This window comes from Haemorhous mexicanus, chromosome 15 (genome assembly GCF_027477595.1).
Source record: "Haemorhous mexicanus isolate bHaeMex1 chromosome 15, bHaeMex1.pri, whole genome shotgun sequence".
NCBI classification, from domain to species: domain Eukaryota; kingdom Metazoa; phylum Chordata; class Aves; order Passeriformes; family Fringillidae; genus Haemorhous; species Haemorhous mexicanus.
Window position 1 is genome coordinate 790,001 of NC_082355.1, and position 114,349 is coordinate 904,349.

The window sequence follows — 114,349 nt, forward strand, 5'->3', positions numbered from 1 at the left end:
TTCTTTTAGACTGAACACAGAAAGGAAAGGGGCTGGACATTTCAGTCCCCTTTCCCACTGTCAGGTGGAAGGAGCAGGGGTGACCCAAGGCCAGGCCAGTGCCCTGCCTCTCCTGAGATGGCTCTGGCATCCCAGCAGAGCTCAGGCACTCAGATGGGGGCAGAGAAACGATGGAAGCAGGTGGGGGGGATTGAAACCTCTTCTGACTGACACTCTTGGTGGATTTGTCAGCCCTGGGGGGCCAGCACTGTGTGTTTCCCTCCTGGAATCATCATGCTCCCTGTGTGTGACCTCTCAGCTCCCAGCTGTGGCAGTGACTGTGCTCCCTGGGCCCGTGGCTGAGGGTGAGAAATGGGCCACAGGAGCAGAGGAAGTACTACAGGACAGGTTTCTGTGCTCATTCCCTGCTCAGTGCAGAGGGAAAGGAGTGAAACCCCACAGAATCGTGGACGGAGCTCAGCTGGGAGGCACCTCCTGAGGGCCCTGCTCCATCCTGCTCAGAGGGATCAGCTCCTGCAGGGTTTTCCCAAAGTCCTGCCCTGCAGGGTCTGACCAGCAGCTCCTTGGGACTCTGAGCTGCAGGGGACAGAAGGGAGGCTGTGGAGAAGTGCTGAGCTGTTCCTCCCCCGTCCTGGGCTCAGAGCTGCCCAGGCAGGCAGCATCCTGCAGGAATTCTCTCTTATATGGCTGAGCTTGGCTGAAAACTTCACGAGCCTGAGCGGAGTTTGGGTTTGTGATCATATCCAAAGTGGGAGATGTTTTGCCAGGGGGTTGCTATGAAATTGCTCCCAGCTCCATTGACTGCCTGGGCTGCCTCTGCAGCATCAATTCTATCCCTGGCTGACACCTTGGATTTTGGAATTGTCTCCATTTTCCAGAGAAAAGTATGTACATCAGCTATTTTTGGATGGCGTATATTTAATCTCCTGCAAGAAATGGAGCAAGTCTCTTGTTCCTTATTTCCAGGGCCATTACATTTCTCTTGGTGACAGCTGCAAGGAGCAGAAATCCTTATCTTGCCTCATGTCTTCATTGGGGTGATCCAAAGGCACTAAAGCAAAGATTCCCTTTGTGCCACTGTGGGGTAAATCCTGTGCAGCACCACCAGGTCAGGCAGCTCCTCCCTCAGCCTGGAGAGAGGGAGTGTGCAAAAGGAGCCAGGCTCTGGATGGTTCCTGTGTCTGCCCGGGAGCCCATTTCAAATGCTCCAGGCTGCTCAGCATCTTCCCTGGCCATCCCTTTCCTCTGTGCCTAGCTGAGGGTAAGCTGTGGTCTTTGCACCATGTGAAGTGTGTTTGGACTCTTTGCTGGGGTGAAAAATGAGCTGTTATCTGTGCCAGTTCTGAGGAGAGAGGGAGAGATCTGGGACAGTCACAGGGCTGCCAACAGAAACGAGCTGTGGAAGATGTGACTGCTTTAATAGCAAACACAGAGAGCAGAGGCACTCCCTGAGAGCTGCTCCTGGGGAGAAGGCTCTAAAGTCTGGGCAGCTCCAGAGGGGCTGGGGGGTTCTGCCAGTGTCCCATGGCACAGCTCCCTGTGCCCAGCTCCTGGCTGCCACTCCAGCACTGCTCACTGGCTCTGCAGTGCCCCATGGCACAGCTCCCTGTGCCCAGCTCCTGGCTGCCACTCCAGCACTGCTCACTGGCTCTGCAGTGTCCCATGGCACAGCTCCCTGTGCCCAGCTCCTGGCTGCCACTCCAGCACTGCTCACTGGCTCTGCAGTGTCCCATGGCACAGCTCCCTGTGCCCAGCTCCTGGCTGCCACCCCAGCACTGCTCACTGGCTCTGCAGTGCCCCATGGCACAGCTCCCTGTGCCCAGCCCAGCTCCTGGCTGCCACTCCAGCACTGCTCACTGGCTCTGCAGTGTCCCATGGCACAGCTCCCTGTGCCCAGCTCCTGGCTGCCACTCCAGCACTGCTCACAGGCTCTGCAGTGCCCCATGGCACAGCTCCCTGTGCCCAGCCCAGCTCCTGGCTGCCACTCCAGCACTGCTCACAGGCTCTGCAGTGTCCCATGGCACAGCTCCCTGTGCCCAGCTCCTGGCTGCCACTCCAGCACTGCTCACTGGCTCTGCAGTGTCCCATGGCACAGCTCCCTGTGCCCAGCTCCTGGCTGCCACTCCAGCACTGCTCACTGGCTCTGCAGTGTCCCATGGCACAGCTCCCTGTGCCCAGCTCCTGGCTGCCACTCCAGCACTGCTCACTGGCTCTGCAGTGTCCCATGGCACAGCTCCCTGTGCCCAGCTCCTGGCTGCCACTCCAGCACTGCTCACTGGCTCTGCAGTGTCCCATGGCACAGCTCCCTGTGCCCAGCTCCTGGCTGCCACTCCAGCACTGCTCATAGGCTCTGCAGTGTCCCATGGCACAGCTCCCTGTGCCCTGAGGGCAGAAGTTGAGTGCTTTGATGATGACAGCTTTGCAAACTGTGCTGCTGAGGTTGTTCGCCTCTCACCTGCCACCCTTCCAGGGCTGGGCCAGGAGCCTTGCCAGGCCCTAGGACAGTGTCAGACTTCTGCCCCTGTTTGCAGGGGCTGGACTCCGTTCTCTGGGATTTCTGTCACTGAAACATAATGCAAGGCACAAAAAACTTTATTTAGTGCCAAGAGATGATTCTGAAATTTCAGAGGAACAAAAGTTAATGGTCTGGACTCGTAATTTCTCTCATCTAAAAAGCTACAGCTTATATGAACAATTACATCAAAAGGAGAAAAGCATCACATGCAAACTCTTATAACAGACCCAGAACACCCAGAACTCGGACCTGCGTAAATTTTTGCTAATTTTACTCCCATAACTTCTCCTGTGGCTTCACTGCAGCTGTACCAAAGTGGTGGTGGTGTTGAGGCTGGAGCAGATCCTGCTCAGAGAATCAATCAGATCACAGACACTTTAATTGTTGCCTTGTTGAAGGGCCATGGGAGGGTTTCATGGCCAGTCTGATCTTCAAGTGAGGAATTTTGGCTCAGTGATGAATTTAAAGTAGGAGAAAAGGCTGGCTCTGGGACAGGGATCATCTCCACAGGAAGGGAGGTCTGACCCTGCTTGGCTCGTGCCTCAGACAGTGAATTCTGGGGATGCAGAGGAGTGCAGTGCCCAGCCCAGGCAATCCCTGCATGGACAGGGCTGCAGGGAGCTGGGGACTGAAATCCCTGCATGGACAGGGGTGCAGGGGCAATCCCTGCATGGACAGGGCTGCAGGGAGCTGGGGGAATCAATCCCTGCATGGACAGGGCTGCAGGGAGCTGGGGACTGAAATCCCTGCATGGACAGGGCTGCAGGGAGCTGGGGATTGAAATCCCTGCATGGACAGAGGTGCAGGGGCAATCCCTGCATGGACAGGGCTGCAGGGAGCTGGGGACTGAAATCCCTGCAGGGACAGGGGCTGAAGGGGCAATCCCTGCATGGACAGGGCTGCAGGGAGCTGGGGGAATCAATCCCTGCATGGACAGGGGTGCAGGGAGCTGGGAATTGAAATCCCTGCATGGACAGGGCTGCAGGGAGCTGGGAATTGAAATCCCTGCATGGACAGGGCTGCAGGGAGCTGGGGACTGAAATCCCTGCATGGACAGAGGCTGAAGGGGCAATCCCTGCATGGACAGGGCTGCAGGGCAGTGGGAGCAGCAGCTGCCTGCACTGCCCTGCGTGGGTGGCAGGGATGTGGCTGCTCCTCCTGGAGCACAGAAGGGTTTGTCCAAGGCAGCACCTGGAACATGTGGCCACGGTTCCATCCTCTGGAACTGCTGCAATTTACACACAAAGGTCAAATAAACAGCACCAACATCTCCCAGCCTCTGCTTTTACTTAATTAAAAAGAATCAGATACTAATTAGCACTCTTAATTGGGCTTGTCAATCCCAAATGAGCCCAATGGAAACCAATAAAATCTCAGTTCTGGCCTTCATTACCAGAATGAGAAGCTGTTTATTTTTTTACAAAATAAAGCAGCTCCTCATAATTTCCATCTGCCTTTGCTGGAAGGAAGAGCTGTCTGTGAATCCCCCCGATGGTTTTGGGAGCTTTTCTGTGGCTTTTCCTCAAGAGTCTGAACTGGCACTTTTGGGTGCTTTTGGGGTTTGCTTTCCCATCCTATTTTGTTAGCAAATACATTTTTCATATCTTTGCTGAAAAATTACTTCACAAGTTACCTCCTTGTCATTTTTGACATTGGATAATATTTATTTTTCAGGAAAAGCTGTTCTGCTTGTCCAGGCAATGTTCAGGGTTCTTAAATAGATGTTTTATTAAATAAAATAGATGTTTTATTAAATAAATGCTTCTACCTGTTCTTGTGTGGCATAGCAGAAGCTGTGCTACTGCAGGACAGAGGTTCCCTTGTGTAACTGTTAATCTTCAGTGATGGCAAATGTCTTTTGTGGCAGCAAAGCCAAGCCCTGAGCCAGCTGTCTGTGTCCTAAGCACCACAGGCCACCTGTGCTCAGGTGTGTCCTGGGGCAGCTGGAAAACACCTCCCTTAGGTTCCCTTAGGAGAAAAGCTCTGGCTGAGCCATTGTCACTGGGGGCTGCAATCCTACAGTGCAAGAGGCTGGAATCTGGGGATGGATCTGGGATGATGGGCAGCTGGATCTGGGGAGATGGGCAGCTGGATCTGGGGGGATGGGCAGCTGGATCTGGGGTGATGGGCAGCTGGATCTGGGGGGATGGGCAGCTGGATGTGGGGAGATGTGCAGCTGGATCTGGGGTGATGTGCAGCTGGATGTGGGAGATGTGCAGCTGGATCTGGAGTGATGTGCAGCTGGATGTGGGGAGATGTGCAGCTGGATCTGGGGAGATGTGCAGCTGGATCTGGGAGATGGGCAGCTGGATCTGGGGTGATGTGCAGCTGGATCTGGGGTGATGTGCAGCTGGATGTGGGGTGATGTGCAGCTGGATCTGGGGTGATGGGCAGCTGGATGTAGGGTGATGTGCAGCTGGATCTGGTGTGATGTGCAGCTGGATCTGGGGTGATGGGCAGCTGGATGTAGGGTGATGTGCAGCTGGATCTGGGGTGATGTGCAGCTGGATCTGGGGAGATGTGCAGCTGGATGTGGGTGATGTGCAGCTGGATGTGGGGTGATGGGCAGCTGGATCTGGGGAGATGGGCAGCTGGATCTGGAATGATGTGCAGCTGGATCTGGGGAGATGTGCAGCTGGATCTGGGAGATGTGCAGCTGGATCTGGGGGGATGTGCAGCTGGATCTGGGGGGATGGGCAGCTGGATCTGGGATGATGTGCAGCTGGATCTGGGGGGATGTGCAGCTGGATGTGGGGTGATGTGCAGCTGGATCTGGGGTGATGTGCAGCTGGATCTGGGGTGATGGGCAGCTGGATCTGGGGTGATGGGCAGCTGGATCTGGGGTGATGTGCAGCTGGATCTGGAGTGATGGGCAGCTGGATCTGGGGTGATGGGCAGCTGGATGTGGGGAGATGTGCAGCTGGATCTGGGGTGATGTGCAGCTGGATCTGGGGTGATGTGCAGCTGGATCTGGGATGATGGGCAGCTGGATCTGGGGAGATGTGCAGCTGGATCTGGGATGATGGGCAGCTGGATCTGGGGGGATGGGCAGCTGGATCTGGGGTGATGTGCAGCTGGATCTGGGAGATGTGCAGCTGGATCTGGGGTGATGTGCAGCTGGATCTGGGATGATGTGCAGCTGGATCTGGGGTGATGGGCAGCTGGATGTGGGGAGATGTGCAGCTGGATCTGGGATGATGTGCAGCTGGATCTGGGGTGATGGGCAGCTGGATGTGGGGAGATGTGCAGCTGGATCTGGGAGATGTGCAGCTGGATCTGGGAGATGGGCAGCTGGATCTGGGAGATGTGCAGCTGGATCTGGGGTGATGGGCAGCTGGATCTGGGGTGATGTGCAGCTGGATCTGGGAGATGTGCAGCTGGATCTGGGGTGATGGGCAGCTGGATCTGGGGTGATGTGCAGCTGGATGTGGGTGATGGGCAGCTCCATGGCTTGGTTTGGCTCAGCAAGGGCCACACAAGTGCTCTCAAAGGAGAGCTGTGCTCTGTGCATGGGGCATTGCTGGCTGTGAGCAGCCCTTGGATCCCCTCCCCTCCCTGCCAGCAGCCCCCTGTGCCCCCGAGCCCCAGGACAGGGGCAGCAGGACAGAGGTGCCCCTCTCTGTGCCAGGGCAGGGCTGGTGCTGGCTGCAGCCTTGGGAGGAGCCCAGAGATGTCCAGAGCAGGCAAAGGAGTGCACCCTGAGCACCCAGCCAGTGGGCAGTGATTGCCAGAGCTCAGGGACAAAGCCACTCACTGCTCCCTGTGGGCAGCCTGGAGCTGCTGGAAGGGGGTGACCCTTTCCCTCCACCCTCCAGCCACATTGCAAGTATTGAGGAGTAAGGGAAGAGGAAAAAATTAACTGACTGTTGAATAATGATTTCTGTTCACCCTTTCTGGTTCAGACTCACAGGTGGGACTCAGCTGGGCTCTGCAGGCTCAGCTGTCCCCCAGACACCCCCAGGCACACCCACAGAACCCCTGGGGCAGGGCTCTGGGCCAGGCTCTCTCACCAGCAGAGCTGGCCTAGCAGGAGCAGGGGGTTTGAAAATAGGGAAGAAGAAATTGACTTTTATTTTCATTGGAATCCTCTAAGTGTCTTTGACAACCATGGCCATAAAGTTGTTTATACAAGCAGAGGTACCAATAGATGAAGGATGGAAATATTGCCACAGTGTAAACACAGGGCTGGGCTGGGCTGAGATCCTCTCCAGCATCCATGGGATGCTGCCATCCTCCTGACATATGGTAATGCTTTCTCCCAATCATCTCCTGCAGAAGGAGTTCTGGGCCAACCATTCATACATTCAAATTCCATAAAATACACAGCAGAGTTTGTAAAGTTATTAGAACAGAAATGGCTTTGGAGCTCTCGTTTCATTGTACAGAAATCTGTAAACAGCTCTTTTAGCTGACTACAAAACTCTCTTCAATATTTACTCTGACAATCTTAGTGGTGGACCTCAGCCAGTGTGCTTATGCAGCTCCATGCCTGAAGGTTTCTGCTCCAGCTTTACAGCTGAATGTTTTCCTGTGTGATGGACAAGGATTCCAAACTGCTGCTCTCCCCAGCCCTCAAATCCAAGACAGTGTTTGTTGCAAGCTGTAATTTCAGTGTAGAGGCAGATTCCGTGTGGATTTCATGCCAGTGTTTGTACACGAGGAGCAGAGCTTGGAGGTTCCCTCTGCAAAAGTGACAGCAGAACAGAACCAGGTCCTCCAGGGTTCAGTTAAAGAGCAATAAATAACATTGATGTGCATCCTCGAAATAATTATGTTTGCTCAAACAAACTGAAACCCTATGCCAGAATCTCTATGGCAGTTAAATTCAACATTAAAATTGCTTTTTACAGTTGTTGCCTGGACACCCAGCACTGGATCAAGCCTGGGTAAAAGTCAAATGAAAACAGCTTTGTTTGGCTCTGAGTGCTTGTTACTGTCTCCCAAAGCCAAGGATGCTTCAGGAGAGAGACACAAACAATTCCCCAGTAACTGGCTCGTCGATGCAGAGCTGACCAATGCAATTAGCTGAACTTGGCTGAGTGATTGGCCTCAGCTTTGAGCAGACCCCTGTCACGGGCTGTGTTTGCAGCCCTCTGCCATCAGCAAAGTCGTAACACCCACAGCTCTCGCCCATCCTCTGATGCCAGGATTAAATTACCTCCTCTTCCATCTGCACAAGCCGGGCTGACATGAAGTGATGTGAGAAGTGTGCAAAGAAATAGGTTTTTAAAGGTAATTTAAACAGAGTACCCTGTGAAAGGCCTAAGGAAATGCTACTGAGCACGGGGGAGCAGTGGTGTGATAATGGACTAGAGGCAAAATTATGGAAATTGCTGTTCATTGAGCATTTATTCGGAATATAACCCAGCACTCTGCCCATCTGCAGAGGTGTAAGGCAGAGTTCAGAGTGGCTGGGGCACCTGCACTGCTCTGGTTGCTTTAGTGACTGATGGTGAATTTGTACTGGGGCTGGAATTTCAAAAGGGCTCTCTTCCATTTGCTTGTTTATATTTAGTGTATGTCTAAATAGAGAAGCAATCAGATGGTGAAATTAACACAAATTTTGGTGCACTTTTACTGATTGCCACTGTATGACCTTCTAATTATTCTGTGCCTCCAGCTTAGGCACCCTGGAAAATCCATGATTGTATTAATGGGGATCCTTCTCCTTTGAGAACATCGTTCCCTGAGCTCCTTCTCAGTTTCCTCCCACTTCTGCAGCCCTTGGGGCTTGGCAGCCTTTGGCTGCCTGTGCTCAGTGCAAATAAAGGTGACAAGAGAGGCAGCAAGGGCACTGCATGAGAAACGATGGCCTGGGACACAGGACCCTCAGGGAGGTCACACATCCCTCTGTGCAGAGCCTGTAGAAATCAGGAGGGAATAAAAACCCCAATTGTGTCACAAATTCTCAGCTTTGCAACTCCAGTGTCAGTAGCTGCACTTGGACTGTAAACACCAAACTGCTCTAGGTGGAGGTTTTGTCTCCAGGCTGGGATTTTGGGCATTTGGACTTGACAAATGAAGGGCTCGGGTGAGCCCAGGTGGTCCTGGTGCCTGGGCTGGCCGAGGGGGTGGCACAGAGCTGAGGGCTTGGGGAAGGTGTCAGGAACATGGGGCTCCAGGGGGTTCTTCCCTGGCACGAGTGAATGCAGTTTGTGTTCAGTGAATATCTTCATGTGTTTTATCCCAGCCTCTGCAACCAAAGCTCAGGACGACCTTGCCCAAGAACATGTATTTTGGTTTGGTTCCTAATTTTAACTTCTAGATAAAACTGAAGAGGTTTGGCTTTTACCATCGCTCCTCGTTCCGAGCTGGCATCTGACCTCGGGGAATGAGAGCAGCCTGGCTGCTCTCCAGGAGCTCGCTGATCTGGGCCAAGCTGAAACATCTGATTATTATTATGTGGCCTTATTGACACACTGCTTAGAGAGCCCCTGAACTGAATTGGAAGAGACAGCTTTAATATCCTCTGCAGGGGAATTTTCCAGGAACAGAGGTGTGTGTTTGGTCCAGTGAGGGCTCTGCACATCACCCTACAGGAGGCTCCCAGAGCCCTCCTGCCGGGTCAAGCCAAGCCCAGGTGGGCAGCCCTTGCTGAGGAGAGTGCTCCATCTCCCAGGGGTAACCCTGGGGCAGATGTGGGCTCCTGCCAGGGCTGGCATGGGCAGAGCAGCTCCCCTGCCCAGCAGCCCAGGCTCCTGCTCTCTCACCTGCCCGTGTGCCCCCCCTGGCCCTGGCACCAGCAGCCTGTCCTGTGTGCAATCTGGAACACAGCTCGTGGCTCCAGACATCTGAGCTGGAAATGTATTAACTTATGAGATTCTGGCTTTCATAAGTCTGAGGGTTTCTGATGTTTTGGGACTGTTGTCATCTTGATTTATTTTCTGGGCTTGAAAGGCTTGAACTTGGATATCCATCTTTAGGTTTGTGCCTGTCTGCTCAGCACTTCCCTGAGTTGCTCTGGTATTTCATCTTCCTAGAAGATTACTGTGCTGGAGTCAATGTAAGGATGGCAAAACCCTCTGGAGGCAGTTTGGGCTGGTTTATGTGGAAAGAAAAATGTGGTAGATTTTCAAAACCGCTGCCGTGGGAAAGAAGGGAAGAGTGTCTGTTTGGGCAGCCTCTGCTCAGGTGGTGGGAGGGATGTGACCAACACCCTGTTCCCATGGGGTCCTGCTCCCACTGGAACCTGCCCTGTGACACCTGGGGTGGGGGAAACCAGGCACTGGAAGTGAGCTGGTTTTCACAGCGGGGAGAGATCCCTGCAGAGGGATCCCACTTCCAGGGGATTTGATCTGGAAACGGGGCAGGGAGGGCGGCACCAGGGGGACACAGCCCTGCTGGGCAGGGTCTGCAGCTGGGCACGGCCCTCAGCCAGCCCCAGCTCAGCCCTCCCAGCCCTGCTCGGGGCAGACAGAAGGTTCTGGAAGCTCTGGCCACGAGGGCTGACCCAAGCACGGCTGGGCTGTGGCTGCCGTCACTCGCAGGGCAAGTTTTAAATCCAGACTTTGGGAGCTGGTTTGAATTTTTTGCAACTGTCAGATTTGTTTTAATCCCCGTCTTCTTTGACCAACGAAGACTGTAGAGAAAAATTTATTTCCTTGTCTTTTTTTCCGCCATCTGTTTGATGCTGCTCCAGTACCAAGTGACTCAGACAGCCCAGGCTGGGGAAGGGAAGGAGCCAGATCTCCCTTCTTGTCTTTGCAGGAGCATTTCGGGGTCAGTTCTTCAGCTTTGCAAAAATGCAGCTCAGGAACACTGCTGGGCTTCCTGTGCCAGGAGAGCTTTGTGGCAGTCACTTCAGAGAGCTGAGGGAACTTTTTCCTGAGATAAATCACCACCACGGCTTTGACAGCAAATATCCATCTTCAGCCCAGAGCACTTAATGGCCATGAGCTAATCTTCATCATAAATACCAGTTCCAATTTTGCTTCAAACAGGTGGAATGTCGAATGGTGAGTGTTGGCCAGCTGAAATTAGTTTGATCTTGATCAGAACTACAGTGGGAGCTCTGGCTCTGAGGGCAAACACAAAGATTAAGTGTCACCCTGCAGAAAAATGATGGATTTGCTGCAGGGGAAGAAAGAACCCGAACTCCTCATTTCCAAGACCCCTTGTTGGAATTATTCCAAGTAGACTTTGCCTGCTCTGTGCTCAAAGGTTCTGAGCATTTGAAGCAGAGATGTGAATTTTAGACAGATGAGAGAGGGATTTGCAGCTCCAGGGAGGCAGACTGGTGCCCAGCTCCTCACGCCAGCCCCTGGTGCTGCCCTTGGCTCTGTGGGTACGGGCCTGGCAGGGACTGTCCAGGGGTGGTCAGTGCCACCAAGGGCCACCCCTGCTCCCCCCCCCAGCAGGGACACAGAGCTCCTGCCTGCCCCTCAGGCAGCCCCTGGCTGCTGCCTCAGTTTCCCAGCTGTGCCAGCAGCACGAGGAGGTTGGGGCAGCTCTGCACGGGTCCAGCTCCAGCGTGGAGGGAGCAGAGGTGCCCACGGTGCCCACGGGGCACATGGGAGTGCCCAGGGCTGTGCTGGGCACAGGCAGCTCTGCCTTGGGGACACGAATTCCCAGTGCCCAGCCCTGTGCTGCCTGCCTGTCACGAGTGTGCCCTGCAGCTGTGGAGGTGCTGCAGCTCCTCCAGCCCAGCCCAGCTCTATGCCATTGCATTTTTTATATCCTTTCCCCCAGTTCCCTGTGAACTCCTCTGAAATTACCCAGCTCTGTGCTTCCTAGCCTTTCCCCAGCTATCAGAATGGCTTTTTTCATTACTAATACAGACTTCTGAGCTTCCCAAACACCATCATGCACTAGAAGCACAAAGGAAGGCGCAGGCTGTGCTAGGGGGACTTCACAGGCTGATGCCTTTGTACCAGTGAAGGGCTTTGAATCGAGCTGCAGCTGAGCAGTGACTAACACCGAGTGCAGAGATTTCTTCTCTTATTTAGATCTCGTGCATCACTTTTATAACCGTGCTGAATAATATCACCAGTACTGTATTGTGGCTTCTCCAAGGATTTCAGTTTGTTTATTGAAATTGCTGCACCAATCTGTCGGGGCTCTTAGGAAGGCAGGATGATTTGGGAGATCCAGAATTCAGATCAGGATTGAACAATGTAAGAGAGAGCCGGCGGGACAGAGGGACAGAGGGACAGAAGGACATAAGGACAGAGGGACAGAGGGACAGAAGGACATAAGGACAGAGGGACAGAGGGACAGAAGGACATAAGGACAGAGGGACAGAGGGACAGAGGGACAGAGGGATAGAGGAACAGCGGGACAGAAGGACGGAGGGACAGAGGGACGGAGGGATAGAGGGACAGCGGGACAGAAGGACAAAAGGACAGAGGGACAGAGGGACAGAGGGACAGAGGGACAGAGGGACAGAGGGATGCTGTCCGAAGAGGCAGCTGTGCCCCTCCCCTGCCTGCTGTGGCCAGATGTGCACCCCCAGCAGCCCGGGCCCCTGGGAGGGGAAGGGGAGCAGGGGGCCAGAGCCATCCCCGGGCACGGCCACCGGGAGCCGCTCCGTGCATCCATCACCGGCCCGGGTGGGAGAGGAGGGCAGCGGGCACCGGAGAGCTCCCTGAGCAGAGCGAGGGGCTCTGCTTCCCGCAGATGTGTTGTTTATAAATACGTGCTGTACTCAGGAAAGTGCCGTTCAATTTCCCAATAAGGCCGGATTTATTTTTCCCAGTTGTCTCCAGTCTCCGAGTCGGAGCTGCGCAGCCGATTGGCTGCCGGCGGTGGTTTCTCAGGAAACTGGCAATTAAGGAGCAGGAAAAACGTCTGTGAGTCACAGATACTTATAAACAAGGCGAGGGGATTGATTGGGCTGCTCGGGAGCCATCGGGCAGTGCCGGGTCCCGTCCCCAGCGCTGGCAGTGCCACGGCGGGCTCCGGGCACCGCTGGCACCGCTGGCACCGCTGGCACCGCTGGCACCGCTGGCTGCCAGCAGCGGCCGCTCCCCGGTGCCGCTCGGGGTTATCGGGCTGTGCTTGGTCCATCGGCACTCCGGATGTCCCGGCAGCAGCAGCGTCTGTGCCCTGTGCGTGCCCTGCAGCCGGAGCTGGCACCGGCTGGCTGCTGCTGCTCGCACGGGAGCCCGGGGACACGGGCACATTCAGGGTCCCTCGGCCATGGAGCTGTGCTGGCAGGGCTGGGCTCTGGGTGCTGCCCTGGCACACCTGCTGCGGGAACGCGGGGAAGGGAGCTGGCCTGGGGAAACCTCGTCTCTCTCCTCTCTCCAGGCCTGGGACCCCTCCCGGCTCAGAACTCCGAACTTCGTTTTTGGGGATGGCCTGAGCTCACTCTGTGCTCCTGCAGCCTCTTTGCCCCAGCTCTGCAGGTCCTGCCCATGGGGTGCCCCCAGCTCCCAGCACAGCCTGGGCACCAGCACCCTCCCCACAGCCCTGGCAGAGCATCCCTTGCTCCAGCCATGCCCTCTGCTCCCCCCACCCCTGCTCTGGTGAGGGGCTGGGAGGGCACGACCAAAGCCAGGGGCCTCGCAGAGTCACCTGAACCAGCAAACCCAAAAGGAGAGAGAAAACACGGATGTGAGACCTGTGCAGAGCCTGCCAGGGGCAGGGGCCATCGTGGGCAGCCCCACCTCCATGCTGGCCACTGGCACCTGGCGGGGGTGGCCATTGGCACCTGGCAGGGCTGGCCACTGGCACCTGGCAGGGGTGGCCATTGGCACCTGGCAGTGGTGGCCACTGACACCTGGCAGGGCTGGCCACTGGCACCTGGCAGGGGTGGCCACTGGCACCTGGCGGGGGTGGCCATTGGCACCTGGCAGGGCTGGCCACTGGCACCTGGCAGGGGTGGCCATTGGCACCTGGCAGTGGTGGCCACTGACACCTGGCAGGGCTGGCCACTGGCACCTGGCAGGGGTGGCCACTGGCACCTGGCAGGGGTGGCCATTGGCACCTGGCGGGGGTGGCCACTGACACCTGGCAGGGGTGGCCACTGGCACCTGGCAGGGCTGGCCCCTGGCACCTGGCAGGGGTGGCCACTGACACCTGGCAGGGGTGGCCCCTGGCACCTGGCACGGCTGGCCACTGGCACCTGGCAGAGCTGGCCATTGGCACCTGGCAGGGGTGGCCCCTGGCACCTGGCAGGGGTGGCCACTGGCACCTGGCAGGGGTGGCCACTGACACCTGGCAGGGGTGGCCCCTGGCACCTGGCAGGGGTGGCCACTGGCACCTGGCAGGGGTGGCCACTGACACCTGGCAGGGGTGGCCACTGGCACCTGGCAGAGCTGGCCATTGACACCTGGCAGGGGTGGCCATTGGCACCTGGCAGGGCTGGCCCCTGGCACCTGGCAGGGGTGGCCACTGACACCTGGCAGGGCTGGCCCCTGGCAGGGGTGGCCACTGGCACCTGGCAGGGGTGGCCACTGGCACCTGGCAGGGGTGGCCACTGACACCTGGCAGGGCTGGCCACTGGCACCTGGCAGGGCTGGCCACTGGCACCTGGCAGGGCTGGCCACTGGCACCTGGCGGGGGTGGCCACTGGCACCTGGCAGGGGTGGCCACTGACACCTGGCAGGGGTGGCCATTGGCACCCTCTGGGCAGGACCTTTGGCACCGTTGGTGGTGGCCACTGGACCCATCAGGGTGGCCATTGGCACCTCGTGGTGCTGTGCTGGGCCAGGGGCACCCAGCATGCAGTGAGGCACTGCAGAGGGTGAGACAGGAAACAGCAAGGGCTTCTCAGCAGCTCTTTTCTATTTATTCCGTATCCATTGGAAAGCGATTGTGTCCTGAAATAATTCCTCTGCTGTCATACGGGGAGTTGATGATAGAACCAGAAATAGCTTCCCCCACGGTAATGCCTCGTGCTGTGCTGCTCTGGGCGGTGCTGCCGACACAGCCCTGCTCTCTTTTCTCCTCTCTTATCCCCCAGTTCGACAGAAATGTTCAGAAATTTGGGGAAATTTCTCCTTTTCCTTCCGAACCCATCTCTCAGAGCCGCACAGAACTGAACTCTGTCAGCGCTCCCGTTATCGGCTTTGTGCATTCTGACATACATTAGTCTGGAATAGAAAAATCTCCTTTCATATTAAAGCTCATCTAGAATTTCGATTTAATAAATTGGATCATGCTCGAGGAAATCAGAGTGAAATATCAGCTTGTTAAGTTTCATACCACCAGCTCTCTGATAGGTGTAATACGGCAATTTCTGGTGAATAAATTATCAAAAAGTTTTATGTGCTGCGTCTAATCTCGATTTCCATCAGATAGAAATTACCACCTACCTCCCAAAGGATTTTTTATTATTATTCTTCTGTACAACAGCAAAATTAATTATGCTGTTTGGGGTGGGAGTTTATGAAAAAGACACAGAGGGTGGTTCTTAGGGAATTATCTTATTAATGTTACTTCAGCCATCCAAATAAACACGAGGGATTCACTTGAGAGGGAGGCAGAGTCATCAACTGCTTTGAATCAGTGGATCAACTCTGTCCCACTTCAAAGTCTCATCTTCATTATTTGGCACCAGCTCTCAGCTTTATCAGTTTTTTAAATGCCCTCCTCTGCTCAGCACTTTGGAGATATTTTCCTGAGCGGGTTGTTTTTTCCACTGGCCCTGCCTGAGCTGCATCATTATTCCACATCTTAACGGCGCTCTAATCTTCCTCCTAATTACATGTAATGAGTATTTTGGAGTTGACAGAAGTACATCAAGACATAATAATAAAGAAAATTACTAAATTGAGTCTTCCAATTACATTCTATTAGCTCAGATGGTTGGCATCTAGTAGAAATAAAAATAGGCATTATTAAAATCCTTCAATTTTCCCTTGGTATTTTCTCCTGGCCCCACATGGTGCTTCCACAGTCACATCAACAAGAGGTTCTCTGTCCAAGTCAGAGCCTTGCAGAGGCAGAGCAGAGCAGAGCAGGGTCCTGGCTGCCCTGGGAGCAGCTCCATCCCTCACCTGGGAAGGCCTGGACCCATTAAATGCCCCCAAAAGTGTGAGGGTGCTGTAACTGGTGACCCTCAGCACAGGGAGAGAGGGCACTCGGCCCCTCTTAGGATAAGCTCCACTTTTTCCTGTGGCCTATTGAAGGAAGCAAATTTTGTTCAATCTCTGACTGAAGGGTGGAGGCTTTGCTCTTGTTTTCTCACCACATCTTGTATTATTTATGGCCTCTTTCCACAGTGCTGATTTTAGTATAAATAGAGGAAAGGTCTTAATTACCACAGCTCTTCCATCCATGGAGTCCTTCCAAGTTTTCTCACCTGGTGATGCAGCCATGGGTCAGTGCAGGGTGAGCACTGCAGCATCTGCCCCTGGGACCTGGGCAAACCCTGCAGCATCTTCATCCCATATCCTTGATCTGATGCTGAGCCCAAGCCACAGCACCTGCACCCAAACTCTCTCAGGGCCAGTGGTTTGTGTTGAAGTTCCTCTGGCTTTGGGATCTAAATGCAAACATTGTTCCTAGGGTTTGTGTCACCCCAGGGTTGCCTTGTCCTCACCTTTGTCACAGCCTTTTGCTTCTCTTCATGTGCATCCCACTACAGAGGGGTTGAAATTTTGGAAAAGCCCCTCCCAAGAGAGAGAGAACAGCTAGAGAAGAAGATTTAAATATTTGATCACGTCCACAAGTGTCTTTGTGTCTTCAGGACAGTCTCAGGGTCTCCAGTCCCTTCCTAGCCAGGGGAAAGTCCTGCCAGGCTGCTTTCCCTGCTCCCCCCTCAGCGTGGCCTCAGCTAGGGTTTGGAATGGATTTGTTAGAGTCAGAATTAAACACGAGTCAGGCTGCAGCTCTCTGTGTGTCATGGTCCAGAAAACCACGCAGACATGACGAGCTCTGACCCCCTCAGCTGCCTCCACCGCTCCCACCAGGAGCTGGCAGATGAGCAGCTGAGCCCACGTTGTTTTCCAGCTGTTTGCTTGCTCTCCCCCACAAAGAGCCCAAGACTGTGCTTCCCCTCCCTCCGGAGTGCCAGCCCTGACATTCACACTCATCCCGGCAGCCTTCGCCTGCCTGAAAGTCATTTCCACCCTCGGGGCTGGAGGAACATGCTGGATTGGAGGTGCTCCCTCGTGCAGTGCCAGTTGGAAGCAGGAGTGTGATCAGACTGAGGGATTGCCCATTAAGTGCTCGAGTGGTGGAAATGAAACCTGTGAACAGCTCGGCTGTTCCTCCGCAGAAACGGCCCCGCTGCGGCTCAGCCCAGCTGATCTTTCCTAAAGACAATTACAGCATGCAAATATTTATAAATCACCCTTTTCTTTCTGCCCCTTGATATGTTAAACACAACCTCTGTGTTTCCAGTGAGGCCTGAACAAACTCTGCCCCTTATCCATCGCTCCTGAGCAGGGACACGGGTGCTGCTGGGGCCTCAGGTGTGTCCTGGGGCAGCCAGGATCACATCCCCCCATCCCCACATCCCCACATCCCCACACCCCCATCCTCCTCAGCCTCTGGGATGAGGGCTGCAGTCCCCCCTCTGTCTTTCAGAGGAGCAGGACAAAATTCTCCTAGAATTTTCTGTGATGCACTGGGAATATGGAACTGACAAAAAGAAAAAGTGTCCCTTCAGAGCTGCAGGTGTTCAAATGCAATGGAATCAGAGGCATTTGCCACTTCCCAGCACCACCAGTGCCATCCTCCCCCTCCCTCTGCCCACCCAGCACTAACCCTGTCCCCCAGCCCCTCTTTGCTGCAGTTCCAGCCACTCTCAGCCTGGACTGTGATGTGGCCTTAGGGGATGGGGTGGCTTTGCCTCTCCCTGCTCTGCAGGGCAGAAGCTGTGAGATGGCACCACTGGTGGTTGTCAGGAGCTGGGTGTGGAAGGCAGACCTGCAGTGGCAGTGTGTGACTCTGCTGCTGCTGCAGAAAGCCACGGCCCTGGCTGAGAGCCCCCAGACCCATCCCTGGCCTTTGGCAATGACCGTGGCCTCCCTCCTCCTCCTCCCCAGCCCAGCCCCATGCCTCGGGGCCAGCAGCCAGGCCAGGCTGGGGCTCAGCCTCGAGCTGGCCACATCAGACACGCCGTGATCTATCCACCCTGTCCCAAGGAATGGCTCCAGCAGAAGAAAAGCACCGACTGCAATTGCTGCTGTCACTTGTGCTTCCTGTTTATGAGGCAGGATTGGGTTACACAGATGTCAGCGGTGCCGCACCTGCCCTGGCTCAGGTACGGAGAAAATGAGGGAACATGAGCTCTCAAATCACATTTTGGTGCCAATATCTTCCTTAGCAATAAGGCAAAGAAGAAAAACAATTTCAGGAGAAGGCAGTACATAAGGCACGGTGGCTCCTGAAGCAGAACAATTATTGCTGCCATAAAGGAGCCTGTGATGCATCATCTGCTCCTTAACAACCCCTGCGAGACAGGAGGGTGAGAGGGGGGCTCGGGGGGCGAATCTCTAACCCCAGCCTTTAATGAAGAGCTGGAAAGAAGTCAGGAAATTATACACTTGTAGGGTTGATCTCAATGGTAAATGCGAGTCTACAGAAATTAATAAAGGATGAGGTCACCCAACAGCTGGAGGAGTTCGTGTTGGTTTGAAAAAAACACTCCAGATGGCTTTTCTAATTTATTTTTTAAAGGAATAAGGCCTTACCTGACAAAGCTGTAAGAATGTTCTCAGCACTGACAGAGGAAAGAAGGTGAGATGGGCAGTGAGAGCACCTGGATGCAAAGATGCCTCAGTGTTCCCATGGGCAAGGGCAGAGGGGCCTCCCCACGGAGGGGGCCCAGCTCAGAGCCACAGTGCCCTCCAAGCACTGCCATGGAGGCTCACCCAGCCAGGGGCCAGGTACACAGCCCTGCTATGGGGCCCACCAGACCAGCCCTTCAGCCATCCCTCTGGGGGGAAACCCCCACTCCTGTCCCCGTCCCTGCCCCATGGCAGCCAGCCCAGGTGGTGGTGGGCACCCCCATCCCTCTGCAGAGCTGGCTGGGGAGCCAGAGGCTCCTTTGCTGGACTCTCAGAGGTTCGTGCAAGGCCAGGGGACACCAGGGGCTGCCCAGCCATGGTGAGGAGCTCCTGGCTGGCTCTCAGCAGGGTCAGCCCATCCTCCTCACTGGATCCTGACCCAGCACGGGCTGGCCTTTGAGGCTGGGGCCAGCTGGGCTGGAGAGAAATCAGTGCAGAAAACAGTGCTGGGGCTGAGCTCGGTGCTCTGCCTGCCTCTGGGGAGCACTGGGACCCCGCGTGGGTGCGGGCTGCTCCGGGGCTCCTGGGCAGCCCTGAGCTGCTGATCGGGGCACGGGGCTGGGCTGGGGTTTGGGAGCAGCCGTGGAAGGCTTGGCAGGGACAGGAGGCTGCCTGGGACCTGCCTGGAGCCCTCAAAGTCACTGCTGAAGTCTGAGAACGGAGAGGAGAGGAGAGGAGAGGAGAGGAGAGGAGAGGAGAGGAGAGGAGAGGAGAGGAGAGGAGAGGAGAGGAGAGGAGAGGAGAGGAGAGGAGAGGAGAGGAGAGGAGAGGAGAGGAGAGGAGAGGAGAGGAGAGGAGAGGAGAGGAGAGGAGAGGAGAGGAGAGGAGAGGAGAGGAGAGGAGAGGAGAGGAGAGGAGAGGAGAGGAGAGGAGAGGAGAGGAGAGGAGAGGAGAGGAGAGGAGAGGAGAGGAGAGGAGAGGAGAGGAGAGGAGAGGAGAGGAGAGGAGAGGAGAGGAGAGGAGAGGAGAGGAGAGGAGAGGAGAGGAGAGGAGAGGAGAGGAGAGGAGAGGAGAGGAGAGGAGAGGAGAGGAGAGGAGAGGAGAGGAGAGGAGAGGAGAGGAGAGGAGAGGAGAGGAGAGGAGAGGAGATGCTGAGACAGAAGTGCCTGACCACATGGTTTTACTCCCTGTGCTATCCCCTGGGATGTTCAACGGGGAAAGAGAACTCTCAGCAGGCAGAACCTGATCTGCCCCACGGGAGAGGCCCCACTGAGAGCAGAGCTTGGCCCTGGGCACGTGGGTCTGAGCAGGGACGGTGCCTGCAGCTGGGGAATGGTTTGGCAGCAAGGTGCACCTCTCTTCCACCACACTCAGCCTGGGGATGGCCAGCCTGGGGGATTTTATCAGGAATTTCATGGCAGTGTTTCCTTAGCTGACAAGACTTTCCTCAGCTCTTCTGCCAAGACTCATGCAATACAGGGATTTATTTTGGTTTTACTACAACGTACCATTTTAACCTATTACTTCAGCCCTTAAATTGCAGTAAAACCCCTGTGAGTGGGAAATGCACAGAAAAGAACCTGTGGGAAGTTTGCCCAGCTGGGTGGTCTGTCTGTCACTCCTGCAGCTCCCACATTTTCCACAGAGACCTTCTGGTGAACTTTTAGCACTGAGCTAATCCTGAGCTGGTGTGAGCAAGCTCTGTGGAGGAGAAGGAGGTTTTACAAGCCAGGGATTCTCTCACAGCAGCCTGCTGACCTTTCTCTGCTGAAGGACCATCTGACTGCTCAGGGGACAAAAAGTGGGTCACCCTCAGCCTCCTTCTTGCTCAGCTATTGAAGGAGATGTGGTAAATAAATAAACATTTCAGCAGAGCGTGAACAAGATGTCTCTGTGCTGAGGAATCATAGCAGCCCTGTGGTAAGTGCAGGGGCTGTAATTAGTCAGCAGGAACCACTGGAAAGCAGCACCTGACCCTCTGTGTGCAGGCCCTGACACGCTTCTGCCCACCCAGCCCTGCTGCTTTTGGAAAAAATGAGTTGTTTTTCAGCTGGTTTCTGGTGCCTTATTAACCTGTGCATCACTCTGATGTGTGGGGAATGGGCTTTAGCCCCTGGCTTTGCTCAGCTGTTTGTCTGGCTGGGCTGAGCTCTGAGCCACCAGCCCCACGTGCTGACAGATTCCCTGTGCACCAACACGTTTACTAAGCTGTTTAGCAATTCATTCTCCAACACATTTGCTGTTATATTTACAAATTTATTAACTAGATATTAGTAAATATTCCGACTGATTAGCTGGAAACTCCTTCTGCTGGGCTCTTCCTCAGTTCCAGAGTGCTCGAGCTGCACGTGGGCAACAACCAGAGCTGGGAAGCACCAGCCCAGGAGCCACCCAGGCCTGGGACACCCTGGGTCCCCTTGTCATCCTTCCTGGACAAGGCTGCAGACTGGGTCCATGTTATGTTTTGCAATCAAAACCTTAATTTTGGTCTTTCTTTTGGCCTTTGGCTCCTAATGCCTGGTAATGGATACACGGGCTGGAAAAAGGAGAAAACCTCAACATTTGAGCAGTCCCAGAGATTTCAAATCAGGGCAACTCTGGCACTTATAGAAAGAAACTAATTTAAGATTTTTATCATTTTCATTTCCACTAAAAAGCTGACACGCAGGTGCATGTCTAAGTCTACACATTGTCATCTTTCATGTCTTGGCTCTTTTTTATTTCACTTTTATTTTTATCCCTGCTTTCATTCTTTCTCTCCTTTATTCAACAGTGACAACTCAAACCACCTTTTTTTGAGACACATTGCCAGGTCAGTAAATCACAATACACACTTTTAAAAGTTAGGCTGCAATGTGCACGGCCATAAACAGCCAATAAATAAATTTATTGGCATCTAAAGGTGTCCTCTCCCAACAGACTTTCTTACAGTCATTTCCTAATTTTCCTGCTGACTGACTGACCAAAGTTGTTCTTTCTGTCCTTAGGAGGAAAAGAAGAAATACTAAAGAATCATTTCTTTCCAGTGGCATCATCCATTTCTGCTAAATCAGTAGCAGGTCACGTTGGCTCAGGAAGAGCTCTCCTCATCCTTCCAGCCAAAATGAACCTTGGCTATGAAAAGCAGCACGGTTACCGTGTGATTTGGGAATGCTGTTAAAAATAAACAGGGATCAGGGCAAGGTGGAGCCAGAGCTGTGGCTCATCCCCCTTCGTGTGCCTGCAAATGCCTCTTTATCCACCATTCTGGAGAACATGGAGCAAGGCAGGAATGATTACAGAAATGTCCCTGTCGCTCTGAACAAAACATGAACAAAATTAGTTCCTCTTGCTTCAGATTGAAGCAATTATTTCATGTCTCCTTGCACGAGGCCGTGTGTAAGCGATTGCCAGGCGCTGCAGACGGGGCCCTAAAGGATGGAGAAATAACAGCTGGGACTAATTGGAATTGTGGAGCCTTGATTCACTCCATTTATTTATTTATTTATTTGTGTGTGTGCAGGGAGGGGAGGGAAGTTTCCCTCAGCGCGCAGAATATTTAAAGGGAAAAGAGCCATGGCAGGTCTGCCGGTGAGCTTGGCTGGTTTAATTAACCTTTCCACACAATCTCCAGCTTATCACCTCGTTAACACTCACTCTGTGCCCTGTCTGTCCTCCCCACCCCTGCACCAGGCTGGCACTGCCAGCCTGTCCCCACACCTGCTGAGACGGGCACACGGGGCAGCTTCCAGCTGGCACCCACGGGGCTGTTTGCAGGGAAAACCTGTTCCTGGGCAAACTGAACCTCCTGCACTCCTTATCCTCCTGTGTCTGATTATTCGTGGGCATGAGGAGGCAGCTCTGAGAATATTCAGGTAGCTCAGGCTGAAAATTCCGGGTGCCTTGGTGCAGCCCCATGCCCAGCCAGGCTTTGGGAAGTTTGGGGGATCCCATTCCCAGGGGAGCTCAGGAGAGAGGGCAAATGGCTGAGGAGCTTGTGGAAAATGTCTCAAACCCAGAGGTTCCTCCAGCCTGTTTGGGTTCTGACCCAGGGATGATTTCAGCCCAGACTGTGTTGTTTGTCTGCAGCCCCCAGCCCCGGGATCCACGAGGGCCACTCTGGGCCCATCACGGTGGGACCTGGGGTCTCTGGGGTCTCTGGGGTGCCTGTCTGGGGTCTCTGGGGTGCCTGTCTGGGGTCTCTGGGGTCTCTGGGTGTCTGGGAATCAATCCCCATAGTCTGAAAACAGCAAAATGGTGCCTGGCAGCACTGGGGGAGTGCAGAGGTAGAACGTTTGCAGGATGTTTCAGAAATGCTGCAGCCTCCTGGCTGTAGATAGGCACAGAACCCATCGAGGCCGCTGGGAGCAGAGCACAGCTCATTTTGGGACATTGTGGGTTAATCTGGTGGTTTTTCTGCCCTACATTTTTTTTGTCTTAAGATGTGGCAGGATGCTGCTGAAAATGTGTAACTCAGGGCACTGGAAAGAATCCTGTGAGTTGCAGTGAATAAATGCAGAGCAGGGAGTATAAAATATATGTGATTTTTAATATTTATTCATAGATTAAAAAGCCAATATGGTGGCTGAGATGAATGCTAAAAACTTTAATTAAAACCAAGACAACAACGCTTTATTTCAGTTACCGTGGCAGCAGAGAAAATGTAGGTAAACATCCTTCTTTCTGAAAAATGATCCTGTTCCTAGCAAAGCCCACCACCTCCCTTCCCAACAGGAATGTATCAGCCTGCTGAACTGAACCATGAAATGACACCGTGCAAAGTCCTCGGAAGTCAACGTCAGGCTTTCTGCTGATCTTGCTGGATGCCAGATCAGGAGGTGGAAAATTATCTCATTTCATTAATTAGTTGGGAGAAAATTAATCATCTTCTGGTGCATGAAATGTTGAATGCTGATTTCCCCTCTCCTGGGCTGTCTGTGCCAGGGTTTGGGGAGCCGTGGCTGCCTGAGGCCAAGCTCAGCACAGCCTTTTCCAGGAGGCTGAGGGGTGGGACACAGCCTGGGCCTGCAGAGACCAGAACTGAAACCCTGGTGTGCTCCATGAGCCCGTGGAACCGGGGCACACTGAATCCTTCTTACAAAAACCCCTTTTCACCAAATTGTAACACCGTGAGCATTGATGATGTACTTCAAGATGGGGACAAGCATGGAGCATTGTCTGCTCATTTGGGTTCCATTGCTGGGGGGCTTCTCCCACTGCCCAGGTGCATCTCCCACCACAGAGCAGGGATCAGGGGCCAGAGTGAGGGGAGGGAGGGATGGAGGGTGGGGGGATGGAAGGATGGATGGATGGATGGATGGATGGATGGATGGATGGATGGATGATGGATGGATGGATGGATGGATGGATGGATGGATGGATGATGGATGGATGGATGGATGGATGGATGATGGATGGATGGATGGATGGATGGATGGAGGGATGGATGGATGGATGATGGATGATGGATGGATGGATGGATGATGGATGGATGGATGATGGATGGATGGATGGAGGGATGGATGGATGATGGATGGATGGATGGATGATGGATGGATGGATGATGGATGGATGGATGGATGGATGGATGGATGGATGGATGGATGATGGATGGATGGATGGAGGGATGGATGGATGGAGGGATGGATGGATGGATGATGGATGGATGGATGGATGATGGATGGATGATGGATGGATGGATGATGGATGGATGGATGGATGGTGGATGGATGGATGGATGGATGGATGGATGGATGGATGGATGGATGATGGATGATGGATGGATGGATGGATGGATGGAGGGATGGAGGGATGGATGGAGGGATGGATTGATGATGGATGGATGGATGATGGATGGATGGATGGATGATGGATCATGGATGGATGGATGATGGATGGATGGATGATGGATGGATGGATGGATGATGGATGGATGATGAATGGATGCAGGGATACAGGGATACAGGGATAGATGGAGCTCCCTGCAGAGCTGACACCCAGCCCAGCAGGTGCCTCTGGCTGTCCCTCTCCCAGCTGTCCCCAGTTTGGGCACTTGCAGAGATGGGAATCCACAGCTTCTCTGTGCAGCTGGTGCCACTATCCAAAACAGGAACTCCACTAAAACTTTTACCAGCCTGTCCAGTGTCTTCAGGCCTGGCATGGGCACGGTGAGCCCTCCCCACCTCGAGGGTGCAGAGAGTAACTCACACCTGGATTGAAAGATGCTTTATGAGCTGTGGGGGAGACCTGAGCTCCTGCATGTCAGAATTAGAAACCATTACTGCAGAGTTTGACAAAAATCAACTCAACCTTGACTGTTCATAAACATGGCCTGACATTTCCCTCGCTGCCTGTACACACTGGGCAGGCTTTTAAAGAGTCCAACCCTATATAAAGGCTCACTGTTATGAAAAATAATTTACATTGGTTCCTTTCCCAAATACATCAATTACAACCTCAATAAGAGCACACGGTGTTTGCATTTCCACTTCCCACCACGTGTTCCTGTGAGAGTGCACTGGAATAGCTGGAGCACTTTATTCCATCCTCAGACCTTGATAATCCAAGGTCCACAGGGCCCTCCTTATGGAAAAATCAGTTTCAAAATCAGTTTTCCTTCCCAAGAGGAGACAATGCCAATAAAATAGTTCATACAATGCTAATGTCTCCCAGGATGTTGGCAACTAGAATGGAATAACAGAGCCGCAGAATGGTAAGGGACCTTAAAGCCCACCCAGTGCCACCCCTGCCATGGCAGGGACACCTCCCACTGTCCCAGGCTGCTCCTAGCCCCAATATCCAACCTGGCCTGGGCACTGCCAGAGATCCAGTGGCAGCCTCAGCTTCTCTGGGCAGTATATATAATAATAATGTAAGAATTTAGCTTTAGGTTGCATTACATATCAGCAGGTAAAATACCTATTTGCTCATTTTACCTTCAAGTCATGAAGAAATGAGCACTTAATTTACTTTCTTCATTTACTTGTCAGCTCTATTCATTATAGATGCACATTTTCTGAGTTAAGTATCCAGATTTCATGTCTATATTATAATCAGGACAAGGAAAATGTAATGGGTACAGGTATCATTTAGCCCTCCTATTCAAATTACTCCTATTTTCAGCCAGTGGTTCAGGAGGGGCATTTCCAGGGGGATCCAAGTTGCTGCATTTTTCTGCATCCCCTGCAAAGATGCTAAAAGACATTTGGCCTTCTGCCTTCCATGGGCAACAGAAACTTGGCTGGCTACAGCAAAAATCCCTTTAGAGCTCAGGTTTGTGTCCTGCTCTGTGAAACGGGAGGAGCTGGGGCTGCTGGAGCTGTGACCGCAAGGAGCAACTCCCAAATAGTCGTGGTGGAGGTGACAGCGAGGAGGTGGAGGTGACAGTATGGAGGTGGAGGTGGCACTGTGGAGGTGGCACAGATGAGTGAGGTGATGTTCAGGTGAGTGAGAAGATGCTCAGGTGGGTGAGATGATGCTCAGGTGGGTGAGATGATGCTCGGGTGGGTGAGATGATGTTCACATGAGTGAGAAGATGCTCAGGTGGGTGAGAAGATGCTCAGGTGGGTGAGATGACGTTCACATGATTGAGAAGATGCTCAGGTGGGTGAGGTGCTGTTCAGGTGGGTGAGATGATGTTCACATGAGTGAGAAGATGCTCAGGTGGGTGAGATGATGTTCACATGAGTGAGAAGATGCTCAGGTGGGTGAGATGGTGCTCAGGTGGGTGAGGTGCTGTTCAGGTGGGTGAGATGATGCTCAAGTGGGTGAGATGATGTTCACATGAGTGAGAAGATGCTCAGGTGGGTGAGATGATGTTCACATGAGTGAGAAGATGCTCAGGTGGGTGAGATGATGCTCAGGTGGGTGAGATGATGTTGTTCACATGAGTGAGAAGATGCTCAGGTGGGTGAGATGATGTTCACATGAGTGAGAAGATGCTCAGGTGGGTGAGATGATGTTCACATGAGTGAGATGATGTTCACATGAGTGAGAAGATGCTCAGGTGGGTGAGATGATGTTCACATGAGTGAGAAGATGCTCAGGTGGGTGAGATGATGTTCACATGAGTGAGATGATGTTCACATGAGTGAGAAGATGCTCAGGTGGGTGAGATGATGTGCACATGTGTGAGATGATGTTCACATGAGTGAGAAGATGCTCAGGTGGGTGAGGTGATGCTCAGGTGGGTGTTTGGATGGAGCAGCTTTGCTGATGTTGCTCCGTGGGCTGCCTGAGCAGTTGCTTGTGCAGCCAAGCACAGAGGTGGTGGTGTTTGAGGGGAGGTGGGAGCGTTCCCAGTGCAGCCTGGCTGAGGGATGACTGTGGTTTAAGCTGAGTGTGACACAAGCACCAGCTCTGCTGCCCCTCCCTGCCCAGCAGGCAGCACCTTTGCTTTATATCAAAGTCTTGCATGCAGCTCAATTACCACAAATGGTGCTGATAAGGAAAAAGGAATATAAAGGAAAAACAGGATCACAGCCCAGAAATGATGGAAAAAACTGATTGAGGAGTGTGGTAAAGATGAACTTTCTCCATTTGGGTATATTGAGTATTTTATTGTATTTATTGCTGCGGAATCGCAGCCTCTCCTGGGGCTTTTCTAATGCTGTGGTTTGTATGTGCTACACTCCAGCCTAACCAGCTGTCTGCATGCCAGGGACATTTTTTTTCCCATTATAAATGACAAGATTTTGATTTCACACCACAGTTATATCAATATTCCAGCCTCCCAAGAGCCTCTAAATGCGATGACAATCGCAATATTAGTTCAGGCTGTTAATCCCAGGGCTCCTGTATTTCAGCAACTCCCCAATCTCATCAGAGTTATATTTTTTCAAGAATATATTGTTGTGTTTATCTTCATATGTATGCCATAAATGATGCTGATGAGCATCCAAGCCTTAGCCAGAAGTTTCCAGGGGAGCGTGAGGAGCTGTACGTGGCACACGGGCACCCTGCATCCATCCAGGACAGGCTGTTTCACAGGCCACCCCTGCTCTGCTTCTCCATGTGGATTTCTGTTCTCTTACACAGAGGAATCGCTTGGTGTTCTTCGTAGTCTCCAGAGGGGAAAATCCTCCCTGTGCTGCACCCCCTCAGGTGGGAATGGTTTGGCTACCTCCCTGAGAATTCCTGGGCAAAGCAAAAGCATCCTGGTGTTATAAAACATGGGAGTTCCTTTGGTGCTGCGCTTGTTGTGGTTTGGGGCTTCTTCCAAAAAGTGCTTTCTGTGAATACTTTGTATAATTTTGAGGCTGCTCAAGGTGGGTTTGTGCTGGCTGAGGCTGAGCCATGGAGAGGCTGAGTGCAAGGCTTTCCTGCCTGGTTGCTGTATTTCTTTCTCACAGGAATAGCTGTGATTTTATCATTAACCAGATAAGGTGGTGTTGCCTGAAGCTCTATGAATAATCTCAACTACCTTGCAGTGCCTTCTTGTCTGGTATTTAATTAGCCTGATTTTTTTAAGCTTCAGGCAGAGAACAGATCTGGCTGTAACTTCAGGAATACTGTGTGTAACCCCAGGAATAACACTGCTGAGTCTGTTATGAGATGGTGCTGTGCCACAGTTCCTCTGTGCTTCTGGGAATTTCACCTCGACCTCATGAATTAGGCAATAGGTTGAGGGAAGGTAGAGTAGATATTGCAGCATGTTGGCAAATCAGAACCAACACACACAGTTGTCAGTTCATGCTGTCTTCATTTTCTGGCTTCAAATAACTTACTTGTCACTTAGCAGAAAAGAGGGAATGTCCCCAGAGGAGCAGGGGGGGCAGGAGCAGCACATCCCCTGTGCAGCCTGGGGTCCTCCCAGCCCTGCTATGGTAACTCCAGGTGTGCTCCTTTCTCTTTGCCACTGGTCATTCTGCAGGCTGGGTCCCCTCCCCACCCCTGCAGCCAGGGCTGAAGTCACTCCCTGGCTGCTCCTCTCAGCCACAGCTCTCTCACAGCCCTGCTCACCTCCTGCTGCCCCCTGCAGCACCCAAGGGAAGCACAAAGCCACTCTCCCGGACAGACCATGCCTCAGAGGGCTTCACTGTGTCTGTCAAGAGCAGGAGTGCTCCCTGAAGGGTCTGCTCTTCCTGCTGGTATGGCCCTGCAGAGCTGGAAACAAATATATATATATATATATATATATATATATATATACACACATATACATACGTATGTTTCAAGAAGACTGAAAAACTTCTCCCATGCTCCTGCCTAGGTCTGTCAGAAACTCAAAATATTAACCATGCCCAGGGCCAGAGGAGCTTCCAGGGCTTCCTCAGCTGGATGTGGGGGCCCTGGCAGGCAGGCAGCCTGGGTTCCCTCTCCTGGGCAGGAATTTCACTGTATTTACAGCTCTGCACTGGGAAACAGGCTCTGGATGCATCATCCTGAGCCCATGCAAAGGAAGTGGCTCCCATTCCGTGTCTTTGCACAAAATAAAAGCTGCAGCCTCCTGCTCAGGCCGGAGTCTCCAGCACAGAACTGCATCTCTTTAGGTTAGAAAAGGGGATTGATGCCTCCACCAGAATGGTGATGCAGTAAAGACTTTTGTCTGCAGAAAACCCTGCAGAAATACTTGCAAAGCTCTTCAGAAATTCTGCAAGTGGCCCAGAGCTTGCTTTGTCAAAGAATTTAAACATGTAGTCCTGACATGTAAATATTTCCAGAAATATTTCCTGAATAAATAAGATTCCTTCCAAGATGACCTCAGCCCTTGGCAGCAGCGAGAGCTGTACTGTACATCTTCCAGAAGGATTCATCTGCTGTGCTGGGCCGTGGAGCCCCTGGAGCTGCTGCCAGGAGCTTGGCATCTCTGCTGGGATGGGGCACGGGAGTCTGGAGTGTGTCACCCCTGCCGAGCTCTCAGCTCCTAAGCCTCCTTTTCTCCTAATCCCATCCTCCTCCCAGGTCTGCAGCACCTCTGATCCCCACCATGTATAGTCAAATGTGGGGAGGCAGAACTGAGCATCCCTGGGCTTTATGGACCATAAATCATTCGGGTTTTATAGTTTCTATAACTCATCTTGCATTCCAGATAATGCAGAGCTGGAAGTTGGTTTCCCTCCAGTTTCTGGGGCAGGATACTGGGGGCCCTGCAGAGCTGTTCCCACTGACCTGACCTTCCAAACCCCATGTGGGCTTTTCTCCAGGTTATTTTTGGAGCTTTCCCTCAGGGTGAGCACCTGTCCGTGCAGCCTGGGCCAGCTCCCACCTGGTGTGCTCACAGATCCTGAGGGGCAGGGACAGCATTTCCCCTCCAAACCTGCTGGGGATGTGGGGACACAGCAGACAATAAATAACTAAATAACTAAACGTTCATCACAGGCCTCTCTTAGTGCTTAGAGCTATTTCCCACTTTGGTGTCTGGGAATTTCCCCTGCCCCTTCCTTCTGCCAGCCCATCTCCTCCCCAGTGCTGGGATTTCCTCACACCCTGCAGCGTGGCTCCACCTCACCTCTCTCCCTGTCTCCATATCTGCGACCTGCAGCCAATTTCTTGCCGAGCTGAGCAAAGCACAAACTATTCCTGCCAATTAAATCTTTATCCAATGATCCTCAGTTACTTTTCAGTTGCCCAGAGAGCTGCAAAGTCTCAGTTCCCCCTCCTGTGGGAAGGCTGGTGAAGGAGCTCTGAGGGGAGCAGTTCTGCCTCCATAAAACACTGGTTTTTCTCTCTGCTTGTCTAAAGTTATAAAAGTGATAAAAAACTCCACTCATTTCTTCAAGTTCAACGAGACCATAAAGAGTTTCCCAAAGGGCATCTCTTCAGAAAGGGGGATTTTAAAATCAGTTTCATTTCTCGGCCAATTTGTTGCTCAGCCCTCACTGTGTTATCAAAATACTGAATTTGCAGAAGTGAGCAGGGCTGGCTGGAACACAAGAATGTCATTTTTTGGAAAGCTCTTGGACTGAAATTTGTTTGCAATGTTGATCACAACCAAACAACGTTGAACACAACCAAGTGCTTTTTTTGGGGGGAAAAGAAAAATATGGAAAGTGTGCCTCCTGGATGGGCCCTGGCCTTTGAGCTGCTGAGTGGGAGCTGCTGGCCCCTCGGCCCAGCCCGTGGCCAGGGTGACTCTGTGGTGTCCCAGGGACTGGGTGCACTTCACATCTGGGGACACAAACCCTGCAGGGGGCTGGCACTGTCCAGGCTGGGCTGTGACCCCGGGGACATTGGGAGGGGACCCTGCCCTGCCCTGAGCACCGTGTTCACCCTCAGTGACTCCACACATGGACCTCATCATGTCTGAGTCCATCCATACTGAATAGCTCCTGAGATTTTGCTTGCTGATCCCTGAAATCCTGCCTGGTGCTCCTGCAGAGCACGAGCAGGGCGGGCCCCTCCAAGGACACGGGCTCTGACGTTTGTTTTCCACCTATGGCTCCGTGGCTTTTTCCCCTCTTGGCTAATTATTGCAGTTCTTTTTAAATGATGCATTTGGTATTGAACTATGGATTTAAAAAAGTTTTTATGCTTGTCTTAGCTGGAAATATGTTCTGGCCTGACTTGTAATTCCCTCTGCAGCCTTGTTGGAGTCAGGTAATGTACCTCAAATATGAAGTCAATAAAATTGTACTGTAAGTCACTGCAGATTTAACGATTCTTTTTTTTTTTTTTCTTTTAATGAACAAGAATCCCAGGCAGACAGAAATAATTTCAAAAAATTCCAAGCTCTAATTAAAAAGATCATTAAAGAATATCTTGGGATTTAAAAATATGCCAAGGGCTTTGCCTGCACAGGGCTGTGATGGGCAGGGGGCTGAGCACAGGGGCTCTGGCCCCTCGTCCTGCTGGGGTGGCAGTGCTGAAACTGCTCTGGGCAGAGGTAACTGGGTGCAGTGGATGTTCCTGCCAGCAGGAAAGCAGAGGGGGAACATTCATCCCTGTGCCTGGGAGCTGGAGCACAGCCTCCCTGTGCCTATCACAGCTGGAGCCACGTCCTGAGCTCCCCGTGGCCTTTGGGACCCTGGGCAGGTGTCACCAAATCTGCAGGCAAATGAGAAAAGTGCTGGGAGCAGCACCATGAGTGTGGCCCAGAGCAGCTCCCAGCTCAGTGTGCAGCTGGGCTTCCTGTGATGGTGAAAGCTTCCCACGGAGCACCCAAATGTTCTGTGCTCCAGCTGCCAGTGAAGGGTTGCAGCAAACCTGGGAGCCCTGGGTGAGCTCTGGGTGAGCCCTGTGAGCCCTGGGTGAGCTCTGTGAGCTCTGGGTGACTCCTGTGAGCTCTGGGTAACCCCAGTGAGCCCTAGGTGAGCCCTGTGAGCTCTGGGTGAGCCCTGGGTGAGCCCTGGGTGAGCCCTGAGTGACTCCTGTGAGCCCTGGGTGACTCCTGTGAGCCCTGGGTGACTCCTGTGAGCCCTGGGTGAGCCCTGAGAGCCCTGGGTGAGCCCTGAGTGACTCCTGTGAGCCCTGGGTGACCCCTGAGAGCCCTGGGTGAGCCCTGAGTGACTCCTGTGAGCCCTGGGTGACCCCTGAGAGCCCTGGGTGAGCCCTGAGTGACTCCTGTGAGCCCTGGGTGACCCCTGAGAGCCCTGGGTGAGCCCTGAGTGACTCCTGTGAGCCCTGGGTGACTCCTGTGAGCCCTGAGAGCCCTGGGTGAGCCCTGAGTGACTCCTGTGAGCCCTGGGTGACCCCTGAGAGCCCTGGGTGAGCCCTGAGTGACTCCTGTGAGCCCTGGGTGACCCCTGAGAGCCCTGGGTGAGCCCTGAGTGACTCCTGTGAGCCCTGGGGGACTCCTGTGAGCCCTGTGAGCCCTGGGTGACCATGCCCCAGGATGGGAGAGGCCCAGGGGAGCACTGAGAGCAGGGTCAGAGCTCGCCCTGAAATCCAAGGGAATATCTTCATTTCCTTCCCCAAACACAGCATGGTCCTCAGAGGCTCGGGGAGCAGGGGGACAGGGGGCTCCAGCTGAGCACATCCCAGAGGGAATGTGGGGTGTCCCCTTGGGCACACAGTGAGGACTCCAGCTCACCCAGCAAAGGGCAGCTCCCACTCCTGCTGGGGCTCAGGTGACCCTGGCTCAGTGACATCTCTGGAACTCACCTGCTCTCAGGTGTTGCCTCCATCCTTGGCTTGCCCCAGTTCCTCCTGCTGGTGCTGGCTGCAGGCACAGAGGGCACATTCCCCATCCAGTGGGAGCAGCTCCTCTGGGAGCTCCTCGGCGTTGCCCTGGCAGGGGTTGGGGGATGGGAGCACACCCAGCTCGGGGTGTTTGTGTGTCAGCCAACACCTTTGTGCTGGGGAGGAAACCTGGGGTGTTTCAGGGCTCTGACCCGCCAGGGGCTTTCCCTCTGGGAATGTTCTGCAGGTAACACCACAGGAGGGTCGCCTGCAGCCACCTCCAAGTGTGGTTATTCATACAGCCAGAAAACCAACAGAGATCCAAACTAGTGTGTATAGATTTGTCTTCTTTGGGGTTTCATTTCAATGGCCTTTGTTTGGCTGCTTCTCCCAGCTCAGGGACACCTGGAAATAGAATTCCTCTAGGGATGCACCTTCCTGAAAAACCACGGTGGGATGCTTTAGAAATAATATTTGTGTTTAATGATTAATTCCACCGAATTCAGAGTTCCACTGACCTCAAGCCCAGGTAAAGCCTTCCTGAGGAATGGAAGACATTGGCTGTGGTTGGAAGCATCTCTTGTGTTATGTTTAACCTGGAAGTATTTAATTTTGGAGATAATTTGAAATCATGTATTTTGCTTTAGAGATAACTTGGAAAGAATAATTCCAGTAAAAGGATCTGTGGTTACAGCAGCAGGCTTGTTTCTTCAGAGCTGATGATACTGATGGAGTCCAAGCTTATGCACTCTCATAAAGCAAATGAGTGATTCACAGGCTCCATCTCTGCACAGCGACTCTATTTATATGATCCCAGAAATTATATAAATACTGTGTTAATCATACATCTGCATTCACTTTGATGGCAAGGCAATTATTTCTCCCCAGCACAGTCCTGTTCAGTGACTTCCTAATGCTCCAGAGATTATTTAATTCAGAAAAAAATGTTAAATACACTTTAAATGGTCAACACCATATTGCCCATGCTGTCCTTGTCACGCCCCAGGCAGGGACAGGTGTGTCCTTGCAGCTGGGGCTGCCAGGGGCTGGCACCTCCACCTTCTGCCAGCTTCAGGGACAGCAGGGTCCAGCACTGGGCTCACACTGAGGGCTGCACCTGGGCAGGACAAAGGGCAGCCAGGGCCACACCTGGAGCTCCTTCTCCTCTGTTCTGCTTCCCCTGTCACCTGAAAGCCCAAACACGGATTTAATGTCCCGTTTTCCTTCCAGGCAAGGTTCTCACTGCAGGCTGGGCTGGCAAAGCCCTGCACCCTGAGCAGCTGAGCACTGACGCCCTGGCAGGGACAGTGCTGCTGCCAGGGCCCAGCTGCTGTCACTCCATTGCCACTGCCAGTCCTGCAGCTGCCTCCTGAGCCCTGTCCCCAGCACGGCTCCTCCTCCCCCTGCCCAGCAGCGCTGTGTGCAGCCAGAGCACCCCGGTGTGCTCCTGCCTCCCCTGTGCCGCAGGTGCTGCCGGTGCTGAGCTGCCTGCACGGCTCCATCACCCCCACACACGGGCTCTTTTTCCCTAAAGATGAAAAGAGCAGCTTCTTTAGAAGTTTCTTATTAAATGCATAATCTTGTTGAGCAAAACCATCTTGCTTTAAACTCGTTTTGAGGGCCTTTCATCGCATATTTGTTCATGCTTGATCTACAGAATTCCGTGGGTGTCGAGGGCTGTTTTCTCAGGATTTTGTCTTGGGGAGATTGGAATGGGAATTATTGCAAAGACAAAGCAAAGGGCCCAGCGCCAGGCAGGTTCTTCTGGTGTTTGTGGCCTCAGACTTTGCTGTGTTACCTCCTCGCAGTGGGTCAGGGCAGTCCCCAAAATCCAGGGTACAGAAGGGACCCCACCCATGCTGGACTCTGGGCAGAGAGGAGGACTGAGAGTTTCAGGCTGTGTTTTATTGTAAACTGAAATGTAGGACCTGGAAAATTGTGGCTCCCAAGCGGTGAGGATTGCTCCCACCTCCCCAGAGCCCCTTCAGGGAGCACCCCCTGCTGTCCCTGGGCTGGCTGCATTCCTGAGCTAATTGCACAGCAATTAAACCGTGCCCTGTGCATGAGATGTTGCAGTTGCAGTTCTGCCTCTTCTCGTTCACAGTGCTGGGCTCTTGCCCATTGCCAGGATTCATCCCAACTCCATTTCTTGGGAAAGATCTCTGCAGGAGTGGGGGCCATGCACCAGGGCAGGCTCAGGCTCCCCATCACGGGTGATTTACTGACAGCATCCTGCTTTGGCAAACAGGAATTTCAGTCATTGTAGCTCCTTAAAGAAAAACAGAGCTGACACCTAGATCAAACATCTAGACTATGTCAAATATTAAGGTTGTTCAGGTACTAGTTTAAATTATTTAATCTTTATTTCTTTTTTAAATTTTTTCCCAGCACTAATTAATATCTCCCTAAACCCTTGAAATTCATACAATTTCATATCTATTTTAGCCAGGCAAAAGCCTTTAAAAATATTCTCCTGCTATGTTAGGGAAGAAAAAAAAAGAATAGGAAAAAAAGAAGAAAAAAATATATACCAAAGAAAGGCTGTCGTTAGGTTACTTCTGCAGCCAGAGACCATCTTGCTCTTAAAATATATCAAAAGCCCCTCTCAGTGAACTGTGTACATTCTGTCCCCAAAGATCTCAGGGCAGCAGTGACCTCAGAGGGTCTCTGGAAGAGAAGCCCTTTATGACTGAATGGGTGTCCTGACATGTGATGAAGAGATTGCCATGGCAAATCTGCATTTCTTGCTGTAATCAGAGAAAATAAGTGAATAAACCACATAAGTCTGAGTCATAGTTACTGCTGCTCAAGGCTGTAGTAAGCCCTTGCTCCTGTTGCGTGGCCAGAGCTTTTCTAATTTAAAAAAATAATAATAATAGATTGTTAAATTCAAATAAGGCCATTTAAATCCAGTTGTGCTCCATTTGCCTTGCAGGTTTAGAAATGTTCAATTACAGCACAAAGGAGCCCAACCCCAAAAAGCTGCTCCTGCAGCTCCCATCACACACAGAGCAGCAGCCACGATGGGCCTCTGGTGCTGAACGCCCTTTCCAGGGGGAGCAATCCCCTTTGTGCTGAGCCCCCTTTTTCCAGGAGGAGCAATCCCCTTTTTGCTGAGCCCCCTTTCCCAATCCCCTTTGTGCTGAGCCCCCTTTCCTAATCCCCTTTTTGCTGAGCCCCCTTTCCCAATTCCCTTTGTGCTGAGCCCCCTTTCCCAATCCCCTTTGTGCTGAGCCCCCTTTCCCAATCCCCTTTGTGCTGAGCCCCCTTTCCCAATCCCCTTTGTGCTGAGCCCCCTTTTTCCAGGAGGAGCAATCCCCTTTGTGCTGAGCCCCCTTTCCCAATTCCCTTTGTGCTGAGCCCCCTTTCCCAATCCCCATTGTGCTGAGCCCCCTTTCCCAATCCCCTTTGTGCTGAGCCCCCTTTCCAGGGGGAGCAATCCCCTCTCAGGATGAGAACAGTCAGGGAGCACTTTGCCTCTGGCTCTGGTGTATGATGGTACCCACAGCAATCTCCTGCTGGTGTCCCTGGGGGTGTCCTACCTCCACGGCACAGCCTGCTTGCAGCAATTTGCCCTCCCTGGGATAAGCCCCCGCAGAGCTGCTGAAAACTGGTTAACCCTTGGAACCCTGGGGCACCAGGAGGAGAAAATCCTCATGGCTTTATCTAAAATGTTGGAGTTTTATTCCATTCTAATGGTCCCGTCCCAGGAAATGTTAAATCCAATATCCAGCTCAGGATCTTCCATGATTCTGTGGTTCCAAGTGCTGCACAGCAGGGAAGGCACCACTGTTCCCCCTGACCTCAGAGCTGCCCCCAGTTCTGGCTGTCCCTCCCATCCTGGGGCTGCTGGGAGTCCCTGATTTCCCTGTGCACCGGGATCCTGCAGGATCCAGCTGCAGGATTTCAGCTTCACCCTTGCCCCAGATGGTTGCAGTGGAAGTGCAGAGCTCTGCTCCCAGCTGGGACAGGGACTGAGGGATGGGGATGTGCACAGGGACCAGGCGAGCTCTACCAGGCCAGAGGAGCAGTCTGACCATCCAGGAGCCGGGAAGGTCTCAGAGGGTACAAACATTCCCCAGTTAACAGGCAAATTCAACCCAGCAGAAGGATTGGAAGGCTCTGGGTAGTGGCAGATTGTTTCTGGAAGCGGAGAAGTGGCAGTGTAATGGGAACGGCAGGTTTTCCTGGAATTCTGGATGTTGTACAAAAACAGCTCCTTTCAGACCCAGCAGACAGAAGCAGAATAAAATAGGGGTTTTCAGTGGAAAACTGCCAATTATTCCAGATTGTTGTGATAGTTTAGTGATTCACACAAGACTTTCGTAGACTGCTAGAGAGAACTCCTTCTCCAAATGCTCTTCAGGCTACAGAGCCTGTTTGGGAATAATGCACATTTGGAAGGAACTCTGCCATGCAGTTTTTCTGCTTCCTGAGGACTTTCATTGTATCAGCAGGGTGGGCAGGGGGTGGCCAGCAGCTCTATGGGTAACCCCAGGGCACAGGACCAAGGTGGGGTTGTGGACAGCCCAGGTGTGCTACTCACACCCAAGGCAGGGTGGGAGGAGTTTTACCTGCAGCTCTGTGGGTAAATGAAGGTAGTAGCAAAAAAAGAAGCACTATATTGACTCATTTTTACCTTACCTAAACTTCTCGCTAAAATATGTGAGTGATAGAATGTGCACGTGGCATCAATTCTGTTATAAATGCCAAAAAATTTCTATACAGTTTATAGAAACCACAACAGATCTTTAAAACAAATGATTTTGGTGTTTTTTCTTTACAATTTTGCAGTGTTGGCAGTTTAAGGAATCTGAAAATTGAATCCATCCATCTGGCATTGGGAAAACAAACAACATATTTGTCTCTGTTCTCTCTTCACTCCAAAGCTTAAAGATGTGAAACACAACCAAGTAAATGTGACACGGGAGGGGAAGGGAGGGCTGAAATCCCTTCCGCCTCAGGCTGTTAGCTTGAACAGGTTCTAAAGACAAGATTTGACTCATTTACCAAAATTCCTCCTTGCAACTGAGACATTTCAGAAGTTGTAGAAGATCTGAGAAGTGCAGAGAGTGTAAAATCCCAGGAACTGATCCGACAGCGCCGGGCTCGGAGCTGTCCTCTCAAAGCAGGGCTGTGCTCCCTGGCCTGGAGCCACAGAGCACACATGGACCCACCCTGGCACCCTTTGGCTCCATGGAGCCTTCTCCAAGCACAGCAAACAGCAGCAGTGCTGCTCCCAGGTAATTATGTGGGACCTGGAACTGCTGGCTGAGGTGTCCTGGGAGCTCCACAGCGATGCTCTCGCCCACAGCGTTCACCACTCTCCTCCACCTCGCTCCTCAGCCGTCTCAGGGGCTGATGCAGAGCTTCTACCATCACTCTTTTTCCTTCTGGACACAGGAGGAATGACAGGAGAAGAGTGATGGTGTCTCACCAGTGAGTCCAACTGGTCCCTCCACGAGTTGTGCTTATCAGGAAAATGCAACAAGCCACAGATTCTCTTCTTCCCTGTGCAGAATGAAACAGTTCCAGAAATTCAGCTCCCCATGAAGTGACAGTTCCCAGATTGCCTCAGGGCTTTGTGCACTTGGCTGTCCCTGCTTCCAGAGGTGATTTCTCTAATTTTTCTGTTCTGGGCTCTAACAGTTTAGGTCCATCAGGAAAGCTGTGGCTGTGGAGAGCAGGTCCTGGGGCTTTGTGTGCCCTGAGCCTGTGAGCTGGAAATCTCACGGACTGTGCTGAAGATGTAGCATTCTCTCAGAGTGAAGGATAGCCCTGATACTGCTTCCCTCTGGGAAGGTGTTCTGGCCTTCCACAGAAGGAATCACATCCTTCAGACCCTGATTACATTCAGAGGACAGCAGGCGGAAACTGAGGCTGTCAACTTTCCTTCCTGAGCTCAGGTCAGTTGGAATGGATCACTAGGCACTTGCTAAACGAGAGAAACTGCAAAGAGTTAATCTTCATCAGAAAAGCATAAGCACACTTAAGCACACATAATGGCCACATTATTTCCATTAAATTCCCTCCTCCCATCTATAACCTTGGTCACATAATCAGGAATGAAAATCATTATCTAGTTCATTCACATCTGTTAGTAATTTTTTTGAAACCTCCTTTTAATCTGATTAGAAAGTCTCCTCTAAACCAAACAAATTCTAAACTCAAGGCTAAAATATCAGGTTAGCTTAGTAATCCACGTAATATTTTCATTTTCTCTTCCTAATTGAATTTGTACATTGATCCACGTTACTGTTCTCCTGGCCATTGTTATCAGCTGTTTCCAAATGCCAGAGGTGTGTGATGCTCTGGGAACACACTGACAGCACACTGCTTTTCCAGCCCCTGCATCCCTGTCCCTGCCCAGGCCATCCCCTGTGCCTGCCCCTCTCTCTCTGCCACCCCTCAGCTCTCGGGAGGATTCTTCACCTCAGACTGGGAACCTTGTCTGAGGTGAGCTCTTGGGCTGAGCCTGGCTCAGGGTGTGAAGGCACACCCCATCCCTGGCTCAGGGTGTGAATGGACACCCCATCCCTGGCTGGGGGCTCCGAAGGCACACCCCATCCCTGACTCAGGGTGTGAATGGACACCCCATCCCTGGCTCAGGGTGTGAATGGACACCCCATCCCTGGCTCAGGGTGTGAATGGACACCCCATCCCTGGCTCAGGGTGTGAATGGACACCCCATCCCTGGCTGAGGCTGAGAAGTGACACCCCCTCCCTGGCTCAGGGTGTGAAGGCACACCCCATCCCTGGCTGGGGGCTCTGAATGGACACCCCATCCCTGGCTGAGGGTGTGAATGGACACCCCATCCCTGGCTGAGGCTGTGAATGGACACCCCATCCCTGGCAGTGCCCAAGGCCAGGCTGGACAGCGTTTGGGCCACCCTGGGACAGTGGCAGGTGCCTGTGGCAGGAGTGGGACAGGATGGGCTTTAAGGTCCCTCCAACCAAACCATGCTGGGTTCTCTGGTTCTGACTTTGGGAACGTCCTGCCTGGCAGTGCCAGTACCGGTAGGAAGGGAAGGCAATCCAGGGCCTTGTCTTCCCCTCCTCCCGGGTGTCCCCATTGCTCTGCAGGGCCTCAGGCTCAGCGGGCAGCAGGACACTGTGGGGAAGGAGCGGGCACAGGGAACGTCCATCCCCTCTGCAGGGCTGCGGTTTCCTGTTTTCTCGGTCGGTTATTTAGAGAGCTCTCTCTCTCAACAAAACCAGGCAGCGTTCCCTCTGGGGCTGCCCCGGCCAGCCCCGCAGCGCCGGCAGGGCCGGGCCAGGCCAGGCACCGCGGGGCCCGGGCTGCCGTGCCAGGGCCCGAGGGCACGGCCAGGAATCACCTGAGAGTTTCACTTTCGTTCTGCTGAGGAGAGCGGAAGCTGCCAGGCGGTTTCGCTTTGTGGAAATCCCTTGGTAAAGCAGCTGAAAAGGCCGGTGGGAGCTGGGGCAGGCAGAGAGCCCCGAGCCCCGCGGCGCCAGGCCGGCAGAGCGCTGCAGTTTGCTCTCATCTGGCCTCCGGTTTTCTTGCCTCTATCTCAGCCCTTCGGGGGCTGCAGACACAGCAGAGTTTTGGCAAGGAGACCACGCTGTAAAGCTTTTATTTGCCTTTTGCAGTTGTTTCAGGTCCTGTTCCTTGTTAAGCAGTAATGGGAGAAGTCAAACACGGACCTTCCGTGTAAGCACAAAGAGCCTTTTGGGGCATGGTAACAACCTCTGAGGACTCCTGTAGTTCTTCACAGGTCTCTATAAAGTTACTGTTCATAATCTGCTTTTTCCTTCCTCTCTGATGATGAGCGAGTTATTTTAAATTAGTTTTTCTGAATTAGTAAATATTTCTCAGTCCCATCCATTCATTGGGGAGCATCCTCTGACACTGCTCATTTAAGGTGCAGGTGTCCCTGCCCATGGCAGGGACATGGATCAAAATCATCCTTACTGGCCCTCCCAGCCCAAACCAGTCTGGGATTCCCTAATTCTCCAAACATTTCCTTTGGCTTTCCCAAAGAGAAATGCACGCTGTGGGCACTCAGAACACCCTGAGGAGGCTGTGCCCGTGGACCTGGTGGCTGTGCCCGTGGGTACAGGGCCATGGCAGGGATGCTGGCACACCACAAACCCCTGTGTGATGGAAGACCCTCTCCTGCAGACAAATGATGCTGCAAGGTTCAATACTGGACTGCTCACAGCACCCGGGGAGCTCAAGCTCCTGAGAGACGTGAGAAACTTTTGTAATAATTCCCAGCGAGTGCTGAGCCTCGGGTTCTCTTCATCTTTGCTAAACCCTATAAATCATCACACCTGCAGGACTTCTGCCATCACGCAGCCCCTTCGGCTGTGACAGCAGGGGTGTGGTTGGCTCCTACCTGCAAATTACCGAGGAGTTCCACACCATACCTGAAAAACCAGAGAAGACTTGTTTCACAGGAGAAACATTTTTTTTAGGAAGTTTTGCATTGATACAGGAGAGTCCAAACCTGCAGCTTCATTAGTGCCTCTAAGCCAATTAACCTCGCTCGCGTTCTCCTGGGGAGAAGTTTGCAAACTGAGGAGTTAAAATCCTACCAGCGAGTCTGTGCTCGGGCAAAAGCCCTGGCTCCTCCTCGCTGCAGCAGCTGAGGGCTTCTGTCTGCAGGGTGAGTCAGGCTCTTGCTCCTCTCAGCAGGAATCTCTGATTTACTTGTGCTGACACCCACACCAGAACTGGGCCTTCATCTCCCTTCTCTGGGTTTTAATAAAAGGTCAGGCTCCTCTGCTTTCTCGCCCCTTCAAGACAGCTTTCATGTCAGACAAATTGAGCTGCCCAGAGTAACAGAGAGGATCCTTTAAAGGGTCAAAAAGTGGTTGAAATGTGGAAGCAAAAGGTAGGAAGAAATAGATCATTTCACAGCTAAGTGGAGTCCCACAGAGATCTCTGCCATTCCAAATACTTTTAAATGATTTGGAAAAGGAGAGGAGGTGGCAGGAGGTGGCAGGAAGTGACAAAGATGTCTGCTGAAAATAAATTATTCAAACCCAAAATCTAACTGTAAAGAGCTGCAGAAGTAGCTGACCAGTGTCCAACCTGAGAGTGAGCAGGTGATCAAATGCCAGGCTGAATTTATAATGCACTGAAGATTATAAGGCACACAAGGAAAAGCAAGAAAAACAAATGAGTGTGTGCCATGACAAGCTGTAAATTAGATATTGCCACTGGAGATATGGAGTTCTTCTGAGACAAACTCCCCTCTGGCTTTCAGAAAAATCAGCTGGAATGTTCAGAATGATGAGGGAAGGGAGAGAAAAGAGCTTTGTGTGACCATGTCTTGTGTGACCATGTCTTGTGTGACCATGTCTTGTGTAGTGTGTGTGCTTCTGGTCGCCCCTCTCAGCAAGCATATCCTAGAATTAAAAGGTGTAGAAAAGATCAGGTGACAGGATTAGGGTAAAACAGCAGCTTTGGAGAGCACACACTCCTGCTGGATTCCGTGTACTGGAGCCAGGGCTGAGGCTCCTGTCACTGTGCATCTGCCCCTGGGGAGCTCTGTGACACGAGGTGTGACATGGGACACTCGTCCCCTCTGCTCCCACGTCCTGGGGAGAGCCGAGCCCAGTCCCAGCAAGGGCTGCAGGGGAGAACCAGAGCTGCAGGGGGCTGGCTCCAGGCTATTTCTGAACAAAAAGTGGGAGAGGCCCTGCTCCTTGAAATATTTTAAGTGAGGCTGTTTCTGACAGAGCTGCTGCTTATTTACACTGAAGTGCTTCAGAGCCACTCGCAAGTCTGGGTTTCAATGCTGCTGGCAGCACAGAAACTCTCAGGTGGCAAAATAACCACCTGTTCTGCAGAGCCTTGTGTTTCCAGAATGTTTAGGCTGTCTCTAAACTCATCTTTAAATAAGATAAGACAATATGATTTTCTTTTTATTTGTTTTCTCTTTTCAGCTCTAATTTCTGTGATGTCAGTCAGATGACAAGCACAATCCCACAGAGGAAATACCTTAGTAAGTATTTTGGTTTTTTATAAGATCTCCCAACTAAATCACGGAAAATGCCTGTTTAAAACAGCAGTGCTTTGAAAGTTCTATCCATGTAAATACTGGAACAACAAAACACAGGGAGTAAAGAGGATGGAGCTCAAAGGATAAGGACAGTTAAGCACTTCTTCCATAAGAAATTAAAAGATCAAGACCTTGCATCCAATTAATTTCTACCATATTCCCTTCTTGTCTCCAGAAAAAACATTTTAATTTTTTATGTCCCAGCTCCTTACCTAACTCCCTTTGAATCCTCCCATTTTGGGTTTGTGATATTTAGGAAAAGGTTTAAAAATCCTTTCTTCATATGGCACTCATTGCAAGTCCAAGAATCCTTCCCCTTGGCCCCTGGGATTGCCTCAGGCTCTAATTTAGGAGCCATCCAGGGTACTAAACATGGCAGAGTTTGGAATTATGGGTTCAGTTTGAAGAGGTACTGTATCTCTTGCTGTAAAGGCAGATGTTTTAAAAGGCAAGTGGCGTTTCATAAAACACGCTTTAAGCGGTAACATTTTTGTTTTGTTCATACCTTTACTTACATATTTCACTCCTGAGTCTGAGCTGAACACTCTGCCAGTGTCGCAGCTGAATTTGTTTCATTAGTGAACCCAGCTGCACATAACTCTGCTTTATTGCTGACAAGCCCTGGATTTATGGCACGTGCTTTGAAATCACCAGCATGGGGAAGTAGGACTTGCTTTAAAACAAAAGAGGTGTCAGCCTGCTGTGTGGTGCACTTCTGCAATGGATCTGCCATGGTGGAGTCACGTGGGAATGCAGTTCCAGAGTCCCTGGGAATACACAGCTGTGCCCACGCTGGCTCCAGCTCTGCCTTGGCACTGCTGTTAAACTGCCCCTTTGCAGCAGCAGCACCACAACATTCCAAAACAAACAAAGGAGCTCCCAACACTGTTGTTCATTGTTTCTGCTTGCCTGGCTCCCTGCACATGGCAATTCTTGGAACTGCTGAGCCGGGTCAGGCCCCATTGATTCACCTGTCCAGGTAACTTCTCCCTGTCCCCAAGGACAGCAGAGCCAAGGTGAGCCCTGGAGCTGCCATCGGGTCTCTGTGACACAGGGAGCCCCTACAACCCCCCTGCCCGTGGAGGGGCTGCCTTGGCACTGCCACAGAGCCCAGGCTCCACTCAAATCTGTGTGCCACTGGCTACTGGATTTCAGCAGGCATTGTGCTGCAGGAAAAAATACTGGCTGCAATCAAAGGTGCTTCTCTTCTTGCAGGCATCCTGTAATTAGCTCAAGTTTTCTTTTTTTCATAGAGAGGTCTTGATGCATAAACCAAAGGTTTCCTTTTCCTTGCATGTTGTTGCCAGATGTTTCTGCAAAGAATCAGAACAACAAAGTTGTTTGTGTGTACTTGCATATGACTTCACCCCATGCCTGTCACAAAGTGCTCCTCCTCCTCATCAATTAACCCAATTAATTCCCCTCCCCTTCTCCCCTCCATTTCTGACCACTGCATTTCACTGTCTGTCTGTCCCAGCACCTTGGAGTTTCAGCCCTTTGTCACAGATCCCACAGGAATGGTTTGAGCTTCAAGATCCCTTCCAAGCCAGGCCATTCCACGATCCTTTCGGGGAAGGAACAAAGGGATTCAGGATAAAGCAGATCAATAGATGAAAAGAGGAAGGAGCTGGGAAGGAGAATGTCATAGAGGGAGAACTACAGAATGGTTCATGTAGAAGTGAAGGACCTGGTGGGAAATCAAAGCACAAAATAGACGACAGCAGACAAGGGCTACCCTGGGAAATAATGGAAAAAACATGGTAAAAATAGGAAAAATACCAGGAGTCATTAATACTCCTAGGAGGAGCTAGGAGGGCATGGCCCAGCCCCTCTGTGCCCCGCTCTGTGTCTGACCACAGCTAATGGCAAAAGCACACTTGGAGTGAGCTCAGAGCCAGGAGCCTCCCCTGACAAGCACGTGGAGGATGCTGTGATGTCCTGCTGGTAAAGCAGCAGCTCCTGAGCCATGGGAGCCACAGCTGGGGAACATCCTTATCCCATTCTGGCTTCCCTGCAGAGCTATTGACAGGCTGCAGGCACTGGCTGAGCGACTTTGATGTATGTTCAAGAATTAAACAGAATTACTCTCAAGCTGATAGGAAACAAAACGCAGCTCCTTACAAGGCAACCGAGATCTTAAAAGATGTGGGCTTGCAAGAGCCTTAGACACTGGGCATGTCACTGCCCTTTTGGGAGAGAGCAGATTGCAGAGGGAGGAGCAGGATGAAACTGTAAAACTCTGCTTTACATGAGCTGTCTGAGGCACAGCTACAGAGCTGGCATTTCGTAGGAAAAGGCAACACAGCCCTTACTTTTGGAAGTACTTCCAAGTAGGCTTAAGGACTTTAGGAGTTGTTATGTGTGGAGTCCATACACCCTTCATTCCGTAAGTGCAGGCTCTGATCTTTCCCCGTGTGACTCCACACTGAGCTGCTTCCTGTGGCCCATGTTCTGCACGCTCCCTTCTGTCAGATGTGACAGGATCTGCTTATCTCCAGGTGCCCCCATTGTCCATGCTGACCCCAGGCAGATTTATGTCAGCATCTGGCAGCCATAGGAGTTCCCTTCAGATGTTCTTTCTGACCTTTGGAACGCTCCACACAAAGCTCAAAGTGGCTCCTGCTTCCATGAATTGCCTGATCTCCTCAATGAAAGCCATAATTATGTTTTAATGATTTAATAATATTCTCCACTTCTATATTTTAAAGTCTATATTTAGTGTTTTTTAAGGTCAAGGCTCATTATCTCTGCAGTATTATTACATTGTGGCGTAGGAATGTGCAGCCATTTATAGATTTTTGAAATCTGTAGTATGACAATTGGCATCACTGTCCCTGCAGCTCCCCAAAATTCCTGGGGCTCTGGGCCCCCACCAGACCTGCACTTACTTTAAAAAAAAAATCACGAGTTTTTAAAAGCCTAACTTACTCCATGCATTTGTATAAACTAGCAAAGATGAGTTGTATTTAGCTCTGACCATCATCACATAACACATTGGAAGTTGTTCTGTATTGGATACACGTTATTGTGGTAAAACAGCCAGAACACGCAGCTTTTCAGCTTTTACATTACATTATTTTTACAGTGTAGAAGTGTCCTAGGGAACACTTGTGTCCGAAGGAGAGCGAGGGGAGGTGGTTTGTTGGGTGCTTGAGCCCCAGAGGGCTGTGTGAGAAAGGTTTGTGCAGCTCCCGGGGAGCCTCGGGCACAGGAGCATCCATCCCCCGGTCGCTGCCCCGCGGGACGCTCCGGGCTGCCCCCGCCCGGGGAGCACCTGGAGAAGGGCGAGCCTGTAACCTTCTTTTCCCAGTGTTATAGAGGCAGAAAACATCTGACATTTTTTATCTGCTCCATTCAATAGAAAACTTTTAAAGGGACCAGATCTCAGGGACAGAAGCCGGTGCAGACCCGGCGCGGCTGCAGCGCCGGGCGGAGCGCGGCCGGAGCTGCGGGGACACGCCGGGAGTGTCACCAAAAGGGCTGGCACTGAGCGCTGCTGCAGCCAGCGCCGAGGAGAGACACCTCGGGAGAGGGGGACCGCTGTGGCCCGGGCAGAGCCCCCCTGCACACAGCCCTGCCCCAGTTCCCGCAGCGAGAGTTGAGCTGGACGTGCCCGCTGCCCCCAGCGCCGCACTGAGCCCCGGGCTGGATGAATCCACAGAATCACAGCACGGCTCGGGCTGGAAAGGACCTAAAAGTCACCTCATTCCACCCCCTGCCATGGCAGGGACACCTCCCACTGTCCCAGGTGCTCCCAGCCCCAGTGTCCAACCTGGCCTTGGGCACTGCCAGGGATCCAGGGGCAGCCCCAGCTGCTCCAGGTACCTGTGCCAGGGCCTGCCCACCCTGCCAGGGTATAATAAAATTCTGTATAATAACTAAAATCGGGTTCTATTGGATCAAAGGTGACATTAAGATAAAGAATTATTCATTAGGGAAGGAGTGTTCTCCCCATTACTGTACAAACCCAGCTGTAATTAAGCATCTGAACGGGTGTTTATAAACAGATGTTCTCATCTAAATGTCTTAGAAATAAACAGCTTCGTTATTCCAGTTTCCCCAGACTACAGAAGGAGCTACAGCTCTCCTCCAGGCTGATGTTCTCCCACATGTACCCTAATATTTGAGTTCCCCAAACTGCAGGGGTAAGAGGTGTCCCCAAATGCAGGACAGTTTCTGCAGCAGAACATTCACAGAGCAATGCTGTGAATTTCCCAGCAGCACTTCAGGATTTCATGCTTTAAGAGAGATCATTGCCTTTATTGAACAGCCAGAGGACCTCTGCAACAGCTCTGCACTGGTGACAGAGGTTTCACAGTCTTGGTGAACACTCTGACTTCTGCTATTCCAGTTCCCCTGCATGGGAAGAAGCGTTTCCTGAGAGCTGTAAATCCATTGCATCATTCAAAATGCACCGCAAGACAATTTTGAGGGCTTCTTTAAACACATCTTTCAAAAATGGGGAAGAGCTACAATTTTTAGAACGATTTTTCATAACTTGTGGGGGAAAAAAATAATGTTAATGTAACATTTTGTGCATGTGCTTTGCATTTTAAATGTAAAATAACAGCTTCCAAAAGTCAACGTGGCCTGAAAAAAACTTATAATTAAAAAAACAACAAGAGGGCATATAATTGTGCTGTAAAATCTCAATCTTGTCCAAGCCTCTGTCAAGGCAGGGTCACCTGGAGGTGACACAAGAACATGTCCAGGTGGGTTTGGGATGTCTTTAGAGAGGGAAACTCCAGCCCCTCCCTGGGCAGCCCTTCCAGTGCCTGCCACCCTCCATGGAAGGAAGTTCATGTTGAGGTGGAACTCGTTGTGTTTGAGTTTACTGCTCCTTGTCCTGTCACTGGCACCACTGAGCAGGGTCTGGCACCATCCTCTGCCAGCCCCTGGAGATGTTTGTATGGATTAAGGGCATTCCTCTCAGTTTTCTCCAGACCAGCCCAGCCCAGTTCCCACAGTCCCTCCTCGACCAGAAAGATGCTCCAGACCCCTCAACATTTTCATGACCTCTGCTGGACCCTCTCCAGTAGCTCCTTGTCTCGCCCATCGAGCAGAGCCCCGAGCTGGACACGGGCTCCAGCCGTGCCACGCCAGGGCCAAGCAGGAGCATCTTCCCCTGACCTGCTCTGCCCTGTCCTGTCCACTCTGCCATGCTCTGCCATGCCCATCCTGCCCTGTCCACTCTGCCATGCTCTGCCATGCTCTGCCCTGCCCAGCTCTGCCCAGCTCTGCCCTGCCCATCCCGCCCTGTCCACTCTGCCATGCTCTGCCATGCTCTGCCCTGCCCTGCTCTGCCCTGTCCTGCCCACTCTGCCCATCCTGCCCTGTCCATTCTGCCCTGTCCACTCTGCCATGCTCTGCCCTGCCCTGTCCACTCTGCCCTGCTCTGCCCTGCCCAGCTCTGCCCTGCCCTGTCCATTCTGCCCTGTCCACTCTGCCATGCTCTGTCCTGTCCACTCTGCCCTGTCCACTCTGCCCTGCTCTGCCCTGCCCAGCTCTGCCCTGCCCTGTCCATTCTGCCCTGTCCACTCTGCCATGCTCTGTCCTGTCCACTCTGCCCTGTCCACTCTGCCATGCTCTGCCCTGCCCAGCTCTGCCCTGTCCATTCTGCCCTGTCCTGCCCGCTCCGCTGTGCCCGCTCGGGCCCGGGCCCGGGCCCGGCTGCACTTTCCCGTCTCGGCCAACAGGTCGCACCGTTCGCCCTCGGCTGGGGCTGCCCCGGAGCCGGGCGGCGGCGGCGGCGGGGCCGGAGCCGGGCTGGGCACGGCACAGCAGAGCCGAGGCGAGGCGAGCCGGGTCGCGGAACAGCTCCGGCCGCGGCCGCCCCTCGCCGAGCCGGCTGTCTCCACTCCCTCTCCACGTCGGGGAGGCGGAGGGAGGGAGGGAGAGAGGGAGGGGAAGGGGAGGAGGCGGCCGCCGCCGTCCTCCATTTTGTGGCGGGGGCAGAACCGCCGAGCGCGGCGCTGCCCGGCGGAGGGACGGGGCGGGGAGCCGGGGGGGCGAGGTCCGCGGAGGCAATTAGCGCTAATTAACGGAGGGGGCGCCGCGGCGGCGGGCGGGGACGGGTCAGGGTCTGGGGCCCGCGGGAGGAGCAGCGGCAGCGGCCGGAGCAGTATCGGCGGCGGCGGGGGAGCGGTGCTGCCGCCGCAGCGGCCCCGAGGGGCGGCTGTTGACCCCCCCCAGCCGGCTGCCGCCCCCGCCGAGGGGCGCCATGGCCGTGGGCGGCTGAAGGAGCCCCAGCGCCCTCCCCCGGACGAGGTAAGGGCGGCGGGGGTCCCGCGGGGGCTGCGCTTCCCCCCGGGAACATGCCGGGGGGGTGCGGCGGTCCCCGCAGGAATGCCCGGGGCGGGGGGAACCGAACCCCGGAGGAGCCCGGGGCGGGACGGCAGCGGGAGCGGCGGCGGGGCCGCCCCGGCGGGGCGCGGGGACCCCCGGGCCGGGCCCCCGGTGCCCGTGTCCCGGGGGAGCGGGGGGCGCGGGCGGGGAGCGCGGCCGAGCCCCGCGCGGGGCTGCTTCTGCTGAAGTGGGTGTGCCAGGAGACGGCTCAACAGGTCCCGACACATTTCTCTGAAAACTGTACTTTGCAAAGGCGATTTTATTGCAATCCGGCGGTTTTAAGTATTTGCAGCGTTTTCCGCCCTTGGGCAGACTCTCGCAGCTGATTTTTGACACGTTTCCTATGCTGGATGATTCGCTGCCTTGTTTTTTTGGGGCGTTGGGGGAATTGTCAAATGAAATAACTACCTTTTCCCTCCCCTTCATGTAAAAAAGGAAGAAGGCAGCGCTGGAGGTATTCTTGTGTTTTCTGTATTTTTTCCCGGTCGCTGTCGGGTGTCCACCTTAAGCAGCGCAGCGGCTCGGGGTGCCCCGCGCTCCGGGCTGCGGCTCCGCGGGGCTCGGCTGCCCGGGCAGGCGGACGGGACCCCCGCAGCCCCGCTGCCGAGAGCTCCTGGCGCTCAGCCGCTCCCGCCCGCGACGAGCTCGCCCGGGCCACCTTAAGGTTTTACACGTGGGACCTTTCTGCCGCTCGCAGCCTTAACTTTGCGCACAGAAATAGCGGCGGGGCCGGGGCTGTGGCCGTGTCCCCGTGCCCGGCGGGAGGGGACAGGCTGGCAGTGCCCCCCGGGCTGCGGCAGTGCGGGCTGGGCGCTGCCGGGGGAAGGCCGGACACCGTGTCGGAAGTTTGCCGAAGAATTTACAGTATTTCTCCAAATATTTATGCTCTCCGCTGGAAAGAAAAAAAAAAAAAAACCCATGTAGCAAATACAAACATCTGAAACTTACGAGGTTTGTTTTCAGTGTCGGGTGTGTTTGGAGAGTAGCCCTGAGCGGGTAGAGTGCTGGAAGCTAATAAAAATGCTGCTTTTTTTAAAGCTAGATTTTTATTTATAAATTTGAGATGTATTTAAAGAATTATGCGGGGTTTACTGCGAGATGGGGGGGTTGCATTTTAAGACTGAACCCGTGCAAAGGCGGCAAACGCTGTCTTCTGTGGTGGGGAGGTCGAGTCCTGGGGAATGCCAAACCACGGAGGTGCCGCCTCTGGGAGCTCCAGACCTGCTCTGCAAGGGGAGACCTGACTTGAAAAGGTGGCAAATGTCCTTTTCCCCTGTTCAAGGTGTAGTTAAATACCAGGGAAATTTACCTTGCAGAATTTGTAAACTGGGTCCTTTAACAATTCTTACATTTCCTTAATGCAGGGATGGGTGACAGAGCTGGAGAGTGCATGCACGGATGTCACGTGCTGTAGCTTGATTCTGAGTTGTGTGCAGGCAGACTTACCCTTCCTCCAGGTTTAGCAAAGCTTTAAAATACTTGGTTCCTCCTCGCTAGACAGAAACCAAAACCTAAAACCCCCTGAAAACAAGTGGAGTGTGTCTGAGAGACGTGGCACGTGTCAGCCCAGAGCGTGGTGTGCCGTGCCTTCGCTCTCAGAGCAGCTGAGCCAGGTTTGCGAGGCGAAGGATTTAGACTTTTCGCTTTAAAGCTTTTATTAACGTGTCCTTGCTGTGCTGACTTTGACTGCTTCTCATCTTTTTATAGTTAATGATAAAGTAATGGATTCCAAAGAATTGCTTAACCCGTTGGATCAAGATGAAACCAGGAAAAATGCACTCATCAGTACCAAAGGAGGGATCGTGATGGACTTCCATCCACCCTTCAGGGGTGGAGCTACTGTCCAAGCCCCTGTGTCTACATCTCCTCTCCCTGCATCTTCTCAGTCCGATTCCAGTCAGCAACCTGCTTTGGCTGACTTCCCAAAAGGATTAGGAAACAATGTGCCTCAGCCAGACCTTTCCAAGGCAGTGTCGCTCTCGATGGGACTGTACATGGGTGAAACAGACGCAAAAGTGATGGGAAACGACCTTGGATTTTCGCACCAGGGCCAAATCGGCATCTCTTCTGGAGACACGGACTTCAGGCTCCTGGAGGAAAGTATTGCGAGCTTGAACAAGTCCTCGAGCCTGGCCGAGGACGCCAAGGGAACCGCGTCTTCTGAGGTGCCGCTCGAGCCGGATTTCCCAGGCATGGCCGGGCGCAGCGTCCCCGCGGAGTCGGGAGCTGCGGTCCAAGGCCAGGTGGGCTCGAATGGTGGCAACCTGAAGTTGTTCTCTGAAGACCAAAGCACCCTGGATATCCTCCAGGATTTGGAATTGCCGCCGGTGTCGCCGGGCAAGGAGCCCAACGGGAGCCCGTGGCGGCTGGACCCGTTGCTCGATGACGGCGGCTTGCTCTCCCCCATATCCGCGGACGACGCCTTTCTCCTGGAAGGAAGTCTCGGCGAAGACTGCAAGCCTCCTCTTTTATCTGACACTAAACCTAAAATTAATGACCGTGGTGACCTTTTACCCAGTTCCAAAATGCCAATGCCTCAAGTGAAAACAGAAAAGGAAGACTTCATCGAACTGTGTACTCCCGGCATCAAGCAGGAAAACATGGGCCCGCTTTACTGCCAGGCCAGCTTCTCCGGGTCGAGCCTGCTGGGTACGAAAGTCTCGGCCATCTCCATCCACGGTGTCAGCACCTCTGGGGGACAGATGTACCACTATGATTTAAATACTGCATCGCTCTCTCAGCAGCAGGATCAGAAACCAATTTTTAATATCATTCCATCTCTTCCTGCCGGGTCAGAAAATTGGAATAGGTGCCAGGGATCGGGGGACGAGGCATTGGCTCCGCTGGGAACGCTCAACCTCTCTGGCAGACCTGCTTTCTCTAATGGCTATTCAAGGTAATTAGTTTGTGTTGCTCTTTATTAAAACGCTACAAGTGTGTTTAGCACAGCTCCATGCATGCTGGTTTGTTGCTTGGGCTTTTTTTCCTTTTTTTTTTTCCTTTTCTGTTTGGTGTGTGTGGATGATCAGACATCACTGGGGAGTGTTTATCCCACAGTACAGCATCAGCTTTAAGCAACTACTCAATTATTGGTATTAAAGAGAAGAAAAGTGGAGGGGAGCTGGCACGGTCTAAAAAGTAACTAAATAAAAATAAAGCTTCCAAGATACAGCCTAGAGGGAAAATCGAGTATGTGGTAGCAGGATCCATACACAGGCAGTATGGAAGGAAGTATTTAAATGTATACAAAAGCTCCTTCGTTCCCAGAGGTTAGAGGATCAATCACTGTGGGCTTTTTTTCCTTCCTAGCATTACTTAAATGTTATGCACAAAAATAACTTGGTTGCTGGGTAAATTTCTAGAATTACATTTAAGCTGAACTCGAGTTTTCGCTGTGCTCGGTATCGCATTTACCTTACATGGACAAGAAGATTCCGAGTGGGAAATACTCAGCAGCTTGTTCAATAACTGCCTTTAAAGAGATAAGAGTATTTGCAGTCAGACTTAAACATACCTGGAATTTAACTCCAAGTAGAATGGCAGGAGGGGGTGTGGGGAGCTGGTTCCTACCTGTGCCCAGTGCCTTGGTGGTTGTTTCCTGGAGTAATGCAGAGGTGCAGCTGTTGCAGGGAGGTGCTGCAGGAGGAGCAGCTCTGGGACAGTTTTGGGACAGCTCTGGGATAGCTGTGCTCGGCTGTGCTGCTGGAATGGTTCTGGTTCCAGGGGAGCACCCAGCTGTATGTCTCCCTGAGCTGCTCTGTGTTCAACAACTCCTTGCACGAGCATCATGTGGCCTCTGCAGAAGAGGGGGATTTGTGGAGTCTGTTAGAAAATGGCCCTGCAAGTGCCTATACAGAAACCTGGCATTTGCAGGCTTTTAATGAAGGATCTGGTTGAACATTCTGGGTTTTACTGCTCTGCTGACAATTGGATCCCCCGGGTGTTCCCACCAGTCCCGGGGCTCTCCCTGCACGATATTTGCTCCATTTTCCCATGGTTGGAATGAAGTGTGCGAGGATTCCTTCTTTGTTTCAGGAAGAAAACTTTTAGCTTGCTTTCGTTCTCAGTTTCTTTCACAGATTTTGATTTCTGTTATAAGCATTTTTTTTTTCTTTGAAGTGTTTAAAGCAACTTTTAATCTAAGAGATCCAGAAAAAAAAAAAATCAAACTCTGTGGCTAGACTCCACCTTGATACGTGAATATTGAGCGTATCTCACCATTTATTTTGACAGACTAGAAGGGCTTTGTGCTAACCTTTTGCATAATTTGTCCAGTTTCGTGTTGTGTTCAGTTTGTTTCGTGGGTGGTTTTTTGGGTTTATTTCCTCTGTTCTCACTGGATTTTTAATGATAATCATAAACTTTGTGTCAAAGCAAGAAATGTTTCTGCACTGGGGAGGAGGCTTTCAGGGTCGGTTTAAATAAGCAGGTTCCCCCGAGGTGATGGAAATGTCACTTTGGAGGGTAATTCCGAGGAGGTGCTGCCCGGGCTGTGCTGTGCAGAGCAGTGTGGGCAGAGCCCCGTGCACTGGGGCTGGGTGGCATGTCCTGTGTGTGATCCTGGAGGGATGGGCAGCTGCTCCGGGCTGTGATCATAGCAGAGCTGTCGTGGAGGGAGAGGGCGAGCAGGGGGAGATGTTTTGGGCTGTAGGAGCAGTTTGGGGCAGGGCTGGCAGTGCCTGGGACAGCACAGGGACTGTCCCGGGGCATCCCAGCACCAGCTGCCTCCTCCTCTGCCCGGGGTTATCCATGCTGGGGCTTCAGCATTGACGTTCTTGCTTCCTGCAAGGTCATCTTACATTTTATTGCTTCCTTTTTGCTGTAAGATAATGCAATTTTTTTTTCTTTATGGAATGTGTAAAGAATTTCGAGGTGGCTCCTAGCTGAGCTTTGCATAAAAATGCATTATTCACAAGTTTGTGGAAGCTGTTCTTACTTCCCAAGGATTTTTATACACTTCAACTACAAAGTCCAATTCTAAAAACAGCATTGTTTGGGTTTGCTTAATTATTTTTGTTCTATAACATTCAGGCAACTCCATCTTCCTTTTACAGTGTTTGAGGTATTAATGAACCCTGGGTTTGAAGCAGGAATTTTTATTCTTCTTGAACCTTGCCAGAAATATTTGGTCTAAACTGGGTTAGTTTAAGGTGATGTATTGTGGATTTGTTTGTTTTTCTTGCAGAAGACTTAACAAAATTGGCATTTGTTTTAGAAACAAAGGAAGGACTCTCTTGCCAGGTTCCCGTGGTCTGGTTTTTTTTAGGTACTAAATGTGAGAGGTGGAGGCTGGGATTTTGAGAAGCTTCAGTTTCTAGGGGGAAATACTTTTTGGTGTTTGTAGAAGTGTTTGTCTACTAATAACCTATTAATTGTGGACTGAACATAGGAGAAAAAAAGCTGCAGTTCAGCCCTGGTGTTCAGGTTGTATTTAATCTGCCTGTTCAGTGGGAAACCTGGAAGGTCCCTTTCTGTCCACTCAGGCTGGAATTGATGTCATGCCATTTCGGAGTGCTTTTGCTCCTCCAGGTTGCCCAGCATGCTGGCTTTAATGAGACAAGTGATGATCAGGCCCAAGAAAACCAATCAATTGCAGTGAACTGCAGGAGGGATCCGGAAGTTAACGAGCAGAATGCAAACTTCAGGAATTTGATTAATGGGAATGAATTGGCAATAATCAATGAGCTGCTGTCGGTGGAACAGCCAGCTGGGGCTCGTGCTGAGCTGCTGAAGCTCTGAGCTGCAGCTCCTCTGACTCCAGGTCTGAGCAGCGGGGAGGCTCCAGCCGGCAGGACGGCTTTGCCTGGGAGCGCTCGGGGTCTCCCCTCTGAGCGAGTGCAGTCCATGAGGAAGGTGGACAGAGTCAAAGGGAGGAAGAAGGAGACTAGCAGACATTTTACCTTAGATTGTCCTTAATGGCAGTGGGACAGCAGCTGGAAGAGGAGCAGATCTGGTGCTGCAGTGCTTCGCTGAAGAGCTGGAGGCTTTGCTGGCGTCCGTCTGCGATGGGATGTTGCTGTGATTTGTTACACAAACCCGGGGAAAACCGTTCCATTGCAAGGAAATGGTTTTAGCAACACACACTCGTGGGGCTCTTGCATGGTATATACATTAAATCCTTCAGCTCCTATTGCTCTGACTTCCTGGAGATGTGGCTTGTTGTGGGGGGAGTGAAGGATGCTGAGAACCAGCCCAGCAATGCAGGGTTTGCTCCCACAGCCAGAATTCACAGAAACTGGGCCCCACTGGCAGTGTTATGGCTTCTCTTATTACAGTTGAAATCATTCCTAGTACTTAAGCTTGTGGGGGATAAGGATCATTAAGGAAGTTTAAGAAAGGGCAAGAGCTGAGAGAAGCCATTAAGGGAGAGTCTGGAAGGAGGAAAAGTTTTGCTGGTCGGTCCCAGTCCAAAGCCTTGCTTCCAAAAGTTACCCTTCTGCCCTTCCACCCCTGACTCTCTAACTGGGATTCTTCTTGGGCTCAGGTGCTGTGAGAAGGAAGGGGAAGGAAGGGCTTGTTTGCCAGCAGTGCTAAAGGTCAGTTGTCCGTTTGTCTTGCCGCTTTGTTTCCCTCGGCTGCTGGCCAAGGCCGGTGGCTTGGCAGGGCTGGCTGCAGAGCTCTCAGTGCTGCCTGACTCAGCAGAGGATAATGTATGGGACATCCGCAATCGGGGCTTTTCGAATCGTTCTGCTTTGATAGAAAACCCAGGCGTGGTATTTGGAGTGCTCAGGGTTCCAGCAGGCTGTGTTGTGATTTGTCAGCTTAATGTAATACTGTACTTGGGGGTTTGACTCTGGAAGTACATGGTGAAAAATCCAGTTGTTTTGGCAGAAAGGGGTGAATCAGGAATGTCCTGCAGAATGTGCTCTAAGGTGCTGTGAAAAGGTAACTAGATAAATGTGAGGTCGTGTAAGATGTAATCCACTTCTCCCAGTTTTGGCTGATCCTTCCATCGTGTTCATAGCCAAGGAAGTTGCTGCAAGTCCACTCCAAATGGTTAACTCCTGCAAATTTATTTCTCCTGACAATGATCTCTATTTTTAACTTAATTCTGGCTTATAGAGCAACCTTATTTTTGTTGTCCGTACGATTTTTTTAAAATTTATCTCCGTGGCAAACTCCTTGTACTCTCCTGCTGCCAGTGAAGGCAAAGCTGTGGTTGAATGAGTCCTACTCACGAATCTTCCCAGAAATGTGAAGTACAGGTATTATCCAACTCCTACATTGTATATTTACCATGCTAAGGATTACTTTTACAGTGAGAGCAATTTATCTTGGGGGAAGCAAATATCCCTTCTTCCCTTATTGCTGCTCATTTTGGAAATGAACAAGTGGTGCATATTCTGTGTGGATATGTAACTGCAAACTGGAGTTATTTCTGCACTGTAAAAGGTTCCCAAGTCCTCTTTGGACTGGCATTCATTTTTGGGGTGGTTGAAGCCAGGCCGAGCTGCTGTCCCACCCCAAGGTGCTGCTGTAGTGTCATGTGTGCATTCTGCAGACAGTCCCCATGGCATCAGCCTGGGGAGAACAACATCCCAATAAAATCCTGTCTTCAGTCCAAGTTACAGGCAATAGGAAAGGCTTTGTAGAGCCGTAGTTACAATTACCTTGGCTTTGTGCTGTTAAAATAACTGTGAGCATCACCTCTGGTGCAGAGGAAGGAACCTGGAAGTCGCCTTTGTGAAGTGATCAGCTTGGAACTGAGGAGCACAGAATAAGTGTGTGTAACAGGGTGGTTTCTGGGCAGAGCACTTGGATGTGCTGAGAGCTGTGCACCAGACCCAGGGAGTTTGGGTTCAGCTCTCTTTGGTTTCCCAGCCTTTGTCTCCCAGAGTCTCAAGTATACAGAGATTTTAATCTTATTTACTGAAGAATTCATGTGTGGCAGTGTTGCATGTACAGATGATTGTTCTCATCGCGGGGATTTTCCGGCTGATTCAGTGCAGTGTGAGATCCATTGATAGCTGTTTGGAGCAGCCCCTGGAGTGGGAGATCCATTGATGCCCTTCTCTAACACAGCCTTTGCTTCAAGAGCCCAGGCCCTCGCAGAGCAGGAGTTAATGCTGCTCTCAGTGCCTGGGTCTGGAAATACTGCTCAGATGCTGTCAGCGGATGGCCTCGTCCCCCTGGGACAGGAGTGAACCAGTACAGCTGGAATAGATGACACACGCAAAAAAAGAATCATTTCATCTCATTGTCTTGGCTCTGACTCCAGAGCAGCTCTTTTGGGCTATCTGTGGGAAAAAAACAAAACACAAAAGCGACTGTTTCTTTGCCCCTTTGTGAGGGTGTGACCAATTGTGGCTGTGGCATTGCTGTCCCCTGCAGAGGGACGTCAGTCGAGGGTCACCTGCTCAGAGTAAGCTCCATCCATGGGCTGGAGCACTTGGTACCACAGACCTGGGGGGCAGCTGGAAGGCTCCGGCCGTGCAGCTCTTGCTGCCTGTGGGCAGGAGAAGCAGCAGCTGAGCATTGTCCCCATGTGTGACCAGTCCAGCACCCAGGTCCCAGCTGGGGGGTGGGTAACTGTGTCCCCAGAAGGGCACGGTTGGGCTGGGGGGACAATTCAGCACAATTGCTGTGTCTCCCCTGGGGGTTTTCCTCCTTACCTCACCTTCCCTCCAAACAAGGTGTTGTGCCTGTGCCTCCCATGTCCTGGCCTGACTCAGCTCCCCCAAACCTCTGCCATGATGTTTCCTGCTGGGGTTCCATCCCTGGGTGAGGCTGTGTCTCCCTGTGCTCAAGCCATGCCTGTATTGCTTGAAATAGAACTGCAGACCACCTGAGAAGGGATTTTGCTCCCTGTCCCGTGGCCTGGCCCGCTGGCTGTGTCACCTCCGTGTCCCAGAGGTGTCTGGCAGGAGCAGGAGGAGCAGCTGCAGCTCCTGTGGCTCAGGGAGCCTGGAGCTGGGCTTTGGAATGCAGGGGATGGAGATGAGGTCAGGTTCTCTCCCTGCTTTAGACTCCAGGACATGGTGTTACTTACCCAGGATATCATGTAGAGTTCTATAATCTTGGTGCCTTAAATCAATAATCACCACAATTGTCTGGATTTCTGGAGGAAATTGTGCTCTTCAGAAGTCATCCTGACATCGTGTGTGGAGAATGTTTGTGTACCAGCCCACTGCCTTTTCAATCCAGCCAGTGCCACTGGGTCCCCATCAAACCTCCAGGTTCCAGCTCTACCTGTGGAGCGCCCAGTCCACGCTAAATCTTCCTAGAAAATGACAATCCTGATGTATTTTGGAAATTAATATCCCACAGACTGCTGGTACTTTGCTGTGGGAATGCAATGTCACACACAAGTTCCCCCTTTTGATCAAATATCTTGGTTTTTGTGACGTTGCAAATGCAAAAGTACTGTTGGGGAAGGAATTCTAAAATAATGATCATGTCTTTCTTGAATTCAGTTCACTGCTACTGTAATTTAGTAAAGAAAACGAGTTTCGTATTGGATTTTACAGTAATACATTCTTCATACTATTTGTAATATGTTTGTACAGTTACTGTGTGTCAGAAAGCAGCTGGAGATCATCAAATTTCTGCTCCACGGTCACACAAGATTTAATATGAAACTTGTGAGCAGCAGGGCGCCATTTACTCTTGTCTTGCTTTATTCAGACACTTCTTATTTCTCATTACTTTTATTTGTGTAGCTGAGTTTAAAGTTAGCAAGTATTGCTCAGGATGGGACTTTTTATAAGGAAATGAGGGCACAAATGAGTAGTTTGCCTCAAAATACTACTTGTGAAACTCAGAAATGTGCTGTAGAGTCAAGGAGGAGCAAATCATGAAGTATCATTGAAGTGTGTCATCTATTCTAGAAGCAAATAATGGAAGTGATTTCACAGCTCCCTGGCTTGCTTTTCTTTTCTCCAAGAAATCTGGACAAGGTCCTGTCATTGTCCTTACCCAGCAGGTCCCTTGTGGTGCACTTCTGGGTGCAGCAGGGACTTCAGTCTTTTCTTACTAGAACCTTTGCAGGCAGGGGTGATCTGGGGGTTTTTGGTGTGTGTTGCTGTCCCTGAATGGTGGAATCCCTGTTCCTGCTGGCAGTTCTCACAGAGAAGAGGGGCTGGAAGGTGGGTGACCTCTCTGCTCACAAGTGGGCAGCAGCTTGGCTGCCTCTCACTGGTGAGAGGGGTGTGAAAACAGGATAGCTGGGGTTAGACATTCTGTGAGATATTACAAAATGAGGTTCTGGGCTTAGATGAGAATCCTCCAGGCATTGCACAGCTCCTTTCCAGCTGTGTGAATTGGGTGTGACGAGGAGGGTTCCCATGGATCTCTTCCTTCCCAGCTGCCTTGGGAAGGACAGGGCTGCTTGTGGTGTGTGTGCACCTGGCCTTGCTTTGGGCTTCATGCTGTCCCCTTGCCTTCCCCTGCCCTCACAGCCTGCTTTGAGAGCACCACTTGGGCTTTGGGGGTTCTCAGGGACTTTTAGTGCCAAGCTCCAGCAGGTCCCCTCTGCCCTGAGCCAGGAGCCTGGCGTCTGTGACAGAAACCAGCAGCTGATGCGGTTTATTTTTGCTGTCAGGGCTCAGAGAACCTGCTCCGAGGTGTGGTGGTGTGTAGGGCTGTAGTAACAGGGTCTGGGAGGGCTCGGTGTGGCCAGGGAGCTGTGCCAGGGCCAGGCTGCCCAGGGCCAGGCTGCCGGAGCGCCTCCGACACCGCGGTGCCACCGGGCTGGGCTGGGACACGGCTGGGACAGCGGGGGCTCGGGGGGCTGGGTGGGCAGGGGGAGCTGGGCTGGGTGGGCTGGGTAGGCAGGGGGAGCTGGGCTGGCTGGGCAGGGGGGATCTGGGTGGGCAGGGGGATCTGGGCTGGCTGGGCTGGGCTGGGGTGGGCAGGGGGATCTGGGCTGGCTGGGGTGGGCTGGGTGGGCAGGGGGAGCTGGGCTGGGCTGGGTGGGCAGGGGGAGCTGGGCTGGCTGGGCTGGGTGGGCAGGGGGAGCTGGGCTGGCTGGGCTGGGCTGGGTGGGCAGGGGGAGCTGGGCTGGCTGGGCAGGGGGAGCTGGGCTGGCTCGGTTCAGGGCTCTGTGCCGAGCTGCTGCTGCTGTGCTGAGCTCCTCTCTCGTGCCCACAGCCTCAGAGCAGAGCTCAGCTGCCATCTGTCTGTGCAGGAGGGGCCCTGGTCCCATGGATGCGCTGCCAGGAGAGGGCTGGGGGATCTCCCCCATCACTCAAAAATGAGGGGGGGTGGGTACAGCTGTGATGTCTTAAACTTGACATTTTATTTGGGATTTCAGCAGCTTTTCAGTTGGTCAGATGCTGTAAGTTGAGAATGATGTGTTTTAAACCAGCATACCTATCCACAGGCATGCTGTCCATTGCTGTGTACCCATATATTTTTTCCTCTTGCTTATTTTTTCCCCTCCCCTAAGAGTTTCTGTTACCTTTCTGAAGCAATAACTTCCTCAAGCCATCAGCAAGGTTTTGAATAAATCCGTGCTGAAAACGTGCACGTCCTGAATGCACATGTGTGGATTTGTTGTGCAAGAATGCAGTTCAGCCTTGTTAACTTCAAAAACAAAAACCAAAACTAAATAAAAGAAAAGAACTGTCAGACTTGATAGTTTCATGTGGATTTCAGTCTGCATGTCGATTTCAGTTTCCTACTACCCCCCTGTTGTTTTCTCTCTTGTATTTTTTTCTGTGGGTTACTTTTGCTACCAGGGCCTTTGATGGTTTATTTTGCCTGTTGAATTTCTGTTAATCTGGTGTTCTGTATGAATTGCTCCCAAATCAATTGTGCTGTCCCCATATGAGGGCGTTGTAGGTATAATTAGACTTTTTTTTTATAAAGGGCTCTGCATCTTGGTTCTCTTAAACATGGAGTAGATTAGAACATTAGCCAATATAAGAAAAACAGTTGTATCTGAAAACAGACTTTTAAAACAGCTTTAACAATTAGAAGTATTAAGCTTCCTATGCAGAATAATTTTTGGATGCTGAAGATGTGTGGAATTTAATTTCACTCCACACCTTAATTTTAGTAAGATAATGCACATGTTTATTGAAATAACAGCATACTGGGGGATGTACTGCCTGTTGGTAAGGATTGGCAGTGACCCCAGTGACAGCACTGGAGTCACCTTTGGGGTTTCCCAGGCCTGGCTTTTATTAAAAAGTCATTTCCAAACAGAATAATTTTGGTTGGAAAAGCCCACCCAGACCAAGCAGTCCAAGCTGTGCCCCGTCCTCCCCTGTCACCAGCCCAGAGCACTGAGTGCCATGTCCAGGTGGTTTTCTGGACCCTGCTGGAGTTTCCAGACATGAATTAAAATTCGTTTGTAGGGAATGATCTTACATCTTTGCCTTTTGATTAAAAACTTATGTAATCCCACTGGGGGGGAAGAGGAGGACTTGGAATGCTTTTGGGGTTGTTTGCTTAACACTCCTGATAAGCTTCAGGTTTAAAAGAAGAAGGAAGGTTCAGTTTATGCTGCTGTTTGAAGCAGCACAAAGTGCAGCCGTGGTCCTGGATCACAGACAGGCTCTCCCAGCTGGAGTAGCACTGCTGCTTTCATCCATTCTCAGCAAAGGCTTTTTCTCTGACCTACTTTGGCCCAGCCCAGGCTTTTGAGAGGTGCCTTGGCCACCCTGACTGTGGGGGAAGTTCTCTGCTGTAGGGTCTGAGTCCTGCTCTGGTGTGAGTTCCCTTGGTTTCATTTTCACGTCGCTGTACCAGTTCTGCCCTTCCTGGACACGTGTTTCTGCTAAGCCCTGCACATCTGCCATTTTCTGAACCGAAAAGGAAGCTTCTCTGACACCTTCTTTTTTAACAAAACCCATCTAACAAGTTCTGTGCTGACTTGGTTTCCGTAGCTGGAGAAGACAAGTCTGTTCTCATGCAGTGCCAGGTGATTTGCAAGTTCTGTGCATGATTTGATAAAAAATCTAGTGCTGAAACTCCCTCATCTAAAATGTAAGTGTTGTAAGAACCCGAGTGCTTGGAATTCTGTATTATGAGTAGCAGAGCATTCCTTTTTCAGCTCTTATTGAAGGGAGCAGTTAATATTAGGATGCCTGCACGACAACATCCTGAGTCATCGAGATACTTGACAGCTACTTTCCAACCAGAGCAACTGGTTTGACAAATGAGCTTGGACTTATTTTATCACTTTAAAGATAAATCTTTAAAGACTCATTTAACACGTTAAAGGTTGGGACATCTGATGTTTTATTTAATAACAATCTGGAGGTTTCTGAGTCCACTTATTTTAGTGGCTGAGCCTGTTCCGTGTGGCAGATCAAAGCCCGGCTGAGTCTCAGGCATACCAGTGGGGAGGAGGAAGTGACTGGGTTTCTATTCCTGGCTGACCCCAGCCTCGGAACCGAGGGAGAGCTTTAAAGGAAATGCAGCATTCAGCTCTCTGAATCTTTCCAAGTATTCAGAAAGTGCTACCAGCACTGGCTTCCTGCGTGCGGCGTTTCAAGGCGTGGACATCTTAAAACTGTCCTAATTTCAAAATGAAACAGGGCTAACAAGGGAAGCCCTAAAATTCATGGAAATAGCAAAACTTGCCCTTCCAGATTTTCTCAAAAACATCCAAACCATCCTATTTTTACCTGGCAGGCAGCTCTGCAAGCCCAGGCAGGGTGGGAGGTGGTGGAAGGAGGTGGGTGGGAAGGGCTGGCCAGAGCCCAGTGGGGCTGCTGGCACGGGCTCTGGCCCCCTTCAGCTGGGCAGGGAGAGCTCCGTGGGATCAGTGCAGTGCCAGCCATCCCCTGGGCCAGGATGGCTTTGCCCTGCAGACCTGGAGGAGCTGCCAACCCTCAAGGATGTTGTCTGCAGTGAACCAGCACCGTGTCGGGGCTCCTGGAGCACCTGCAGCTGCACTGTGGGCTGGAGCCCAGCTCTGGCCCTTGGCACAGGGGCAGGCTGTAAACCTGTAAGGTCACCGAGCACGTGGGGGCTCTTGCGAAAGAGCTGTCCTTGCTCCTGGAAGGAAAACATCATTTCTGGTACTGGGATATTCACATCAGTGGCCTGGGCTGCTTGAGGGGGTCCATGAGCTAGAACTCCAGTCCACCTGAATCGACTGGAATTGCTTTTTCTTCTTTCTTTAAGACTTGGACGTGATTCCTTGCCAGAGGCCATTTCAAAAGAAAGAACCCACCCAAGAACCCCCCAGGGCTCTCATGGAACTGGAAGAGCAGCTCCTCATGGGCTGGAGGGCTGGGCAGTGGGGCAGGATTTGGGGTGCCTGCTGAGGCTGAGAAGTTCCCTGTGAGGCAGCACTGGGCTGGGGAGGAGGGAGCATGCACAGAGGGGTCTGGGCTGGCTGATCCTGAGCTGGTTTGGGTGCTGGGTGCCAGGCTGGACAGCTCTGTGAGCACAGAGCTGAGCACAGGGAGCTGCAGCTGGAATGCAGGGCTGGGAGCCTCGGGAATATTGTCTGTGCATTGCTTGCACAGGATGGAGCTGGGAGCTGGGGAGGGTTTGGGTTGTCACTGACCCCCTGGGGACACCCTTAGCTCAGTGTGCAGGTGGGTGAGGGTGTTTGTCACCAGGGAGGATGGAGGAGCAGCTGTGGCTGTGCTCCCATCCCAGCACTGCCCCTTCCCTCCTGACTGGCTCCCAGAGCACTTCTCTGGATGGGTTTGGCTCCAGTGCTGTAGAAATTGTCCCCAGATGCCACCCGATAAGCATCGGAGGAGGGGGGACAGTGGCAAATCCAGGGTGGTTGTGGTGATGGCTTCCTGCCCAACACTTTTTCCTTTCCTCATTTCTGATACTGGGATAGTCACACATTTGTGTATTCCCCCCAGCCCATGTGTTAAATTCCATTCTTCATTTTGTCTTTAAAATTTCAAATAAATCAAGGTGATTATAGGAAACAGGCTCTGCCAGATGCTGCCTGGGAAAATTCCTAAGGGCTTGAAAGCCATCCTTCACTTCTTCATGCTGTAGTCATCGTTCCAGAGACATCTAGGAAATTAAAATCTTCTATTATAAAGATGGGTTACTCTGTCACGCATATTGCCATCAGGAGTTTCCCTGGCTGTCCCTGTCGTCCCCACACGCTTTGGGTTGCTCTGCCAGCTCTGAGGAATGTTCTTTTCACTCCTGTGCTGCTGCCACAGATGTGCCACCAAGAGCAGCCAGACCCCAGTTTGGCAAAAATCAATTTTTTCGCTAGTTTACCTGCAGGGAGATTGTAGTGAATAGAATGAATATCAATTTAATAGAATTAATACAAATTTGTAACTGAAATGTAAACTTTGAAAGCATTTTTTTCAACCACAGCAAGAAAGAACTTTAATTGTTCAATAAAAATGAGAACTTGACCATGTTCTAGCCATTCCAGTAGTTTATTTGTCTTTATTTTCTGACTGCCAAGATAGAACTGCCAAGAATAGAACCCTCTCTAATCATTCTTGCCCAGGGAAGGTGATTGTGTGTGTTGTTGCTGTGTATAGATGTGCTGTGGTACTCCAGACCCCTCATTTGAGGGTGCATTAAATGCAGGGCTTCCAAGGTGGGAAGTGGGGCTGCTGGGAGGAGCTGCCTCTGCTTTGGCTGTGTTGGGAGCAGGCTGAGCCTGGGGTCTGCAGGGGCAGGGCTGGGGAGGCCAGGGCACAGATCCCCCCTCAGACACTCCGTGTGTGCAGTACATTGTGTTTCTGCTGTACATTTCCCAGGGTGATGATGAATCTCAACAGTTTTCCCAGAATTGTAGTTTCAGTGAATAAAGCTGTTCTCGATGCTGGAGCGGGGAATGGCGTTGGGAATCCTTTGCCTCCTTCTGCCCTGAAGGGGTTTCTAATTCTTTCCAGTAGAAAGTCATCGTGCAGATACTGCAGAGCATTAATTGCTTGGACTGAGCCTCGCACAACATGTGAAAATTACCAGTAATACAAACAAGCTGGCAGGGAGACGCTGCCCTGGGAGGCGTTGTGTTAAAATGACAATCACTGCCTTCTCCAGCCTGTCTTCTGAAGACCTTTCTGTGCCCCTGAGTGAGCCCAGGCTGGAAGCAGCTAATGGCTTCATCCTCCATGGCTGCTGCTCTGCTCCAGGGCAGGTTGCTTTGCTCTTATTTCTGGAGCTCAGTCAGGCTTTCAGATCACTTCCAAAGCAGTACTGTTTGCTTTAAGTCCATCTTTGGGCAGTGGTGTCCTTGCTGTAGGCTGCCACGGTTTGTGAAGTGGAAGAGCAGAGCTGTGTCCCTGCACCCTGGAGCAGTTTCTCAGGAAGAGCTGTTGCACTGTTCTCACTGCCCTGGACTTCCTGAGTGCTCCTTCTCACAGCCTGTCTCTTGGCCTGAGCACTTGGGTTTCTTTGGACTCTTTGGAGCTGCTCTGACCAAACCTGTTGGCTTGTTGCTGTTATTTTCTGTTCACAGAAGATCTGCAGAACGTTATTCCTTTCCTCTTTCTGCAGGTGTCTGAGCTGTCATCTGCCTTCATTAATGCCTGTGCAGCATCACGCTCATCAAGCTGCTGCTGTCTGGGAGGGGCTGTGTCTGTTACCATCCCTCATCTCAAAAAGTGGAGTCAAATATTTGATGATAATTTTGTAGCACCTCAGCACTGACACATTCTCCTTTTATTTTGGACCCCTGAGTTGGTGAAGTCTCTACTTTCTTTTTTATTGTTGCTGGCACAGTGAAGACAGGATCCTAGAATGGCTTGGGTTGGAAAGGACCTCAAAGCCCACCCAGTGCCACCCCTGCCATGGCAAGGACACCTTCCACTATCCCAGGCTGCTCCCAGCCCTGTCCAGCCTGGCCTTGGGCTCTTCCAGGGGCTGCTCTGGGCATCCTGTGCCAGGGCCTCACCCAAAATGCCATCTAACCCTTCCCTCTGTCAGTTTAAAGCCTTTCCCAGGCCTGTGTAAAAAAGGAAAGCGCCTTTTGTCTCCTTCTAAGTAACCTTTTGCCAGTCCAAATTTCAGTTTTCAGGCCAGCCAGTCTGGGTTTTGCAATTGCCTTTGATAAATAAGCAGTGTCTGGCTTTGCATTTGACAGGACAGGCATGTTGGAATTCAGCTGGTGAAGCCTTTTGCCCAAAACTGCTTCCTCACCCTAGTGGTGCCTTTTTCTGTTAATCACCAGCTGTGATTAGATCTCTTACCATATGCAAATTTTAAATTTTCTGTTATGAAACTTGTATTTACTTAGATATCTACTTAGGTATCTACTCAGATTAGAAGACACATGCAGAAGGTCTATATTTGATGTTTAATATTTTTAGAGAAGTAGCGTGCCGGTTTTGTCTCGGGTTAGACATGCAAATGTCAGGCAAACACTTTGAGTCAGAGCTCTGAAGGCTGTTGGTCAGTCCCAGGCTGTGGGACAAGATTAGAGTGTCTGCCTGTGAGAGATGGTCCGAGTCTTTCCCTTAACAAACCAGGGCTTTTGTAACTGTCCACGTAAAGGCAGGGGGGAGCTCAGCCACTGTCCCCTGCCAGCTCCTTATCGGCTCTGCTGCAGCCTGTGCTCTGGAATCACAGAGCAGCATTAGCTGGGGCTGTTGTGCAGCTGCACATCCAGCCCAGCAGCACCTGGGCTCAGGCACCTTCTCCCCAACTGGGATCAGACACCTCTCCCTGGAGGGGCTGAGGCACCTTCTCCCCAACTGGGATCAGACACCTCTCCCTGGAGGGGCTGAGGCACCTTCTCTCTGTGTGGGGTCAGACACCCTCTCCCTGTCAGGACTCAGACCCTCTCCCTGTCCCCACTCACCCATGGAGCCCTTCAGGCTGGCCAGCAGCAGGATCTGTGTGCTGGCCATGGCTCCTGGAGCCAGGGCTGGGGCTGTGCAGTGAGCTGATGTTTGTCTCAGCCTGCCAGGGTGGGTGCTGGTGGCAGGGCTCAGCCTGCCAGGGTGGGTGCTGGTGGCACCTCTGCTGTCCAGGCAGCTCCCAGGGCTGCTGCCCAGGGTGGGATTGGCAGCAGCCCCTCCCGCAGTGCTCGGGGCAGCAAGGGGCTCAGCCCAAAGCTTCATGCTCTGTATGACTGCAAGGGAGGAGAATATGCTTGGAAAAGCCACTGCTCTCTGTTTGTGAGGGCCAGAGGCACTTGCCAAAGCCATGCCAAGGCTCCAGCTCCCCTGGCACGTGGCTGGTGAGGCTGGGCCCTGGCCACCAGGACTGTCCCAAATGAAGGTGCTGTGGCAGTGTTCTGTGTACACTTCAGGACTTGGCTTGTGGAATGTTTGCCAGCCCCCATCAACAGGGTTTTTCACTTGAATCACAGATTAAGTTTACTCTTAAATAACTGAGAGCTCTTGGAAGGAAGCAAACATCTGTGTGGTGTGTCTGCTCCAGGTGTGCATGTGCTCTGTGCTTGTGCTTGCTCGAGGAGCAGGGAATCCTGAGAGCTGGAGTTCTATAAGGGGGGCATGTACACAGCAGCAGTATTTCTCTATAGTGATGTCATTCCTGCTTGTATCTAAATGCTCTTGCTGGTTTGATACATGAGAGTTCTAATTTGACACTGGATTCTTTCATCACTGTATATATTCAGAAGTGAGTGTAGTAGCCATCAGCAGTGAATATTTTTCTTGTTGTCTGTCTTGCTCTTCCTTCCTCTCTGACCAGAAAACTTGGTTCTCTTTTGGGTTGGTGGATGCACTCTGGAGTTATCAGTGGTTAGACAACAAGTAAACACGTACTGTACATGGGCTGCTGGCCAGCTGGCCCTGGCAGCCGGCAGCTCAGGACTTGCTTTCAGCCCCAGAAGAATGCCTGTTTGCTTGGTCATTTCCTTTCCTTTCAAATACAAAAAATAAAACTTTTTTCCTCCAATTAAATTGCTTTCCTGGCCTAAATATTGAAATTAGGGAGAGAGCTCCTCAGGTATTGGGGCTGGGGCAGTTTGGGAGGAAGCTTTTGAGTTTGCACAGGAGCCCTCGAGAAGCACTCACTGGGGTGGGAAGTGACCAGGCTTGAAATTCATCTCTTGATCTCTTTTTTCCCCCCTTTCTTTGTGGGGCAGTTCAACACTGACTTTCTCTCCCTGGCTCACATTTTCTGTGGCAGCTGTGCTTGCCCCCAGAGAGGTGTTGGGCACACAGAGCCCTCAAGGGACAGAGCCCTGAGCACAGGCTGTGTCCTTGAGGCTGAGATTTTCCTCTGCTTGGAAAATCCCCTTCCACAAGGGTGTTTTCTGCATGTTTTGAACTCCAGGATGGAGAAGGCAGCCCAGAACATGACCTGAAGCACCCTGGGACACACCTGGCCACAGTACCCTGGTGTTTTGCACCACTGTGACTAGTTTTCATCCACTATTTGAGTGATCACATTTCTGTCATGTGGAGTTAAAAATGTCTATGCTGTAAGCTGGAGAATAATTAGACTGAATGCATGCCTGTAATTGATCTTTTTGCTGGTTATTATACTAAAGACTTGCCAGGAAATTTGCCTGCTTTCCAGCATCACTTCTCCCCTCAAAATGTGCTCAGGAACTCCAAAACAAAATCCCTCTGCTGGGAAAGCCTCAGCACGTGAATCGAGGCTCGTGGTTGTGGCTCCTTCTTTGACCTGAGGAGGATTTTTTCAAGGGCACCAACACAATGTGTGCATTATTCCCTCCTCCAGCTCATGGGTTCTTCAGCCTGGGATAATGTATGGGCAGGTTTAGCAGGGGCTGCCCAGGGAGGTTGGAGTGCCCATCCCTGGAGTGCCCCAGGAAGGGCTGAGGTGGCACTCGGGGCTCTGGGCTGGGGACAGGGTGGGCACTGGGCACAGCTTGGGCTCGATGACCTTGGAGGTCTTCTCCAGTTTAAGTGATTCTGTGATTTTGGTGGCAGTGTTGCATTCACCAGGGGGTTGCTGTTGGGTGTTGGAGGGAATCTGCTTTTGCAGGGAGCTTCGCAGTCATTGTTTCTTGCACTGTACTCTTGGGGATCATCTCTCTTCTTGGCTCCAGTTTGAGGTGAAAAGAAATCAGAGGGTGCCTTGGCACTGGGACTGAAACAGCAGCACAGGTGATCTTGGGGTTAATTTACTTATTCCACAGAACCCTCTTCCCAACTTAATTTTATCTCTTCCTCCGATCTGGTGTCTCTGTCCATGCAATGCTGTTTTGCAATAGCAGTTGCATTTCTGGCCACTCCTGGGCTGGTTTTGCCTCCTTGGGGTGACAGAGCTGCCCCCACGCAGCCACAGCTGCCCCTGCTCGTGGTGCAGTGCTCGGGGGGAGCCTGGGCTGGAGCATATGGATGTGTCTTCTGAGCTTCTGGAGAGGCTGGAGGAGGTCTAAGGAGACACCCAGCATTCTGTATCTTGGGAAATCAGAATAGCAGAGGCTTTCAGGAGAGTGAAGGCTGATGATAGGAGCCACCTTCTTTTTCAGCTGCCTCCAAAAAAAGTCAAGTAAAATGCTTATTTTACACACCAAGGCTGTGAGGGAGTTTGCCTTTAAAAAATGTGTAAAAACTTTCTTTTCATATTGTAGTAATCAGGACTGAATGTAAAGGCTGGTTTTGAAATCAATAATACTTAGTGGAAACTGGTTTTGAGTATTTTGAATCGTTTTCTTCATTATTAATTTCCATTTGAGCACTTTGAAGCCTATCAAGTCCATTTCCCGTCTCCATGATCACATTGAGATTACTTGGTGGTTTCTCTGATCTTCTCAAGGCCTTGCTTTCTGTAAATGACAGTCCCTGTGGTATTTATAAAACTGTTTTTCACTTGGTGGTGTTATTAAAAAATGCCGAGCAGAAGAAGTGAATCTGGGAGGAATGAATTGGGTTATTTCTGACTTTGCAGCACTCTTGGGTGGCTCTTGCTGGGGGAAGGAGGAGGCTGGTTCTGAGCAGGAGAGCAGTAACCGTGGGTTTATTCTGAGTCCTGGGAGCACATTCCTGGCTGCAGTTAAGGCTGTGAGGAGTGCTCTGCCAGGCTGCCATGTGCAGTCCCTGCAGGGCTCCAGGCATCTGAGCGTGTTGCATTCCCATAATACACTGAATTTCTGGAAAAAACCTGCTTGTACGTGTAGGGCTGTGAACACAGCCACAGATACTCCCCTTGGGGCTGGTCCTGAACCTCCTGCACCCTGGGAGCAGTGGGCTGCATGTGGAGCTGGGATTTGGCACCTGCTGTTAGCATTGAGCCGTGGAATTTGGTCCTTGCTTCATCAAAGCCCATAAAATATCTCAGGTTTTTCTTACAAAGCTTGAAAACAGCACCAGGTCATGCTTTGAGGCTCACCTTAATCGTGAGATTTAGTTGGTAATTTCCTTTCAAATACAAAAAGTAAAACTTTTTTCCTTCAATTAAATTGCTTTCCTGACCTAAATATTAAAACTAGGGAAAGAGCTCCTCAGATATTGGGGCTTGGGCAATTTGGAAGGAAGCTTTTGAGGTCTTTGAGAAAAGGTGGTGCAGATCACAGAATCCCAGAATCACTGAGGTGAGAAAAGACCCCCAACAGCAGCGAGTGCAGGCTGTGCCCCATGCCCACCCTGTCCCCAGCCCAGAGCCCCAAGTGCCACCTCCAGCCCTTCCCTGGGCACCTCCAGGGATGGGCACTCCCAGCCTGCCCACAGCTTATCCCAGGCTGAAGAATCCAGGAGCTGGGAGCAATAATGTTTTCTTTTTGTTTTCTTTGTGCAGCAGTTTAAGCCCATTTTCTCTCCCTGGTTGAAATCAGAAGGGCTGCTTTGTTCTTAGCTGCACATACATTTCTCAGCCCAGAACAGATTTTCTGAGAAAAGACAGATTCTCTTAATTGTCAGCCCTTAAGTGAAGCTGAAGGAGAAGTGCCAGATGCTGCAGGATTTGTGATGAAAGTTGCAGGAATAATCAGTCCAGGGAAACACTCATCATTGTCTCCTTGGAAAGGCCAACCTGCTTATCTCCAGCTGAGGGGAGGAGCTGCAGCCTTGTGCCTGGATCTGGTATTTCCTTATGGATTGTTGCAGGGGAAAATGGGGTTAACTCGTGACTTTTCCAAGCTTTTTGAAGCACCACAGCTTCCAAAGTACTGAGAAGTAGCAGCAGTGATGGAAGGTGGTGGGTCTGCTCTTGTCATGTTGTCATTTATTGTATTTCTCTCATGGTGCTTCCTGGGTTTTTCTTCCAGGACCAGCTGTAGGTTCCCCATACAGAATAGGGTGAGAGGAAGATCTGTGATACAGGTAGGAAAAGCTGTAGATGATGATGGCGTGTGCAGCATCATGAATAAGAAAACACAAAACTTAAAGCATTCCTTCCTGTCACTTTGATGATAATTTATATTCAGGCGTTGGTTAATCTCATCTAAATTCAGACGTGCTGAGGACTCAAATTTAAGAGCATAATTATCCATAGTTCAGTTTTCTCCATGAGGCAGTGGGGAGGAGAAACAGGCTTGGATTGTTCTTGGCTCTTCAGTGTTTCTCTGTATTGCCAGGTAAGTGTTCATTATAGCCATACCTCTAAAATTAGTACCTCTTTTGGTTCCTGAAGTGAGATGAAATTAATCTGGGGGGGAAAGTTGACACTAGATTTTTTTTAAATATTTTGTTCTTAGGATGTGTTGTAGTTCTTTTATTTTTCATTTTCTGTGGTGGTGGTTTATTTGTTGATAATCTTAATTATACTTTACAGATTGAACATTGAGACACTGAAATGTTATGACTGTATCCATCCTGCATGATCCAGATGTTGTCTTAACCTTTAACCTGGTTTGTCTCTCAGCCACATCCTTTATTACCGTGCCACGAGTAGATTGGGTAGTGAAGCTTCCCTAGGCAGGGTGGAAAGGAAAAACCCCATCTGTGCTGGGGTGACTCCATAAAAACCAGGAGCTCCTCTTCTCCTGGGATCACTGGGATGGCTCCATGGCACCAGGAGCTCCTGATCTCCTGGGATCAGTGGGATGGCTCCATAAAAACCAGGAGCTCCTGTTCTCCTGGGATCAGTGGGATGGCTCCCTAAAAACCAGGAGCTCCTCTTCTCCTGGGATCAGTGGGATGGCTCCATGGCACCACGAGCTCCTGTTCTCCTGGGAATCAGTGGATGGCTCCCTAAAAACCAGGAGCTCCTGTTCTCCTGGGATCAGTGGGATGGCTCCATGGCACCAGGAGCTCCTGTTCTCCTGGGATCAGTGGGATGGCTCCATAAAAACCAGGAGCTCCTGTTCTCCTGGGATCAGTGGGATGGCTCCATAAAAACCAGGAGCTCCTCTTATCCTGGGATGAGTGGGATGGCTCCATAAAAACCAGGAGCTCCTGTTCTCCTGAGATCAGTGGGATGGCTCCATAAAAACCAGGAGCTCCTTTTCTCCTGGGATCAGTGGGATGGCTCCATAAAAACCAGGAGCTCCTGTTCTCCTGGGATCAGTGGGATGGCTCCATAAAAACCAGGAGCTCCTGTTCTCCTGGGATCAGTGGATGGCTCCATAAAAACCAGGAGCTCCTCTTCTCCTGGGATCAGTGGGATGGCTCCATGGCACCAGGAGCTCCTGTTCTCCTGGGATCAGTGGGGTGGCTCCATGGCACCACGAGCTCCTGTTCTCCTGGGAATCAGTGGATGGCTCCATAAAAACCAGGAGCTCCTGTTCTCCTGGGGTCAGTGGGATGGCTCCATAAAAACCAGGAGCTCCTGTTCTCCTGGGATCAGTGGGATGGCTCCATAAAAACCAGGAGCTCCTGTTCTCCTGGGATCAGTGGGATGGCTCCATAAAAACCAGGAGCTCCTGTTCTCCTGGGATCAGTGGGATGGCTCCATAAAAACCAGGAGCTCCTGTTCTCCTGGGATCAGTGGGATGGCTCCATAAAAACCAGGAGCTCCTGTTCTCCTGGGATCAGTGGGATGGCTCCATGGCACCAGGAGCTCCTGTTCTCCTGGGATCAGTGGGATGGCTCCATGGCACCAGGAGCCCCTGTTCTCCTGGGATCAGTGGGATGGCTCCAAGAGCTCCTTCTCCCCAGGAAGGGCCAGCTCAGCAGATCCATCTGACACCCCGCGGGTCCTGCGGGCTGCCCTGCACCTGCAGCCACCAACCTGTGCCAGGTGAATCCCTGGCCAAAGAAGGCTTTATCTGCAGGTCCAAGCAGAGCCCTCTCCTCACAAAGAGTTAAGTGTGCAGCCAGAGCTGGGTTTGTTCTGTTGCAGAGTGTTTGCCAGCGTGACCTTTGTTTCATGTTTCTCAGACAGAAGATGTAAGTGACATGAGAGCGGTTAGACACTGCCGGAGGGATTTTAGCCTGGAAATACAGCGAGGCTTTGGGCAGACCTGTATTTATTGCACCTTGCAAATGCTCCTGGGGTAGCTGCACCTTCTGGGGGCTGCTGGAGGCTGGGTGGGAGCCTGTGCTGGGGAGCCAGGCTGGTCCCAGCCTCTGCTCTCGGAGCCCTGGCTGTGCTGACGGAGCCTCACGTGCTGCTTCACCCTGAGCCACTGTTAAAAACAAGGAAAGATTAACCACCCTGCTGGTTCCTAAAGGTGCCTTGTTTTGGGGTTAATTCCTCTGAAACCCCATGAATTTCAGAGAAGCTTAGGTAGAAAAGCTTTTTTTCTGAGGGAGCCTCATCCCAGCACTGGGGTTGGCTGAGCCATTGGATCAGTGTCTCCCAAGCAGCAGCAGTTGAAGTTGTTGTATGGTTAAAGCAATACAGAAATGCTTGTTGAAACCAGGATGTTGTGTTTTAGATAAAAGCACCTCCATGTGCTTTTCATTTGAAAACTTAAGGCTTTGTGAATGTCAGCATCCCCTGTTATTTGGAGTTTAAAGCTTGTTTGGTGTGTGTGATTGCACCTGTATGGGGTCTGCACCCTGGGAGTCTCAATGCTGCTTTGGTTTGTTCTCTGGTATTTGCTGCTAAAAAAGCTGATTATAAAGCTGAGACTGAGGTAAATGAAGTTGTACCCCAGTGAGGTCTTCTCAGTAATGTCTGATTGAAAAGGATCTTTTTTTTCTCCTTTGCTTTATGTTAATATTTTTTAAAGGTGGGATTGTTGAATTGACTGGTCATCTGGTGGGTTTAAGGAGCTGGCTGATGAACTCTCATTTTTTCCTACCCTATCCTGCGTCAAGCTTTGTCAGATTTTGTCTCTGATACACTCTTTTCAGGTGTCCATGGCTTTGAAACCTTACCTGGCTGCAGCTCAAAAAGCATTTTTTGATATTTTTATATTGTTCAATTTCATCAATAATATGGGAAACTGATTGCCATACCTGTTCTCTCAGCTCCTGTGTAATTATGCTTATGTCAGGATATAAGGACTTAGGGACTAATACACAATCTTAAAACTGAATTAAGCACCTGTTTTCTTCAGGTGCTGAGTAGAGTGAGCTCACCTCCCAAACCCAGCATGCAGTGAATTCTGCCTTTCCCACATTTCAGTAGTAAACACCCCCTAATTTTTCAGTGAGGAATACTACAGCTCTCCTGCTGGAACAGTCTTCAGATGTCTTCCAAACCTGTTGCAGCTGTGAATGCAATATATACTCCATTGAGTAAACCTTGAGTAATGAATAGTTAAAATGTTGATCTGAGCTGTTGTGGCATGTTCTAATTCAGGAAAAGGAAAGAGTTTCCCAGCAGGAAAGTTTTTAATACTGTTCAGAAGGGGTGTTGGGATTGCTGCTGTTGGACACCTCAGTGAGTCCAGCCCCGAGGATGCAGGAGGTGATGGTGGGGAGAGCTCAGGGTCTGTCCGTCTGTCCCTGCCGTGGTGGCTGTGTGAGAGAGGTAAACAGCCCATTAATGAAGTTTACAGATGGAGTTTAATTGGGAGGGGTTCCCAGTGCTGCTCAGGAAGAGAAAATACACAAAGAGGCAGAGAGGAACAATGTGGCCAGGAAACAGCGCGAGGCTCAGCGAGGAAGGAATAGAGCTTCCTTCAGCTGGCAGGGAGGGGAGAGGAGGAGGAAAGTGCATAAAAAATACCAGAAGCCCTGGAGAGGGAGAGAAGGCAAGAGCTGAAAGTGTCACGGGGGGAAAAAGCAGAGCACAAGGAGCCCAAAGCCCCGAGGTGAGAGCTGCCTGCAAAGGCAGGTGTGGGTACCAAGGAGGGATGTGGTGAAACATCTTTATAGTCTGGTGTGACATGGTTGCCAACTGGAAATAAAAGCAGGTAATCACCTACTGTGTGTGCATGTTATAGCAGAAATTGTATCTGTAATTGCTTAACAGTGTTGACAAAAGTAATTACAGCACTCTTCTGGATAATTCAATAAAGTTGACTTTAAAAGCCTTGGAAATGACATACAGTGTACACGTCATGCAGGTCTGGGGTGCTACTCCTTGCTTGGCCTTCTGAGAATATTACACAAGTTTCTGTGGCTGATTTCGTGTCAATAAACAAACTTAGGACGTGCTTTTCTTCCTGTTCATGCAGGGAAGAGTGGTTTCGTATTTGTTCTTTGCATCCCCTGTGTCAGGGGCCAGTTAAAGTGAAGTGAAATTGTGTTCTGAAGGGTGGTAAAAGTGATTGTAAGAGTTTGGGAAATGGTTCTTAAGCAGATTCACTCGGTTTTAAGCTCTGTTCTGTAGACACACAGATCTGGATATGAAAGATAAAATGCGCCAAGAACTGAATGTGAAACAGGAAAGAAAAGCTTTTGTGGGGTTTGGGGGGAGACCTCGGCCTCTCCCTCAGGGCCCTGAGCCATCGCTGTGCTCCTCCGTCAGCAGCTCTCTGATTTTTACGTCACCAGGAATTTTGAATTTGCTCCTTGTCTTTCTTGCAAGACTTCCTGTTCCCTCTGTAAGATGGTAAAAAAGAATCTGTACCCTTAGAAGGGACGTTGGTGCTCATGGCTGAACGGGGAGCACAGTGCACACGAGCTGGCGCTGCACCGCGGCTCGGCCCCCGGCGCTGACAGCAGCTGCACTCGTCATCCTTGTGACTAAGATCTCAAAATCATCACCAGCATTTTTGTCTTCCAGCAAAGTACCCAGGATATGATGTTTTTATTGGGCTGTGTTTGTTTATCATGCTCTTGGAAGCCGTCAGGAAAGCTGATTCCGTCCTGGCGGGTTTATTGTAGCAAAGCCCAGTCTCCCTTCCCACTGCTCTCCTCATTAGAGCCAGCTCAAGCTCCTCCTCGCTGCTTCTTTAGCTGATGATGGAAATAAGTGGATGTAACAATGAATTTCCCTCTCAGGGGATCAAAACATGCTGAATACATACCTGAAATTAGAGTGGAAACACAGCGAGTTTACTCACAGTTTGAAAACAACAGGCATGGACCTTGAGTAGAGGTTCCTGCTGGTAAATACAGATTTTCTGTGTAACAGGTTCATTTCATGTCACATCCATGTGGAAACAAACCACTGCAATTTATGGGCATCTCTTGTGCCAAACAGAAGGGTGTCTGCATTACTGAAGCACTAACTTCTGGGGGTTAAATCTTTTCATTGTCAGCTGTAGGTTGAGCACTGGCTGAAGCAAATGACTAGTGTGCCCATTGCCCATCCAGAATTTCAGGAATATTCTACTGTTAAAAATACAGTTCTCATTCGCCAGTTGATTTATTTTGGGGGGAAAAGTTTGCTTTCCTTCCTTCAGTTACTGGGAATATAACAGACACGTTTTAAACCACGAGGTGGATTTTGATTTTTCAGTAGTTTCTGCTAATAGCAAACGTCATTTGAGAGTATTTTTCTTGCTTACATGCCTTGTTTAAACTCTGTTTTGGCTGCTTTCTTTTTGGTCCACTGGTGTTTTTTGAGCTTCTGGACTCCTGTTCAAAGTTTAAAGAACAATAACCAGTCAAATGTAAAATAATGTCAATTGAACCAGCCGATGACTCAACAGTCAACCAAGTCATCCTGGCCCTGCACCAAATGGACCGAGGCCAAAACCTGCAGCTGGCACGGGTCCCCATCCCTCTGCTCCATGGATCTGCTCTGAGGCAGAGCCCAGGGTGCAGCGCTGGTTAATATTCCATAATGAAGTGCTCGTGGGAGTGTGAGCCTCCCATTGAGGGAGCCCGTGCTGGGGAGGACCTGGAGTCTGCAGGGCTCCCTCCAGAGGGGCAGGGACACAGGAAAACAGGGAGTGGGGTTTGTGCTCCAAGGAATTCAGCAGCCTCACTTGCTTCAGCCCCTCTGAACAGAGCTTGCTGGAAGGGCTGGAGAGGGAATGAAGGAAAAAACCATTCCTTTCTGCTTCTCTTGCCCTCTCTTCATCTTTCCCTTCTCCTCTTCTTCTTCCTGCTCAGAGTTAAGGTGTTATTTCTGCTCTGTTATTTGTGTTTGAGTTACATTACTTTTAGTTTCTTTTTTTGTATTTCTCCTGATTTTTGTTGTTGTAAAGCAGGGATTAGCTCTGCAGTGCAGCTAAAAGCATGAGGTAGTGAACAAGTCTGTGTGTCCACATTGATACAACTCCAGGTCCTGACCACTGTTCCACTGGCAGCAGGAGAGTCTTGATTTTATTGTGTGTTTTCAGAAGAGAAGAAATGAACTTCCTAGTTACAGCTCTAAATTTATTTATGTCTTGATGGTTGTTTGACCGTGGAAGGACTATACTGCAGCTCTGAGGCTTTTCAGCCTGGAGGAGAGAAGGCTCCAAGGGACCTTGAAACCCCTTCCAGTGCCTAAAGGGGCTCCAGGAGAGCTGGGGAGGGACTTTGGACAAGGGGGAATGGCTTCCCACTGCCAGGGAGGGGCTAGATGGGATACTGAGGGTGGGGAGACCCTGGCACAGGTGCCCAGAGCAGCTGGGGCTGCCCCTGGATCCCTGGCAGTGCCCAAGGCCAGGCTGGACAGGGCTGGGAGCAGCCTGGGACAGTGGGAGGTGTCTCTGTCCCTGGCAGGGGATCTTGAAGATCCTTTCCAATCCAGACCATTCTGGGATTCTATGATTCTGCTGCAGTTTACTTTAATCTTTTACTGCCTTTCTCTCTGTATCATTAATATTTTTCCATGTATGTTAGAAGCAGCTTTCCAGATGTCTCTCTCCTTTCCTAGCAGCATCGTTTTGGCAGCCTGCACACAGTCCTGTGATTGACACGAGCGCTGGACACCGCTCATGCTGAGGTCATTAATGGAACAAGTCCTGTGTAAGATTTTAAGTTCAGTTCCTCTGGTACAACATTAATGTGTGCTGGAATAAGGGGTCAGATCCGATCTATGCTGGCTGTGGAGGAAGAGCCAAAATGCTGTGGCTGCTCTGAGCTCATGAATCTCCTGTGATCACCACAGAATGTCTCTGCAGCTCTGCTGCTGTTCAATTCCAAGTGCTGGCCCATGGAACTGGTGTGTTAAAGGGTCAGTGTTAAGACAGTACATTTTTGGGCAGTTAGTTTGGCTCTTGGTTAGTTTGAAAGGTTCAGAAAACTGAAAACCTGTTTTCAAGAAAGGTAAAGCAGCTCTGAGGCTCCTGAGATCTGAAACAGAACCAGAAGCTGGAAGATACTTTTAATGTTATCGAGTCCAGGCTGTGCCTGATCCCCACCCTGTCCCCAGCCCAGAGCCCCGAGTGCCACCTCCAGCCCTTCCTTGGGCACTCCAGGGATGGGCATCCAACCCTCCCTGGGCAGTTCCAGTGCCTGAGCACCCTTTCCATGGGGAAATTCCTGCTGTGCCCACCCTGAGCCTGCCCTGGCCCAGCCTGAGGCCGTTCCCTCTCCTCCTGTCCCTGTTCCCTGGGAGCAGATGCCAAATCCCACCTGGCTGTCCCCTCCTGGCAGGAGCTGTGCAGGACCACAAGGGCCCCTCTGAGCCTTCTTTTATCCAGGCTGAGACATTTCTTGGGACGCACTGAAAATTAAAAAAATATCTAATTCTACTCAGACTTTTGCACTCTCTTGTGGAGTGCAATATTTTGCAGCTGTCCTGGTCCTGGCTCACCCCAGTCTGTGAGCACAGAGCATGTCCCTGTACCTGCAGGTTTGAGATGATCCACAGGCTGTAAATAGAGGTAGATCAAATGGCTATTTTGTCATCCAGCAAAGCTTAAACAATTGGTATGGCCCAGGATAATTTGATTCCATATTTTTTTGCCAAGTTTGTATTTGAGTATAGAGGTGCTGGCTTCTGTCTGGGTCTCTTTTTTTTTGCTGCCTCTTTATTTAGGGAAGGAAGGGTGAACAATGAAATTTAAAAAGCAGCACAAAGCTTTGGAAAAGTATGCCTAAATTGATTCATACAGAAATGAATTCTACCCTTGAAGGTAAGACTTTTTGGCCGCTTTACTGGAGCACTGTAATAAATATAAAAGTTTAGAACATATAATTTAATTATCATATTCTGGCCATAAATGCTTTAAGTCTGTAGTACATTTGAAATCCCAAGAGCTCTGGCTGAGGTTGCAGCTGCAACATCCATTACCATTTATCCATTCCAAGAGAGCTTTGCCTGTGCCCTTGAGCCCTTGGCGTTCTGGAGAGGCTCCGGGGGAGCGCGGCCGCTCCCGGTGATGCCGAGATGGCAGCGGGCACCATTTCACACTGGGGCCAGGGCTGGCCCCGGGCCAGTGCCTCTGGAGCTGCCAGCCCCTCCTGGGTGCTCCCAGAGGGCTGGGCTCCCCCGGGCAGGCTGGGTGCTCCTCGGGGATGGGGATGGCCAGCTGCGGGCCCTGGGGAGCGCTGGCTGCCGGAGCGGCTTGGCTCCGTGGGTCGTGTTGGTGAGCTGCAGGTTCCTGCCCTGCTTCCCTGCCTGGCTGTACAAACCCACCCGTGCAGCTTCACTCGTGTGAAGGGATGGTAAAAGGTGTGTTCTGCCGCGGGGGATGATCCCGAGACTTTGCTGCCTGAGGGATCCCTCACATTCTGAATTTCTCTGTTAGAAGCCTGGCATCCCCTAGCAGCATGTGCTGTGGCAGGTTGGTCAGGAGGAGGGACGGCTGCTGCCCCTCTGCACACCAGGAGCTGCTCTGCCTTAAGCTCCTGGCCCTGGCAGTGAGGGAAATTGGGCCGTGGCCTTCTGCAGTGACACATCCCTCACGGTGCCAGTATCTTGGCCGTGTCACAGACGTGCTGCACGAAACGAGACCGTTAGTTCAGCATCTGATTTCCTGGCTTATCAGGGGCTTTTTAATACCCTGTTTATCTGGGTGTGCGATAAAGGAAACCGTGGTAATCGTCCTGGTTCTCAGAGCAGCTGGAAACCAGACATGCTGGGGGCTTTTCTTTACAGGCTTTGGTTAAATGCTCCAGAGTAAATTTTTCATTTCTTACAGCATCATTGAGGACATGCTTGTCGTCAAGACCTGCGCTTCTACCAAAACCATCCAGGCCTCCATTTTAAACAGAAAATAGGAAAGAGCGCTGAAGAATGGGTGGGTCTGTAAGGAAGTTAGGTGGAGGGAGGATGTGTGGCTTTACGGGCAGTCAGCACCCCAGTTCACCTTGGCCTGGGGTCTGTCACCACGGCAGTTTGTGCCTCTGCAGTGGCTCTGTGCCCCCTCTGTGGCACCCGGCCAGCCAGGGCTGGCTCTGTCTGCAGAGCTCAGGCAGCCTGGGAGGAAAACCTGGGTTCTTACCAATTTTCAGTCTCTTCAGAATGAAGTGAAAACATTTCAGGAGACAGAAGAAGCCAATGGTTCAGGTTCTCAGCAAAATGCCTTTCTGGAATTGTTTCCAATTGGCAAACACACTTCTGTTTTAATAGTCATGACAAGTCTAGTGTCAACAGCCTTGGATTGAAATTTCTTCCTGCTTGAACTCAAAACTACTTCCCTGCCTAAGAGGATATAAAAATAATTAATAGTTTCTCTAGTTAATGAAGAAATAAATAAACAATTCCAAAAATGTAATCAGGCAGTGTCCACAGCGTGGTGTTTACATTGTTCTCATTGCTGGAAGATAAGGAGGAGGCCCAGATGGCAATGACATTGAAAATGGTTTCTTTACTCTTAGTTTGGTGATACCACTTGCACCAGTAAGTAACTTGCTTTTAGGAGTCCATTCCCAGTGGTTGGTTCAGTTGAGCTGCAGGGCCAGGATGTGTGGTGGGCCATGTTTTGGTGTCTGGGGGTGTGAGGAGTGACCTCCTGTTTGGACAGAATGTGATCCAGGCTGACCATCCCTTCCACACACTGGTGAGAAGGGGTGCAGGCTGTAGGCTGGAAATGGTCAGTAATCTTGGTTCCTGAAAGTGTTCCCCTTGCCATTGTCTCACTAGAGTTGTTTTTCATAGGATCAGAGAATCATGCAGAGGTTTGGGTTGGGAGGGACCTTGAGGATCATCCTGTCCCACCCTGCCATGGCAGGGACACCTCCCACTGTCCCAGGTGCTCCCAGCCCCAGTGTCCAGCCTGGCCTTGGGCACTGCCAGGGATCCAGGGGCAGCCCCAGCTGCTCTGGGCACCCTGTGCCAGGGCCTCACACCCTGCCAGGGAGAACCTAAATGTCTAATCTAAACCTACTCTTGAAAGTTCAGTACTTTTGTGATTTTCATTGATATGCAGTTACAGGAGGGCAGTGCATTTTTAAATGATATCACAGTGCTATGGGGTTCAGCACGTGGGGCTGTGCCCCTGCTGTGTGGGGGTTTCTGTTCCTCTCAGCACAAAGGAGCAGAGCCAGCGAGGGCTCTCCTCAGCAGAGCCCGCCTGCCCTGCAGCAGGGAGCAACTGGAGAGCCCCCTGCCTGCCTCTGCTCCGTGCCCCTGGCTGGTGGCAGGGCCAGAGCCCGTGTCCTGTCCGTGTGTCCGTGTGTCCTTGTCCGAGTGTCTATGGCTGTGTCCGTTTGTCCCTGTCCGAGTGTCCATGGCTGTGTGTCCCTGGCTGTGTGTCCATGGCTGTGTCCATGTGTCCCTGTCTGTGTGTCCCTGTCCGTGTGTCCATGGCTGTGTCCGTGTGTCCCTGTCCGAGTGTCCCTGTCCGAGTGTCCATGGCTGTGTGTCCCTGTCTGTGTGTCCATGTGTCTCTGTCTGTGTGTCCCTGTCCGAGTGTCCATGGCTGTGTCCATGTGTCCCTGTCTGTGTGTCCATGGCTGTGTCCATGTGTCCCTGTCTATGTGTCCCTGTCCATGTGTCCCTGTGTCTGTGTGTCCCTGTCCGAGTGTCCATGGCTGTGCGTCCCTGTCCATGTCCCCCTGTCCGTGTGTCCCTGTCCATGTCCGTGTGTCCCTGTCCATGTGTCCCTGTCCATGTCTGTGTCCCCCTGTCTGTGTGTCCCTGTCCGTGTGTCCCTGTCCGTGTGTCCCTGTCCATGTCTGTGTCCCCCTGTCTGTGTGTCCCTGTCCACGTCTGTGTCCCTGTCCATGTGTCCCTGTCCATGTCCGTGTCCCCCTGTCCCTGTCCATGTCCATGTGTCCTTGTCCCTGTCCATGTCCCCTTGTCCGTGTGTCCCTGTCCCTGTCCGTGTCCCCCTGTCCGTGTGTCCCGCTGCCTAGGCTCTGGCTGTCCATGTCCATGTGTCCCTGTCCGTGTGTCCCGCTGCCCAGGCTCTGGCTGTCCATGTCCATGTGTCCCTGTCCGTGTGTCCTGCTGCCCAGGCTCTGGCTGTCCATGTCCATGTGTCCCTGTCCATGTCTGTGTCCCCCTGTCCGTGTGTCCGTGTCCGTGTCCCCCTGTCCGTGTGTCCCTGTCCATGTCTGTGTCCCCCTGTCCGTGTGTCCGTGTGTCCGTGTCCCCCTGTCCGTGTGTCCCGCTGCCCAGGCTCTGGCTGTCCCTGTCCGTGTCCCCCTGTCCGTGTGTCCGTGTCCGTGTCCCCCTGTCCGTGTGTCCCCCTGTCCGTGTCCCCCCGTCCGTGTGTCCCGCTGCCCAGGCTCTGGCTGTCCCTGTCCGTGTCCCCCTGTCCGTGTGTCCCTGTCCGTGTCCCCCTGTCCGTGTGTCCCGCTGCCTAGGCTCTGGCTGTCCATGTCCATGTGTCCCTGTCCGTGTGTCCCGCTGCCCAGGCTCTGGCTGTCCATGTCCATGTGTCCCTGTCCGTGTGTCCTGCTGCCCAGGCTCTGGCTGTCCATGTCCATGTGTCCCTGTCCATGTCTGTGTCCCCCTGTCCGTGTGTCCGTGTCCGTGTCCCCCTGTCCGTGTGTCCCTGTCCATGTCTGTGTCCCCCTGTCCGTGTGTCCGTGTGTCCGTGTCCCCCTGTCCGTGTGTCCCGCTGCCCAGGCTCTGGCTGTCCCTGTCCGTGTCCCCCTGTCCGTGTGTCCGTGTCCGTGTCCCCCTGTCCGTGTGTCCCCCTGTCCGTGTCCCCCCGTCCGTGTGTCCCGCTGCCCAGGCTCTGGCTGTCCCTGTCCGTGTCCCCCTGTCCGTGTGTCCCTGTCCGTGTCCCCCTGTCCGTGTGTCCCGCTGCCCAGGCTCTGGCTGTCCCTCCCGCAGCAGGACCCCGGGTCAGGAGCCCTCCCCAGCCGTTGCCACGCCCGCCTGCTGCCGGTGACCCTTGAGCCGGGGTTGAAGTGCCAGGTGAATGATTAACCCTGGAATGGCTTTAATTAAACACCTCGATTTCTGCACAGCTCGTTACCCGGGCGCCATCTTCGTTAAGCCTTTCCATTTTCCCCCTTCATTAGCAGTGCCCATCTCACCCCCTTCATTACAGCTTCCCATTTTGCCCCCATATGTTCCCTTGAATGGAAATGATAAACACATCTGTACAAGTAAATAAAATCAGATTGCATATGAATAATTTCTGAAAATTACTCGGGAATGTACTGAGTTTAGTACCCCATACCGATACCTTGCCTCCCAAAATGAAATTTAACCAAAGTTTTTACGGATTTGGAACCCTGAAAATTGGGTGGTTTTTTTCCTCTCTCGTCTATGCTGCTTGATTTTTTCTTTTATCTAGCTAGGACTCACAGTTTGTTAGGGTTTGTTGAGTTGAAAGCGATTCCTGTAACTGCTGAAAGGTATTCCATTATTCTGTTTTCTCAGAGTGTGGTTTCCCTGCCTCACCTGCTCCTTAGGAAGTTTTCGTTTGCCTTTTTCTGTGTCTAAGGTACAGGTGAGAGGTGTGCACTGAGTGTGGCTCCTGCAGGAGCCCTGCTGCCCTGCAGTCCCTCCTGGTGCTGCTGCACAAGCAGGGCTGTCTGGCAGCCCTCCCCACGGTCAGTAAATACTGCCCTTATCTGATACAGCCAGCCTGGGAAGATATGCCTGCAGCCCGGATTAGATTGCTGGCTACTGCTGTATTAATCAATGTAATCGTTTATTTTTAGTTTTAGAAGTCATATCATCTGTTTTCTTTCTCATATTACATTTTCTGTGGTGCTGGTACAGAAAATGAGCCCTGTTTAAAAATTAAAGGTGACTGAAAAGTTTCAGTGGAATATGTTTGGCACTGTCATGGCTTCCCTGACAGCTGATGAATGTTTCCTTAAAAATGCTTTTGTCAGAAGTTTGAGAGGTATAAAGAGTTTTATTTTTGTATCTAAATTAGCTGTCTTCAAAACTATACATAGAAAGATGTTTCCATCTTTTTAATAATTTTAACGAAGCGAAGTTCTCAAGTTCTATATTAGTTATTTAAACTCATAGCTCCCAGCCTGTACTTCAGTGTTTAATCTGAGATATTTATTATTAGAAAAGGAGCTATTTGGCCTAAACTTTTAGAGAAAATAAGGCATCTTAGAGCAGCCAGACAGTGACTGCTGCTTGTTGAAGGGATATTGCTTGGTTTTGAGGTGAGTGTGGGGGATTTAATTTGGGTTTTTTTGCAGATGGTAGTCTAAAAGTAGAGAAACAAATTTCTCTTTCCAAACGTATCAGTAGGCTGGGGAGAGAAGGAAAAGAAATGAAAGAAGAAAATAATATGTGCATCACATGAAAGGAAGCAAAGCTTTGAGGTCAAAGTTACTTGTCTGATGATCAGGCAGGAAAGCTGTGAGAGAGCAAAGAACCAAGGGTGGCTCTCAGGCCTGAGGTTCTCCTCTTGTCTCTGGGCTCCTTCTGAGACCCCCTGGAGCAGCAGAGCTGGCCAGAGCCAGCAGAGCAGGAATAGCCGTGGGTGCTCAGCTCCCTTGCCAGGGGGTGTGAGCTCCCCCAGGCACGAGCTGCAGGTCCGTGCTCAGAGGGGACAGGGCAGTGCCCCTCCGTCCCTGCAGAGCTGTCCTGGAGCTCCCAGCCCTTGGGGAAGGCAGGCCTGCTGGCAGACAGGCTGAGCTGGCATTCCAGATGTGCGTTCCCAGGGACAGGGAGGCAGTGGCACTGGCTTGGGTTGCATCCTGCTGTGCTCGGGTGCTGCGGGGTGCCCTGTGCAACCAGAGGGGTTCATCAGAGCTCTTCAAAACAGGAGGAATTCATTGGAAGAGCCAGGAGAGCCGTGCCATGGCGGATGGGCAGGGATGCAGTCCATCAGTGAGCCCTGCTCCAGCTGACAGACACGTTGTGGGGGCTGGCAGCCTGGGGCAGAGCCACGGAGGAGACGTGGTGAACATTCCAGGGATGCTTCTGAACGCAGAGCAGCGATGTGACAGATCTGAGTTCTTTTCCAAGTTCTGGAAAGAAGCATTCTTCCCTTTGGGAAAAGAGGGGCCTTTTTCTTCCCTTTTTCCTCAAGTTTGACTCATTCTCCTCCATTCCTGCTGCCAGCCTTTCCAGCTGAGGGCTTTGCACCACCCTTGTTCTGGTCTTACTCTGCTCTCCTCTTGCAGCACGTTGAAGCTGTTGCTGCGTTCCTGTCTGGTGTTTTCTCTTCTGCTCAGCCCTCTCTGCTCTGAGACACAGCTCAGCTTCTCCCCAGCTCAGACACTGGTTTTAGGGGGTCTGCACATCCCTTAGGTCTTTGCCTGCCTCTGCTGTCTCATTTTTTCCCCCTAACGCAAGTAATTTTCACTTCTCTCTGCCTTCTGGTTCCATTTTTGTCAAAGTGAGAACTTCATTGACACATTTATTGTGGTTTGACTTTGATCCCTCCGTGTTTGAGTGGGAGGATCCTGCTCCTTGTCTTTTGAGTGCCTCAATCCCTGTAGGAAAAGACAAGGACAATGGCAAAGTCCTTAGGATCAGTGGATGGGCCATTTCTCAGGTGCTCCCTGGGGATGGGACATATGGACCCGTGCAAACTCCCAGGTGTTGGAATGTCTTAATTTGGGATGGAATTTTAAGGTTTGCGTGAGCGTGTTGGAGCTGTGGTTTTTTTTAAAATGTGTGACCAAATCTGGTCAGACTTCCTTGAGGAGGGTAAAAGGAATTTTCCATGCAAAAGCCATCCCACATACAAATGCTAAGCCCACATCAGGGAACGTGGATGCTCTGGAGAGTTTCCAAGGCGAGGCACCAAAACCTTAAATAAAAGTGTCATTTTTCTAGCTTCATCTGGAGAGTGGCTGGAACCCTGGTGAACAGGATTTTCTGTGAAAATCAGTTTCAAGTGAAGCAGGCAGGATGGAAATCATGGTTTAGGCGTTTCAAACTCAGTTGGGAATCACAGAATAGCTGGGGTTGGAAGGGACCTCTGGAGGTCATCCAGTCCAACCTCCTGCCAAGGCAGGGTCACCCAGAGCAGGGGACACAGGAACGTGTCCAGGTGGGTTTGGGATGTGTCCAGAGAGGGACACTCCGTGACCTCCTGGGCAGCTGTTCCAGTGCCTGCCACCCTCCGTGGAAGGAAGTTCTTCCTCCTGTGGAAGATGGATGAACTCAACCTCTGGGCCCTTCCAGGGCTGTGGGGCAGTGGTCTGTAGGGTCAGGGTTGGTCTGTAGGAGTGCCACGCAGCTCTCTTCAGACCAGAGAAGATAAGCCACCGTAAGAGCAGCCCCTGAGCTCTGGCCCAGCACTGCTGGGTCAGCCCTGAGGATTAGGAGCAGCTCCAAGGTGATTAGGATGGATTGTTTGTAGTTCTAAGAGGGATTTGAGTTTTTTCCTTAACAAACCAATCCTTCATTTGTAGCTGGGCTGGGTGTTTACATCCAGATCCTGAAATGAGGGATATTTCTCACTCTTCTCCCAAAGTGCTGGGGTGAAATGATCACTTGTTACTGTGAATATTTGTTGCTATATGGCCCAGTTTGCACAGCTTCTTGCATAACAGCATCCCAGTGGAGCAGCCGGCGGTGGTGCTGGGAAGGGAGCCCTCGTGCAGACTGCAGGGAATGTGGCAGTAATGCAAACAATATGGAGTAAGAGCATGTTTAAAGAGTCAATTTTAAAGGCTGGGATAATTGTGCAAGAAACTTGGCTTCAGAAACGTGTAAGGGAAGGAATCTTGATGCAGCCAAATAGGCCGTGAAAAATCCATACAGCTTTTCTGGGGTTTCACAGAGGTCCTGGTTTAACTGTTTCTGGTGCTCTCTGTGTGCAGAGAGCCCCACCAAGCTGCTCCTGGCAGGTGCCAGCCCTGTGCTCGCCTCTGTCCCAATTAAAGGTATTTCTCTGCTTTGTTTCAGCCCCGGGATGAGGTCAGATGTAAGCTCTTCTCCATCCACAGCCTCTGCAACTACGGGACCACCTCCCAAGCTGTGCCTGGTGTGCTCCGACGAGGCCTCCGGGTGCCACTACGGTGTCCTGACGTGTGGCAGCTGCAAAGTCTTCTTCAAAAGGGCAGTGGAAGGTAGGACCTGCTGGGATGAGTTAGCTGCTCATGAATACCAGATCCCCACGCACATCATCCATTCTCAAACACAGCATCCGTGGTTTTGCCAGAGTCCTGCTGAACAGCCCATCCATTAGATCAGTGATCTTGTCCTGGTAAATCCCAGTGATAATGGTGCATTATCCAAAGCATGGATTCCATTCACATTGATAAAATGCTCCCATTCACTCTGTGTAAAAGAATTTATTGTTGTTTTGGCTTTTGTCTCTTTCGTTTTCTCTCACTGTTGCTTTTGTTTGTTTGTCCCATTTTTATACAAATATTTGTCTGTGTGCAATAGATTTGTAAAGTTTGTGATTTTTCAATTTCTGGTTAGTTGGTTTGTGTAGAAAACTTACATGGAACTTGATAAATGTGTTGTGTGTGAGGGTATTGCAGTTTTCCTGTAAACAATATTGGTTGAATTGCATCCATGTCCCTGGGGGTTACTTGCAGGGACACTGGGTACCAGGGACGTGTGTGGGATTGGATCACTGAGATTTGTGTCCAGTTGTGATTAGAGAAAACCGTTCTGGAAAACAGAGATGATGGAAAACTGCTGTGAATGAGGGCTCTGTGGTTTCTGGGTGTGTCAGTAGCCATTTGTGAGGGACCAGGTTGTACCTCAGGATCTGACTGCGCTTCAGTATCGCATGCAGGACAGCTGGAGCATATTCCCAGTGTTTCTGGGAAGATGGTGATTCCTCAGGTCTGAAGAACATCATTTCTAGCTCTGGCCCTCAGGGTTTCCTGTCTTGTGCCTTCCTCGTGCAGCCCTCTCTGAGCCAGGCTCTTTCTGCTGACATTTCTGCAAGCTGGGGTCACTGCAGGAGAGGGAAGGCTCTTGGACAAAGACAAGCCACCATTCAGTCCTCAGCAGCAGCACTTCCCCCCAGTTCCTGGCTCGCCAGGAGCCGTGGGGAGCTCCATGGAAGGGCAGAGCCCCTCAGAGGGAGCAGCAAAGTCAAGTTCATGTGGTGGTTTCTGCTGGTCACAGAGGGGTGCTGGCTCTGTGGCAGCTGAGGCATAACAAGGCAGTATGAGCTCAAGTGCAAAGCAGATAATCATCTGTACCTTTGATTAAAACATGGTCACCAGAGATCCCTCAGAAGACAGTTTATGAGGCAGCTGGGCAGGTGCCATAGCCATGGCTGTTCTCAAGCCTTAAATAAGTCACAAAAGTATTGATTCAGGAAGGAATCGCCCCAGTGATTCCTTTTGGGTTTGACACACCATAAATCACCTGTCTTGATGTTAAAAATGTAAGCAGGCTGTGCCAATCAGTTCCTCAGGGCTCACCTCTGCTTCCATTTTGACTGTGCCACAAATTATCTCACTTCTCAGAGAACCCCAGAAGCATTAAGGTTGGAAAAGACCTCCGGGTTGATCAAGTGGAGGCTTTGATAGATCCCCCCCGTGTGAGCTGGGCCACAGCAGCAAGGACTGAGCCCCCTGAGCCCTTCCATTCCATGACATGGGTGTTTGCAGGACTGCTTCCAGGGTCCGTTAGTCCTAGTCCTCACTTTAGGGAACAAATAATGCGGTTTTGTCTTTTATAGGCATTTTTCTTATTAGGAACACATGTAAAAAGAATTTGTTTCTGCAACATCCTTTTTATTAGTGGCTGCCAGGCACCTGTTAGTGCTCAGATCAAGCTGACTCTGCACACTCATTATCCGGCCTTCAGCCAAAGCCCTTTTTTCCACCTTTGCCTCCAGGCCTGTGTACTGTGACAGAAACAGTCACAGAAACTGGAAGTGTCAGTGTCTAGGAAGTCAATATAAAGTGCATTTTTTCAGCAAAGAGTAGAACCAGAGGAGAAGAGGAAGGCTGAAGGTGGGACAGCAGCTGTCGATTTATGTGCAGTTCTTCAGGCAGACAGGCCTTTCTTCAGGAGCCCAGGCTGGCCAGAGAGAGCTTTTTCTAGTTCTCATTTCATGGTGTTTCAGAGCCCTCGTGGCTGAGTTTCTCCAGCCCCACTCAGCTCCCAGCCCTTCACCCAATGGACCAACCTGGATCCTCCCCAGCCCCTCCCAGCTCCTCACACCTCCCTCCCTGCCAGCTCCCCAGCACCTCTTCCTCCTGCTCTGCTCCAGATCAGCCCTTCTTCATCAGCCCTTCCCATTCCATCTTCCAGAGTCCTTTGTCTGCAATTCCCAGCCTTTTTTAGGCTGCTGTGCTCAAATGGGCACAGAGCTGTTGGTGCCAGGGGGGCTGTGGGCAGGATGGGGATGGGATGGGATTGGGGATGGGATTGGGATTGGGGATGGGGATGGGGGTGAGGGTGGGGATGGGGATGGGGATGGGATTGGGGATGGGATTGGGGATGGGGATGGGATTGGGGATGGGATTGGGGATGGGATTGGGGATGGGATTGGGATTGGGGATGGGATTGGGGATGGGATTGGGATTGGGGATGGGATTGGGGGTGAGGGTGGGGATGGGGATGGGGATGGGGATGGGGATGGGGATGGGGATGGGGATGGGATTGGGATGGGATTGGGGATGGGATTGGGGATGGGGATGGGATTGGGGATGGGGATGGGGATGGGGATGGGGATGGGGATGGGGATGGGGATGGGGATGGGATTGGGGATGGGGATGGGGATGGGGATGGGGATGGGGATGGGGATGGGGATGGGGATGGGGATGGGGATGGGGATGGGATTGGGGATGGGATTGGGGATGGGATTGGGGATGGGGATGGGGATGGGGATGGGGATGGGATGGGGATGGGATTGGGGATGGGGATGGGGATGGGGATGGGGATGGGGATGGGGATGGGGATGGGATTGGGGATGGGATTGGGGATGGGATTGGGGATGGGGATGGGGATGGGGATGGGGATGGGGATGGGGATGGGATTGGGGATGGGGATGGGATTGGGGATGGGGATGGGGATGGGATTGGGGATGGGATTGGGGATGGGGATGGGGATGGGGATGGGGATGGGGATGGGGATGGGATGGGGATGGGATTGGGGATGGGGATGGGGATGGGATTGGGGATGGGGATGGGGATGGGGATGGGGATGGGGATGGGATGGGGATGGGATTGGGGATGGGGATGGGGATGGGGATGGGATTGGGGATGGGGATGGGGATGGGATTGGCCAGCCTCCAAAGAATGCCCCTGTGTGCCCCAGACTCCCCTGGAAGCTGCTGCCTTGGCTCACTCCTGGTTTTTAGCAGAGTATTTGTGGAGTGCCTGGGTTTGAGCAGCAGACAGAACTGGAGCACGTTCCCTTGGCTGCTGGCACAGCCCTGGGCAGCAGGAGGGCGTGGAGCACCAACTTCCCTTCATTCTCCCCCAAAATGGTCGTGTGACAAGAGGCTTTGATATGATGAAGTACAAATAGTGCAGCTTGGTCCTAGAAAAGGCGAGAATAGGTGAGCAGTAAATACAAGAAACCAAGCAGTCGTGGAGAGGGTGCTCTTTGTTAGGAGCAGAATGGAGCAGGTCAGGAGCAGCCTCACCTGAGTGCCTGTGCTGGTGTGTGAAAGTGTGGTCTCATCAGACAGCACGGAGGGACAGGGAGCTGCTGTCTCTGCTCCCCTGCAGTGCTGGCACGTGGGCAGCAGTTCATGTTCTGTGTGTGTTTCCACGTGTTAGGGAGCTAATGGCAACCAGAATGGTGAGTGGAGGATCTGTTGTCTGAATTCATTAAACACAAAGCTGGCACAAGGGTCAGGAAGGCTCCTCTTCCCTGAGTGGAAGAGGTGGGGCAGTCATTCAGAAAAACATTCCTTGGAATATCAGCTTGAGACGCTTCACAGAAGTTTGGCCAAAGCCATAGGAATGAGCTCTGCATGCCCATAATTTTCACAGCTGACTTGTAAGAAATTCCTTCTCCAAGCTGTTTTCCTGTGAGAAAACTCTTGGACTCTGTTGTTAATAATTCAGTATTTGGAAAATCTGTTTGTTTCTCACAATATTGTACTGTCAGTACTTTGCAATACAGAGTAAAAGCCCAGGCTGCAGCTTTCTGCCCTCTGGAAAAACATGCTCCTTGACCCCTGTCTGGGAGAAGGATCTATTCTTTGGTAATACCTTTCCCTAAATAAGTTACATTCAGACATTCATTCACATAACTCATATAATTAAGAATAGATACTTCTGTTGCCCTGCTCTAAGCAGCTAAAAAATAGAGTTGTTTAAATTTATGTACTTCAACTTGTCATGTTTTCAGGGCCAGTTTTGCTCTGAATCTGTGAATCCATAACAATGTCAGAGAGTTTGGTTTGTCCAGGGCAGGCTCTAAGTTCCAGGAAGGTTTCATGGCTGTCCAGCTGATGAAGCTGTGTCTGTGCTCTGTAGAAATGTTTACAAGTGTTTTCTCAGAACGTGTTTGTGCAGATTATTTATGTCTCTAGTCAGACTATTTAGAGAAATGGGAAACCTGCTGTAGAAGGCAGCTTCGGTAAATGCAAGGGGAAATAGTTTTAAAAATAGAAGTTGCCTGGTGTTAACAAATAGAAAATAATGGTTTTACCTAAATGTATTGGCTTTGAGATGTAAACATGAGAAATGGCCTTGGATGTGTGAAGTCAGGTGGGTACCGATGTTTTTGCAAGGCACACCGTGCAGCCAGGGCAGGTTTGCTGTGCTCCCTCATCAGGGGAGCTGATGTTTGTCTGTCTGTCTTTGTGCCAGGGCAGCACAACTACCTGTGTGCCGGCAGGAACGACTGCATCATCGACAAGATCCGCAGGAAGAACTGCCCCGCCTGCCGCTACCGCAAGTGTCTGCAGGCGGGCATGAACCTGGAAGGTAACCCTGCCTGCCTGGGCTGCCAGGGCACTGCCAGGGCACTGCCAGGGAGCTGCTGGGGCACTGCCAGGGAGCTGCCAGGGCACTGCCAGGGAGCTGCCAGGGCACTGCTGGGGCAGCTGGTGGGGCACTGCTGGGGAAACTGCTGGGGCACTGCTGGGGCACTGCCGGGGCACTGCCAGGGAGCTGCCAGGGCACTGCCAGGGAGCTGCCAGGGCACTGCCAGGGCACTGCCAGGGCACTGCCAGGGAGCTGCTGGGGCACTGCTGGGGCAGCTGGTGGGGCACTGCTGGGGAAACTACTGGGGCACTGCTGGGGAAACTACTGGGGCACTGCCAGGGAGCTGCTGGGGCACTGCTGGGGCACTGCCGGGGCACTGCCAGGGCACTGCCAGGGAGCTGCTGGGGCACTGCTGGGGCACTGCCAGGGCACTGCTGGGGCACTGCCAGGGAGCTGCTGGGGCACTGCTGGGGCAGCTACTGGGGCAACTGCTGGGGCACCACTGGGGCAACTGCTGGGGCAGCTACTGGGGCACTGCTGGGGCAACTGGTGGGGCAGCTACTGGGGAGACTGCCAGGGCAACTGGTGGGGGCAGTTTCAGTCCGTGCTGCATTCTCTGGGCATTGTAACGAGACCCAGCAGGGCTTGTGCTGAACCTTCTCCTGTCTGTGCTCACTTGCTGGCTCTCTGTGTCCAGCACAAGTGAGGCACACACACAAACTGGGATTGTTCTTCATTCCTCTCAGCATGTATGTCTCGTGGCTTTTTCATGGAATGTGGGACAGCAGAACACCTGGAGGGAGGTGTACCACCTGTGGGAGGATGTGCTGTGACCTGACACAGACCTTGGAGGACAGGGGTGGGAGTGGGGATTGCATCTTCCAGCTGAGGAAAATTGAACTACTTTTGTTCTTGCTCTGGATACTTCTTAAATATTTGACAAAATTTCTCTAGAAAGTGTTGGCTAAATTTAACATACCACCACATCCTTGTTCTCTGCTGAGTCCTGAATGACTCCTGAGAATCTGAAGGCCACATCAACCAGAGATTTAGCAGCACTTGTAAAATGGCATAAAACACTTTTATTAGTGTCAGCTTCATTTTATGTTTGCTATTTTTCCCTGAGCAGCAGAGATTAACGCAGCACTTACTGGTGCAGTTATCCTGGTGGTACGTGTATAATCAGAATTGTCAGATAAAATAAAAATGTCAAAGATGTATTTGTCAGCTCCAAGGATGAAGAGAGTTTCATTTCAGCCCTAACATCCTTGGTGAGGTGTGAGTGATAAGTTAAAGAGATCAATGAGGCACAGACTGGTGTCTGTGGTAGCACATCCTTCCTCTGTGCTCCCAGCCTCCCTCAGAGGACACAGCACCACTTCTCCTGGGCTCCTCCTGGGCTGCAGGGGGCTGGACCTGCCCTTCCAGGCACATCCCCTCCTCAGGGTGGGTGGGATGCTGCTGCTCCCTGTGATGAGCTCTTGTCATGATCTGTGTGCAGGAGGGGAGGCTGCAGCCAAAACCTACACCAGAGGGTTCTGAAATAAACCCCTGAAGGCTGGGCTGGTCAGTGAGTGTCTCCCAGGGGCTGGATTTGGGGTGTGGACACTCCCAGTGGGCTCATCCTTCAGAGGTCAGGGCAGGACAGGCCGTTTGCCTGCTCCTGGTGTTTGTGGGAGAGGTCATTGCCCTGCCAGTGGCTGGGAGCAAGGACACCCAACAGCAGAGCCCAAGGCAGCTTAACTATTGCCAGACCCCACAGGTCTGGTTTTGAGGTGGGAAAGAATGCTTTTTGGTTAAGGTTGATTTTTATTTTTTCTCTTCATAGTTGTTTTCAAAATACATCTGTGACATCCATGGATTTATCTATGTGGAAAAGTGCTCTCCTAGTAAGGAATAGTTCTCTGACAGGTTTAGCACTCCCATTGTGAGCTTTTCCCTCCTGCTTCACTTTCAGAGGGCACCAGTGCTGCTGTCTGTGGCTCTGGGACATGGGATCAGGAGATTGTGGAGAGCTTGGGGCTGGGAAGGTCCTCAGAGCTCGTGCAGCCCCAGCCTGCCCTGGCCCAGGTGACCCCAGGGCTGGGCAGCCTGGCCCAGGTGACCCCCCAGGTGACCCCCCCCAGGTGACCCCAGGGCTGGGCAGCCTGGCCCAGGTGACCCCCCAGGTGACCCCAGGGCTGGGCAGCCTGGCCCAGGTGGCCCCCCAGGTGACCCCCCAGGTGGCCCAGGTGACCCCCCAGGTGACCCCAGGGCTGGCCCTTGTGCAGCACAGAAAGTACAGGGTGGTGACACTGGGCTCTTGTCACTTCTCCGTGTGCAGGTTGGAGCCCTCCCAGTGGGGTTTGTCTGAATTCTGGCACAGAGAATCCCAGAGAATAGTGAGGTTTTGGAGGGTGCATTTGGCTAGATAAGCTGTTGGAGAAGGTGGGGAGAGGGAAGCTTTTATGGCTGAGAGGGAAAAGGGATCTAGAAACTCAGGAGCACAGATTGGAAGAACGCAGAGTAGTGTGAAAGGGTGAAAAATGCCCTGAAAAGAAGGATTTTTGGGACAGATCTGAACAGATGGAGAAGTGGTCATGCAGAAAAGCAAACTGGGAGGCAGCAGAAAGTGCAGAACAGACTAAAATCCAGTTTATCTTGTCTATTTTAGGCTCACAGTTTAGGAATGACTGTTGTTCAGAGAGATAATTAAATTTGCATGTTTTTTAGACAGTAATTTCTTTTTGAAAAGTCCCCAGCTGCATCCCCAGTGCATAAAGAATGGTTGCAGCAAACCAGTGAGGGGTCAGAAGAGACCCTGGTGTCCAGCCCATCACTCCTGGGGCCCCTTGCCCTCTCCTGACTCCCTGCTGCACTTTTTCCTGCAGCCTGCCCTGTTTTGGGTTTCTCTCAGTTTCTGGTACCTGCAGTGGATCTCGCTGTTAGGTTTTGGGTAGAAAATCAATTTATTTTTAAATGAATTCATTCATTCATTCATTCTGTTGTGCAGTGTTTTAATTGACCTGTTCTGCCCTGAGTTAAAAGTGGCTCTTTCTATCACTTGATCATTTTCCGTTAGCCTTTTTTACCATAAAAACATTCAGGCTGGAAAAGATCTCAGGTGCATCAGTCACCCTTTTGGCCCTGCCTATCACCCTTTTCTGGAGCTTTCTGTTTTCTGTTGTGTGTTTTTTGGGGCGTAGGGGACTGGAAGAACATCAGACTGTCCAGCTGCAGGTACCAGAGACTTACACAGCACAAAGATGATATTTTGTACTCCAGCCTTTATTTCCTTGAGTTCTCATTTCCGCTCCCACCGTTAATTGGTGTTCCTTGGCACCCTCTCTCTCTGTGATGTGCTGGAAGAAAAGATTTATTGTTAAGTTTTATGCCTGTAAAAAAATGGTCTCATAATTTTTTTGGCTTTTCATGCTGCATTTTACAGTTAAACTTGGCAATTAATTAGTTTTTTCTGCAGTCTTGGCTTGGAATTTATTTCAATTTTTTGAGGAATTTTTATTTTTTTCCAATTCTTTGCCCTGCTCTGCCTGCAGTGGGCTGGCTCTGGCTGGCACTTGGGGAGGGCAGTGCCTGGTGGCCGTGGGGGTGGTGGCAGGTCCCTCGCCCACCTGGCTCAGGTGCTGGGGCCATCTGCCCCCAGGCAGGGAGGAGGAAGCCTCTGCAGCCTGGTGGATGCCAGACTGCAGGAGGCTGGGGCTTGGGGGGTTTTGTTTGTTTTGAACAGAAAATCTTGGATGCTTTTCTCTCCATGCTGAGTGTATCTGTGGGGGTTATCTCCTGTAGGGTGCCCTAAGGAGCTGGCTTTAAATTAGTGGTCTTTTTATTATTTGAAAATTAATTGCAAAGAAATACATTATCTCAGCCTTCTTTTTTTTCTTTTTGTGAGGTACAACTGTATATCTAAGTCAGGACTGGTAACAGCCTGATAAAAATTCTTGCTTAATAATTTGTCTTATCAGATCTGTTGATTTTGATTATAATTTTATCAGGCTTTCTGGGCTGGAAATACTCCATCCAGGTGTCTGCAGGAAGCTGAAGGCATGTGCTTCTAAATTTAAGTCAGAGCAGTTCATTTGCTCTTCAGAACACGGATAATGGGGCAAAAAAATGCCAGAATATGAAAGGATTTTGACGCAGCCGTTTCCAAATTGAGACGAGAATAACAAGAAGCTCTTTGCTCCAGGGAAACAACTCTTGCTATTCCCTCATGGCAGGCTTGGCACATGTGGCCAGTCTACAAAACTTCGGGAAAACGCAGTTTGTACAGGGTCTGTAGAGGATTCCTTGTCTTTGGCAGCTGGTTTCTGAAGGCTGTGCTGCAGCCAGAGGGAGGAGCAGGTCCAGGAGGGTGCTGGGTGCTGCCCCTGCAGCCTTGGTGCATTTTGGGTGCTCAGGGGTTCCGAGCAGCTCAGGAGGGACTCGGAATGCACGACCTCGTTCCGTGATGCTTTTGTGGGCTACAGGTTTATCTGGGAAGTTCCAGAGCAGAAACCAGTTACTGAGCTGAGGCACCCAGGGAAGGAGCTGGGCTCGCTCGGGCTCCCTTAAACAGCGAGCTCCTTCCGTGTGGCCACTGCCTCCAGGAGAGCCAGAGCCAAGCAGGAGACTCCATTAGGGACAAGATGCTAATAAAATTGTTGCTCCAACTTTTTGTAGTTTATGGTTAACATCTCTGTGTGATGTTTTATTTATTTGGCGAATGAGTTTTATGGTTTAATTACGCAGCAGTGATTTATATGCAAGAGAGCTGGCAAGAGAAAAAGCTCTTCCTGCCCAGCATTTTAGAAAAAAAAACGTTTTCCCTGGCTCGAAAGATCCAGTAACTTCTTACCCATTAAATATTTTTTTTTTCCTTTCTTTTGCCTAGTTTCTATGTTTGTTATTTAAAGGAACTTTTACAGTGTGCAGTCCTGCAGATATTTCCAGTGGTGGGATTGAGCCTTTTATTTTAGGGTCAGCCTCATAAGGTGCCTGCAGACATAACAGGACTTTTTGAAGCATTGGCATGAATGTGACTTGTGTTAAAATGTCAGGTATTATTTTCACTGGAAGTTTGCTTGGAATGAGTGCCACATTCCCGACTTTGCAGAGCGATGCGCGCAGGCTCCGCTGCCCCGCTGCCGGCCGTGGGGGGAGGAGAGCAGCCTTTCCTCTGCCCTGCTTATCTCTGCGTGGCCGTTTCCAGCCCTCACCTGTGGCTTCCCCACCCTTTGCAGCCCGCAAGACCAAGAAGAAGATCAAGGGGCTGCAGCAGGGCGGCGCGGCGGGCGCGCGCGAGGCGCCGGAGGCGGCTGGCAGCAAGAGCATCGTGCCCGCCTCGCTGCCACAGCTGACCCCCACCCTGGTGTCCCTGCTCGAGGTCATCGAGCCCGAGGTGCTCTACTCAGGCTACGACAGCTCCCTGCCCGACTCCAGCTGGAGGATCCTCTCCACCCTCAACATGCTGGGCGGCCGCCAGGTGGTCGCCGCGGTCAAGTGGGCGAAGGCAATCCCAGGTGAGGCACGGGCACAGGGCTGCTGCCTGCAGGCTTCCTGCTGCACCTCTTTCTGCCTTCAGAGCTGTGCACGTGAGCTCTTGGTGGTATCGGGGCTTCTTCACTGCTCGGGTACTTCCGGAGCAGAAAAGCAGAAGAAATTGCAGAGGCAAACATTTATTTGCCACAAGCTAGGTCATTTTACTTGGACACTTTGACCATTCAGTTTTGGAATTCTTGTTTAAATGGGTATTGGTTGTAAAAGTATTACAGAGAACTGTTTGTATTAGCTCTGTCTCCACCTCAGATTCACAGAATGCCAGAATGGTTTGGGTTGGAAGAACCTAAAAGCCCACCCAGTCCCACTCCTGCCATGGCAGGGACACCTTCCACTATCCCAGGCTGCTCCAAGCCCCCATGTCCAGCCTGGGCTTGAACACTTTCAGGGATCCAGGAGCAGCCACAGCTTCCCTGGGCACTAAATTATTTCTTGAACACTTTTAGCAATGAGGTTCTCTTGACTTCTGTGCTGGCTCATTGGCTCTGTGTTCATGGGTGGGTCTGTCCCGTCTCCCCCTCACTGTCCAGCTCCAGGGTGGAAGTCAAGGTGGTTTTTTCTCTCCAGCTCTGCTCAAACTGACTCTTACCTGGGCAAGGAGGGAGCTTTGCTGCTGTTCTGGCTCCCACCTAAAGACACAGTGAGACACAGAAGAAGTGATGTCAGATCTCAGCCTTGGATGTGACACGTGGCATCTGTCTTGGAGAGGCCAGGGCCAAGGGGAGCTGAAGACGTTTGTTCCTACAGAACAAAGCCCAGTGTTTATCTCCCTCTCACCCCTGTCAGTGCTGTTCACTACCTGTTCTCAAAATCCCTGGCAAAAACACCTCCGTGACGCATAGGTTGCCCAAAAATAACATCACAGAACAGGTCTGCCAAAAAAAAAAGAAAAAAGCCTGATAATGAGATTTATGAGTCATAACTGTGTCTCTTTGAGCAGGGGAAATAAATTAACAGTGGGAAGGAAAGGCTGGAAAACTCAAATACATCCGTGTCCAGCAGAGATGTGACTGGAGAGGTTTGTGTGGGTCTGGTGGACAAGGTGGGGCAGGTTGGACCAGTTGGACTCAGTGGTCTTGGGGGGCTTTTCCAACCTCAGTGATTCTGGCATTCTGAGTCGGGGCTGTTTGCACTGGGCACTTGTGCTGAATTAGCTCAGTCTGCTCGAGGAGAGGCTCACATGCACACACTTCCTTCTGGGACAGGTTTTTGGGAGACCATCTGGTATTCCCAGATCCAGATTTAGACTCCATTTTATAAAACACTTCTCTGTTCATCATCTCTGCTGAGCAGAGATGTTTGTAATTAGCCAAACCCTTCAGGTTAGAGCTTATGCTCTCAATGAAAATGCCAATCTTCTCTTTAATAGCTACATTAATAGCAACTCTTCTTATCATTTTTATCTCCTTTCTTTTGTTTGCTGAGGTGGTTTCTCATGAGTGTTTAATTTGTATATCCTGCTCCTGTTGTAGCCCATCAGCCATGCTGACAGCACGCCAGCATTCCTTGCCAAACCCTTTAGCTGGGGTTCCAGAATAACCTTTCCTGGGGAGGGCTTGAGCACACATTTCAAGGTTTGACCCAGAAGGACTGGAATCACTCTGAAACCCTTTCTTTGGAATTTAGAGGCCGAAGCTGGTCGTTGCTGGTGGCTCCAAAGCCAGGGGCTGTGTTTAGACCCACCAAGTTAGCTACACGTTCATCCACTGGCTCTGTCTGCTGGCACAGCTTCAGGAAGCAGCTCTTCAGATGTTAGGAGCTCTTTAGATGTCAGATGCTTAATAAAAATAGATAAAATCAACTCGTATTCAGGCTCTAATAATGGCTCCGTATGGCACGATGGTTTCTTGGTAAGTGTAGGCTGGATCTGATATGAGCTGGTGCTGCAAATCCAAAGCTGGTGGCATTTTCAGACTCTCTGAGGAGCCAGTTGCCAGGTTTTACTCATTTCCTCCCTGTTCAGTTGGCTCTGCTCATGCTGCATGTGAGATTAGAAGCAGTTCATGCTGGTAACTAGTGCAGGACTTATTTTGTAGGTTCAGTGTGCAATTGTTGTTGAATAAGAGCAGCATTTGATATTAAATCATTTCTTGTCTAGCAGGCTGCTCTCGTGAAAAGGAGCTAACCCTGTTATTTTTGGAAGGCAGCCCAGTGAATTACAGTGTATGTGAGCTATAATTGTTGCCTTTTGTGATGTATCTGACTGACCATCAGCTCCAGATAACCACACACACATCTTCTGTGACTTTTTTAATATTACATCTCTTTTACTCCCTGTAGTAGCTGTGCACTGATAACACAGCAGTTGTGCTGCTCATAACCCTGCTCCTTTTCCAAGCCATGCAACATTTTTGTCCTTTGTGGCTTTTTTGCAGCTGACACCCTGATCCCCCCTCCATTTGTATCTCTCCAGGTTTCCGAAATTTGCACCTGGATGACCAAATGACCCTGCTGCAGTACTCCTGGATGTTCCTGATGGCTTTTGCTTTAGGCTGGAGATCCTACAAGCAGTCCAATGGCAACCTGCTGTGCTTTGCTCCAGACCTGATCATTAACGAGTGAGTAGGAGCTGCCAGAGCTGGGGCTGGCTGGGGGCTGCTCAGTCCTCCCCGACATCCCCCAGCACCCCTCCTTCCCCACCTCTCTTCTCCTTAGCATTTCCCACCAAGTCAAACGGAAGGTAGTTGAGATATTAAGTGTATTTATAGCCAGAAGTTTTTGTGGGAGGTGTTTGTGCTTTAACATCCCATATTGTGACTGTTCCTGCACCATTCACTAGAATCATTCATTTTGTCAGAGCCAACACAGTCACAGCTAAAAATACGCCTGGGATGGAGAGAAAAGTTTGGCAAATTGCATAATGTTCTGTCTGTTTAGTGTATCAAAGTGGCAATATGGCCCCAGGAGTTTGCCAGAGTGAAACATTTCCATCTGATCTGATGAAATTAGGGCTGAAAAGACAAGGCTAAAGATGGAACAACCTGCCTGGTTTGTATTTTCTTGTTGAACTTTGTTGTTGGCTTTCAAGCAAAGCTGAATTTGGTGGAATGCTTGAACACAGATTTTCTTGCACCACACGTCGTTTTCCCTGTATTTTTCCAGGTTTGTGTTGTGCAGTAATTCTGTGCTGTAGAAGAGGGGAAGAGGGAATTTGAGATTGTTGAGGTGGTTGGATCTTATTTGTGTTTCTCTTTTCTGGTTTTGATATGGAGGCAATACTTTTAGCCTGCTTTGGCAGAGTTTAATATTTGTGGTCCTATTTCACTTCAAAATCAGATCTCCCAAATATTTTCTGTGTTTTAAAAAAAATACAATAATTGTTACATTTTCTGTGGGATCAGCGATTTATAGTTCATGTTTATTTATTCCCTTGCTTTTTTTTATTGTAAATATTTATCCAGGCTTTTATAAACTGTAATCATTGCCACGTAATAATAATTTTTTTTTTTAAAGGCTGAGTAGGAGATGGCAGGTGAGGGCCCATCTGTGTCCTTGTGTTTATTGAAGTGCTAAGAGTGTGTCCCTGGAGTAGAATTGTCTCTGTGGGGTGGAATTGAAATAATTGATGTTGTCACTAAGTGCAATAACATCTAATTTGCTGTAAGTCAGAGGTCTCCTGCTGTTTTATCAGTGGGTCAAAAGCACAGAGCTTCATTGCTAGGTGTTGGAACTCTTGGAAACCCCCAGAAATGAAAGGGCAATGCTGTTACAGCAAAGAGTAATTCCCAAATTCCTTCCAGCTACAGTTTGGTGAATCGTAGATCAGAGTGACATTTGTTTTCAATAAAACACTGAGCTGACTGAGAGCACTGCAGCTCCTTCCAGTGAGCTACAGGTTCCCCATAAAACTCTCTGGTCGTAACTTTTTATGTCCCATCCCTCAATAAAACAGAGCCACCTCGGGGTAAAACCTGACAAACACCAAGGGAGACGTGAGAGCCCTGCAGGAGGGACCTTGTGGGCAGGCAGACTAAAATAAATCCCTGGGTTTGGGTTTGTGCCCACGTGGGGGTGAGCTGAGGGCTGGGCAGTGGTGCTGAGCTGGGGCTGCAGCTGCTGCCATGGCTGCAGGGAGGGGCAGCTACTCCTGCCTGAGTCCCTTGGGCTTTTACAGGGGTTTAGAAACCATTTATTCTGTCCCTGGGCTTTCAGGACTTACCTCAGGTTCAGTGCAGTTCAGTGTCTTCAGCTTCACAAAGGGAAAGTCCATCTCTCCAAGGCTTGGTGGTTCAGTTGGACTTAACTGCAGTTACTGATTGATTTCTTTATGGGGTTAATTAGACTTTTTGTAGCCTCATGTGTCTGCTCAAGCATCTGAGCAGCATCAGTCCTTCATGCATTTATCCTTGTGCCAGCCCTGTCCAGTGTGTTCCTGTGAATTTACTGCTGCTTACATGCAGCAGCAACATCCAGTAGCTCAGAGTCTGTGGTAGGAAAGAGGATTAAATTCTCTTCTTATGTTTTAAACTGGCATATTAGTCATTTGCTCAGTCTTCTCCTAAAAATTTAATATTTATTGAATATTCCACTTTTATGTCTGTACTCCTATAATTTATTTATTTTTTATGGAGGTATGTCTATACTAGCTGGCAATTTTATGTATGTTATACGTGTTTTTATACACATACACATGAAACTCGATTCAAGCTGTTGAAAAGTTTGGCAGCTGAATAAATCTTAGGCTTTAGGCCATTATTTAGTACTTGGAAAGGGTTTAAACCTGTGATTTTGCAGTGTTGTATAACTGTTTCCCCAGTTTGTGATTGAAAACATGCCTTGCTGGAGCTGGCACTGCTTCTGTCTCAGCTTTCGTCCCCTGGGTATGTCACAGGGTGCCCAAAATTACAGTGAGCACAGTGACAGTGCACAGTGCTGTTCTTCGAGTAGCAGATGCCATTGAATTGCTGTCCAGCTGGAGACAGGAGTTCCTGGAAGTCCTGGGCCCCAGGATTTTCTCTCTGGTTCCGTGCTCGTCACTGTGGCTCCTTGCTGGGAGGAGTGAGGTCACGCGTTTGTGCTCCTGCTCTCGTGTGCTGTGCAGGGTGGCTGTGCTGCTGCCTGCGAGCAGCCAAACAACAAGAGAGGGCAGTTTTGTAAGCAGGGCTTCGTCAGTTCCCTTTTTCCCCGAAGTTTTTCCCCAGCTTTCTTTTGTAACTCCTTCTGGGGAGTCGGTGCCATCTGGTTTTCAGAACAGCAGCGTCTTCTCTCCTGGGGTTTGGTGCTGTGCAGTTCTGCTGAGCTGGGAAACTCAGAGCAGTGCAAAATCCCTGCCGTGCTTCCCTCGCCCACGTGCCCATCCCTGTGCCTGTTACTGTGCCCATCCCCATGCCCATCCCTGTGCCCATCCCTGTGTCCATCCCCCTGTGTCCATCCCCGTGTCCATCCCCGTGTCCATCCCCCTGTGCCCATCCCTGTGTCCATCCCCGTGTCCATCCCCCTGTGCCCATCCCCGTGTCCATCCCTGTGTCCATCCCCCCATGTCCATCCCCCTGTGCCCATCCCTGTGTCCATCCCTGTGTCCATCCCCCCATGTCCATCCCCCTGTGTCCATCCCCGTGTCCATCCCTGTGTCCATCCCCCTGTGTCCATCCCCCTGTGTCCATCCCCGTGTCCATCCCTGTGTCCATCCCCCTGTGCCCGTTCCTGTGTCCATCCCTGTGTCCATCCCTGTGTCCATCCCCGTGTCCATCCCTGTGTCCATCCCCCTGTGCCCATTCCTGTGTCCATCCCTGTGTCCATCCCTGTGTCCATCCCCATGTCCATCCCCATGTCCATCCCCCTGTGTCCATCCCCCTGTGTCCATCCCCATGTCCATCCCTGTGCCCATCCCTGTGCCCATCCCCATGTCCATCCCTGTGTCCATCCCTGTGTCCATCCCCATGTCCATCCCCATGTCCATCCCCCTGTGTCCATCCCTGTGTCCATCCCCCTGTGCCCATCCCCGTGTCCATCCCTGTGTCCATCCCTGTGTCCATCCCCCTGTGGCAGCTGAGGGTCCCAGGAGGGGTCAGCTGGAGCAGCCTGCTGAGTGGAGGTGCCCTGGGAAGGCAGGTGTGTGCTCTCCTCCCGAGCTCCGTGTCCATTCCATGAGCTGAGTGTAGCACCCGGGAGGGGTTCCATGCTTTGTGTGGCTGGGTCCGTGGGGCTGGTGAGTGCCCTGTGCAGGGAGGGCAGCTGGATCTGAGCAGGCAGAGCCCTGGGCCCTGCCCTTGTCCCTCCTGTGTCCCCAGGACAGCTCCCAGTGCCAGCTGAGATCATCTGATGTGCCCTGGCCAGGCTGGGAGCTGTTCCCAGAGCTGTGCCAGCGCTGGGACCTGGGACAGGCTGGTGAATCAGCCTCCTTGTGCTCTGTCACTGGGCACGGGGCACAGCCTGGCTGGGCACAGGGCACAGGGGCCGTGGCTGCTCTGGGAGCTGCAGCTTGTGTAGCCCTGGCCCTGCCCAGAGCTCTGTGCCTTCCTCTGCATCCTCAGCCCCCTGCATGGGGGTGCATTCCCAGCGGGCAGAAACAAACAACAGGCTGACCCCTTCCATAATGCTGATTTTAACCTTCTGCCCAGAAGTGGGCAGTTTTACATGAGGAAAACTGCTGAGCCCTGGCAGAGAATGGGTTTAAATTACTCAATCTGAAATATGTGAGATGCCCTTTGGTGCAGCCCAGAGGGGCCAGGACAGCGTTTGCCACCTGGCCAAGTGGTGGTTTTGTGCCAGTGCCCTGAGAAATGTCCCACAGCCCAGCAGGGCCCTGGCTCCTGTGCCATGCAGCATCTCCTCGTGTGCTCCTGGTGCTCCGTGGTGGTGGAACCCCGAGGTGAGGCCGGGCTGTCTGGGCTGCAGGTGTGGGGCAGTGCCACACCTGGGCCAGTTCCGTGTGGAAGGAGTTGTCCAACAGCTGCATTTGGAAATGGGGTTTTACCCTCGTGCTTGGTCTGCTTTAGTGCCCCTTCAGTAGTTTGTGTTCTGTCTTTCCAAAGCCAGCAGGATTCCCCCTGGTTTTTGCACCTGGAGAAGGGGCAAGCCCTGTTTCTACTCAGGGTTTCCCAGGGTGATTGTGAGGGAACATTGTATAATCCTCCTTAAGGTCTGAGGGAGAGAATGGAAAAGGGATCAACTTTGGAGGAATTGTGGTTTCTTAACCAAATCTTGCTCGTAACTCCCACAGGGATCCCATTTTGTCTCTGTGCAGATTACAATGCTGTATAGGTGATACCAAGGAAGGGTGACACCTTATTAACAAAAAATGAGGTGCTGGCATCACTGCAGAGAGATTGTGTACTCCATTGCATGGAGTTATTTTGCTTTTCTTTTTCTCTACAAAAGAAAACCCATGGAAAATCATAAATCTGTCTTACACTCTTCAGAATTAGTCTGTTCTTCATTTCCCACTCAAAACTAATTCTGCAATATTCACAGTAACCAGCTGTAAGAGCTCAGATAAGCAAGATTGCTGTGTCAGATGAGGTATTAGATAAAAGCAGTTCCTGTCTTGATGCAAGGCTTCATTGAAATAGGAAAAAAAAACCCCAAAACATAATGTTTGTTATTCTGATTCCAAGATTTGCCTTTGCTTGTCAACATGACTTTCCATTTATGGTTAGAAACAAGTTTATTACAGTACAGAGATAATGAAGTTTAATTGCAGTGCTGGTCATTGCTTCAGGACCACAGATGGGCACGAGTATAAAGTCACTTTGAAAACTGAGGAGTTACAGGAAGATACTCCTGAATACATAAATATGCATTAAATTAGGTGCACTTCTCAGAGGCACTGAAAGAATTAGAGAAATCCCAGCTCTAGTGGCTCTCCATGGTGCTTCCCTGGGAATGTGAGAGGGGAGCTGGGACTGAACTTGATTTCTGTGCCACGTTGGTGCTGGGGCTGCTGAGAGCAGAGCTTGCTGCAGAGTCCTTGGTGCAGACAGGCTCCCTTTGTAAGGCCCTGGGGCTCGGGGGGTCACAGGGCTCCTCCTGCCCTCGGGGCCAGCGTTGGTCTGGGCCACCAAGGCAGTCACCTCGGGGACACACTGGGAGTGCAGCCTCCTTTGCTGTGCCCTGGCTCACGTGCAGCTCCTCACCTGCAGCTGGAAGAACAGACCCAGAGCGTGCAGATAGCCAGACCTTGCCCTAATTGCTGTGCTTTTGTTCCCCAGGCAGAGGATGAATCTCCCGTGTATGTATGAACAATGCAAACACATGCTCATGGTGGCCCGAGAGCTGTCCCGCCTCCAGGTCTCCTACGAGGAGTATCTCTGCATGAAGACCTTGCTTCTCCTCTCTACAAGTAGGTGAACAGCTCACTGCCAAGCTTTTGGCTCCTGCAGCGTGTGCTGGGTTTGCAGTAGGTATTGAGATAGATTTGTGCAATGTGCTCCATGCTGGTTTTGTCTTGAGGTGGGATCTGCTGGAGCTAAGCAAGTCCCAGCTTAGGGAATTCTGTCTGTAGTGCATGGAAGCAGTGTCAGAAATGGTCCTTTGGGGATGTACAGAGCAGGCCAGCCTGACAGAGGTGATGTTGTGTAAATGCCTCTCTCGGTGGTGTTTTTCCCCTCTGGTGGTGTCAGTGGTAGGCAGTGACTTTGTCCTCCCCTGCCTCAGGGGGCTGCAGCTCCCCAGGGCCTGAGCTCAGCCCCGGCTCGGCTGCAGTCCCGGGACTCGCAGAGCAGGGAGGGGAGAGTGTGTGAGTGTGAGTGTGAGTGTGAGTGAGTGAGTGAGTGAGTGTGAGTGTGTGTGAGTGTGAGTGAGTGAGTGAGTGTGAGTGTGTGTGGGTGTGAGTGTGAGTGTGTGTGGGGGTGTGTGTGTGGATGTGGGGGTGTGTGAGTGTGAGTGTGAGTGGGTGGGGGTGTGTGAGTGTGTGTGGGGCTGTGTGTGTGAGAGTGTGAGTGAGTGTGTGTGGGTGTGAGTGTGAATGTGTGAGTGTGTGAGTGTGAGTGTGTGTGGGTGTGAGTGTGAGTGAGTGTGAGTGTGTGAGCGTGTGGGTGTGTGTGGGTGTGCTGGGGTGTGTGTGGGTGTGCTGGGGTGGCTGTGAGTGTGTGTGGGTGTGTGTGGGTGCTGGGGTGTGTGTGGGTGTGTGTGGGTGTGCTGGGGTGGCTGTGAGTGTGTGTGGGTGTGTGTGAGTGTGCTGGGGTGGCTGTGAGTGTGTGTGGGTGTGCTGGGGTGGCTGTGAGTGTGTGTGAGTGTGTGTGGGTGTGAGTGAGTGTGAGTGTGTGTGGGTGTGCTGGGGTGGGTGTGAGTGTGTGTGGGTGTGCTGGGGTGGCTGTGAGTGTGTGTGAGTGAGTGTGGGTGTGCTGGGGTGGCTGTGAGTGTGTGTGGGTGTGCTGGGGTGGCTGTGAGCCGGGCACCTGGCTGCAGCACAGCCCCTGTCTCCTGGGCAGTCCCATCCTCTGTCCCATCCCGCGCTCCCAGGGTGCCCGGGGAGCTGCCCAGGCAGGGACTGACGTGTCCTGCTCCTGCCTGGCACGAGGGCTTTGCTTCAGAGCAGTGACAGAGGTGCCAGCGTGTTTGAAAGGCAGCAGGAGAGCAAGGGAAGATTTGTCAGCAGACTTTGGTACTTTGTGCATCATCCTCATCAGGTGCCTTGGCTTGGAAGGGACCTGAAATGGGATGAAAATAAACACTATGAAGTTTATTACGCTGAAGGTGTAAACATTCCTTATCTTTAATGTTTCCATGAATAATAGCATTGGTTCTCACACAGAAGGGAGGATTTGTTCACCTTGGGCTTTTTCTGGATAGGAGCAGGACTGGGAACCCCAGCACTGCTCCCGTGTCAGGGCAGGGGTGATGGGTGGGGGCAGTGTGAGGGTGCCATGGCCAGTTCCCCCAGTGCCCCTCCAGCCTGGCAGTGCCCAGCCTGCCTCGCTGCCAAGCCCAGAACTGGGACAAGGGCTCTTTTCAGAGGAAACTTTCAGCCTCTCACGGCCGTGGGCTTTGTAGGAACTTAAAATTTCCCTGAAACTGCAGATTTCAAACAGTTCCTGTTTGATTCTGAAATCTCTCCCAGAAATTCCTCAAGTGTTTGGGGTGTGGTGTAGGGCAGCTTTCCTCACAGGGGCTGGAAATTTCCACAGAGAAATTTCCCTGGCAGAAGTGGTGAGGAGGCAGCACTGGCAGGACTCAGCCCCTCCAGCAGCAGGGCCGGGCAGGGGCTGGCACTGCCCAGAGGCCTCTCCATTTCCAGTGGGAGACAATTTATCTTCATTTTGCCCAGTAGATACATTGTGTGAGTGGTACATCAGGGAGCTTCTGCAGTGGAATAGCTGGGATTTCTGTAGCTCTTTAATCCACCACTTGACAATTTGAATTTGTTTATTGTGTTTCTGTGTTCAGTTTTCCAAGAGAAGAGGAGGAGTAAAACAGGAATCCCACGCAGGTCTAGACTTGCAGCTCACACACAGACGTAGCTCAGAGACCTTTTCCATGTGGAGCATTGAAACAGTTGACAGTTTCCTCTCCTGTGTAGGCAAGACAGACAAGAGACTTCATTCCAGAATCTCTCAGATGCTGGCAGTGCAGGGAATGTTGGATTCCCTAAGGAAGGGAATGTGCTCTGTGGCCTCTCTCCTCCTGTCCTGCTTTCTGTCACCTTTGTCTCAGCTCTTTCTCTTCTCTGTCTTCAACTCTTTCACTTCCTCAGGTGATCAGAGGCCTCAAGGGAAGCACCTTAAGGACCTGTGGAGTCCCCTCTGGAGTGCTCCATTTGTCTGGGTTGCTCCTTGGCCTGTGGAAGGACCATCCCCACAGGAGCAGATAGGCACAGGCACTTCACCTGGGTTTGACTCCCCAGGCCTGGGTTCTCTCCCAGCTCCTCAGCTGCCCAGCCCTGTCCCAAACAAGCTGTGTCCATGCCCAGTTTCCCATGGCTGGTGCAGTCTGTTTGTTGTCCAGTCTGTCACTGCCTTGCCTCGTTACTTGATCCATGTCAGGAGGCTCAGAACCAGATGATCTTTCACAATCCTTTCCAAGCCAAGCCATCCTGTGATCCTGCCCTTGCTCTTCCCAGGCACACTGAATTTTTAAGGAACCTTCCTAATGTCCCATTTCTCCAGGGCTGGAGAACACAGGAGCTCAGCCCTGGTGCTTCTCCATCAAGGTGCTTCCAGGGCTGGGTGTTGTTGCCTCCATGGTCCAGTTCCCCTTCTGCTGTTTTTTGGTGGAATACCTTGGGAGGTTATTTTTTATTTTGCAGCTGTGCTTTGTGTTCAGCTGGTCACTGTCCCAGCCTGCTCTCTCCTCGTCTCTCTGCTGTCATTTCAGTCAGTCCAAGTCCTTTTCCTTTTGCTCATTTTCACAGAATCACAGAATAGTTTGGGTTGGAAGGGACCTTAAAACTCATCTTATTCCATCCTGGCCTTAAACATTCCAGGGATCCCGGGACAGCCACAGCTTCTCTGGGCACCCTGTGCCAGGGCCTCCCCACCCTCACCAGGAAGAATTCCATATTTTACCCTAAATGTCCCCTCTTGCTCCTTGTCCTGATGAAGACCCCCTCTCCATGTAACTAACATAAGAGAGCTTAATCCATGTCCCAGTTCAGTTTGGCAGTGTTGTAAAGGTGCCTGTCCGTGTTGCAGTTCCCAAGGAGGGCCTGAAGAGCCAGTCCCTGTTTGAGGAGATCCGCATGACGTACATCAAGGAGCTGGGCAAGGCCATCGTCAAGAGGGAAGGGAACTCCAGCCAGAACTGGCAGCGATTTTATCAACTGACTAAACTGCTGGACTCTATGCATGATGTAAGTCCTGACAGGAATGCTGCAGGCATTCCAGAGAAATACGTTTGGGGCGGGGACAGCGAGCTCCTCCAGCTCTTTATTTAAAGGGACGAATATCGGGGAGGAGGAGGAGGAGGAGGAGGAGGAGGAGGAGGAGGAAGAGGTGATGCTCCTCTGCTGTCTCACGAAAGGCAAATTGAGAGCCTTTAACATGACCCTCTCAGGCTGCCTCTGCAGCGCAATCCACAGCAATTAATTGTATAATTAATCTCATTTTCAGTCTCTGCAGTTTTTAAAAATTGTGTTGCTTTAAAAAGGAGGAGCTCAGGAACTGTGACTTTGCAGTAGAAGCAGAAATGTGGCATTTAAAAGCAGTCTTATTTCAGAGCCCAAGAAGTAAAGAGTTGTTGGAATAGTTTGAAATTCTGTTAAAACAATGCCTCAGCAGTATGTGTGGTGTTAGCAGTGATCTAATTTCGAAGGAATTTCCAATTCTGACCGTCTCCTTTGGCAGTTTAATTCTAATTACACATGTAGCACAAAGCAGTGTTTAAGACAAGGGTAACTTTGAGACCTCACAATTACTGTTTTTTTCTTGTAACTGCACCAAGCACCTGGAAAGATCTCATTTAGCTTATCCATGTGTGTGTTCTTTCTCTGCTGGAATGGGAATTGGTACCAGATCTCCTCAGCATTTGCAAAGCCCTGCACAGTCTGTTTGGTTGGTTTCTATCAGAGAGCCACGGACAGTAATTAATGAACTAAATGAGGATTGCTGTGCACATCTTGCCTGAGCCCCATCCTGTGGGCAGGAGCTGGGGAGGAGGGAGGTGGATGTTCTCTGAGCCTCTTCATCTGCAAGTAATTCTTTGTCTTGTCACTCGTAGGTGGTTGAAAATCTTCTGAGCTTTTGCTTCCAGACATTTTTGGATAAATCCATGAGTATTGAGTTCCCAGAAATGTTGGCAGAAATCATCAGCAATCAGATACCAAAATATTCCAATGGAAATATCAAGAAGCTCTTGTTTCATCAGAAGTGACTGCCTTAACACAAAGGGTTGCCTTAAGAAACCGTCACACGATAGCTTTGTTTTGTAAAGAGAAAACCTACAGAACTTGTTCCTTTTGTCCTCGCAGGTGTTTCTTTTGTAATTATGCACTACATGTGGTTTACAGAGGGCCAAGAGTCAGGCTGGAGAAGCAGCGGATTTCTCGTGTTGGGGAAAGGATTGGGGAGAAAGGAAAGGAAAAGAAATCGTGGTTTTGGCAGAAATTTTCTCTCTCCCCTCGTGCACCATCCCTGGATGCATCAAACCACCAGTGACAAGCTCTGAGGCTGTTACGAACATTCTGCTAATTAATTAATTAATTGCTGCAGTTGGCTGGAGACAATTTTTTAGGCTTTTTTTTTTATTTTAGTAAAGTGTTTTGGATTTTTTTTTTTTTTAAAGTTAAGGTAGTATTTTGGTTTATGCATGTAACCTGAAGAAAGTTTACAAGTGTATATCAGAAAAGGGAAGTTGTGCCTTTTATAGCTATTACTGTCTGGTTTTAGCAATTTCCTTTAACTTTATATACCGTGAACTCGGCTTGTTCATTTTTTCTTACATAATTTTTTTGTAATACTTCAAGATGCCTATTGTACAGCTGGTTTTTTAAGGTGGGGCAGCTCGTAGCTTTCCTAAATGACCTCTAGACAGTAAATACTCAAGTAGATTCATGTGAAACTGGGTTGGGCTTTTCTAACCTAATGCTTTCAACCGGCAAAGTGGCCATAAAAATTGGGTTTTTTTCTAAGGGCCCGGGTGGGTGGGAGAGCACTCTCAAATCTCATTTCAGTAGATCCAGATGAAACAAATCCTTTTGGTACATTGCAAAAGCGTTGGATATGCAGATTCATAGAAATTTAACCCAGTCCTAACTGGATGTAAATGAGCAGGTTATTTTATATATTGAAAAAAAAAAAGAAGCCTGATTTTTGCATATGATGCAACAGCCATAACGCAAAGAGTCACGGGCTGCATTGATGCCAAGAAGATCAGTCCTGACTGCCCATCAGGAAATTTTCAGGAAAATATGCATAGCTTCAGAAAAGTTTACTTCTGTGTGGAGAAACTCCGTTTTCTATACACTTCAAGCTGCCATCACACGAGTATTTCTGGAGACCCCAGGGACAGGGGAGGACGTGCGAGGGCAGCCGGCGGCTGGGGTTGTTCTCCTGTAGGATTCCAGGATCCTCCTCTCCGGGGACTTGTCCACGCAGCTGGGATGGATCTCCCGGCTCCGAACTCACCTGGTTAGAGACCCAATTCCACATCTCCACCCTTCACTGACTGCTCCATCCTCTTTCCTGGAGAGCAGGAGAGCTCCGCTACTGAGTTCGTGGTCTTAGAGTTGTCCGTCAAACTTTCTGTCTTTGTAAGGCTGCAGCCCTTCACATTGAATTCCTGGCGTGCCATAAATTCCCATAGGCCTTGTGGATTTCTCCTTGTTGCCATTGATGAGGATATTTTCGACATTTAGAAGCTGTAGTAGCCTTTTCTACGTGCACCTTAACAATTTTCTGTATCTCAAAACTGAAATATTTACTATGCCACTCTAAAATTTGATTTTTACTCGAAGTGGCCAGATCGTTTGTGTAATAGAAATGAGAAAGATCATCTGAGAAAATACAAAACCTAATATATTTTTATATTTAGTTATAGTTTCAAATATGTATAATCGGTATATTCGCTGATCCAAGAAAAAAAGGGAAGGGCTACTGCAGCTTTAAAAGCAATTTATTAAATGATTGTAAAATAGCTTGTATAGTGTATAATAAGGATGATTTTTAGATGACAGATTGCTTTATCATGATACATGTAATTATATTTTTTGTAGGGGTCACAGATATGCTGAGTGGAAACCGTCGCGCGTGGTTTGGCCGGAGGCAGCACCGGGGCTGTCGGTGTTGGTATCCAAAGAAGTGCTCTGTTCAGAGGGGAAACCTGTGCTCCTGGGTGTTCGTGGGGTTGGGTTGTGTTCATGGAATCACTGTGTACAATTCCCGTGGGTTTGGGGGGGATACTCCTATCTGTATGGTCGGGAGCCGCTCCCGAGGCACGGCTGAACCAGACCCCGCTGCAAAAACTGTCACGGCTCTGACAGCAAAAACAGCTTAGAAATTGGGCAATAATCCACATCCAGGTGCCAGCAATATGTACATACAGAGCGTGGGGTGTTCACAGCACATTTCTACATTGAGCAGACCTTGGTTTCCAACTGAAATAGGAAACTCAATTCTCATCCTTTCTTAAAGCTCTTTTTGAATGTTATACCTATTAAAAAAGATCCTATATTCAGTACTTTGGAGGAAAATAGCATCTTTAATAAAAGAAAATAATCACTCTCTTCTTTGATCTGTAAGGAATATGTACATTTTGTAATAGTAAAGGTCAGGATTTTAATTACAACTTCCAGCCCAAGTCATTGGGAATCGTCCCGCGCCCGTTTGCGATACAGATAGGAGTTTGTGCTGGTGGGGCTGGGGGGTCGTGGGGAGGGGAAACCTGCTCTTTCTTTGGAGAATGTTTTATAAACTTGCATCCCCAGAGCCCTCGGTCAGAGCCTGGGGACAGCGTGTGTGGGTCGGGGTGCAGGGACCCCAAATTGTCATTTTTGCCAGCAAAAGCAACTGCAGTGAACTCCAACAGGTGGTGGAGTCGGGGGTTGGAACTGGATCAGCTTTAAGATCCCTTCCAACCCAAATTCTGGGGTTCTGCCATCCCCCCGTGAGAGAACCGGTCACGTAGGAGGAGAGGCTCTCTGCCCCTTGTGTCTGTTTGCCTGTATATTCATTTTTAGTCTCTGGATTTAAGGAGAAGCAGAGGAAACTGTGATGTTCGAGGAGGAGTTGTCCTGTACATGCTGTTCAGTTTAAACTTCACCAGTGAGAGTCCGTAGTGCTGTAGCCAGCAGTGAGAAGTCCGTGTCCTGTTATCCGTGGTCCGTGTAGCAGTGGGGAGTCCCTGCACTCTGGATAAAGCAGGGAGAACTCGGCCTTGGCCCTTCAGTGCCTTATCACAAAGTGCACGGATCCGCCCGCACCCGGGGGCAGCTCAGGACTCGCAATGGCCTTAGGGGGACACCGGGACGGGGACAGGGACAGGGACACGGGGAGGGGGGCGGGGGGCTGGGGACCGGTGCCAATCGATGCTGAAAAATGACCTCGCCATTTCCACAGGAAAAGGTAGGGAAGGAGGAAGTGCCTGGATGAACACGGGCTGTGGGAAACACCCTGCGGCCAAACTCCAGAGAGGGAGGACTTCAGGGACATGACTTAGAGTGAGGTTTTATAAAGATTGTATTCTTATATCCCTGCAAGTGTTCGAGGCCAGCTTGGACGGGGCTGGGAGCAGCCTGGTCTGGTGGAAGGGGTCCCTGCCCGTGGCAGGGGGGAATAGATGAGCTTTAGGTCCCTTCCGAGCCAGTCCAGGCTGGGATTCAGGGTCGCAGACCAGGCACGCTCTGCCCCATCCCAGTCTGCAGCCAGGGCTTGCTGAGCCATCGATGTCTCATAGGAACCAAATTTTCCATGAAGGTCAAGGGCCTCTCCAGGCAGAGGCCTCGTGTCCGAGGGAAGGCTGGGAGTGTGTGGGAACCCCCCACCTCCAACCCCCTGCCCGCAGCAGAGGCAGCGATGGGTCATTACTCTATTTTGTATATTAAAAAAAAAGATATATAATGGGGACAAATCCTATATCATACCAGTGTATGGCATTATTAAAAAAAATCATTATTTTTATCACAGCAATTTTAAACAGCATTAAAAAAAATTAAACCAGTGACTCCTGTTTAAAAATAAAAGTTGTAGTTTTTTATTCATGCTGAATAATTCTGTAGTAACAAGTCTGTAGTTTTCACCTACTCAGTGAAATGTTGGACTGTAAAAGCTTGTGTGGAATTGTTGAACATTTATTTTTTCATTTAAATTTGCTGTTCTGGTAATACAAAGCCACACATCTGTACAGAAGTTGCAGTAAATGTGAGCCATTTACAGCAATGCCGAATAATGGACAGAAACCATATAATAAAATTCTGCTTTTTTTCATTAAATGGCTCCAAAATGCTTTTGTGGAGTTTTTGTTGTCGTCTCGGAGAGGGCTGGGTCTGACATGGCAGGAGAGGAACTTTGTGAGTTTATGGTCCCTTCCAACCTCAATCCCTCTTTAATTCTGTGATTTTAAATGTATTTCGTCACTGCAGTGGTTCCCAACTGTCTGATACTCATCAGAATGTGATCAAAGCTCCCTCCCAAGGCAGGTGCCAGCTGCCAAACATTAGTGATGGAGGGAAATAAAGTGCACTGAAAAGCCCCGGGGCTCCCCAGGTGTGGGCAGGGGACAGATTGGGGTGGGGGGCTGAGCTGCCCTGGGATCCTGTGCAGAGACAGA

At 51.2% G+C, this 114,349-nt stretch overlaps 1 protein-coding gene across 1 annotated transcript; it reads left to right on the forward strand.

Moving 5' to 3' along the window:
- The first annotated feature begins 48,259 nt into the window (after positions 1–48,259).
- On the forward strand, positions 48,260–114,011 carry NR3C1 (nuclear receptor subfamily 3 group C member 1). Its single transcript, XM_059860493.1, has 9 exons — positions 48,260–48,470; positions 50,256–51,444; positions 86,721–86,884; positions 91,559–91,675; positions 96,895–97,173; positions 99,624–99,768; positions 105,361–105,491; positions 108,781–108,938; positions 109,805–114,011. The coding sequence occupies exons 2-9, from the start codon at positions 50,270–50,272 to the stop codon at positions 109,955–109,957; spliced, it is 2,322 nt and encodes a 773-aa protein (XP_059716476.1). The 5' UTR covers positions 48,260–48,470; positions 50,256–50,269; the 3' UTR covers positions 109,958–114,011.
- The last annotated feature ends 338 nt before the right edge of the window (positions 114,012–114,349 follow it).

Coding starts and splice junctions, on each gene's coding strand:
- NR3C1 (XM_059860493.1), top strand. CDS start 50,270: ATGGATTCCAAAGAATTGCTTAACCCGTTGGATCAAGATGAAACCAGG. Junction 86,885..91,558: donor CTTCAAAAGGGCAGTGGAAG/GTAGGACCTGCT, acceptor TCTTTGTGCCAG/GGCAGCACAACTACCTGTGT. Junction 105,492..108,780: donor CTTGCTTCTCCTCTCTACAA/GTAGGTGAACAG, acceptor TCCGTGTTGCAG/TTCCCAAGGAGGGCCTGAAG.